This window comes from Nuphar pumila, chromosome 15, assembly GCF_984573655.1.
Source record: "Nuphar pumila chromosome 15, dmNupPumi1.hap1.1, whole genome shotgun sequence".
NCBI classification, from domain to species: Eukaryota; Viridiplantae; Streptophyta; class Magnoliopsida; order Nymphaeales; family Nymphaeaceae; genus Nuphar; species Nuphar pumila.
Window position 1 is genome coordinate 78,970,492 of NC_143263.1, and position 108,548 is coordinate 79,079,039.

Sequence of the window (108,548 nt, forward strand, 5' to 3'; positions counted from 1 at the left end):
AGTAGGGAAGGATGTTACCTCGTTGTGAAGGAGTACATTGAAGTGTGAAAGAATTAATGAGATGAAATAACCAAAAGGAAGGAGGCAAAAAATTCTGAAATTGATCATGTTTTCAGAAATAATAGACGACCAATTTATGGAAAGAGAGCAAAATATCACATACAATAAGAGAGAGATCTCTTTGGCCACAAATCCTTTTGAGTTGGACTTTGGAAAGATGTTCTGAAACAAGATATGGGAGAGAAGCTTTGTATGTGGTTTGAGATTGTTGAAATGCCGTGAAAATTTGGTTGATTTAGGCGAGTTTAGGATGTTGTGAAACACAAACCGTTCAAGTGGTACTATGTTAGACAGTTCAGTACCATATGATGGGATGTTGAGGATGACACCTAGTGTATGAGCATTGAAGGAGAGGAGATGGCCACAAACCATAGTGGTAATGGTCTGATGATCATTATCGACAAACATATTGGTGTAAAAGAGCTTGATTAGTTAAGGATAATAGGTGGCGCGATTGGACGATCCTAGAATATGGGTGAAATCGTGTAAAGAGGTTTTAAGATCAAAGGAGGAAAAATCTTCAAAGGAAATCAACCTTCTGGGTTGAATTTGGAGAGAACTTACGTAGTTGTAATGTTGTATAAGATCCAAATATCGCAGTTCAGAAGAATCGATCATATCAAAATCATTGTTGTAGGATTTTGAAGAGGAGGCCATTTTGAGTGACTAAGAGTGGGATAGAAAACTTAGAGTGGAGTTCACTATATTGAGAGGAAAAACAACAAATTCGAGTGATGAAAGGCTTGAGGATCTATCTCTTTAAATAGAAGGATGATGTATATTTTAATAGCAACTTGATGGCTTATGAATGACAAGTAAAATAAATAAGATTTGGAATTTTGTAGCAAGGTACATTATTCGTGAATGTCTATTTATGAAGAGTGAATTTTTGTAGTTATGTGACATAGAGTTAAATTTTAGTAGAGGAGAAGATTCACATCTTGTGTGATATCAAAGATTCATATCTCGTGTGAGAGAGATATTGACATAAAGTTATGCTATGTCATCATGTCATACTAGTGAAGAGACACAAAGAAGGATTCGAATTTGGGCGTGTAAGAAGATGTTCAATAATAGCCTAATAAAACAAACAAGTTGAAATTTAGAATATAGGCATGGGTCGATACATTTGATTTGAGGCAAATAAAGACGATAGGCTAAATTCACGTGAGAGATGTTTTGAGAAGAAGACAAAAGTGATTAAAGAGTGACATGAGATGAATGACATAAAGGAAAGTCATGATTGACTTATTTTAATGTGGATAGCCCTTATAGATAGGTGTGAAAGAAGATAAGATATAGGGTAATCATGTGATGTGTACTTGAAAGCGATGAATGACAGAAATAGTTTGTCATGATTAAAGTGATTTAATATTTATAGCTTATATGAGTATACGTGAATTAGAAAGAGACACATTGTACTTGACATACATTATGTCATTGAATAGTGTTGAGAGAAGGAGTTAAAAAAATGTCATGTAAAAATCATGAGACATAAAGTAGAATAAATCAAAAATAGTATTTTGAGAGAGAATACCAAAAGTGACGAGAAAAGAAAAAAAAATAATTGGTTTTAAAAGGACACAATGCGTGAATGAAACAAAGTGAGTGACATAGGTGACAAGATAAAATACAATAAAATAAACATAAGAGTATAAAATATGTTTAAATAAGACTTCAAACAAAAAATCATGAAGAAAAAGAAGTCAATAGTCAAATTATAGTCTAATATTTAACAAACAAAAAATGTGAACTCGTGTATGATGGTTTTACTATGTTCTGGTTAGACACATATTAGATTAAGTGAATTTAAACAAGTTAATTACAACTTATAAATCACTTAGTTTATAGATTCCTAATTCTCTTGTAATTCGTATAAAGTCTTCATGTTTTAAAGGTTTACTGAAAATGTCTGCTAATTATTGATTAGTAGGTACAAATTCAAGTTTAATTATGTTGTTTAAAACTTATTCTCTTAAAAAGTGGTGTTGAATTTATATGTGCTTTGTACGTGAGTGAAGAATGAGGTTTTTAGATAGATTAATTGCACTAGAAGTATCATATAAAATAGTTGAATTTTTTAATGTTAAACCATAATCTTTTAGAGTTTGTTTCATCCAGATTACTTGAGTACATGCCAGGCTTGCATCAATATATTCAGCTTCAGTAGTTGATAAAGATACACAATTTTGCTTCTTACTGAACCAAGAAACTAGTGAGTGCTCTAGCAAATGACATGTTCCACTTGTGCTTTTTTTATCAGATTTACTACCAGCAAAATCAACATCACTGTATGAGATTAAATCAAATATAGATGATTTTGAATAAAATAACTCAAAATCAACAGTTCATTTTAGATATCTCATTATTCTTTTTATAACTTTAAGATGTGATTCTTTTGGATTTGATTGAAATTTAGCACATAAGCAAACACTGAACATAATATCTGGACGGCTAACAGTTAAATATAGTAGTGATCTTATCATACCTCTGAATAATTTTGTATCAACAGTCTTACCATCTTCATCTTTGTCCAATGTAGTGGTTGTACTCATAAGTGTATTCTTTGAAGCAGTTGAGTTCATGTTGAACCTCTTTAGATGTTCATGTGCATATTTTGACTGATTGATGAACACTTCATCCTTGGTTTTCTTAATATGCAGTCCAAGAAAGTATGTGAGTTCTTCCATCATACTCATTTCTAATTCTTTCTGCATAGACCTAGAAAAATCTTGATAAAGACCATTATTAGTAGATCCAAAGATGATATCGTCCGCATATATTTCAACGATTAAGGTATGAGCATCCACTATTTTTATAAATAAAGTTGAGTCTGCTTTGCCTATAAAAAATCCAGTTTTTAATAAAAAAGTTTTAAGTCTATTATACCAAGCAGGAGGTGCTTGTTTTAATCCATATAAAGCATGTTTTAGTTTGAAAACATGATCAGAAAATTGTTCATTTTTAAAACCTGGAGATTGTTTTACATATACTTCTTCATTTATAAAACCATTTAGAAAAGCACTTTTGACATCCATTTGATATAATTTAAAATCCATAAAACTTGTATATGCCAAAAACATTCTAATAGATTCAAGTCTAGCAACATGATCAAATATTTTATCAAAGTCAATACCTTCCTCCTGATTGTATCCTTGTGCCACTAGCATTGCTTTGTTTCTTACAACATTACCTGATTCATCCAACTTGTTTCTGAAGATCCATCTTGTCCCAATGATTTGATGATCTTTCGATTTTGGTACAAGGTCTCACACATCATTTTTTTGGAATTGGTTAAGTTCTTCAGTCATTGCCAGCATCCAGAACTCGTCTATGATGGCTTCATCATTTTTTTTAGGTTCAAGTTGAGAAATGAAAGTCATATTTGTAATACGTTCCAACTGAGCTCTTGTTTGAACCCCCTTGGTTAGGTCTCCCAAAATCTGCTTTTGAGGATGATCTTTGATTTTAACAAATGTTCTTTGATGATCATCTTTATTAGATTTAGCTATATTATCTAAAGAAAAATATGTACTTTCAAGGTCATCATCATTAGTATTATTATGAACAGATTGACCAATAGATTCATTAAAACTAACATGCATAGATTCTTCAATAGTATTAGTGCTCTTATTGAAAACTTTATATGCTTTACTATGACTTGAATATCCTAGGAATATGCCTTCAACAGATTTAGCATCAAATTTATCAAGGCTTTCTTTTGCCATGAAACACATGTTTACAGTTTCGGCTTCATCATCACTTGACTCTTCACTCATGGATAGTTCTGAATCATCCCATTGAGCATGAAGAGCCTTTTTCTTGAAAAACCTTTTCTTTGGTTCCTCGACTTTGAATCTTCTTTTTAGTAGAGGACAACCACGTCTTACGTGACCTGGCTTATTGCATTGATAGCACATGGTGTCTTCTTTAGAATATTTCTTTTCTTTGTGCTTTTTGGACAACTTGTTCTTTCGCATGAAGCGCTTGAATCTTCGAGTAAGTAGCGCAATTTTAGATTCTTTTTCTGAATCTTCATTCTCAGAAATGACTGGGAAGGCTAGATTTTTCTTTGAAGGTTGTTCTTCTTCTCTTCTTTCCTTCATATGGACCTCATAGGCCATAAGATTGCCTAAGTCGTCCAGAGTAAGCTTAAAGATCTTGGGCTTCTTCAATAGATGTGGTCTTTTTCTTCCAGTCAGTTGTAAGATATCTCAAGATCTTTTTCACCTTATCAGTCTATGAATAGGTTTCTCCCAGAGATTTAAGATCATTGGTGATATTGATGAATCTGGTAAACATCTTTGTGATGGATTCATCTTTATTCATTTTGAATAGCTCATATTTCTGAACTAGAGATGAGATCTTTGCTTCTTTTACTCTGTTAGTTTCTTCGTGGATAACCTACAGATAATGCCATATATCATAAGCAAATTCACAGACTGATATTTTGTTAAACTCATTTTGATCGATGGCGCAATATAATGCATTCATAGCTTTTGCATTTAGGTTTGCCATCTTCTTTTCTTCATCAAACCATGAAGCATAGTTTGAAGTTGGAGATGTGTATGGACATTCTATAATCTTCCATACAACAAAGTCTATAGACTTGAGAAATATGACCATTATGCACTTCCAATATTTATAGTTTTTGCCATTGAAAAAAGGAGTCACGAGCATAAGATGTTGATGCCATTTTTGTGTTGGAAGACTTGTTATGTCAAAACCAGTAAAACCTGCTCTGATACCAAATGAAATTCCACTAGAGGGGGGGGGGGGTGAATAGTGTAATTTGTTGCAGATCGATAATATAAAAAATAAAACAATTAAGCACAGCACAATAAACACATGATTTATACTGATTCAGCCGAGTTACTGACCTACATCCAGTTTCCAAGTAAATCACTTGAGTCTTTCACTATATAATCCGTGTTACGGGATAAATAGTACAACACCCTTTTCCTCAGAGGTCTACTTCTCTCAACAGAGAAGGAAAACACCCTCTTCTTTAGAGGTCTACTCTCAATAGAGAAGAAAAACAACAGAAAACAGAAAGTTACAACACTTTTCTATAGAACCTTCAGAATGATATGCAGAGTATGAATGCACGTATGAAGATTCTCTCAGAATGTTCTTTCTTTTGAAAATGGGCAGAATAATCTTTCAGGAGAACAAAATGTTTTTTTTTCTCTTTTTCTTCACACGCTTGATTCTTTTGTCAGAGAGCTTTTCTTGTCTTTTTCTTTCTTTTTTTCTCTTTCTTTTTTTAAGCTCTTTTTCAGTGTGTCGAGTAAGAATATTTCTCTTTTAACGCTCACATGCATATCTATTGTCTTTGAAATATTATTTTGTCTGTATATATAGATCTTCAAAAATAGTCGTTGCTTTTTGAAATGCTTTAAAATAATTGTTCTTTTGTGATGTGAGATGTCAGGTCATCTCAGAAAACAACTTTTATGAGAAAAAGGTGTGAAATAATGTGTGTACTATATATTGTTTTTTCAAAAATCGTTATTCCATAAATTAAATAATTGTTAAGTAATAAATGTTTGGTGTATATAAATAATGATGGTTTCTTCAAGTCGTCATTTCTAAATTAAATATTTTGAGGTACAATATACGTTGGTGTATTTAAAAATGAGATTTAATTTGTAATGTGTCTTTTCTCAAATAAATGTTTTGTAGTACATTAAATGTTGAAGTATTTAAAAATGTAATTTATATTGTAATTTGTCATTACTCAAATAAATGATTTGTAGTATATTAAATGTTTAAGTATATTTATATTACAAATCGTTACTTCCTTGTTTAAATACATGAAAGTACAATAAATGCTTGTGTAGTATTTATTTTACAAATGGTCATTTCTTGAGTAAATGCTTTTGAAGTACCATTTAATGCTTACTAAAAGAATGATGTCTTCAAATATAAGTCGTCACTTTTTTAGTGTGTTTTTAAATTATATTTAATGCTTAAAGAAATAAATGGTCATTTCTTAAATTAATTATTTTGTTCAATAATAAATGTTTGTGTATAAAAATAATATTTATTTTCTCAAATCGTCATTTCTCGAGTAAATGCTTGTGTATTACGAACTAATACATCTTTTCACAATTTATCTTTTCTTACATATATATTTTGTATTTTCTTACATAAATGCTTTTGAAATCATGAGCTTTTATATCTTGTTAAATTGTCTTTTTCACAAATGCTTGTATGAAGTACAATGATTTGTTTCAAAAAGGTGTTTTTGAAATACATAATGTTCTTTTTATGAAAGCTTGTCTTTTTGTATATGAATGACTTGTATGATTTTAAAGCATATAGTCTAATATGAAATATGCATGCTTCTAAAGGTTCTGTTACATATGACTCTAAGGAACAAAAATCTTCATTTTGAAGTAGCCGATCTTCTTGGAGAGACTTTATGAATGTATGGCCCATCAAGCTTTTTTCTTCAGGGTAGCATGATTGCATCAAATTGTTGCACTTGATCAAGTTGTCTTCACTCTTCTTAAGTGAAATAACCTTGCATCAAATACATGTTAGATTCATAGCACATCATATCCAGTCATAATATAACATATCCAGTTTCATATATGAACGCATATCATATTTATCATATCTCATGAAAGCATATCATATTTATCATGTATCATATATATGCTTCATGAAAGCATATCATATTTATCATGTATCATCAAAACATAGTTTCTCAACAATCCTCATGGAACATCATCATCTCGTGCTTTTCTTATGAAAACATGCATCATACATGATGTGCAAATTCTAAAATACATGTACACAATTCATGTGCATCTTACTTCATATGCTTTTTGGCATAAACATGCTCATATAGATGAATGAATGATTTTTTTGTGTCGTATACATCTCATTTCTAGTATGAATGCATGGGCATATACACTCACATATATAAGCATTTATGCATTGCATGAGTTAGTCCATTATATGGCATCTCATAATTCATTCTTCTTTGAATATATGAATGAAACATTGAATTGCTCACATGCATGTTATGTATGCACTTATACACTTAAGTACATTTCTTCATAGTTCACATAGAACATCACTTGAATACATATGCATGTGATATATATACACGAGCATTTTCATAAGTATTTTTTCATGATTTGCATAGATTAAAATCATATGAGAATATATGCATGTTATATATGTGCGTATGAATTTTCATAAGCATGTTCTCCATGGTTTGCATATGCTAAAATCACTTGATTGCATGTGCATATGATATGCATTTTTATAAATATTTTCTTCATTGAACGCATATGTTTGTGATATGCATTGTCATAAACATTTTAATTCATATATGAATATACTTAAATTATTTGAAAGCATATGCATATGATATGGATTGTCATAAACATTTTATTTCATGTATGCATAGACTAAAATTATCTGAAAGCATATGCATATGATATGCAGTATCATAGACATTTTAATTCATGTATGCATAGACTGAAATTACTTTGAATGTATATGCTTAGGATATGCATTTTTTATTAAACATTTTTTTGTGACTATTTTAACTCTTTTTTTTTCTATAAATGGTACAACTGACGGGTTGTTTGTCCTAGCCAACATCAGCCTGGTCTGAGACAGACCAGTCCTTGTGGCTAGGTTCAGGCCTGGACTAAACTGAGTCCCTCAGTTTAGGCTGATCTGACCCTTGTTAGGCACAAACTTGGCTCGAACCAAGGGAGCCAGTTCAGGCCTGTCTTGGCTTGACCCTTGACTAGGTATGGACTTTGGCACCGTTTAGACTCAGTCATGTCTGGTTGGTTCAAACCAGGTCTAAATCGTGACACAGTTCAGGGTGGTCTCGTCCGCAAGAAGGATCTTGCTTCAAGTTATAATATATATATATATATATATATATATATGAAAGATTTTTGTCACTGAATCATGATTGAGATCTTATTTTAAAAAATAATTTTCAAAGATCATAACTCATATATGAATGAATGTCAAAAATCACGACTTATATATGAATCAAGTTTTTGAACCATGAATGGGTTTCAAAAATGGTAACTTATGATGTATAATGCATAAGTTTTTTAAATATGAATGTGTTTAAAAAATTATAATACACCATAATACATAAGATTTTTAACTATAAATGTATTTAAAAAATGATAATACACTATGTATAATGAATAAACAAGATATTTAACCATGAATGTGTTTAAAAAATTATAACATGCCATACGTTATGTATAAACAAGATATTTAACCATGAATGTGTTCCAAAAAAATGATAACACACTATCCATAATGTATAAACAAGATATTTAACCATGAATGTGTTTTAAAAATGATAACACACCATACTTTATGCATAAACAAGATATTTAACCATGAATATGTTTTAAAAATGATAACACAACATACTTTATGCATAAACAAGATATTTAACCATGAATGTGTTTAAAAAATGATAACACACTATTCATAATGCATGAACAAGATATTTAACCATGAATGCGTTTCAAGAATGATAACACACCCTTCATAATGCATAAAAAATATATTTAACCATGAATGTGTTTAAAAAAATGATCACACAATACATGAGACATAATCATGATTTTTAATTATGAATGTGTTTAAAAAATGATAACACACTATCTATTAATGCATACACAAGATTTTGAACCATGAATGTGTTTAAAAAATTATAACACACCATCTATAATGCATACACATAATTTTTAACTATGAACATGTTTTAAAAATGATAAAACATCTATAGTGCATAAATAAAATACTTAAGCATGAATGTGTTTAAAAAATGATAATACACCATACGTTATGTATAAACATGATATTTAACTATGAATCTGTTTAAAAAATGATACCACACTATCCATAATGCATGAACAAGATATTTAGTCATGAATGTGTTTAAAAAATGATACCCCCCCATAATGCATAAATAATATATTTAACCATGGATGTCTTTAAAAAACAATAACACATCATACATGAAGCATAAACATGACTTTTAACTATGAATGTGTTTAAAAAATGATAACACACTATCTATTAATGCAAACCCAAGATTTTGAATCATGAATATGTTTAAAAAATGATAACACATCATCCATAATGCATACATGATTTTTAACTATAAATATATTTTAAAAATGGTAACACACCATCTATAGTGCATAAATAAGATACTTAACCATGAATGCATTTGAAAAATGCTAACACACCATACGTTATGTATAAATAAAATATTTAACCACAAATGTATTTAAAAAATGATAACACATTATCTATAATGCATAAACAAGATACTAAACTGTGAATATGTTTAAAAAATGATAACACACTATCCCTAATGCATAAACAAGATATTTAACCATGAATGAATTTAAAAATGACAACACACTATCCATAATGTATAAACAATATATTTAACCATGAATGTGTTTCAAAAATGATAACACATTATCAATAATGCATAAACAAGATATTTAACCATATTTCTAACATAAATCATGAGTCAAAATGATGAAACACCATTAATATTGGTGTACATCTCCATCGACCATGTATTTACATTAAACATATGCTTAATATAAGAGGAATCATATAAGATTATATATATATATATATATATATATATATATATATATATATATATATATATATATATATATATTCATAGTTTCATTCATGAGAATCCTTGTTTATACCGACATGCATTACAAGAATGGATATTTATATGGATTGGAAGGAGATAAGCTTTAAAATAAAACTCAAGATATAATGCATGAAATATTAACTTATATATATTTTTAGTAGTGCTTGATCTTTACCAAAAACGTATTTCTATACCACAACTTGTGTAGAATGAAGTTCTTCTAAGGTACCCCATACTACACTTGAGTGGAAAGAAGAGGAAGAACTTCAAAACACGTTGGAGGAGAGAAAGAAAGAGAGAGAGTGCTCAAGAATGCCTCTCTTCTACTTTTTGAGAGATATTTATAGGAAAATGCTCATGTGTAGGTGAGATGTGTGGTTGAGCTTACATGAAGGCAGATGGAGGGTTGAGACGAAGCCTAATCTTTCTCTCAAAAAATGTTTCCAAGGTTTACCCTTGGCTCTCTCTAGTCATGTGAAGACTTTCACAATTTTGGTAGGCTACAATATGTTGACATTCCATGTTTTTTCATTTTTGCTTTTTTTAAGAATTGTGGAGATTCTACATTGGGATCCATGTGAGGAGTCACATTAGTTCTCACCCCTCCCACTCTTCCCAATGTAAGGACTTAGGCAAAATTGCCCCCTCTAGTTGGGCTTAGTTGGTTTCATTTCAACTAAGTCCAACCTCTAATTACCCTTTTGAAACAATATTTTATTTGCAAGTTTTGATTTTATTTGTTATTATTTTTAGAAACTCCAATTTATGAAATTTCTACATTGGGTCTTGTATTACTTTTAGAAACTCCAAATTATGAAAATTTCACTTTGTGACTTCTAGTTGGATCCGATTCCAATTGAATCCAGTTCAAATCCAAGATAGATCCAAACTCTAAATAGAATATTAAAATCTTTTTTAATATTTAACAAATCTTCTTAACTTAAATTCTTAATTAAATGAATAATTCAAGTGAAATCATCCACTTAATATTAATTAAGCATAATTTATAATTAATTATTTGTTAATTATTAAATAAACTTAATAATTAAATGCTTAATATTTAATTCAATAAATGCTAATAATTCTTAATTAACCAGGATAAATATTAAGTCGCCCAATTGATCAATATTTTCATAGATTGAATTTGCCACACATAAATTCTCTTTATTTTGATTAAAAATTGAAATTTTTTGTGCATGTTACACATGTCCTCCATCCTTGCTCCAAACGTGGCGAGGTGGGGCGGAGCCCTATTTTTCTGGTCCTTCCATTGTTGTCGCCTTCCGTCTTTCACCGTTAGAGGAATGAGAAGAGAGAAATGGAAGCTCATGCGATTTGTTAGAGGAAAGAGAGGAAGGAGAGATGAGAGATGAAAGAAAGGGTTTTATCTTACGGTTATATATATATATATATATATATATATATATATATATATATATATAAGATTTTATAATATGTACAAGGATATACTAGTAATTTTTTAATGGGGATGGGGCGAGGCAAGGCGAGGCGGAGGCAAGAGTAAGTCCATCCCTGCCTCCATCTCTACACAGGTTTTGATTTTAACCTCCATTCTCGGTCCATTCTCTGTTTCATGTCCTCCATTCTGAGTCCAAACAAGGTGAGATGGGGTGGGGCCCCGTTTCTCCTCTGTCATCCCTAGTGGCACTAAAAATCAACACTCTTTTTTGCTTTATACATAGATTTAGACAACTTTACTTTTTTTTGAAAATATTTGTTTTATAGTAACTCAAGTAACATAACAAACAACTTTGTAAAATTACTGTACCTAGGATGAAGAAGCTCCTTGTGCAACACTATTCAACTAAAAGAAATAGGTTAATGGTGCACAAAATGTAACGCCCCAAATATTTAACTTGAAAATTTTGGAATAATTTTTTTTTCTAAACAACAACGGAAAAGCTTTATTAAATCCTTAGTCAAATTATTTGGGCGGGTTACAAGTAACAGCACAGACTCAAGGCATTTAAGTAAAATAAATTCTTGCATTGAAATACTACAAGTTATCATTTACAACTTGAAGATTTATTATAAGTCAGAAATCCTCAGGACAACCGAAGAAGATATGGTCACATGGCTCTGTCCGCAGCGACGACCACAATTGCTCGCCATTCAATTTTCTGAAAAAATATTAATTCAGAAGGAGTCAGACTACCACGTCTGAGTAAGAAGCATAATATCCATATGAATGTGCACTGTGTCATGTGTACAAGTATATGTGCAACATGTTTAGATAGAACTAATAACCATTTAACAATTGATAAATGTACAAGTCACTAAAGTCAAGTATTTCATGATATATTCCATCAACATCAAAACACGATCCATAAACCATATTTATATAAGTAATAACAACTTTGAAACTTATGTGGATGTACACCTGACTTAAGTAAAGCATTCCACGTAAAGTTCACATAAAACACAAACCAATGTGCAACACATCATTTTTAAGTTATCACATCTTTCTTGAAAACGAAAACCGATCTGAGGCATGCACCATAGCAATCACAGCTTACTCAATAATTGCAACATCAAGCCATATGCAACTACTTGAAGATTTTTTTTTATGTTTCATCTTGTTAATTACCTTGTGGGTACGCACATGCATTCGACATCGTAGCGGACCGAGACCACACGGGGGTTTATTATTTTATAACCCGTATGACTAGTCGTATGGATATCCAAAGGGGACGGTTCACGACCGAGAGAGTACTCCCCTATGGCTAGAACTAGAATTAGGATGCACCCTGTACTTCTGCAAAAGACTTGGATCTACCACCTAGGACACATTGTAGTCCTGGCCCCCTAATTTCATGGACTGAAAACCGGGTGAGACGCCTAGCTCTCACGAAAACAAAAATATTCACGAAGCTTGTACCGCCTACCCTCTCCAAGGTAGACCATGAGTCCGGTAACATACACTGTCTTTCAGGTGTACCCAGAGCCCTGAGAAACCAGTAACATATACCGTTGTCAGGTATACCCAGTATCCCGGGAACCCAGTAACATATACTATCTTTCAGGTATACCCAGAATCCCCCCTAGTTATTTTAGATGTGTATATTTTCATCTTGTTAGTTTGAGGTCCAGTAACATACACCGTCTTTCAAGTGTACCTAGAACCTTGGGAAAAATCCAGTAACATATACCCTCTTTCAGGTATACCCAAAATCCCAATAGAAACTGGTAACATATACCGTCTTTCAGGTATACCCAGAATCTAAAATTTCCATTTATGTCATCATGTATTAATTTAACTTTTGATTTTGGTGCTAGGGTATACATATCGTACCCTACTGGTTATGGCGCAACATGGCATAACCCATCTTTACCAATTCATAAGTGCACGTATGGCACTATCAGCTTTCTGCGAAGCTGTAAGCTCGATTTTAAGCTTTCACATGATCATGGTATGAAGATGTCCTTTACTTTGCAAATTTTTGTAAAACAAACATAGATCACCTCACACAAAACATGTCGTAACAATTAGGTACAAAATCATAAATCAATTTATATGCAAATTGATTAGCATCATGAATGCCCATACGACACCATAAGAGTTGTGCATGCTTAGTTTCAACCTTGGACCATCATGCCCCTATATATATTTATTTTATAACAAAATCATATATTTAACCATAGGTGAATCTTGCATTTAACCTGGGTTCCAACGTTCCTATGTCAACCACACCCCAAAACAATGTGCAACAAGATTACGTCATTAACCTCCCATTCATTTAACTCATTTACCAATACGTACCATTTTATTCATAAACAAATAATAAGGCAATTCATCATACTATTTAATCATGAACACTATGGTGATTTTGCCATGACTAATGTAGGTGGACCATGAAGAGTTTTGACCAACTCGTGGCATGTATACTATAGTGAATTGCCAATGCAATACAAATGTATGTACAAAGTGAATTTCCTTGTTTCTTTCTTTTTCAGATATAACTACCGTAGGAGATTTAGATACACGGGTGTAGCACAATCACAAGTGGAGTGACAATCTATATTCATAACAGGTTTGGATTTGTCAATGTATGGCACCTGTTAATGCGATGATTGCGTTATGCCTCCAATAGATTTCCATATGTTGGAGTATGACATTTATGAATGAAATTTACAAAATTCCAAGAGTAACTGAGTTGTATATGGCAAGCGTAGCACCACCTTTAAGCTGCTGTAAGCAGTAGATGATTGTAGTACTGTAAACAAATAATGGTGCCTATATTACGGAGATGTTAGAAAATGACCTAGTAATGCATCCAAGTACGAACACGACCCATATATGTTGAGTGCAGGTTTACGCTAACCGCACATTACGCAATTGAGGTGCTACCCAAGAGGTAATTAAGGGCTATTTAACTCCGTTCAAATCAATATTTGAAAACAGCAAATCAGCAATCAAATACCCTATCAAATCAAGTTACAAACGATATATTCATATCATTAGAGCATTTCACCGAATAGTTGGTGAGCGCTCCCCAAGCAACGCACGAACATTGTGTGGGTTGTCTGAGCACAACACGCAAATTTGTGAAACAACATTCTTTCCCAAACAACAATATATATATGACTGTTTAACTCGAGAATTATTCAGATTCATATATATTTCAGATTTCATGTTAAAATCAAATGAAATAGAACCCATTTGATGCCCGAATAACTTGCTGTCCAAACAGAATTTTCATAGCTTCAGATAGAACACAATATCATAAGAACTAGATTATGTTCTACTCAAATTAAGCAGTTTTGATCAAGCACAAAAGTCAGCATGTAGACAGATTTTATTTGGCGTCAAACCAGATTTAGACCTAGTTTAAGAAATACAAAACGTCTTTGCACACAATACAAAAGTATGCGACATTTTAACATGTGAAATCCATATCCAATGGGCGATAAATAATCAGATCTCTAGCACATATAAGCTTAAGCAATTGACATGGTTATCAACAATAGAAATAGAAGAATGAGATATCAAAGGACCAAAAGTTTGGAACCAAGTGTGATTCACGGGGCCGCCGGGATGTTCCACGAGACACTTGGTAGGCGTCCCTCAACTTGCCTAGAAACTGCACTTTGGGTGGTGTTACATCACATGAAAAAAACTCGTGAATCACATGTCCTAATCAGCAATTACATCTGGATAATCCTCCAAATAAAGCTAATTGAAAAATTCAGATTTAACCTATCGAACAATTGATAAACAACAAATTGCATCAATAGTGGGCTTTCACATTCATGACAGTTCATTATCGTCCCACATGCACAGGGAATCAACTTCAAAGTAGGAGGGAATATACGCAACCAGAACAGGGGAGATATTGACAGACTTTGAGCTAAGAGACTATACTTTTCTGTGTTTCCAATGACCACAACGTTGGTTTATACTACCCAGACATTACTGCAGCATGCCATATTGATCAAATCAGCAACTTGAGTTGTTATTACTGTAGCCGTGCAACACAAACTATGTAGAAATTCTTTGATGCTCACATGGAGGATCACAACTCATAATCATGGTCTCAAACCTACTCACATGAACCAATATATATTCCAGCACATACATGTGATTCATAACAAAATGCACAAACACATAGAGATTTTGCCCTTACCTCGTTGAAGATCGAATCTGGAGTTTTTCGAGAGGGCTTCCTCTTGCTCCACACGTCTCCTTTCGTCGTTTGGTTCAGTGTCGATAAGAAGCGGAGATAGAAAGATGGTGATGGCAATGGCTGGAATGGGGAAGACGTGAAAGAGGGAGGAAGGAAGAAGATCACATGGTTGAGAGGGGAAAAATGAGAGAGAAAGGGAAAAAGTCTCCATGAAGCTCAGTTTTTGTAAACCTCTCTTTTTTTTTTTTTTTGTAACCCCCACCTCCAACTTCATTTTCCCATTTTCCTTTCATTAATGGGCTTTGTTTGGGCTTCCCATTTGGGAAAACGTCCAGCCCACCTTCCATGTATGCCTCCCCCAACCCGTCTTTATTGTGGAAGTTGAAACGTCTTTCCCCTGCCCACTTTAAAAAAATTATTTATTATAGTAAGTTGAAACGTCCTAAAAAAAAACCATAGGGGGAATCAAACTGGGGACCTCTTCTGTAAGGGGTAACGAGCCCCACTAGTGTGCCATACACAATTTCGTTGCATATCTTTGCAACGAAATTTTATTTAACCACTTATAGACATCTGGTGGATTTTTCCAAAAATGATGTCTTAGGTATTTATTTCTTTTTGTCTTAGTAACTGACCTCCTTAATTGAGGTCTTGAAACTCCCTACCCAAATTTCGAAATTTGGGTGGCTCATTATTTTCTTTGTTTTGAGACCTCCCCCCATTAAGGTCTTCTTAATGGAGGAGTTATTACACCATTTGATTTTTTTTTTACAAAAACTGTCTTTAATAAAAAGATAACGGTGCACATGGGGATTTGAACATGGGTTCCTTTACTAAGGAGTAACGAGCACAACCAGTGCGCCACCTCTTGTTTCTTTGCATACTCTTGCAATCGTAATTCTTTTATCCTCTTCTGACGCAATTTACAAAATAGCGGTTTTTAACAAAAATTTTGGTGTACACGGGGATTCGACTCACGTTTTTTTCCTGCTGAGGCAACCAACCATACTAGTGCGACAACTATTACTTGGTTGCACTTCTTTGTGACTAAAATTACTTTAATAATGAGCGATGTTTGAAATCGCGTAAGTAAGACGTACAAAGTGGCGTGAGTACTGTTTATGAAGAATCAAGTCCCGAGAATTATAAATCAAAGTCATAATACATATGACTAGTAAATCCTCGAATTTGAGACCCAAACAAGGAAAAAACCTCGTTATTTCATGTGAATTACTGAAAAGCGTATATCAATCAGATATGGCCATAACGAGGGTGATATTCGCAAGAGATGAAACTTTAGAAAAGTGCTTTGCGAATTTAGTTGTAATTGAAAACTAAAATTTGGATTTTAATCGGGGTTCAGATCCATCCAAGATCTGAATCCATATATCGCATCTGAATAAAATATCCTAGATCCATTTGATCCAGTTTGGATACAAGATCCATTTGGATCGACTCTATATCACTTTATCGTATTTATTTCCAAGAATGGTAATATTTATTTATTTTGATAATTATTGAAATTTTACGGGTTTTACACAAAAGCAAAGAGGATGGAGGATGATGGTGCATTCAGAGGCTGATGGGAGTCTATGATGGTAGATGGAAGCGAAACAAATGGAGGGTGTAATGACACACAAAGGCAAAATGGATGGAGTGTGATGGTGCATCCAGAAGTAGGGGTGGCAATCAGGTCGGGTTGGTGGGTCAACATACCTCAACACAAGCCCGACCCGTTTATTAAACGGATCGGCTGTGGCAAACACGAACCCGACCCATTTATTAAACGGCTAACCCGACACGACACGGTTAACCCGTTTAATAAACGGGTTGGGTCGGGTAAACGGGTTGGCGGGTCGGGTTTGGGTAAACGGGTAGCGGGCGGGTCACTACATCTGCTCGAGAAAACCCTAAGTTCGAATGAGTTCAGACGGGCCACCATCATTCTCTCCACAACCCTCGGCTCCAGAAACCACCGACCGAAATCCCCCGCCTTCAGCCGGAAAGCTCCTACCTCTGGTTGAAACCGTTCGATCACCGGACTCAACTCCGACAATGGCTGCAGAGTGAGCGAGAAGTAGTTCTCTGCCCTAATTTTTGGGACCGAAGAAGCCATCACATCGAGCATCCGACTCTCCCGTCGGAGCACAAGCTTTTGCTCGAGCGCGATCTCCCTGCGGACCTCCTCCTCGATCCGGCGCCTTCTCTCGATGTCCGTCGCGATCAACTCCGTGCGAAATCTGCGGATCTTCTGTTTCTCAATCTCCCAAACTCCCAAACTCCCACCGCAGAGCATCCCTCGAACAGTTGAACTTAGGGTTTTTTCAAGCCGATGTTCGGGTTTAATAAATGGGTTGGTGGAAGGGTTGGAGGGTTGGGTTCGGGTAAACGGGCTGGTGGGCGGGTCGGGTTCGGGTAAACGGGTTGACCCGCCCGCCTAATCCGTTTATTAAATGGGTCAGACGGGTTGTCATACCCCTAACACGAACCCGACCCGTTTAATAAACGGGTTAGGCGGGTTGACCCGTTTATGACGTGAACCCATTTAAGCCAAACCCGAAGCTGCCTAAGAAGCGGGTTGGCGGGTTGGGTCAGGTTTTGCCACCCCTATCCAGAAGAGGAGGAGGGTCTCTGATGGTGCGCGTAGGCAAAATAAATGGACGAGGGAAGGGTCTGTGATGGAGCATAAAGGAAAAGGAATGGTTTTTTTGGGAGTAAATGTTTGCAAATTTTTTTTTCCTGCACCAGTGGACTCGTACACAGTTATAGGGCAAAAGACTTCATCAGTGGGGGCCTCCACTAGTATAATGCTTTCTCTTTACTCGCATAATTCAATTATCTGCCTGTAAAAATGTCTTTTCTAGCAGTGAAATGTGGTACACTTATAATACGTTAAGACATATTCTGTTTGTCCATGCATAAAATGTATTGGTGATTTTTTTATAGTGCTTATTATTACTACTTGAATGAGTTTATTTGGAATTTTGATTCTCTATTACAATTTAGTGTTATTTGTTTACCTAACTTTGTGTAAATTGCATATATGAACCTATTAACAAGTCTTTTTTGTTTAACTAAAAAAAAGACTATTTTGAGTCTATTTTTGAACTTAAATCTGTGAACAACTTGATATTGAAACACTCATCCCAACTTAGCATAAGTTTAATTAGGAAATATGTATTTTGAGATATATACATATATTTGTGTGCATAGTTTCCCTCAACTTAGCATGTTTTGTAAATAAGCTCATTTGCATTCTACAAGCCACAACACAACTTTTTTTATGTGCATTTTATTAAAATTTAATGAAAAAATGTGTTAAAAACATACATTTATTAATTTGAGATTAAGTTGACCTCATACTTCTCTAAAGCTTGAACTAACCAAGTTCTCAGTAAAAGTCAAGGTCAAGCTTGAATAGACCATGGCGAACTATGGAGCTCAGTTTGAACTTCTAAAGCGCAAATTGGTTGCCTTCCTTACAACTCTATATGCACTATTATTAATCGTCTTTTTGTTAAACACCATTATAATTGATGTTGGTTGATTAATTAGTGTAGTATTTTTTGCATGAGTGATCATTTCAATATCCACCTTTTACTCCTAAAAATCATATATTGCAAAATAAACACAATAAGAGTGTGTTTGATACGGTGAAAGAATCACGTCAAATGGAGATGTATTATGACTGTTTTTTTGGCACTATTAAATGTACCTAAAGAGCTATGTTACATCATAATAAGCGAAGCTATAATAATACATATAGTTTTGAGAAATGATGTCGATATATCTTATATATGGCATTCTCAACTTGAGAAATTGAGCAGAATTTGACATCATTATATGCTATTGCTGCTTGGAGCACGCATCAGTCACTGTTGCTAGGTTTATGAGTGTGGTAGATTATATAGTATTACAGCAGTCCGTCCATTAAGAAAATACTATACCATTCTTTTGGTTTGATCACTTTTTGAATATTTTAAGTTACAAATTCAACTGTATTTTTCTGCATAACTGGGAGGGAAAACTGATTATTCATTGTAATCTAAACCTAAAGAGATCCTTCGTGAGGACAATTTTATAAGCAAAGTTGTTATTTAATGTACCTAAACCCATTCCCAGATTGAACAAGGAATGATTCTCCCACTTCTTGGTGTAACAGTCGATTTTTGGAAAAAGAGCTCTTGGGTTTGGAAGGCCATCTCTAAATCTTTTCAAGTGTTTTCATCATTCCTTGTTCAATCTGGTAATGTGTGTGGTTCTTGGGTGTCAACTTCATATGGGGTTTTCTCTGTTGCCTCTTGCTATGCTGCAAATGATGAACTTGAGATGAATTAGCTTCCCCAAAAAGTCGTTTTGGATTAAGAGACCCTCACCTCGAGATCATTTTTTTTGCATGGGTTCCATTGGCTGAACATGTTAATACAATCGATCAAATTCAGAAATGGAGAATACAACTAGTAAATAGATGTCTTTGTGAACACATTTTTTGATATTGCCTCTTCTTCTAAACTCTTTTTTTAGATGACTTCTTTCCTTTGATCTGCATGTGGAGGAGTTGGCCAGCCTTAGGTTGCTGATTATTGGCATTCCATTTGTGAATTTGTGAAGTTGGTGATGGGAAATGTTGGTTGCTTTCTTTTGGGGTGGGAGAATTGGAGGGAGGGAAATTCTGGGCTCTTCAATGATAAAAGGCAATTACATCTCTCATGCTATTCAATCACATATGTTTTCACTCAGTTCCTGTGGTTTGGCATGAGGATGATATCTCTTGGCTGAGCATTTTACAGCTTCTTGGATCTTACTGTAGGAGGGCTGTTTCCTTCACTTAAGCATTGTATAATCCATGTATCTATGACTAATCGGTTTCGTCCATACTGATGTTCTGTTAATAGTATTCTTTTTTTCTCCAAAAAAAATGTATGTGTATCCAAATAGGCAAGTGCTCCTTCCTTGATGGAGTGCCGCAGCATTCGTAATAATCGGGGAAAGTTCGGATCAGGCAAATGTGGAACTCATGGGGTTCCGACCCGGTAAGGCCTTTACCAACCCAAATACGAATCTGTACTGGATCCTTCCATATCCAGTGAGATCGGAGTTGGTTATAGTATACTTGTATCCATTCAGAACCGGAACCATTTAGTTGCTACTTGGTCACACTCTGCAACGCTAGGGTTTCTCTCTCTCTCTCTCTCTCTCTCTGAAACTCGAGGGTTTTTCAACTTCGATTTCTCTCTCTCTCTCTCTCTCTCTCTCTCTCTCTTGCCGCCATGGACGATAGTCTCTACGACGAGTTCGGCAATTACATCGGCCCGGACATCGACTCCGACGCCGACTCCGACGGCGGGTCCCCTGGCGGCGACGCCGGCGACGACGACGAGGAGGGGGACGAGGAGATGCGCCGGGCGTCCGACGACGACGACGCCTTGGCGCCGAACGGCTGGCTCTCGGAGCGTCATGGCGCCGGCGAGGACGCAGACGAGCTCGAGGGGCAGGTGGTGCTGGCGGAGGACAAGAAGTACTACCCCACTGCAGAGGAGGTCTACGGAGAGGGCGTCGAGACCCTCGTGATGGACGAGGACGAGCAGCCACTGGAGCAGCCGATCATCAAACCCCCCCGCAACCTCAAGTTCGAGCTCGGCGTCAAGGACTCCTCCACCTACGTCTCCGACCAGTTCCTCCTTGGCCTCATGTCGAACCCAACCCTCGTCCGGAACGTCGCCCTCGTCGGCCACATCCACCACGGCAAGACCGTCTTCATGGACATGCTCGTCGAGCAGACCCACCACATCTCCACTTTTGACTCCGAAAGCGAGAAGCATATGCGGTATACGGATACCCGGATCGACGAGCAGGAGCGGCGGATTTCGATCAAGGCCATGCCCATGTCGCTCGTGCTCGAGGACGGGAACGGGAAATCGTACCTCTGCAACATCATGGACACACCCGGCCACGTCAATTTCTCGGACGAGATGACCGCTGCGCTGCGGCTAGCGGATGGTGCAGTGGTGGTCGTCGATGCGGCGGATGGCGTCATGGTAAGATATGGTTGCTACACGTTTTGTTTCTTAGAGGCAACCAAACGTATTCCCTAAAAAAATCCACCTTTGCTGCTATAGCAATTTGCGGAGAATGAGGTAGTGGGTACTGTATTTTTGCTTTGATTTGTTTTGCGGTAGTTTAGTATGAAAGGGGTAATGATTGCTATACGTTAGGAACATAATGGGGAATCTGTTGATCTAGTTAATCAACGTCTTGATGAGAATCTTCTCTTTAAACCTTCTACTTGTAGATTCCTTTATAAATTCTCAAATTTGCCACCATTTCTGGATGTATTGGAAACGATATCTTAACCCTCCACAACCAAGCTCGCTTCGTATAATGAATTCTAATCATGGTTACTAGAAGCTTTTATGCATCCTTGCAAGCTCGCTTCCCCGAAGCCTGCTTTGCAAGCATACTTTCTCAGTTGCGAGAAGTACACTTTTGAATGCATGAGGTTTTTAAGCACCGGAGTTATACCTTCATCAAAATGCAAAATGTTCAACCTGGGAACTGAATTGTAGAGTAAACTATAAACGAGAACTCATTTTTATTTTTTCACAAAAAATTGTATTTCTTCACTAAAATCTTATGCATTCAAAAGCACTAGGGGTTGGCCTAGGTTCTGACTAGTGACCCAATTCGTATTTTTAAACATATGTGCTAAAATGCTAAAATTAACAGGTTCAATTCTTCAAATGTAAGAAGACATAAAAACATGCTATAGAAATTATAACCACCATATAATCAGTCACGATAAATCACAAGCAACAGTGCACATTGCATGCAAACCACGACTTTTTAAATCTTAATACAATCTCACAGCACCATAAATTAGATTCATTCAATTGTTCAATGCAACAGTAGGAATATTTCCAGGAAACACAACAAATGAAAATTAATGACATTATCAAAATGCAGAGTGGACAGTCAAATCTTACTTCACAGTAATTACTTATGTAACATCAGAAACTCATTGGATTTTTCAAATTTGCATGAACAGAATACATGTTATCAGTTATTAATACATGTATACATCCATCATGTTATCAGTTTGTTAATCACAATAGACTATCAAAGACTGGCTTAAAGCTAGAGTCGAAAAGGTGGTATGTTGAAATTGGGAATTGCCAAGGGAATTTTTGTCTTGAAAAGCTAAACTGGATGTGACTTATTTGTGGTTATGATGCAGGCCTTTCATCCCCTTTTTATTTGCCTCAGAAATAAATAAGCTTGCACTATTAGTGCACTGGTCAATTCCAAGCATTAGTGATGCTGAAAACGAATTTGAATATTAGCATTGTGTTGTTATAATGTCACTTTCCTTCACTTTTTCCAGCTTTGAAATGGTCCAAAACCCATTAGCTGCTATGGTAGTGAATAGGATTTGATGAGCTAAATTTGTTTAGCTTTTAACTGCCACACTGTATTGCATTGCATCGTATAGGAAAATTGCAATTGTCATACTGTATTTTTGTCATATGATACAAGCTCTAGCATGCTATATTTATTTTGCAACGTATTCAATATCATATGAGTGATTATTCGTCGAAATTGAGAGATTTTGGGTTTTTCTTTTTTTTGTTGACCATTTGATTTGTATTTTTTGGAATAAATATTGCCTTTTAATCCTATTTTCAAACCTAAAACAAGAGAGAGGAGTTTCTCCTCTCGTTCTAGTCTTCTAGGTTTTTTAACTTTTCAAATATTGGAAATGTTAGTAATTTTTTCTCTATTCTTAGACCCTCAAGCTGCCTGATTCATTCATAAGGTTAGATCTAGGAACTTAGGAGAGGAAGAGACGAAAACCATGAGGCAAGTGGCTAGATACATCAAATCCTTGAAGTGATGATTCATCACCTACTTTGTGAGCTTTTAGTATTCCTAATTGTATGTTGGGTGTGTATCTCATTCAAATTGATCAACTTCGAAAACTATGATGACAAGCTTGATTCATGATTGAGTTTGACAAAAGTATATATTTGAGTGAGGCCTACTAATGAGTCAATGACAATGAGAGCAAGTGGCGAGGACCATTTGACATGGAAACCTTGTTTACTGGTTTTCAAAGCCTGGATACAGCTTATTGTCTGTTCCACTGACATTAAGGACAGAATATTTGTTGAAATGCCTTGCAAGTGGAGATCAATATATTAATACAATACTATGAAAATCTTTTACAATTTCTTCATATCTGCATAAGTCATACCTAGTTTGCTAGAAATGAAAAGATACGACTAATACTAGAAGGTCGTGAATGATTAATGGGCAACCATCAGCACCAAAAATTAAGAAAACTCAAACATTACCTCCAGAGGAGGTATTTTGCTACCCTAAAAAGCTGGCAACACATGAATCTGGTGGAAGTTCTTGGGCGTATGAAGAAGTAATGAGTAAATGAGATGCTAGATGTTAGAAAAACTGGAATAGGTCAATGTCATTTGCATCAGATGTTATGTGATTATTTTATTGTCTATTGCCTCTTACGTTATCATGAGTTATATACTCAATGATTGTTGATATTTTTCTTTCGTGTGTTCACTTTCTTATTAATTATAATCTTTCTCCTCGTGGTGAAAATGTCAAGTATACATACTTTTAATTTTTATATTTCAACGTAAGTTCTATATTTAATTATAGATCTTTTTTGTGTATTTACGATTTTATGCTATATGAAGGATTTGTATCTGAGACCCTTTTAGTGCATGTTGGAGTATTTTCTACGACATTGTTTTACAGTGATTAGCACTTTATGTTTGGCAATGATTAGCACTATATGATCTGAACCTGTTTCACTTTTTTCAACTAGATATATCAATAGGGTGCTTGATTAACTAATTTAACACTTATGTGGGTTTAACCAAGAGTTTCAGGATCTATGTTTGGAAATGTGTGACGTGCACACGCATCAATTCCCCTTAAAATGACCACAGTGATTCTCACAAGAGTCGCAACTTGAAATTAATAACCTCGTGCTTAACTCAAGCCAAAAGGGATCCTTACAAGTCACACAGTATCTAATACTGAAACCAAATAACTAAAATATTATTTGCTAATAATCTTTAGGCACAGTGATTGAGTGACCCTAATATTGTTGAATCATGAATGTTGATTCTTAACAAAGAGGGTTGGTTTCATAAAACAATGACTACCTTTTTCAGAATGAAGTTTTTTATCTGTTGGGCATGTGTCTTCAGATTCTCTAAGTGAATAGCTGCAGCCATTCTGAAGTTCTTGTCCACTTGAAAATCTTGAACAGGTAAACACAGAAAGGGCTATACGTCATGCAATACAAGAAAGACTTCCTATCGTAGTAGTGATAAATAAGGTGATTCTTCAACTTTATTACCGTACTATAACTTTTTTTGCGTATTCATTTTTTACTATCTTTTATCTTCTGCATGGATCCCACCAGAGTTTTATTTTTTTCTTTTGAAGGTTGACCGCTTGATAACTGAACTTAAGTTGCCACCAACGGATGCATACTTCAAGTTGAGGCATACACTTGAAGTTATCAATGATCTTATCTCAGCTTTCTCTACCACAGCAGGAGGTGTTCAGATAATTGATCCAGCTGCTGGAAATGTTTGTTTTGCTAGTGCAAGTGCAGGATGGTCCTTCACCTTGCAATCATTTGCAAAATTATATGTTAAACTCCATGGAATACCATTTGATGCTAGTAAGTTTGCAGCTCGTCTATGGGGGGACTTATATTATCATTCTGATGCTAGAGTATTCAGAAAGAAACCTCCTCTTAGTGGAGGTGAAAGATCATTTGTGCAGTTTGTTCTTGAACCTCTTTACAAGATATACAGTCAAGTGATAGGTGAACATAGGAAGAGCGTTGAGGCCACTCTTGTCGAGTTAGGTGTGACACTTAGCAATGCAGCATATAAATTGAATGTGAGGCCTCTGTTGAGATTGGCGTGCAGCTCAGTTTTTGGATCTGCAACTGGATTCACTGATATGCTTGTTGAGCACATTCCATCTGCTAAGGATGCTGCAATGAGAAAGGTAGAGCACATATATACTGGACCACAATCATCATTAGTTTTTGAAGCTATGAAAGATTGTGATCCATCAGGTCCCCTCATGGTCAATATAACAAAACTTTACCCTAAGTCTGATTGCAGTGTATTTGATGCTTTTGGTAGAGTTTACAGTGGAAGAATCCAAACTGGACAGACTGTACGTGTCCTAGGTGAAGGTTATTCACCTGATGATGAAGAGGACATGGCAGTCAAATCAGTCACGAAGTTGTGGGTTTACCAAGCTCGCTATCGTCTTCCCATTAGTGAAGCACCTGCAGGTTCTTGGGTCCTCATTGAGGGTGTGGATGAATCCATTATGAAGACTGCAACACTTTGTCCACTGGAAACAGATGAAGATGTCTATATCTTTCGCCCTCTTCGCTTTAATACTCTTCCTGTTGTGAAGACAGCAACTGAGCCCCTAAATCCTAGTGAATTGCCCAAAATGGTGGAAGGACTTCGGAAGATCAGCAAGAGCTATCCTTTAGCGATAACCAAAGTTGAAGAATCTGGGGAGCACACAATTTTAGGCACAGGGGAGATATATTTGGATTCTATAATGAAGGATCTGAGGGAACTTTACTCGGAAGTGGAAGTCAAGGTTTGTTTTTGAACATAATAATGATACAGATTTATGATTTGGGAACATTTTTACCTTAGTTTTGGTTGGCAAAAAATCTTTTTCTGTCTAGGTGGCAGATCCTGTTGTTTCATTCTGTGAAACAGTTGTGGAGTCCTCCTCAATCAAATGTTTTGCAGAGACACCAAATAAGAAAAATAGAATAACTATGGTAAATTAAGATCGACCCTCTGTTTCCTTCCCCTTGTTGGTCAGTTCTAAGACAGTTTTCAGCCATACCATTTTTAAGATTTTAATTTTTCATCATTTGGGTACAGCTTGCAGAGCCGCTTGAGAAAGGTCTATCTGAAGATATAGAGAATGGTGTTGTCAGTCTTGATTGGTCAAGGAAGACAATTGGAGACTTCTTCAAAGATAAATATGATTGGGATTTGCTGGCAGCACGATCTATATGGGCATTTGGACCAGATAAGCAGGTGTTAATAGTTCAGATAAATTTTGAAATATATCATGCACCTCATTCATGCAGATAGCAAGTCATTTTAGTTGTTACAGTGTGGTGATCATTAGAGGCTTTGAAGTGTGATTCCACTTGGCATGCTCTTGCCTTTTTTTTTTAGGCCACTTGATTAGTTTTCCATGTAGGTGCAAATGCTAGGTGTTTTGTACTTATGGCTGTATGATGCGTTTGCTGTCACCAATTTCCTCATTACCTTTTATGCGCACAAAAATTCCCATGAAAGACTTACCTTTGTTGGTGTGCTACGTGCTTGTCAATATACTTTGGCACTAATACAAAGATAAAGGATATTTCAGGAAATAATTCTTTTACCTGTGACATGATTTCCAAATATGATGTGATAAAAAAGTTGTTCCTTTCTCTCTCTCTAAAATTGAATTTTGTTTGCATTCATTTTGATAGAAGCAGGTACAGAAAAAATCATCATTTGGTTCTTCTACAAAATTTCTCTTTCCTCATGGTTGTCATAACCACAACCATGCTGATTGTTTTGTGGACCCTTGGATTTGAAGTCCTTGAATTTCATTCTAGTGGTCATCAGAAAAAAGAGAGGAAAAGTATCGTTACAATGCATTTTCTTGCCATGCAGGGACCAAACATACTTTTGGATGATACATTACCTGGTGAAGTTGATAAGAGTTTGCTGAATGCTGTCAAAGACTCCATTGTTCAAGGGTAGGTTTCATATCATGGCTTGTCATGTCATGTAGAGTATGTTTGTTTACATAGTTGTTTATTTGCATCAATGTCCTGTAGGTTTCAATGGGGTGCTCGTGAGGGACCACTTTGTGATGAACCCATTCGAAATGTTAAATTTAAAATTCTGGATGCAAATATTGCATCAGAGCCTTTGCACAGGGGTGGTGGTCAGATGATTCCTACAGCTAGGCGAGTGGCATATTCAGCTTTTCTCATGGCAACTCCACGCCTGATGGAACCTGTGTACTATGTAGAGGTAAGGGTTGATGTAAATGTTCCGGGAGGATTACTGAACTCTCTTGTAGCTTGATATTTTGCTTTCTACTTATAACTATTTTTTTCGTCGTGTTTTTTTGGGCCATCAGATCCAAACTCCTATAGATTGCGTTTCTGCAATTTACACGGTGTTGTCACGGAGACGGGGACATGTAACTGCTGATGTTCCAAAGCCAGGGACCCCTGCTTATATTGTTAAGGTACAGTATAGTGTCATCTCTCCCCCCCTCTCTCTCTCTCGTGCTGACATGGACCATGTAGGTTGGCTAGAGTTGACTATGACAAATTAGATTATCTGTTACCTGCAGTTATCCTCTTGCAATTTCGTTTATTCAGTTTTGACTTCCATAAAAAGTGGGTGACATGACTCTATGGAGATACTAGATTGATGCCAATGGTTTGTAAAGATCGCTAGAGAGGGAAGTGGAGTTAAGAAGCGTGGTGGGAAGTGAAAAAAAGAATCTACTGTATGCATATTAATACAAAAACATAGATTGGCATGTGCTTAATCTCACACTAATACCATAAACGAGAGTAAGTAGGAATAACAAATCAACTCTTGTGTAAAAATCTATGATAGAGCATGTAGCTGTGCACATTCTTATAATGATACAGATGAATATGTATTTTTGTTAAAAATATAAAAATAGGTTGTCATTCATCACTGGATTTTCTTTTTGAGAGGACCGAAATTTAATTAATATTGGGTAGTTATAGTTGCCTTTCTATAAGAATCACAGTTTCTTTAATTATTGAAATATGTTGTATTCTGATGAAAATGCAATTGCGATGCCATGAAATCATCGCATGTTTTTGTAAGCATGCATCCCATGACATGAGTTTAGAAAGGCCTGACTTCAGCTCTCAAAGTGACTTTCGAGGAAACAGGCTTCTGGTAACAATTGTATCATTAAAGTTCCATTAAAAAAAACCTGATCACATCTGAGAGAAGTGATTTGAATTGTCAGTACTGGAAATGCCCCAAACTATTATTGATCATAGCATAAATTATGTTTGAGTTATATTGGTTCACTCTGCACTGCCAATGTCTTTCTCTCAGGTATACAAAACAAATTGTTTGTGTAAAATAGCATCTTGAGTAGTAAGTCGACCATGATATTAACATATTATGATCTCAACCAACTTTGCATGTTCTCATGGATAGCATCTTGAGTGGTAAGTTGACCATGATAATATCATATTATGTTCTCATCCAACTTTGCATGTTCTCATGGATAGCATCTTGAGTAGTAAGTTGACCATGATAATATCATATTATGATCTCATCCAACTTTGCATGTTCTCATGGATGAATTTTAAGTCTTAGTAAATGCACTGTATACTAATGCTCCCAAAATATATATGGATCATGACAGTTCTGTGTGGTGTCACTCAAGCACTAGGCATCATTATTATTATTTTTTGCACTATATTGTAACCCAGGTGTTGTCTTAGGAGTGTATAGGTGGCATGATCAGTGGGCCATCTAGATCTTTTCTTATTATGCTTTTTCTCAAGGTCACTAAAGCCCATAAAAGCTGTATCTCATCATGTTTGATACTTCCATTTATTGAATCACTGAAAAGATTAGGCCCATAATAGCCATCTTGTGTATGACCATGACGTCTATAATATATTTGGTATACTAGTATAGGTGGGATCATCTGAATCAATACAATGTATTAAACCCCCCTATTGGGCATTAATGTTAAATGACTTGGTGTTGAGGTTCACTTTGGTATGTTACGTTGACATGATTGGAACCATTATATTTTTTTTCAATCTTTAAAATGTTTGTGGGTAAAAAGATAGGGAAAGCACTTGATATGATCTTGATGAGTAACAATCTGGAGCTGCTTATTTAAACTTGCAGGCCTTTTTGCCCGTGATCGAATCCTTTGGTTTTGAGACGGATCTGAGGTATCACACACAGGGGCAGGCCTTTTGCATGTCAGTCTTTGATCATTGGGCTATAGTTCCTGGTGATCCATTAGATAAATCTGTTGTCCTGCGACCTCTAGAGCCTGCACCAGTTCAACACTTGGCTCGTGAGTTCATGGTGAAGACAAGGCGTAGAAAGGTATGCAGTATAAATGTATATCTACAAGTGCATAGACATGTACAAAACACTGGTGCTGGACAGTGTTTGCGCTGGATGATGGCGAACCTTGTATTTTCTCTTTGGTACTGATGAGTACTGCATGCATAAAAGGAAGATGCATATTTATGAATACATGGGCAATTTTAATGACCTTCACTGCGTTGATCTTAAACTGAAGCAACTTGAATTTGTTGCAGGGTATGAGTGAAGATGTGAGCATCAACAAATTCTTTGATGATCCTATGTTGCTTGAGCTGGCCAGACAAGATGCTGATTTGCAGCATATACTGTGAAACCATTGGCATGTGGAAATTTGTTCTTTTCAGCACACCCATGAAAAGAGGACAGGATAGAGCAGCCATGTGATCTTTCCTGTCCAGCTAGGAGAATGAAAATCGTGCTATCTATTCAAGTTCAGTAGCATTTTAGGTTTCTCTATTGCAAGTGCACATGTAAACCTGTTTGTTATACAGTGCGAGCATGGCCTGTTTGAAATTTTGGCTCGATGAAGGTACCAATCCAACATGACTATTTGAGGCAGTTCATGTTCTCCTGCTCAATTGAGGCCAGAGTAAGCGCATTACAGGTGTGTTCTCAAAGTGTGACAATTTTGAGCCTGAGCGATGGCATTGTAAATTATCTGTCCTGATTTCCCCAGCAAATAGAATGATCATCCTGCTCAGCCTGTGCACGAATGTAGTCATATGCTCATATTGCTTTATCATCAAAATGTTTGAATATGCCATCTCATGAAGTGCTTATAATTGCATATGATTCAGCAAGGTTCCATTTACCCCAAAACTCAAGCTTGTGATTGCTTTTTTCCTTTTTCAATTTCATCTGTTCACGCATGAAACTTGATGTCCAGATGTGGTACTTAAGATGCAGTTCTAATCATCGTGAAACCCCCTATTGGAATTTTTGTTAAATGAAAAAAGTGGTCCAAGAATACAATACAAAATTTGTAGCCTGTTTTTGTCCACTTTTCACAAGCACATTTGTTTTGGCTGGGTCCGAGGTAAATCGTCTGAAAATACAGTTTGAAAGCAATTCTGGAATCTGGAGTCAGCCTTCCAGCTAAGATCTGTGACCATATCCTATAATGGTTTGGTGAGATTTTTCTGTTATTCAACACTTGAAAAAGAAGTGCTAAAATAGATGCAGTATTTAAATACGTGTTCATTTAAAAGAAAAATATTTCGTAAAACGATAAAAAAACTCCTATTGAGCCACCCTGATCCTTTGTCATACAACTGAAATCATGGTGGCTACTATCCAGTTTTGGCTGTTGGGGTTGTGTATAAATTTGATCTGAATCAGGATCTGGTTGATGTGCAAGTTGATGGGAGGAGTATTGAATTATGTTAAGAAGAATAGTTTACAAAAAGCTGCCCAACTTGTTTGATAGGAGCAAATAGCCACCAAAAGTTTGGATTAGTACATCTAACTATCTACTTTATCTGAATGCATTTTAAAATGGCCACCTGAGGTATGAAATGACATTTTTAACCTTATCTTATGTCATCTTTGGTCTTCTGTTAAACAAACCAATAATCAGGGCATTTTAGCCACTTATGTGATTAAACAAAGGTGAAGTTAAGGCCAAGTGTGTCTTTAAAAAAATTATAATAAATTATAAAAGAGGCAATTAAATATAATAAGTAAACTATTAGGTGGATTTTTTGTAAATACTGAAAAGTTAGTCAGCTTTTTCTAGGTTATTGTTAATAATATTATTAAGTACGTGGTCAAGTTGCCCTGGTCTGTCCTGAATGGAACATGTGCAAATGAAAAGAAAAGTTCCATTGGTTGATGCACTTTCAGGGTACTTTTATATCCCTCATTTGCTATTTTTGAATAAGGCAGTGGGCATGCAACTATTGGACATAAGACCAGTTGTTTGTGCCAAACTTTATTGGTCACTGGCTGAAAGCAACACGTGTGTACCGTGCTATAGGGTCCATGGTGTCTTGCACGTTGCTAAATGAAAAGCCTATGTCTTTGCCTTGGCATGCGGTGGCGGCAAGAAGCAACACTACATCGCTCGTAAAAAACTCAACAACCAAGCCTTAGTGTGCACGCTATATCTTAAGAGCATCTCCTTAGCTCCATGCTTTGGGCCACAAGAGTCTCTCCGGCCACCCGCTGTTATGTGTCATGTTTCGAGGGTGCTTCGCCACCCGTGACCCATCTCAACTTTAAGCCCATAAATGGAAGACATCCATGTGTCCCAGTCAAGTATTCTCACACAATCATATATGGGAAACATGTCTATGAAGTCATAACACATAAAAGAGCTACTTCATCTGGAGGTGCCACGTCGGTGCCCATACAAGCTCGTTCAAACTTCAGAGCCGTGTATCTCCATGCACATTGAGAATAACTGAGCCAATATCCAAATCTCATTGATACGTTCATATGTGGAAAGACTTTAGTATGGTCATTTCAGCAAAATACGAAGTTTATGTTTGGTAACTCCATTGAAAACAAAAGCAGTACGTTTTCAAGAGATATTAAGGTTCCTCCTATTGGTGGGGGTCAACGCCTATAACACCTATATAGAGAACTTTCTTCTTAACTTACATTGATGCACCACTATGTGGTCTGGAGTGGGCAACCTCTATGTCTCGTGAATAACACATCGAAGTGCACATGGGTGCTCATGAATATGCAATTTTTTCATGGGTATCTCAAGCATGAGCAGGGTCTGTTTTGTCATCTGCCTTGCCGCTCAACCTTGCACCCTTGCGAGGGGCTTGACGAGTGCATATCGAGCAATGATGATTTTTCTTGGCTAGAGAGTTTCACTATGTCATACTAACAACTAGCTTAGGTTGATGGCCGAAAAGTCTTCTCCATCGCAATAGGAGGTTACTCGTAGGATGCATGCTACACTCCATGGGACGCACATGTACTAAAATACAATATGCCTCCCATTCAGCACATCTCAGGAACTCGATGCTCACTCTAATGTCCATGATGTTTATTCAGACACATAGTTGGCTTTATCGACCCTTATCGGCTCGTGCGCTCGTCACAAAAAGGCGACACACCCATCCCTCATTGGCTTGAACACTTGTATGACAAAGACTTTGACATTGCTCCGCTCTATCGACTCGTTTGACTATGCTAAGCATGCATATGATATGCACTGCCTCAAATCCGCTTCCACTAGGCTTGCATAGCTTTTCACTTAAGGTAAGTTGTGTGCCGCACTGTTAGGCTCAAAACTTTTTACACAGTTTTACCTTGTAATAGCTTACCGAAAGCTCTGCGTGACTTACAACAACCTATCAACCTTGTAACCCTTTGTATGGATTTACATACCTGTAATTTTGCATTTCCCTTAATGAGAATGTGGTGCGTGACACTATTGTATGGTTCTCGCGTTCAATGAATTGATTATTGTTGAACGTTCATTTCTCCCCTCTATGCTCTCTTTCTTGCTTTGCTCTGTGATTGTTGTCTCCTTGTAATTGTGTGTTTTCATGTAATACTACATGCACACTTGTTGCCTTTGAAAAGATCTACTGCATTCGCTTTTTGAACTCGCTAAGGCTTGTTGGGTCAATGTTCGCCCAACACCGCACAAGCATTTGAAGTTTAGCACGTGACAATTGGTACCAAAGCTACTTCACCTTGGGAAAGGTAAAGTTTGTCGAGTCTCACTCAACCAAGCGACAATCGTTGATCATGGCATCTGGGGATTCTGGTGTGGTAATACCACAAAAGCCAAAGAGCAAGAAGGACAAAGGAAAGGAACTAAGGACTGAGTCCGCCACCGAAGAAGTGTGGGAAACCTTTTTGGTAGAATCCAACAAGTTTGAAATATTGGTGAAAAGACTCCTATGGGATATGCATAAAATGAAGTCTACAGTGTAGATAGAGTAGACTCGATCATTACTGGATTTGACATCGTGAGGGATCAATGTTAAAGTTGAAACTGAAGAACCAGGCTTTGTAGCACAGAATCCTAGCTCTAGAGCATCGGCCAACAATCGACGGTAATGGTGCAGTCGAGACATCAACTACTTGTCTAAAGGTTCCTAAGCCCAAGAAGTTTTCTGGTGCTCACGATGCCAAGAAAGTAAAAAATTTCCTGTGGCAGATGGAGGAACTCCTCAAAGCAAGTCGTATCAAGGATAAAACCGTTAAGATTTGAGCCCCAATAACGTGGTTGGTTGATGATGCCATTGTCTGGTGGCAAAGAAGACACAATGACATAGAAAAAGGACTTTGCACCATTAATACATAGGATGACTTTAAAAGAAAATTGAAAAGTCATTTTCTTTTAATGGATGCCAATTATCTAGCGTACAAGAAGATGACGAGAGTGAAGCAGACCAATTTGATTCATGACTACGTCAAGACCTATTTATCCCTTATGTCAGAGATTATAGACATGGGGAAGACAAATCACCTCCACTATTTCATGATGAGACTATAACTTTGGGTAGAGTGAGAGTTGCGAAACTAAAAACCTCAGGATCTTGCTAGTGCCTTAGCAATGGTAGAAGTACTTTCAAAATTTTAGCGAAAATCTGAGTATAAGGGAAGACTGTTGAAAAAGATAACTTTTAGAAACAAGAAACAAAATGATAATTGAGATGACAGATAGACTGCCCAAGGGCAGAATCGTCAAGAATATCAAAACCAAAATCAAAACAATTATTGGGGACAATATGCCAAGAACTTGAACTATCATGAAAATAAGAGAATTGATGATAAGGCTGTGAATGCAACTCAGAGAGAAGATCCACCACTGGATCAACCAAGGATGAACACTCTATAAAGAGTATCAATGATCAAGGAATTGAGTGTTGGTGTGCCTTTGTCTAGCAAGGCACTCATGTACGTGGATGCCATCATGAATGGGGCGGTCACTCAGGCCATGATCGATTCAGCTGTCACTCATAACTTCATCTCCCAAGAAGAAGCAAAGTGGTTGGGCTTAAAGTCTAGAAAGACACTGGTGGTCCGGGAGGCCTCGATGGTTTTACCAACTAGAGGCCAGACAATGTGTGGTGGCTTTTTTGATATTTCAAAAGGGGTTTCATTTGTGTTTTTTGAAAATTCAAATGGGTTTCATTTTTTAAACTTTTCTAAATTTGTCAAAGAGATCTGAAGTTAATTTCATGGTTAAGATGCATATAAAAATCATTTTTTTAAAAAGGCACCCTACCAGTTATACAACAATACCATTGGGTTTTGAACATGAACATCCCAACACACGGTGACGTGCACTAGCTGCTCCTACCAGACAAGCTGAATCCCCTTTGGTATATAAATATCAAATTTACCTTATACTGTGTTATGCAGGAGGAGATTTTAGTAATTTTATTGTACACAACCCACTGAAAGTTGAGTGCTGAAGTATCCCTTTAGAAAACAAGATGCCTCTTTTGGATTATGAGGCAAAAGCGGGTTTTTAAATGGAATTTTCTCAAGTTTTTTTTGGAAAAACTGTGGTGTAGTTTGATAACGTGCCGATTAATATGGATAAGATGGAGATAGGCTAGTGATACTTAGTCCAAACTTAAATCTCAATTTTACCAAGTTAGCTCAAGCACCCTTATATCTCCATCCAGTCAAATGTAGGGGTGTCAACCGGTTGGATTTCGTTCGGACCCAAGTGAAACCAGACTTGGACTAAAAGTTTGGGTATGATATCGGATCCAGACTTGGGTCTAATTGGATTCACTATAAGAAAACCATATCCCAACCCAATAAGAACTACATGAACAAAACCCGGACCTTACCAAGAAAAACCATATTTTTTATCATTTTTACATTAAAAATTTGTAGGTCTTAATAGAAACTCGGGTCAGGTGTAAAATTTCACAAACTATACCTGGATCCATGTATTAATCAGACCTTTGGGTCTGAACCCTAGTCTTAATCTGATCTTCTTATTTATCACCATATATACCCGGACCATATAGGGTTTGGTTCGGGTCAGGTCCGGGTAAACCAGGCCCGTTGACACTCCTAGTCAAATGGTTCAACTACTTATGAAACGTACGAAAGGGTACAAATTCTAACTTTTGCTTTATTTGTATTGCAACGAAAGGTGAAAGAGGGATATGCTTAGTTGGCTTTTTGTACATATACTTTGTTTTGTAATTAGAAACTTAACCTAATTTCCTACTATGTAGGAATTTCTTCTAACCAATGACCTAAGGCTCTATCAATACCAATCTTGTGTTCTAAGTCATGTTCTATTGGAAAGCAAAGGTCAAGTATAAAGCCTAGTTTAGAATTTGCACCGAAAAGCATAATCAACAAAACCCAAGTGTAGTCTTTTTATTTTATCCAAACCTCCAATTCATGGAGGCACACATAGTAGTCATAAGTGCTCAAATTGACTTGTTCAATCCTCACCCTTGAGGTCCTGTTGATAGGGGTGGCAATTGGGTCGGGTTGGCGGGTCAGCATACCTCAACACGAACCCGACCCGTTTATTAAACGGGTAACCAGACACAACCCGGTTAACCCGTTTAATAAACGGGTTGGGTCTGGTAAACGGGTTTGTGGGTTAGCGGGCGGGTCGGGGTCGGGTAAACGGGTTTGGGGCGGGTTGGGTTCGGGAAAACAGGTTGACCCGCCCGCCTAACCCGTTTATTAAATGGGTCAGCCGGGTTGGCGGGTTGGCATACCCCTAACACGAACCCGACCCATTTAATAAACGGGGTAGGTGGGTCGACCCGTTTATGACACGAACTCGCCTAAGAAGCGGGTTGGCGGCTCATGTCAGGTTTTGCCACCCCAACCTGTTGACCACCAAAGAGTATACCCAGCTTCGTCCTTGTGGCAAGAAACGTCATCAGCGGGTTTTGAAGGATGGTGTTCCCATGTCAAGTGACAAACCATGGTTGCTTCTATCCAGGAAGGTGAAGCCCTTGTGAGATAATCCAGTTACAATGAAGTCTTAAGTTTGACAGTCACGACTCTGTGATGGGGTTTTCTTTGGGCTAAACCAAAGTAAGTTCTTCTGGGTTACAAGAATCTAATCTAATAAATATCAAGTCAATGTCTTGTTATGAAATGACCGCATAGCGCAGTGGATCAGCGCGTTTGACTTCGGATCAAAAGGTCCTGGGTTCGACTCCCAGTGTGGTCGTATTCTCTTAAAAATTTTTTACCTCAAAAAAGGAAATTTTGAAAAACTATTGTGGGTCAGCAGCTGAACTAATCATGCATAAATTGAAGACGAAGACACCAACCAATCCGCGGCTTTAAAGTCCTTAACAAGATATATGTCTGGCTTCTCTAAGCAAGCATACTTGCAAGGCATTTCAATGAATGGAGTGGGGAATGAAAACCTAAACTGTAAGAAACATTTATAGGTTTTTTAGGTATTTTTTGAAATACTGACCTCACATATGTGATCTATGTGCTTGTTTTAATAAGAATCAGTTTTTGAAGCATTTGATTCCTATGCATGAATATGTTTTTATAAGGTTTTAAAAATCAACGGCCTACAATTTTATAAATTTTTGAAGCTCCAAATACCATTTTTTCTATTTAAAATGTATGATCTAAGTGTCGATTTCTAGTAAATCAATCATGCTGAAAATTTCAAAAAAAAATACCGAAAATCTGATACATATTTTTTAATAGGTAGGTTTGAGAGCTTTTTTATTGGGTAGGTTTTCATTTCCCTGGATGGAGTTATCTAAAGATTATAATGGGTTCACGTATACCTTTATTGGGGCACTGAAAAGTGGAATTATATCAAATATATAAAACCCTGCTTTCTCCCTGAAACATTGCCGGTCAAAAACATAAATATCATGAGAAGCTGACATTTTGAATGTTCAAAATGGCCGGCAAAATATCTGTCTCTTTTTGTGATATATTCGTCACCATGATTGTGATTTCCCACCTTATCCTACTTTTTCTGGATAACTGGTGGCTCCAAATTCCCAATCACCCCCTTAGAGTTGGGGCCATGGAATATTTGCATTTATGATGGAACCGACATTCCTTCAGTACTGGTCCATCCTGTCCCTTTGCTGAATCGAACCCAAGTTGGGACCAGTTTAGAGTAGAGTATTGAAAAGTTTCAATCTGATCCACACCATAGTGCAGGTTGGGCACATGGGTTGCTCTGCAAATTGTTTTTGGTAGAGACTGCAGCCATTACATTTGTCTTGAGCTAGCTACTCCTCACATAGTACTACACGGACTATACCCAGGTCCTAAGGGTGCGTTTGATGCGCGGTTCTCAGCGTGATTCGAACGAAAATTATGCTAAGAATGGCGATTTTCAACAAATGTTGGATGGGACGGACAACGGTGCGTCTGTCGCGTTCTTATTCCTATGTTATTTTCGTCCCCCCCCCCTTTTACAAAAATAACAGGAACCAATGGAACAAAAATTTCTCGATGGGCATGTCGAACCATCTCGCATGCGCCTACTCCCAACATCTCTCTCTCGTTGCGGTTTCCAACAAGCCCCGGCGCCGCCGCCTCCTTATGTTGATCGCCGTCACTGACAACCTCGCAGGTACCCACTTCCCTTCCCGTCGCCGGTGACTCCATAGGGGAGCTCGACATCAACGACAATGCCCCCTCTTTCAGGTATTTTTCTTTTTCTTCTTCCCTTCTTCTTCTTTTGTTTGTCGGAAGGCCGACAGGAGACCGTCGGCCCTACCGCACCTCCCCCTCACTCTTTGTGTTCGTCGGAAGGCTGGTAGGAGGTTGGTGGCCCCCTGCCACGCCTTTCCTTCTCTTTCTCTCTTTGTCTTCTTTTCCCTCGTCCTTCATTTTTCCTCTGTTGTTGGGGGGACGACAGGAGGCCGACGGCCCCTCTGCCGTGCCCTCCCACTCTCTCTCTGTCGCATGTTCATGGCTTCAGCAAGAGCAGTCACCCTTGCTACCATTTGCTTTTCGGCAGGCAGGGGCACGCCCCTGCTGTCGTGGGTCTTCTCAGTAGGCAAGGGCATGCCCCTGCTGTCGTGGCTCTTCCCGGCAGGCAGGGGTACGCCCCTGCTGCCGTGGGTCTTCCCGATAGGCAAGGGCACGCCCCTGCTGTTGTGGCTCTTCCCGACAGGCAGGGGTACATCCCGAAGATCGATCGGTCCATCTTTAACAAGTGCGTTGGAAGCCGAAAGCAGACCTACTCTCGCCTTCGCCTCGCCCAGAGGAAGGACGATGCCTCCGTCGATGAATCAGAGCAGAGGGACAATGATCGAATCGCCCGTCTCTTGAGGGAGTTGTTCGCAAAGGGCAAATCGACGGTTCTTTATCCTTTGGAGAACGGTTTCTTGGCTAGGGTTTTCGATGTTGCCAAAAAGTCGAAGGCGAGATCTGCTGCCAGTGTGGTGGAGAAGGCGAGATCTGCGGTCTGACCAAGTTATCCACACATTATGGTCAAACAACGGACATTTGGAACATAGCATTTGAGTAAGGTCCAAACAAACGTTGGACTTGGAACAGTAACCAATGTTTTGTTCCATTATTTTTGTTCATTTCGTCCAACTATGGACAATCCATCAAACATCCCATAAAGGAACCAAAGTGGCCTGAATTTTGTGACAACCCATTTAGATCCAGTACATATTTCAACAACATAAGGTAAAAAGAAACAAACAGATGAAAAGAGAAAAGAGAGTGTCCTTCGACAGGAGGCCATGGGCATGACTGTCCTGATTCCCATTTGTAGCATAAAAGGCATACACGTGACATGACCAGCCCATCTTTTACAAGCAGACAAGCTACTGTCAATGACTGGTTCTAATCTTGTGGCCGGCCGGGATTCTCTCTTTTTACTCCGTTAAAGTCGCTCGTAGTGTAATGATTGTGAGCTCTTTTCCAGCTTTTGCATTTTGTGGACGCTCTCTTGCTTTCTCTCTCTTCTTCCCTCTTTCCTGCTTGCAAGAACACCACGTCTTCCACCCTGAGCATGCCCTCATGACCTTCTTCCTCTCACCATTCTGCTCACTGTTCTTGCTCTTCGCTTCTTTCTTCTTGAGTTCTTTCTGTACAACAAACACGTCAAGTGAGAGAGAGAACCATGACCACATAAGACCATATAACGCATGCAAGTATCACACACAACACAGTGCATACACACTCCCTGTACTAAAGTGCCATAACTCATGGTGGTGCAATCGTGATTTGTATCGCTGAAGAGTGGGTCCATTGAGACTCCCGGTTCTCAGCAAAGGTTCCCGGACATTAAAAAAAAAAACAAATAAGCTGTAGAAAACAAAAATATTATCTGTATAGTTGTATCTAATGTTTGGTGCCCCATCCACCATGTAGTATTTTGGTTCATAACCATGATAGATTGAGCATGAGAAATAGTACAAGAAGTTGAAAATTCAAATAATGATTGGGTTGGAGAATGCAATAGTAATGTTAATTTGTACATCAAAAGCATTTAAAGAACTTTGTTTTCTTCCCATCTTGGATATCTCGTCAATTACTTGTACTATGGAAAAAGGAGTCCGTATTTTGCCATCAAAGTTATCAAAACCACTATTGGGTCATGTCATTTTCATTGGTTCACCTAAGGTCATTTGGTTTTAAAAAATCGAGAATTACCAAAATTTGGGAACCTTCATTAGTATATTGAGAAAACGTCATAGTGCAATTATGATAAATATGTGCCAATGTTGATAAAAAGGCAATTCAAGATCAGTGCCCCCAACACATTCACCCAGGGGCGGAGCTGCATACTGGCCGGGGTGGGCAACCTGGAAATCCCCCTAATAAGAGGGTGACCCTATTGTTGTGCCCTTCCTCCCCTCCCCCCCCCCTCTCTCTCTCTCTCTCTCTATATATATATATATATATATATATATATATATATATTATTATGCAGGGTGACCCTATTACCCTAGAGGCATCTTTGCCCCATATTTTGTTGAATAAAAGTGAACAAGTTAATTTATTATGCAGTTAGAACTAATGTGCAACTGATGATTTTTTGGATAATCAGAGAGAAACTGCCGTCCTCACGGCTAGGGGTGGCAAAACCTGACACTACCTGCCAACCCGACCTCTTAGGCGGGTTCGGGTTGGGCTTACCCGTTTAATAAATGGGTCGACCCGTGTAACCCGTTTATTAAACAGGTCGGGTTCGGGTTGGGGGTATGCCAACCCGGCTGACCCGTTTAATAAACGGGTTAGGCGGGTGGGTCAACACGCCAACCCGTCTGCCAACCCGTCAACCCGCCAGCCCGATCGACCCGTCAACCCGACCCGCGAACCTGAGAACCCGTTTACCTGACCCAACCCATTTATTAAATGGGTTGGCGGGTCGTGTCGGGTTACCCGTTTATTAAACGGGTCGGGTTCATGTTTGCCACAGTCGACCCGTTTAATAAACGGGTCGGGTTCGGGTTGATGTATGCTGACCCACCAACCCGTCGCGTCGACCCGCCAACCCGACACGATTGCCACCCCTACTCACGGCTTCATTGGTGTGGTAAACCATAGGCCCCCTAGCCTATCAGGAAGTACGTCCAGCTTTCGGTCTTGCAGTAAAGGATCAGTACCCTTGGATTTTGAACTCCTGACGTCCTCTTAACTTGGTGATATTCACAAGTGGCCCCTACCACATGAGCCCTGGTAGGCATTCAACTAAAATAATTGATTAATCAAAGGATAGCAAACTTATAGCAGGCAGCTACGACTAGAGTAAATTTTAAAGCATTAATAATTTTTTATCTTAACTGTCATGTGGTTTTGAAAGGAAAAATGATTTTGTTCTATAATGAATATATGTAAAACTTGAGCTGCGAGTATAAACGTACAACTTAGCAATAACAAAACAGTTTTCAGGAAAAGTTTAAAAAACAAAGGTAAAAAGTTGGAACCCTTACCTCAAGAATTTCTTTGGATTTTGGTTTATGATGGAAGATAATACACCTTCTTCCCATTAATCTAAAACTCTCTGATCTCTCCTCTTGTATTGGTGCTGATGTATTACTTTGGCTGCTAGAGCTACAATCAAGTGCAGTGATTTGGGTCCCAACATCTCTCATCCATGACCCATTTCTTCCCTTCAATTCTCCAATCTCTGCATTGCCTGTATTGCTATACATCAATACACAAGCCATTATACATGAACACATAAAAACGCATGCGTGCTTCAGCTATCCATAAATGCACATACTCAAACCAAGAGTATAAAAATGATAATTTACGTATGGGCACCTAACCTATGAAAATTTTACAGTTTAGCCACTTCAGATTTTAAATATTTAAGAAAAATGCCTTGCATTTTCAGGAATTAACATCCTTTGTTCAACAACACCCATTTGCAATATAGAATTACAAATTTAACCCTGTCTCTCACATTTTAAGGTGGAGAAAAAGGGATATTGGACCATCTTTAACAAAGGTTAAAAACTGTCATTTTCAAGCAACAGTTGATGAAAAAGTAACTCATGAGGCTATGAGAGCCATTTATGAGAAAATGAGGCCTTATTTTAAATATTTAAAGTCTGAGACCGCTAAACGAGAAATCTCCATAGATTAGTCCCCTATATGTAAATTACTTGCATGAGAAAAAAGAAGCATAAGAAGCTGTAATCAAGCATGAGGAGTTGAACCTGAAGGGATGACTTCTTCAATTGAGGGAATGGTGATTGAATGGTGCTCTGTGTATCCATGAGAAGGGAATGTGAGAGGGGCAGACTTGGAAATTCTTGTAAAGGCAGGCACCGCACGGGCACGCCCAGCCCATGTGCCAGCCATACATGAAGAAAGGCACTGGATTGGCACTTCCCCAGACAATGGATTGCTGATGTACTTCTCTGCCTCATCCCACTTTGAGTTCAAAACCTTGCCTTCAAAAAATCTCATTGGCACCATGCTCTCCCTTCCTGACCCGCACCTTGCCTGCTGTATGCCTACTCTTTTTTACCACCAGCCACATATCACATACACAAAACAATGAAATATCCATACATATAATGCAGAAACTAGGTTGTAAACATTATATTTGAATATCTAATTAGTTCGATGCACATATGAAGGAGCTGCTTTTTGTGCAGGCCATCTTTAGACGCTACACACATTATAAATAAATAAACATTATCTCTTATATATAATAAAAACCTTCAAAGGCAAAATCTAACCTTTGAATCATGGTTTAACATGTCCTCTCTCTCTGTACACACACACACACACACACACACATATATATATATATATGTGTTATACCAAACTTCTCTATAAACATGCTCAGTGGTTGTACGCATGCATAATCTTTTTGTAAAAAGTTACCTCTTAGTGCCTCAGTGAATGAATAAGTTGATGGGTCAATTTGGCCTGCAAAAGGATAAGGAAATTGGTGATCAAATATGGAGAGAGAACCATAGAAAGGAAGATGAATGGTGAATTAGGAGGGAGAATTAACAAGAGAGAGAGAGAGAGAGAGAGAGAGAGAGAGAGAGAGAGAGAGAGAGAGAGAGAGAGAGAGAGAGATGAATGGTGAGTTGGGCAATGGTCTGTATGACATGCTTACCTTTGATGGTGTAACCAGGTGAAGAGGCAGCGCTTGGGATGGTGGAATGGCGAAAAGACCTTGACTCCCTAAAGCTTTTGATGGTTGCTGCAGAAAGTTGGGAGATGCTTCTGCCTGTCTCACTTGCATCCCCTGTAATGCACGCCTGTAGCAGCAACCCTTCTTCATGTTCAAATCTTAAAGGTTTGACACCATGGTCCATCCTTCAAGAGGGAGAGAGATAGGGTGGTGGGAGGACAGGGAGGGAGATAGATGAAAGAAAAGTTATCCCACTTTTTTGGTTTTTTGAATTCATTTTTGATTGCTGTTATGATTGCTTTTGTAGAATGAGGGTGGGCTTAGATGCAGTTTCAATTTTGTCTGTGTTGGGTTGCTTTCATTCTGCCTAGTTGAAGAGCAAGTGTGAAATTTTTTGTGTATAAAAAGTTGTGCCTCTATTGGGAGAATCGGCCGAGCCGTCTCAGGTTATGTTAGTCATCACACTGCATCAGTCATACGAAATCCATTCATCCCTACCTTGTTATTTTATTGTCATACCCCTTGTTAGATTTCAATAGAATCCACATTGCAGCGTCGCTGCATGGTGGGCATGAGCGACCTGCCTGACTGCCATCCATCTTAACATTTCTTGAGATGGGTGCGGTGTCCATCTTGATAAATGCCGCTGCATACAAAATTAACTCTTTTGTTATTATGGGTTGTTTTCGTCAAATCTGACACCACAGTGATCTGCATTTTAATTAATCCCCAGAATCCAACTTGTATGCTGGATTTTCTGGCGATTCAAAAACCAACGACAGCAAAAGCGCCAAAATGTCATGATTAAAAAGTTTTGTTTTTTTTTTTGAAAAGCAAAATTGAAGAATAGATTCCTATCAACTTGGCCATGTTGAATTCATCTATGGCGTTAAAATCTCACGAGGAGTATGACGTTAAGGTAGGAAGACAGGGGATGGATGACTGGTTCCGGATAGGGATGGCAGTGACAAGGTCTCCACCCCCGCCCCGTTTCAAAATCTGAACATCCATCTCTGCACGGGGATGGATTTTAACCTCCACCTCCATCCCTCTTTCATGTCCTTCATCTCTGGTCAAAATGGGGGCGAGGTGGGGTGGGGCGCGTTTCCCCTTAGTCTATAGTCAAGGATTGGAGACGGGGTGGGGCGGGGCTAGGTGGGGATTGGGACGGGGATGGGGCGGGACGAGGAAAAGCGTAAGTCCATCTTCGCCTCCAACCCTACACGGGGATAGATTTTAACCTTCATCCCTGCCTCCATCCCCGTTTCATGCCCTTCATCCTCGGTCCAAACGGGGGGAGACAGGGCGGAGCCCCGTTATCCCCCGGTCCACTGCCTATCCCTAGTTCGGGATCCATCAGTCATCTCATTCAATGGTGTCTCCTTATCCTGACTTATGCCACACTCGTGGTCTGATGAGTTCAATGAAAGCTGCAAGCTGGTCATTGTCGACCATGAATGGTGCCTCCCAAATGAGTGGGATCAATTCTTTGATTCTTGCCAACTATGTCATAGGGCCGGGTACTCTAGTTGGGCTCCTGTGTGTAGGAGACACGACACGCCATGCACACATGCCTGACCTGACCCGGCCCGGCTTTCTCTCTCTCTCTGCTGCAAGGCCCTCTTTTTTTTTTCGTTTCTCTGCAACTCGGCGACAACCATGGCTGCCAGCCCTCAAACCGGAAAAGAGAAGAAGAAAGAAAGCAAACGTCCTTACCTCATCGCCGGCTGGATTCCAGGTATGCTCTCTGAATTTTTTTCTTCTTGTCTTTTAATAAGTTTTTATATTTTATTATTTATAAATATGTTTTTCTATTTGATAAATACAAAAACTAAATATTAGAAATACGTGTCCTTGTGTTGTATGGAGTCTGTATCACATCCACATGGTTGCCAACTTTAAGAGGGTCATGCTAAGTCACACAGAGTCGCAACTCCAGCAAAACTTTTCTGAGATGTAGAGCTGGGCAAGAGTGCATAGGGCACATGCTCAGCAACTTCAAGTTGACGCTCACCACTTGGTCAAAGTGGATCAAGTTTTAGAAAAACTCAGGCTGATGATCCAAAACCAAGCCGAGCCCTGGTCCAGTTGAGTCTATAGTTGAGACAGGAATAAGACGCTTCACTGGGTACCTGTGCCAGAAGTACCGAGACAACTTGGGAGTCATTCTACTAAAAGTGGACTCTGCTTTTCCGAACTTTTAAGAGTTAAAAATGCCACATTAAGAGTGTGGACAAGAATTCACACACATCAACGTCTTACTGACTTTGCCAATTCTAAAATTTTGGTTTATGACTAACAAACATCTATCTGTATTATTATGGAGATGTTTTTTGGAATATTTCAAAATACTGACTTGTACAAATTATCGAAAAGAGTAATAATTAAAATCAAAGCATTGGTAAAAAAAAACAACTAGTAATTCTTATTACAGTATTCCTTCATATAATACATGTTTTTTGACAGGACGTCACAAGTTTGAAACCCACATGTGGCATCCCTTGGGTAAGGTCGAAGCTAGGTCTACTCCCCCGGTGGGTAGGGGACCTCAAATTTTTATCAACTGGAAGCCAGCCAATTCATGTGCCGTCAGTGATTTGAGAAGGATACTGTTTTCCTTGGATTATCCAGAAAAGAAAGTTTTAATACTACCTATATAGGTATAGGTGTTGAAGTCATCACATCCTAGCACTTGGTGACCCGGAGCCACCCATATAAGTATTAACCGGGTTTGGGTTCGGGTCCCTCTATCGGATCACAAAAATAGAATCTCATACCCGAACCTACATTTAAAATTTTTATTTTTATTAAAAATATATATAAAATACTCAGGTTGGGTAGGATATCCGACAAAAATCATGACACAAAGCCGGCCCACATAATTCTCAAGTCAGGTTTGGGCCTGCTCATACCCGGAAAAAGTGTTCAGGTCGGGTACCTGATACAAAGTGGACCTGTTGACAGCCCTATTCACAAGCGCTTCTACCCGATGAAAGAAGCTCTTGTGGGTAGGGTGGTCATCGGGCATGCTCAATCCCGACCTGTTTAGAGCTCGGTTCACCGGGTATTAAGTGTGGCCCGGTCCGGAGATGACCCGGTTCATTTACTAAAGGGCTCGGTTCTTAACGATCTCAGGTTTGAAGAGCAGCCCATGATGGGACCCATTGGCCCATTGGAGTAATGTGAAGTGAGTCAGGCCCAACCCAAATTCATTTATAAATGGTAATAATTAACTTTTCATACACCCAATTAATTATCTTTTTAGTTTTCATAAAATTAATCTAACTAATTAGGTATAATAGTAATAATTACAAAGTTTCTATGTAATGGTTAATTTTTTATTTTTATATTATTAAAAAATTAATAAATAACTATGTCCCATCAGGCCGGCCCAAGCCTAGTACCTAACAAGACCGAGCCTAAAACTGTGGCCCAAACCCAGCCCACGGCAGGCCGAGTCGGCTTGGCTCATCAGGCTGCGCGGCCCATTGCCCACCCCTTCTTGTTCTTGTGAATAAAACATGACTATATTGAGTGTTATTTTTTTTCCATAATTCTAAAAACAAGAGTGCCTTATGGTTTTCCTTCTTCATGTTAAAATTGTCTTCAACGAAAAAGTAAATAATTGAAATCATAATTTGCATAAAGTAGTACTGTTAGAAAGATTAGTTATGCTAAAGATAGTAACAAGACCGATCATGATCAACCTTGTCATCCTAGGAATAACAACCATATCCCCCATCCCAAGGAAATTGTCAAGCAAAATCGGATCCACGATTTCAGGAATATCAAAACTGAAAGTAATCAAATGAGTATCGATGAATCTGGCAGGATTGAGCTATGCAAATCTATCGTTAAGATTTAGGCTACTTTCGGGTTGTGCCTAACTTGCATTGTATTTAAGTTGTTCTTGGCTTTCAATGAATAATAAGGTGCAAGGATAGTTTGGGCGGTGGATGTAAGTTCTTATTGAACTGAACCACGTTATTTCTTGTGTTCTCTCTTCTGCTCTTTCTTTTCTATATGGTATAAGAGCTGATTCTTTGATTTTTCATTATGTCGTCTTCAAACCAGTTTTCGTACCCATCGACTCTTAATTAATGTGTCGAACTTTGTTTCTTTGAAACTGAATCAGGACAACTATCTTTTGTGGAAGACGCAGATCTTGGCACTCATTGAAAGTCAGGACCTTCAAGGTCTTATAACAGGAGAAATTCTAACTCCATCACAGTTTCTTCTTGAAGACAATGGAACGTCGACCAAAGGGGATGTCAATCCCACCTTTGTTGCATGGCAGAAATCTGATCATCTCCTTAAAGGGTGGATAACTAGCACCCTGTCTGAAAGTGTGTTGGGACTTGTCGTTGGTTTAGACACGTCTCGAGACATTTGAAATGCTCTTCTTGAGTCCTTTGCTCAAGAATCTCAAGAGCATGAGTTTCACCTAACTCAACTCTTAACGACCTTGGAGAAAAATGATGATCCTCTTTCTGAATATGTCAGAAAATTCAAGAGCATATGTGACAACCTCTCTGCTATTGGAAAACCAGTTTAAGATAGAGCTCGTGTCTTTTGGCTTCTTCAAGGATTAGGAGAAGGATATGAATCCTTTGTCACCTGTATGTTAAAACCACCAGTTCCTTTATATAGGAATGTTGTTCCCCTTCTTCAGAGTTTCGATGCTCGACATAAGATTCAGACCAATCCTCCCTATATGGCCATGATCAATCAAAGAAGAAGTGGCTGGCGCGGCCGTGGTGGCAGATTTTTTACATGCGGGCCAGGATTTAATCAATTCAAAGGCAATTCTGAGCAATCTTCTAAGCCTAATGATGACAAGAAAAGTAAGAAAATCATTGTCTGCCAGATTTATGGAAAGCGATATCACTCGGCTATCAAATGTTTTGAACGTTTCAACCACGCCTATCAAGCTGAATCCTCTCATACGACTCTTGCTGCCATGACCCTTGCTGATAATCAGGATACCTAGTGGTTCGCCGATACAGGAGCATCAACTCACATGACAAGCAATCAAGGTAAAATTCGAAATTTACACCCCAATCATGGTAAAGATATTGTTATGACCAACAATGGTAAATATATGTGCATTTCGCATGTCGGAGAAGCCTCCATCGGTAGTTCAAAAATGCCTTCCTCTGAACAATGTTCTTTATGTTCCTGAGTTAAAGAAGGATTTACTATCAGTTAGTCAACTCATTAGCGATATGCCTTATAACTTTGAATTTTCTGCTACTGGTTGTGTCATAAAAGACAAGAAAACATGGTAGATAATAGCGCAGGGGAGTAAAAGTGAAGGACTATTTTCTTCATGAAACAATAACTTTATTTTCTCATCGATTTAAGTGTGTTTCAGCTAAAGCTTGGCATGAGCGCCTTGGGCATCCACACATGGGAATCGTGCAACACATTCACAAGAATAATTTCAGCTAAAGCTTGGCATGAGCGCCTTTGTCCTAGTTGCCAAATGGGAAAATCATGTAGACTTCCCTTCATGGATCATGATCGTGTTAGTCAAGAACCTTTTAAAAAAGTTCATTCTGACGTGTGCAGACCTACCTCAGTGATCTCTCATCTCAAATATAAGTTTTATGTTATCTTCGTTGATGATTTCAGTAGATTTACTTGGCTTTATCCGATGAAAAAGAAGTCAGATTTTTTTGAATGCTTCTCTCACTTTAATTACTATGTTGAAAGACAGTATGGCAAACACATTAAAATATTTCAATCAGATGGAGGTGGAGAATTCATTAGCCAAAGATTTTCTACTCTTCTCGGAAGCATGGGTGTCAAACAACAGTTTTTCTGCCCCCACACCCAATCACAAAATGAGGTGGCCAAAAGGAAACATAGAAATATAGTTGAGCTTGGATTGACAATGCTTATTCTTGTTCATGTCCCTAAGAGATTTTGGTTTGAAGCTTTTAGTTCAGCCATTTTTCTAATCAATCGGTTACCCTCGTCAACTCTTCAAATGATTTCACCCTATCAGAAGTTGAATCATAAGCAACCATATTACTCTTTTCTCCGGGTTTTTGGGTGCAGGTGTTTTCCTTATTTAAGGGACTACACCAAGAATAAATTTGACCTGAGATCTCTGCATTGTGTTTTCTTTGGCTATAATGCTTATCATAAATGATATATTTGTTTGTATCCCAGAACTGAACCATTTTATATTTCTCGACATGTGTTTGATGAAAGCACTTTTCCTTATCAAAGTCCTTCCTCTCTTTATGATACAAGTACCACTGAGACAAATTATTGTACTTTCAAAGATATGGACTGTTGGCAGATTTATGATTCATCTTCATGCGAGGCGGACATCACCTATACTGATCCTTGGTGTACCAATCGTGGGGATGTTAAAGCTTCCAATGACCACATAAGCCGATCGATTTTTCAAGCTCGCAATACTGTTGAAGATATTGAGGCTATCACTGATCAAGGATCACGACCTGGCGATGAGACCAACTTGAAAAATGAAAGATCAACTCAACATACTTTCCCCAATGATCCTCATCCAGATGTTTCTGAACTATTAGTTCCTTCCATTCCATATGAGAATGAAAACTTACCTACTCAAGGGTTCATTGGGTATATTGAAGAACCGAACCAAAGCAATCGGTCCACCGTTACTCATGAAAATTTTGTCACCCCTCCTCGAAGCATGATAACTAGATCTATGACAGGTATTTCTAAGCCCAATCCTAAATATGCCAACTTGCATGAACTTTATCCAAATATACTCAAAGAACCCATGAGTGTTCAAGAGGCATTATCTCACCCTGGGTGGAAAAGAGCTACGGACGAGGAAATGCAAGCCCTCTGGTCCAATAACACCTGGGAGCTTGTTCAATCAACCCCAGACATGAATATTGTTGGGTCTTTAAAACAAAATTGAAGGCCGACAGGACTCTTGAAAAACTGAAGGCACGTCTTGTCACCAAGGGTTTCACTCAGGTAGTGGGCATCGATTTCCATGATACTTTCTCCTCTGTTATCCGACCCAATAGTGTTCGAATAGTTCTCTTAGTTGCTATGGTTAAAAGATAAAGTATTCGATAACTCAACATTAAAAATGCCTTGTTGCATGGTTTTCTCTCAGAAGAGGTTTTCATAAGACAACCAACTGGATATGAGGATGCTATTCATCCCAATTACGTTTATAAATGATCTCGAGCCATCTATGAGCTCAAGCAGGCTTCACGAGCCTGGTTTTCCTGGCTAAGCACATTTCTCTTGGATTATGGATTTCATGTCAGCCAAGCTGATCTCTCTATGTTCGTATATTATGAATCCGAAGCTATTTTGGTTCTCTTAATTTATGTTGATGATATGATCTTGACTGGGAGTGATTCTAACCTCTTAGAAAAGTTTGTCAAAAGTCTTCAACAAGAATTCTCTGTCAAAGACCTTGGAAAGCTTCACTACTTTCTTGGGATAGAGGTCAATTGGAAGGAGAGTGGACTTCTTTTAAGTCAAACAAAATATGCTTCCGACATTCTTGAAAAGGCAAAAATGCTCGATTGCAAGCCTTGCCGAACTCCTATGAGTGAAAAATATAAGGATATTAAATAAGATCCCTTTTGTGATCCTACCTTTTACAGGAAAATTGTTGGATCCTTGCAATATTTAACACTCACAAAGCCAGAATTATCCTTCGATGTTAACTATGTCAGTCAATTCATTCATGAACCTCTTGAGATCCATTATCACATTGTTAAGAGAATCCTTCCATACGTTAAAGGAACCATTGATTTTGGGTTGCATATAATATCTCAAAGTTCTCTCGAGTTATATGGCTTCTCATATTCTGATTGGGCTGGGTGTCAAACTACAAGGAGATCTACATCTGGATTTTGTGTCTTCTTGGGGGCCAACTGTGTGTCTTGGAACACCAAAAAGCAAAGGACCGTGGCTCGATCAAGTGCCAAGGTTGAGTATCGAGCCATGGCCTAGACAACAACAGAAATAACATGGTTGCAGCTTATTCTTAAAGTCGTTGGAGTTCGAATTTTAAAAGTTCCTATACTTCATTGTGACAATATGAGTGCACTTCATATGACAACCAACCATGTTTTTCATAACAGATCCAAGCACATACAGATTGATTTTCACTATGTGCGAGAAAAGGTTGCTGAAGGGCAACTAGCTACAAAGTTTATCAGATCTCAATATCAATTAGCAGACGTCTTTACTAAATCTTTTGGCAAAAGATAATTTGAACAACTCAGAAATAATCTTGGTTTGTGCAGACGGCTTGATTTGAGGGAGGCTGTTAGAAAGATTAGTTATGCTAAAGATAGTAACAAGACCGATCACGATCAGCCTTGTCATCCTGAGAATAACAACCGTATCCCCCATCCCAAGGAAATTATCAAGCAAAATCGGTGTGATCTTAATTGGAATTCAGTGCAGTATTATCTTTTTAATGAGGCAGTCTATCAGAACGAACCGGGCCACAGACTTGGATTAGCTGTGATCTTAATTGGAATTTGTGATGATGATCCATACACAAGGCCGTGATTATGAAATGCATTTATGAAATATTTTACTAATCCAGTTTCTATAAGCAAAAACACAGTTTACTAGTTACATGAAATTCAGAAGTCCAAAAATTTCAGGATTTTTGAGATATGCATCCATTTTCTTTTCATTGCAGGTCTATGAACCTTGATCACAAAGATACAGGTATGATACAACACACGACGCGAGTACTACATGCAAATTCAAAAACTTTTGAGAAAAAAGGCCACGAGGACATGAGTTTTTTAATCTTTTAATTAATAAAAAAGTATTTTTGATACTTTAATACATTAAAAATGCATTTTTAGGGACATATTACTAAAACTTAGTTAAATGTCAGTATCTGTGTCATCGTATCCCAGCGTGTTTGGTCATGTCATCAGGCACACCAACAAAATGGCGTGTCCTTGTCAACAGTTGAGAATGCAAAAGCTTATAGCATTGTCTCACCTAATTATGCTCAAAGCTTGCATTAAAAAAGAAAAGAGATTTAAAACTATGGATGTTTATCATGTAGTATGCCATATATATATATATATATATATATATATATATATATATATATATATATATATATATATATATATATATATATATATATAGAGAGAGAGAGAGAGAGAGAGAGAGAGAGAGAGAGAGATGTGTATCTTCCAAACCATTTATCTTTTCAGACCTTAAAAAAACATATTTATCCAAGTTTTTTTGATTAATTCAAACCTATAAATGTGTTTATTATTGCTTATTTACTAAAAAACATGTTTTGGATCAAATAAATTTAACAAGAATTCTTGATTTTTAATTAATCAAATTTTTGATACAATATATGCCATTGATTTTTTTATTGAGTTAAAAATGTATCTAAACATCAAAAGAGCTTAAACTAATACATTTTTTATACTAAATAAAGCATAGAGCTATGGGTTTAAATTAAAGAAAAATACATGCAACTATATTTTCTAAAAGTGTCTCGAAGATAAATGATGTTATAAGATACACATTTCTCTCTCTCTCTCTATATATATATATATATATGTGTGTGTGTGTGTGTGTGTGTGTGTAGTCCATGCATGAAAAAGTTAGTATTTGAGCGACCTATGCATGAGCACAGTTGCATGATAGGGACACACCATTTTTGGCCTTGTGCATGTAGTGACCTAACCTGACATCGGGACATGGCACATGACATGCCCATGACACATATAGACATTATTTTATTATTTTTTAATAAAATTCAATAGTTTTAATAAAATATATCAATGATAAATATATTTCATATCTTAAAACATAAAAAAAATGTTTTGATTAATTAAATAATTGAAAAAATTGTCCTTGTGTTGTAGTGCAATCACGTTGCACACTGTATTTTGTTGCGCACCTGATCTGCCTCTATGTTTTGGAGGGCCCCACAACTGACAAGCTGTGTTTCAGATATGAAATGCGTGTCAGGTGTGCGCAGTGTGACTGCACTTGATCGGTGTGTCCCTTGGTACAATGACAATGCCAATAGAAACTGTCTCCAGTGGGCGAGGGAAAGCACCCTGGAATTTTACACGTATCTGGATATTTGTTTGGCTAGAAATACGGACAGATAGCAACTGACATGCAAAATTCAGGAGTCGTCATCATCATCCATCAAGTGAAGTACCCTACCCATAGGCTCTAGATAGCATCCAGGGATGGGCATCGGGCCGGGCCGGCTGGCCCAGACCCATTTAGAGCTCGGCCTGGAGATGGCCTGACCCATTTACTCATGGGCTTAGTTTTGGCTCGGTTCTTAATGAGCTCAAGTTTGAACAGCAGCCCCATGACCCGACTCAATAGGCCGATGCAAAGCTGGTCGGGTTCAGCCCAACCCGACTCAAACCTATTTGCAGGTTATTTTTTAATAAATTAATTTCTTGGTGTTGGCTCATGCTCTCTCTCCTTCTCTTATAATGTTCATCAATCACCCTGTACCACTGAGACCTAGGGGTGGCAATGGGGTAGGGTGGGCCGATCGGGTCGGCGGGTCAGCATACCTCAACCAGAACCTGACCCACTTATTAAACTGGTCGGCTGTGGCAAACACGAACCCGACCCATTTAATAAATGGGTAATTAACCCGACACAACACGGTTAATAAACGGGTTGGTGGGTGGGTTGGCAGATTGGGTCGGTGGGTCAGCATACCTCAACACGAACCTGACCCGTTTATTAAACGGGTCGGCTGTGGCAAATACGAACCCGACCCATTTATTAAACGGGTAACTTGACATGACACTGTTAACCCGTTTAATAAACGGGTGGGTCGGGGTCGGGTAAACGGGTTGGCAGGCGGGTCGGGTTGGGTAAACGGGTTGACCCGCCCACTTAACCCGTTTATTAAATGGGTCAGCCGGGTTGACATACCCCTAACACGAACCCGACCCGTTTAATAAACGGGTTAGGCGGGTCGACCCGTTTACCACACAAACCCGTTTAAGCCAAACCCAAACCCGGTTAAGAAGCGGGTTGGCGGGTCGTGTCAGATTTTGCCACCCCTGAGACCTAGTCTTTCTTTGCCCAAATAAAAAAACCTCCATATGGCAATTTAATTTTTTTTTTTTTTTTAAGTATGTCTAGGGTGGCCATGGGGTTTGAACAACTAATACCAGCTAATAGTAATAATTAACAAGTTTTCATGTATTCAATTAATTATCTTTTTAATTTTCATAAAAGTAATACAACTAATTAGGTAAAAAGTAATAGTTACTAAGTTACTATGTAATTAGTTAATTTTTGTAATTTTATATTACTAAAAAATTAATTAAATAGCTCAAGCTCATTGGGCTGGCCCGGTAGCCCATGGGCCGACCCAGACCTGGCCCATGTATATAACGAACTGGATTTTGACCTGGTAGCTAATGATCTCGAACTTAAAACCTTGACTCAAAACCAGCACATAACGGGCCGGGTCGACTTCTCACCGGGCCGCCCGACCCGTTGCCCATCCCTAATAACATCGATATGTTTCTTGATAAGAACAAGCATGTGACAGCCAATAGCCGTGCACCACATCCTTGCATGCAGTGTGTCATCACCAGGGGATGATATTAACAGAAAAAGTGAAAAGAACAGTGAAAAGTTTAAATATGAAACCAAGTTTTTTATTTGGAGGTCAAAAACTCAGCTAGACTTTATATTGTATGCAGCGCTGCTACATGCTGAGCATGCAGCGGCATGCCAAAGAACCAAAGTCCACCCCTAGGTCTTGATTAAATCTTTTGTCCACTAAGTTGGCCTTGGCCTTGAGTCGCTCTAATTAATGTTCCGTCACTTTTGAGTTTAATTTTTTAAAATCCACTTGGTCCCAATAACATTCATATCAAGTTTTCTTGGAATCAACTTGCTTGATGACATCTATGATGACTTGAGGCAGCTTTCACTGAACGTGTCATGGACAGTGAGAGTAAGCAAATATTTAGGGTTATAGGCTTCAACTCTAGCTTTCATCTTGGTGACCATGGGATGACTGTTTTGAGTTGAGGAATGAGATGATATCTCTTGTTCTATCATCTCATTCTCAACTCTATTCTCAGCATGAATGTCAACATTAACAGTCTGGATATCATCTTTAACCTCAAGCTAAATATTGACATGTTGTTTCATCAATAAGATCATCATTCCTACAACATATTCTAACGTTATGAGCATCACTCAAACGATCACCATTCTAACTTGTTAGAGGGGAATTTCCAGGACTAAAAGGCACATTCCAATCTGGAAAACTAATCCCATCCTCATTGTTTTTCGCTGTCGGGAAAAGCTGACCGGATTTTCTATAAGGGAAGACACCTTCATCAAAGACGACAGACGACGTATCTTGAGATACAAACACGGTCCTAAGGAGGGTATAAGCACCTATGTCCCTTATGATGTTTGTTGTATCCAAGAAACACACATGACATGGACTTGGATTCAAACTTAGATTTGGCATAGTCTTTCAAATATGGGAAGCATAGAGACCCAAAGGTTCTCAAACATGTATAATCAGGTAGTTTTTTAAGCACAAGTTTAAAAGGTGACTTCACATTGAGATTGAGCATTCAAATTTGATTAATCAACCACATGGCTGTTCAAAAAGCTTCGACCCATAAGCGAGCTGGTAAATGACTATGAAATGACACTCAAACCAAGCTCAGTACTTAGTGTGATGCCGCTCAACTAATTTGTTTTGTTCAGGCGTTTTAGGACACACCTTAATGTGATGCATTCCATTAGATTTTATATATTCAATGAGGTTTTTGTTGTTATATTCACCCCCTTCGTCGGATTGAAAAACTAGGATTTTTTTTTGTTAAATTGGTTTTCAACCTTATTGTGAAACTCAATGAATATAGTAAACAATTGTGACTTGGCCTTAAAGCATGTAAATCCACGTGAAGCAAGAATATTCATCAATAAATACTGCATAAAATCTAAATTCTAAATAAGATTTAACTAGTGCTGAACTCCAAAGGTCACTATAAACCTTAGCAAACACTTCTTGACAGTGCTCTTCAACTGAAAGGAAGGGAAGTCTACGTCTTCCTCATTTGACAAATAACACAAACTGAAATATCATTATTCTTGGCACTTATTTCAATCTGTTTATTTTTCTCAAGGAATTCAACTACCTTGCAGTGGATGTGCTCCAGCTTACAATGCCACGTATCATGATCTGCTGTCTGAGACCTAGTCGAGAAAAAAGCTTGACCATATCCATCCATTTTAACCCATACAGGTCACTTATCATGCTCCCTACCACAATTATTCTATGATTTCTCTTGTCCTTTATGGTAAACACATTAGATCTCATGGTAGATATTGCCATCATATGCACTATATGAATGCATACACACACAAATATATATATATATATATATATATATATATATATATATATGCTCATGTATAAATATAAAGTTTTGGATTTTTTTTTTAAATTTAAGGCTTTGGTAGAAAACTTGTTTAGCAGAAAAATTATGTTTTTTCATATTAACTCGGGTGAAGAATATCGGTCTGTGTCAAAATATTTGGATTCATGCAATATTGGTCATCAGATTGTGTACCTTCACAGGCATTGTAATTCCCTAAAATTTATAACCCAAAAATATGAGAGTTTTTTTATGCAAAGCCTTATCTATGGCATTATTCTATCTGGATTCTGGACTAAGCTCTAAAGAGTTAGCTTGTGCACAAGCGCTAACATTTAGTATCCCACTAGAATTGAGTTTGAGAAAGAGATAACCAAGGATAAAAACCCTGAATCAAATAAATACCGAAAATACAATGAAAAACAGTCATTTGATTTTAGTTAAAAATTTAGGATGGGTTATACATATGATAACTCGACATGGGATTGAATCTAGTTTTCGCATTGGATTTGGGTCCAGGTTCAACTCATGATTCAATTCTAACTAAAAAATTTGATATCCAATTAGTAAATAAACAATATCATTCATGAATTTAATTGAATTATTTAGAAACATAATCAAATAATTAACAAATTATAATCAATTCATAAAGTGTTTTCAAAATAAATCCAAGATCTAAGAATTGATCATTGGTACCATCGGCAACATCTCGTCATCGCCTCAACTTTCTACTCTTTACCTAAATATTAATAATATAAGAGTCAGATTCATCAAGTCTCAATAGAAATACAATAACAATTTCTGCATATACAAAACTAAGTATACATGAAAATGAATGATTCTTTTAGAGTATACACAAAGCAATTTAGCAATCATCATGCATTCATATGGATAACTACAATAGTTAAACTCATGTAGCATATTAAGAGAACATATCATTGATTAAACATCAACCTCATCAAGGGCATACTTTCAACACATATATAACATAAATACAATTGCATAATAAAAAAGTAAACATATTCAACTAATGTATTATTTTCTTTGCTTACCAGTCTTATTGGGTACTCGAAGGATATGACACAAACACAAACAAGTTTACTTGGGGTTTATTATGCTATGTATTTTAGTTTTTTCGAGTTACTAACCAAGTCAGGATCTACTGGTAGAGATCCACTGCCGAGAGAAGCTTTTTCAGTGGCATAAAACAAACATGATCGATCCTACAACTCTGCAGAGTCCTGAGACATACCACCTAGGTCGCACGGTAGTTTCGACTCTCTAACTTTGAGGATTAATATACAAGTAAGATGCTTCGCTCTTACAAAAACAACAATGTTCATGAGAGTGTTGTACCACCTACCCTCTTCAAGGTAGACTAAGGATTTTCGGTAACATACACCTCTTTCACGATGTACCCAAAATCCAGAATTTTTGATAAAATACATCTCTTTCAAGGTGTACACAAAATCTAAAAATTTGAGTTATTTTTTATTAAGGCCATTGTTTAATGCAACTTATATTTATAGACACCCATCATTCTTTTCTTACGATTAGGGGATAACAAGCTTAAATTGTTTTGTAGCCATATATGCATAGGGTATTTGTGAGCCCATCTAAACTCATTATATTAGATTCCCTCCTATCATTAAAGTTTAATACTTAAAGACCTCATAAATAATAATTTATACATGCTTGCTATAAATTAATTATCATGCATGACATAACTCATAGATGATATTTGGAGAGAGAGAGATTGAAGCTTTACAATCCATTAGAATTCGACAAAGCATTTTAGGGCTTGTTTGGAATCTCATTGCTGGGATGGGCGTTTATGCATTTGGTGGTCCCGAGGTAAAATCTTGGTCAAACTACTTTGGTGGTCCTGTTTGGAATCTCGGTGGTAGGACGGGTGTTTATGTATTTGGGATGGAAAGTGAGGCCCTTTCTCCTTTGTATTTACACTAAATCATGGATTTGGGAGCTACCACTTCTTCAAATGCATAAACTCCTTAAACGTCCTAGTTACATATTCCAAGCAGGTCATTTTGCAAAATCAATTCCCATTCAAATCAAAGTATACTTGAGAAGTGGTATTTGGGAGAGGAAGGATGCGGCAATTACCTTCTCCTTATGGAAGAAACTGAAACAAGGATTATGAAGGAAATAGCTGATGCAAATTCCTTTTTTATTCTTTCCATGCTACCAAATTTTTTGTCTTAAACAACTTAAAGGCTATGTTTGGGAGTCGGTGTCAAGTGGGAGGCTATGAGAGGGGTGATGGGTAGGGAATAAAAAGAGTGGATTTCACCACATCCTTCTATGGTTGTAGTTGAAATCCTGAGATGAGGGCACCCTTCTATGGGTAGGGCTTGCCAAATCTCCTCCACCTCCCTTTCCGTTCCAAATCTCAGGGCACCAAAGGCTGGAGACTGGTGGTGGTGGGGATACACCTGTGTGCCAGTAGAGTTTGATCCGGTGCCATCATCTCAACACCTTCTATATCACCCCCACTGGCCACGAGGGCGCCTCCCAACTACTGGCTTCTAAATATATAGCTTAAATGTACGAAAATGAAAACCTTGGTTTCTCATAACTATTCGGATTCCCTCCAATTCCTTTTCAATTCTTACTTTCCAAACAGATCTCAGTCGAGTTCCGATCCCATCATTATAAGATGGGTTCTATCCTACATTCATTCCTAACCATCCAACCAACAGGTAGGATTGGCCTACATTATGTAAACTGATCCTAATTGTCTAGATGCATCAATTGGAGGGCTTGGATCGACATAGGATCCTTTGTATCCTATATCGCAGGATGCGAACTTTTAGGACCCGAGTCAGAATCGTAATCCAAAACCTGGCTCGGAGATTAACGCCACTCAAATCGCCAAATCCTGTTGTCTGTTTGGACTCCAAGCCTAACCCTCGTGTGTCTACCTACGGACCAATCTCTCAAACATGGTCAACACCTATTCTAGTGGAATGACAAGTAAATTCAAACAGAGTAGACTCAAGAAAAGTTCAACCGTTCAAGTTCCCCAATAAACCAAGGCCTCTCCCCCTCCCCTGAACCAGGAGGACCAGCTCCATGCTGCCGTAGAAGGTGGTAGTGATTATGACAATTGGTCATGGTGGTGGTGGTGGATTGCTGGCCATATTGGTGAGTATGATGAAGGGTTGCAGCAGGTGATGTTATGCAGGCTTGCAGGCTCCATCTCCCCGGAACCCACCACCCTTCTCTGGTGGTTTCTTCCGTCCTTTTCGAACCCATCTCTCGCTCTCTTGCTCTCGTGCACTCTGACTCCTCAATCCTTCTGTACCCACCTTCCCCTTCTCCCTCTCCCTCCCCATTCCCCTCCTTCCGGACCCCCAATTTCATCAACCCACCTTCTTCCTCCGCTTCGTTCCTCCGGCTCCACGACCGTCCGGGCGGCGGCGATGATGGTGGCTGGGTCCTCTTCGTATCCGTGATGCCGGAGAGGGAGGGTGGCGTGCGGACGATGCTCAGAGCGTGGATCCTTCGGAAAGAGGATGGGGGCTTCGTTCGTGCCCGGCTCAAATTCAAGCGGGAGGAGCGAGATGGATCGATCGACGAAGGTGGGGATTTCGGGGTGGCGCTTGATCTTGCTCATGGGTTTTCGGTGAGGACCTCCGGGTCTGTCAATGTCTTTGCGTTGCATTCGTTGTCTGAGAAGAAAATTTGGGTCATGGGTGCGAAACTGGGGGTTGTGGGTGGTAGTGGGGAAGGGTCTGTTGCTGTTGATATGGTGAAGTGTGCTGTTATAGATTGCGTTTTGCCGGTTTATGCGATAAGACTCTTGATGGGCCATATGATCTTGGGGGAGGATAATGGGGTTAGGGTTTTCCCACTGAAGGGGCTTGTTAAGGGGAGGAGGAAAGATGGGGGGAAAGCACAGCGTCCGAGTTCGAATTCTAGTGGTTCTCAAACAAATTGCAAAAAAGGTCATGAGGTGGGAACTGGTGGTGGTGATGATTCTTTGAAGGTGAGCGTCAGGAATAATTTCAAGGGTGGCTATTTTCGGCAGAGGGATCAAAGAGTTGGTTTGGAGGTGCACGAGAATGATGGTTTACATGTAGACATATCAAGCTCTAATGGAAATCATGGTGAATCTTATAATCACTTAAAAGGTCTTTCCAAGTTTGAAAATAGTGGTCTGTCCTTTTGTAAATTTACACGAAATGGGATAATTGGAAAGCTGGATAGTGGCAATGTAAACTACAACTCGGCCATGTTTTCTGGTTCTTTGGTTATGCCTGAGAATGGCAAACTTGTGCAGTCAAACGAGTTTATCCACCATAGGCATTTGAATTCAATGGAAGGTATTACTGGCGTTGAGAAATCAGTAGTGAAACATATGATGATTGACACTGAGGATGTGAACCAAACGCTTTTAACACATCCATCACAGGGTTCAGGGATGCCATCAGTTAATTTAAAGGAGATGAAACATGCATTGGATGGGGCAGATAACAGTCTGGGTACGTTGGACACACCTCAATGTTGTTAAGCTGCACATAGCAATTCATATGATTGTTAAGTATGTTTTTTTTTTTTTTCAATTGTAGCAGTTAATCTGGCCTCTTTACTTTTGTCTGTTGCTTTATGGTGTTATTGTTAGAACGGAGATGAAAATTTTCTTTTATTACCAAATCAAGTATCTTAAAATTTTGAAGGAATTTTGGTCATTGATGAATGTACTTGACTGTTTTTTCTCAGAGAGAAAGATGAATATTTTATTCATACAAAAGATCACAAACATGTGTCACACATCTGATTATTTGCTCTTCTGTGAAAATCATGAATATATCTGTATAAGATGCAAGGAATGACAACCATGTCTCTTCAAAATGGGGGATTTAGTAGGTAAGTATGAGTGGTGAAGAGATTTTCTAAAGACCCCTTGATATCAGCACCTTTGCAATTCGATGACAGGTAGTTTGACATGAACTGCTGGCGTCATCCTACACTAATTGTGTTAGCCTATACCAATTTGAATTTTACTGCAGGCTCCACAAGAAGCTTCATCCAAGGCCTAAAGGCTGAAATTTCCTTCATTTTAGGTGCATATTGTGAAGGGTTTGCTCCCTACATAAGTTGGTGGGTGCAGATAGAACTGTACTTGCTAAGTAATGCCACTTTCAGCAATTTCCGTCATTGTCTGGTGCCATGAACAGGGTTTTATAGAATTTTTTAAAACATGAAGAAGTAATAATAGAGAGAGAAAAATAGAGACATGAGGAGCAATATCAGATGGTGCTTAACTGTAGAAGTCTTGCTTTAGTGCTAATTAATATTTTATTGTAAAAGAAGATTTACATAGATGAGATCTGAGGTTTGTGATTTGAAAGTGAATGGTCTCTCCTCCATACCTGAATTTTATATTTAGTGATTAGATCACAATACAATAAATTAATGAAATACCTTTATATAGAGTTCTAAGTTTCCTAGTGATGGTTTTGTTTTTCATGTTAGCAACTTTCCGAATTAGGTAAGTTAATATGTTTACGTCCTCTAAGCATGCTCTCCAGTATCACTAGTGAATTGATTTACAAAACGTGTGTCACGAAAAAAGCATGGATCCCGATGCAAACCGGAATGAACACCAAAAACAAAATAAAATGTATTTAAATACAAGCTCACCATAGAAATAAAGATGGAACACAAGAATTATAAAATGAATAATTTTATTAAGAATGAAATTCAAATAATACAAAGAAGAAATACAAAATTACAAACAACCTCACTACAACACACTCAAACACACAAAAGCCTAAAAACTACCCATCACTCTCTCAACCTTTACACATGCACACACACACATTTATAGAGAAGAGATGAGAGAAGAGGGGAAAAAGGAGATCCCTTCTAGCCATTGGAGAGGGTTCAACGGCTAGAAAAGGTCAACCTAAGTTGACTTAATCAACCTTAGTTGACTAATATATATGTAATATGTATATATATATATTATATGTAACTATATATATAATAATGCATAAAAAAAGATACATTATCTTAACATCCCCCCTCAAACTTATAGTGACTCACTGTAAGTTTGAAAATACAAAAGTGATCCCATTACACAAGATATCGTCACGTTCTTCTATAATACAAATTCTTGAAGGGGCTTCTAGATTTTCCTTGATATGCTTTAAAGGTCTCTAGAGTCATCAATAATGCCAATACTTTGAGAACCTGTAAATAGAGCAAAAGAGCAATCCAACTAGAAATAAATAAATAAATAAATAAATAAATAAATATATATATATATATATATATATATATATATATATAATGGAGAGAAGATGATCAAGCATGCAAAAAAATACAATAGAAAAAATATTTAATAAGACACTTTAAAATCATTTAAATTAAGAAGAATTAATCATTAATTTTTCAAATACAATAGCCATTGAGAGACTTACTTCAATAGATAATTTTAAGAAACCATAGTTCTTAATTCACAAGAGAACATAATTGCATATTATTAAAAAGAGAGATGTAAGCACAAAATATCGTAAAGATAAAATCATTAACCACTGTAATCATTCATGAAAATTATGCATTATTCAAAGTCAATACACACATATTGTTAGGAAAACCACGAGCAAGAAACAACCAAAAGGAAACAAAGAACAAAAACAATCTAACGAAACACAAGAAAAACACAGATTTACGTGGAAAAACCTCTCCTCAAATCCGAGAGAGAGTAAAAAACCACGGCCGCCCAGAGAGAAATCTTATTACTCTTATCAAACAACTACAAGCTCTGGAAAGAAAAGCGAGAATATAAACAAGGCAAGGGCGACAACCCTAACCCTAACCAAATCGGGTTGGATCCACTGAAAACCGGGTCCCAAACATAAGCCCCAGAAAAAATTCTTCTGGGGGGGCGCTGCCCCCCTATAACCCCCCGCCAGGGGGAGCCCCCGGACCCCCCTTCCTGCAGGGGCAAAAACAGTGAATCAGGCTCCACAACTCATCACATATATCTATCACAAAAAACACATTAAGTATGATTTTTTCAAACAACATGAATACCATGAAGAAATAACTCACAAAAGAGTTTAAATCACAAAATTCCCCAAGGGAGAGTAAAGTACTTATAGATAGATTTTATTTCAATAACAAATCATTTTTACACAACAGAAGATATAAATAAATATAGATCAATTAGAAGATTAACCACACAACTAATGCATATATGAATGAACCATGCAATAGTTTAGAAAAAGTCACTTATGGACCAATTTTTAAGATATAACAATGAAAATCTTTCAAGAAATATGAAGAGATTTAAAATCCCACAAATATCAATAAATGCTTAGGCCAAAAAAACTCAAAATGGAGATACACGCTAACAACTCTCAAAGCGAGTCACATGCAAAATATAGATCTTTTATTAACACATGCTTTAGAAAAGCATTAATTAAATTTATGCAAAACATGTATTCAACATATCCTTGATCACAATTAAAACATATTCAATGCAAAATGCATGGAAATATTTCAATAACCATTTTTCATATAAGAGCAAATGAGTAGTAAAATTTAGAAATCCTACATAACATAATGAATGATATTTGCAAATCTCAACAATAGTTTAACTACCACAAGCAATCACCTCACAAGACCTCTAAACCTCAAAATTCAAGTGTATCGACGACTAGAACAAGAACATAACCAATGGGTGCACATAACTCAGCACATTGAAAACAACATTTTTTGACTACATATAATGACACTCAAAACAAGTGTATCAGCGACTAAAACAAGAACATAATCACAATGTCACTAATGGGCTAAACAAATACACAAAAAGTGTGAATAAACATCTCTTGCCTACATATAAAGACACTCAAAATAAGTGTATCAACGACTAGAACAAGAGCATAATCATAATGCTGTTAATGGGTTAAACAAACACACAAAAGTGTGAATAAACATCTTTTATCTACATATAATGACATTCAAAATAAGTGTATTAGCGACTAAAAAAGAGCATAATCATAATGTCACTAATGGGCTAAACAAACACACAAAAGTATAAATATATATCTCTTGTCTACATAAAATGACACTTAGATAAGAGGCATAATAAGAGAGAACATACAAGGTAAGAGAGCTTGTAATGAAGCAAACTAATGTCACCAAGAAGAATAAGGATATCAATTTTAACAATCTTTCAAAACATCATGGTTTCAAAAATAGATAGCCATCACATATAACATTATTATAGCATCCAACATAATAATAATGACCAAATAAATAAATGAGTGATACAACACACTTATGGAACCAGAGATCAAACAACCGTTAGAACCGAACTATAAGCCAACAATCTAAACTATCAAAAAACGAGGTGCACACAACCCACCCCAACAAATATCTCTGGTTCAAACAAAACCAATCATGGATCCAAAAGCCAATAAACTATCAATTAGATCTAAGACATGTGTCAACACTGCGTTCATAACTTTGATAATTACCAATTGATAAGATGTTTTGAGGTGCACACATAACTCACCTTAACGGCTGACTTTGTTCCAACAGCAACAAGGCAAAAAATAAATGATACATCATATAAAATTTTGTGATGGACAACCAAATGTCATAACATGGCAACAAAGAACTCATGAAAATAAATTTCAAATAATGTGAGTTTGAATAATAAATGACTTGAAAAATATTATTTCAAATCAGTTTCAATAAAGATTTTAGGATATGATATAATCACATGCAAACAAGGTGTCAATTGGCAATATATCATAAATCTTGTGCAAGAAAAAATAACAAGATTATATAAAAAACAATAGGGAATGATCAAGGAGCTAGCTTACCTTAGATCATAAATCCACTAAGGGACCAAAGTAGCGGAAGCACAAACACAAAGATTCCAAGCACCACCAATCACTAAGAGGTACGGGAGCTTAATACATAAAGATGTGGTAGCTTTTTATAAGAAAAAGGCCTAACAAAGAGGCATATACATATATATGGACTCATTAAGAGCACAACATGGATGTTAACAAAGAGATCATATAAAATATGTAAAAGAATGCATTCAAGTACATGATAATAAAGCATGCTCATGACATCCAAAATAAATTGGTATAACAATCACAAAGGCTACTCATGTCATATACCCAAGAATATAACACAAGAGCTAATATTTCATCAATTATAAGAATCACTCCTTAATCTCATAAAGTTAAACCATCAAAAGCCTAAAAACTACCCATCACTCTCTCTCAACCCTTGCACACACCCACATATTTATAGAGAAGAGAGGAGAGAAGAGGGAAAAAGTAAGATCCCTTCTAGCCGTTGGAGAGGATCCAACGGCTAGAAAAGGTCAACCTAAGTTGACTAATATATATGTAATATATATAATTAATGCATAAAAAATGATACATTATCTTAACAACGTGAACATTGTTGTGTTTTCTTCATGATTAACACAATGTTCTATATCTTCAAGCAAATTTCCTTTTTATTTTTTTTGTTTCTTTTTTTATTTTAAAAATTACCTGATTTTTTTAATATTCACAGTAGATAAAAATTTAAAATCTCACAAGGTTTTCCTTGCCCAAAAATTTCCAAAATGAGACTCGTTTGTGGCTATGAATGGAACATATTTGAACTTTGGAGATCTGGGGAAAAAGGGAAGGAAGTCTCCTTTACCATGTGCTGTAATATGGATAATCTGTATCTTTGTATGTCGGAGGCCTTTTGATCTTTAATCATGTACAGAGTGTTCAACTGTAACTTGTCGGTTGATGTTTTTTCTTTGTCCCTTTTTTCCTGTTTTATTGCAGTTAAGTTTCGGACAATCAAGTTGAGGCAGGACTCAGGTGAGCTTGGCTCATCTTTTGCAGCTTTTAGAAGCTCGAAGTTCTTAAATTGTAAAGCAGTTTTAATCCATTCTCTGCCCCAGAGGAGGATTTTGGTTTTGGATTCAGTTGGCAGAATGCATCTGTTGTACCTGCCTCGTACTGCTCATTGCTTGTTCACTGATCAAGCTTCCACTGCTTCCAGAAACATAGCTACAAGACCTTTAGATTGTCCTATCAAAGTTCAGATACTAGCAGTTCTTCCCTATGCATCAAGTGGGTCACCTTTCTTATATTTTTCTATTTTTTATGATAAATTTTATGGATTTTTATATTTAAATTTCATTTATGTTTCAGGGTCACCAACAATTTGGGTATCGGATGGATGTCATTCAGTGCATCTAATGAACTTACCTGACGTAAATGCTTCTGCTGATGAGATTGAGAATGAAGCAAGCAAAGAGAAATTTTTATGTTTCTCAGGTTTCAATCAAACTTACCCTAGATTTATGCAAGTTTTTGGTATCATAATTAGTCAGATGTCACTGCTTTTCATCTGAAAGATGAAATGAAATGGGGATCTTCGAAACACGAGCTTTGATTAACAAGAGCAAGTGTCAAGAATGACACTAAAGCATAACCCTTAAAAAGGGTATAACTGGAAACAAAATAAAAATAAAAATGTATTCTTTATTGATATGAAAAACCAATTGCTTAAGAAGCATTGGAGTGAAATACAAGAGGGGCTGCACCCCTTTATATACACAGCTGAAAGAGGACTCAATAGAGCTGTTGGGCACAGTCCAACAGCTCTATTTAGAGCTGTTGGAATGTGTCAGTCCAACAGCTCTATTAAGAGCTGTTGGACTGTGTCAGTCCAACAGCTCTATTGCTAGTCAAGTCTGGACAGGACTTGACTAGCAACAGTCATTCTAGTTCAAACTGAACTAGATGACATAAAGACAAAAAATAAAAATAAAGGAAAAAAAATACAGAAAAGAAAGAAATTAAAAATGTATTTATATATATATATATAATAATATAATATTATTATATATACATATATGTACAGTTTTACATTTTAACACTCCCCCTCAAACTTACGGTACAATGAGCGAAAGTTTGTCTAAGAGAAAGTGAAATCGGGGGGCAGCGAGAGGCTTTGTAAAGAGGTCTGCTAACTGATATTCTGAAGTGACATATGGCAGATCAATTATCCCGTGTAGATATTCCTCTCTGACGTAGTGACAATCCATTTCGATGTGTTTGGTGCGTTCGTGGAATGTTCTGTTACTGGCAATGTAGATCGCACTTTTGTTGTCACAACACATTTGTGAAGCCTTTGTTGCTTCAACTCCCATGTCAGCAAGCAGTCGTCGGAGCCAAACTACTTCCATGGTCGTGGTTGCCATGGCTCTGTATTCAGCTTCGGTGGATGAGAGAGATACCTTATGCTGCTTTTTACACCTCCACGAGATTAATGATTCCCCTAAAAAGACACAAAAGCCAGTGGTTGAGTGTCTGTTATTGGGATCACCTCCCCAATCAGCATCAGTATATGCAATTAAATCAAGAGAAGAGGAGGAAGATAAGAAAAGTCCTCGTGAAAGAGAGGACTTGATGTATCTGATAATACGCATGACTGCTCCCATATGAACAGAAGTAGGAGCATGTTGAAATTGACTTGCTGTATGAACAGCATGTGCTATATCTGGTCTGGTAATGGATAGATAGGAAAGTGCCCCGACAAGCTGTCTGTAAGGAGTAGGGTCTGCAAGAAGTTCTCCATCATCAATCTTCATTTTAACATTAACAACTTCTGGAGTGTCAACTTTCTTATCATCAGTAATACCAGACCTGAAAACAATATCAAAAGCAAATTTAGTCTGAGATAATAAATATCCTCTAGGAGAATAAGCAACTTCAATGCCTAAAAAATATCTCAACAAGCCCAAATCAGTCATTTCAAAATGAGATTTAAGAAGTGTTTTGATTGTTTCAACTCCCTGTTTATCGCTTCCGGTGATGATCATATCATCCACATAGAGAAGAAGCACAATGATCCCTGCATCAGAATTCTTAATAAACAAAGCAGTGTCAGTTAAACAGAATTGAAAACCAATATCAATCATAACACGACTAAACCTATCATACCAAGCTTTTGGTGCTTGTTTAAGTCCATAAAGAGCTTTTTCTAAGCGAAGGACTTTACCCTTAGGAATACTTAGACCAGGAGGGGGTTCCATATATACTTCTTCAACTAGCTTTCCATTTAAAAAAGCATTTTTGACATCCATTTGAAAAATAGACCATTTTTTGATAGAAGCTAAGGCAATTAAGGTTCGGACAGTAGTCATATGAGCCACCGGAGCAAAGGTTTCTTCATAATCAATCCCATATTCTTGGGCATAACCTTTGGCTACTAAACGGGCTTTATATCTTTCAAGAGTACCATCACTCTTGGTTTTAATTTTATAAACCCATCGACATCCTATAGTTTTCTTCCCTGGAGGAAGATCTTGAATATTCCATGTAGAAGCCTTTTCAAGTGCATCTAATTCAACTTTCATGGCTTCTATCCATTTGATATCATTTTTTGCTTGAAAATATGTGGATGGTTCTTCATATGAGTGAATTAATGCAATAACTGCCCTATATGTGGGTGAGAAAGACTCGTATGATACAAACTTTTCTGGAGGCCTCGAGATTCGGGATGATTGTCTAGTTGGAATGTTAGAATATTTCTCAAGTGCACATGGAGTATTAGACTCTTGTCGCCTGGAATATTGAATACTAGTATCTCTATGAACTTCTTCATTTTCAACATTAAGATCAATAATTCTTGGATCATCATCAAAGTTACAATCAAGGTCATATTCATCAGATGTTGATGTTAGATCTAGCAAAAAGGAGTACTCAGTGACGTCTTTTAATTTTCTAAAATCAAAGAAGCTCTCCTTTTCAAGAAAGGAAACATTTCTAGACACATATAGTTTATTATTTTTGAAGTCAAAACATCTATAACCTTTCTGGTTTTCAGCATATCCTAAAAAGGCACAGAGAATCGCACTAGGGGAAAGTTTATCATTTTTGTCAGTAAATATGAAACATTTGCACCCAAATATTCTTAATCTAGAGTAGTCTGGAGAAATGTTCATAAGTTTTTCAATGGGAGTGATATTTTGTAACGAAGAAGATGGCATCCTATTAATGAGATAGGTGGCAGTTAAGGCAGCTTCTGCCCAAAAGTCTTTAGGGACTTGATTTGCTATTAATAAAGTTCTAGTGGTTTCTATAATATGGCGATGTTTTCGTTCTGCCAGTCCATTTTGTTGAGGTGTATAAGGACAAGATCTTTGATGTGTGATGCCATGCAATTTAAGATAATTTTGAAAATCTGTGGATAAAAACTCTCCCCCTGAATCTGTGCGAAAAATAGTAATATCATTTTGAAATTTGTTTTTAACCATATTATGAAAAGTTTGAAAGTATGAAAATACTTCAGACTTATGTTTGAGAAAGTACATCCACGTATGTCGGGAGAAATCATCGACAAAAATAACATAGTAAACAAATCCTCCTTTAGAAATTACTGGTGCAGGACCCCAAACATCCGAGTGTATTAATTCAAGTGGTCTTGAAGAGAAAAAGGTTCTGTTCTGAAATGGTAATCTTTTCATTTTGCCGAGAATACAATCTTTACAATCAAATGATTCAGAGTTACAAAATTTCCCTAGATTTGGAAAATGTTGGATTTTGGCTATATGTGGGTGACCAAGTCTCTTATGCCACAGTTCCAACTCTATTTTTTGAATATTATAACAAAAAGCTTTCTTCGGCATTTCCAAAAAATCCATGTAATAGAGTCCTCCTTCTCTATGACCTTCCCCAATCAGCTTGCCTGACTGGCGATCCTGTACCCAACAACCATGAGAAGAAAAAGAAATATTACACCCATAATCAGAAATTTGAGATACAGATAAAAGATTTAAATTTAATTTGGGAACATGTCTAATTTCTGGAATAAAAAAATTTTTTGTTTTATAAATTTTTTCAAAATCTCCTATTCCTTCTATTTCAAGAGAAGTCCCATCAGCAGTAAAGACCTTTGACACACTTGTTTTATTTTTAACACATTTGGATAGACTTTGATTATTTGGGGTCATATGAAAAGATGCACCAGAGTCAAGAAGCCAAGAAATTTTACCTAAATCAGAAAAAGATGAGGCTGCTGTGCCGGTTGAAGCTTCAGATGAGGAAGAGGCACCTTTGATGAGAGGCTGAAGGATCTCCATTAGTTGGGCCAGGGAAACTGGTGCATCCTGATCTTTAGGCTCCGATCCAGCAATTGCAGCTCTTTTTTCTCTCAGCTCCTTAAGTTTGGGACATTGTGGCCTGTAGTGTCCCGGTTCATGACAGTGATGACAAATAACTTTCTTCTTATCATAGTCACCATTTTGTCGGTTAAAGTGAGGAGGCCTATATGATCGAACATGATTCCCTGGTCTAGACACGGCTAAAACGGAATCATCTTCAATTTTTAAAGAACCTTTCCGGAGACGATTTTCTTCCATTGTTAACTCTTCAATAGTTTCAACAATAGAAGGAATTTTTCCCCGGTGAAGTAGGGCCGATTTAGTGGTTTCAAATTCCGGCCTTAATCCAGTGATAAACTGGTAAAAATGTTCAACATCGAGTTGTTTCTGACGAAGCTCGATGTCTTCGGCACAATGCCACTTTGGTTCTAAAAGGGAAAGTTCTTCCCAAAGTTCGGACAACCCATTGTAATATTCACGAATAGTTTTGTCTCCTTGTGTCATCATTCGAACTTTTTCTTGGAGGTTGCACACGTGTGCAATATCTTTAAGGGAATACATATTCTTAAGGTATTCCCATGCCTTATCGGCATGATCAAATTTGGCAAGACTTGAGCATTTTTTAATGTCAACGCTATTGATAAGCCATGACATTATCTTCGCATGAGATATTCTCCATTCTTTCCATTTCTTCTCGTATGAGGCAATAGCCTTGATTTTCTCTTCTTCCGATAGAGGGACGTCTTTATCTCCCTCCTTTTTAGTAAGAGATAGCTTAGGTTCCGAATCGGAACCATCCACAATCCCCCATAAGCCTTTTCCCCATATATGGTGCTTCATGATTGAAGCCCATGTTACATAGTTCGTATCGCTTAGTTTCATAGGCATGATGGTGACTTTATCATTGTCATTCATCGATTACAAGGAGAGAAAGAATAGGGATAGAGGAGAAACAAGAAGGAAAATGAGAAAGAAAGAAAAAAAAAAAACAATACAACAAGATGTGAAATCTTCTCCAATGAAGTGATAAAACACTTCTCTTCAAGTGGCGAACACTTTTGCAAACGGGCACGGAAACCGAGGCAGCTTTTCCTCAAGATTTAGTACTTCCGCGGCTCTGATACCATGAAATGAAATGGGGATCTTCGAAACACGAGCTTTGATTAACAAGAGCAAGTGTCAAGAATGACACTAAAGCATAACCCTTAAAAAGGGTATAACTGGAAACAAAATAAAAATAAAAATGTATTCTTTATTGATATGAAAAACCAATTGCTTAAGAAGCATTGGAGTGAAATACAAGAGGGGCTGCACCCCTTTATATACACAGCTGAAAGAGGACTCAATAGAGCTGTTGGGCACAGTCCAACAGCTCTATTTAGAGCTGTTGGAATGTGTCAGTCCAACAGCTCTATTAAGAGCTGTTGGACTGTGTCAGTCCAACAGCTCTATTGCTAGTCAAGTCTGGACAGGACTTGACTAGCAACAGTCATTCTAGTTCAAACTGAACTAGATGACATAAAGACAAAAAATAAAAATAAAGGAAAAAAAATACAGAAAAGAAAGAAATTAAAAATGTATTTATATATATATATAATAATATAATATTATTATATATACATATATGTACAGTTTTACATTTTAACAAAAGACAATCATCCATGTATTTCCTGGGTTGGGAAATGTTCCAGAGGCAGTTCTGTCCCTTTTCATCCATAATGATCCATGTCATATTCAAAGCATATTGCTGCTTATATGGCCTTTGTTCTCAAGTTTCAAAAGCAAATCATTTTCATGAGTATAATGCATAAGCAAGCATGCATTGCAGATAGAACAAATGTGGGTTTTATTGTCATCCAATGCACTTCATTGTTTAGTTTTTTGAAATGAGTGTGACTTAAAATAATCTTAAACTGCTCCACTTTCCATGCTTTTAATGGTTAACTGCGTAAACGAGCCTTAGTTTTTGTTGTTGTATGCCTATATTGCTATGAAGCCAGAGATCTGCTCCACTACCATTTCCTTGCAGAAATATGATTGGATCAGAAACATTAGGCTTCATAGTTGCTACCTACTTTTCTTGTTTCTTCACTAGGGGAAACCTCCATGAGAAAGTCCTAATATGCTTTTTTCCTTTTTTCATATTTTTGTTTTTGTGCCAGTATGTCAATCGATATTCACAAGTCAAAAGGTCCATGAGATTATTCCACTTACTGAAAATTCAGCATTGATTCTTGGTCAAGGTTTGTATTGCACTTTTGGCAGAATAGACAATTGTTATCTTTGAGGAATAATCTTTTCAGGAGTATGTATCTCGTTTTTTGATATTCTAATGTCAATTGTTTGAAGTCTGCAGAGCATATTTTTGCATATTCTGTTCCCTAGAGCCGATACATTTTACTTTGTCTATGGTGGTAAGGTAAACTACTAAGTCTATGTTGAACTCAGAAGTTATTTTACTTCTGGTGGTTATTAAAGCAACTTGGTTTACTTCTTTAAGCATTTTTTTTATCATGATGAACAACTATTGGAAACTTCTTCGTGCTGTAAACTTGATGATTGCATGAACTGCCATGTGTTTCCCTTAGAGATGTTACAAGTTTGTATCAACATAATCTAGGAGATTCTTTATTGTGTATTGATTGAGCTAGAAAATTTGTCTGTGTGCAAGAGATTTAAAACTTAGTTGGATCCATATTTCATGTGCGGCAAAATATTTGTTGACATTCCATTTTCTGTAAGGAATTATCACACATCCTTGGATGTCATACTCCATTTTCTGTAATGAACTACCAAACCTTGGATGTCATATTGAGACTCCGTCACTTTAAGAGGAGGCAAGGGAGCAGGGGAGAGAGGGTGTGCATGTGTTGTCTTTGTGGTGTGCGCGTGTACTGTGTGCTTGTGTGAATATGTTTATAGGTAGGTAGGTAGGCACATAGAAATATCCTATGTATCAATGATGTTAGTCTTAAGAAAGCTTCTTGAAATTGGCTAGTAGAGTTGGCTATATATTTTATTCAAGATTTTGTTCATTTGTTGAGGCAATGATCTTTGGCTGATAAACTTTTTCAGATGGTCTTCAAGAAATGTGGCATTATTGATTTGCTTGTGTTGTTTAGGGGGTTTAAAATTGGCACTAACGACCACGAATCCATCATAATGAGAAGCAAGCATGTCAATTTACTTCAAACTCATGCTTTTTAACTTTAAAACCAATCTGAACCTTATGTGAGGTTTGATGCTGATATTGTTGATTCCCTTTTTTCTCTGCAGATTTACATGAGTGGGCCATTACACAAGACTGTAATTAGGTTTCTAGCCAATCAGTTGGCTTTGGCACTTCAGATTAGTTGAGGCAGGGTGGGTGTTTCTCATTGTTTTCCTTTCATGGTTTAATGACCTAAAGTAGTTGGGAAAATTTTATGTACTAAATAATTCATCTTGACTGTTTTGCAGCTTCATTATTTGTTCAATGTCCTATGTCTGTCAACCTGTCATTGAAGTTCTATACTGCATGTCTTCAATTTCTTGCATCTCTTGTCCTAAACAAGAATGCTGGAGAGCGAAAAGGTACATACTTATGGTGTGTGTTTTTTTGCAAAAATTGAGTTTTTTCATTTTTAACATCAATTATAGGTCAGTTTGAAGATCCTGTTATTTCTTTATTTTTTTGATGATTCATTGATTACGAGGGTTTGAGATGACTAATGCTATGAACTGTCACACTTAATTGTATGGATTTCTTTTTCTCGGGTTTTGTTTTCTCTATCACAAACTTATCCATTTTTAACTTTTCAAAAATGGCACAAGGCAATACCAAGTTCCATTCATTAAGAGTTAGGATTTTTCTAGACATATATGATGGTTTTAGAGGGGTGAGGAGGAGGAGGTGGATGGAACTGTTTTTAAATGGCACAAAATCCGAGACAAAACAAGGATTTTAAAATAAAAATTATTTTATTGACCAAAGCCAAATTCATTTGCAAAATGTATTTGGCTAACGACAAAAAACAACAAAAACAATGCATAGTCAAAAGCAACAACAAGAAATAAAAATAAATAGTTTTATTAATCTTGAAAATAATCGCAATATCTACAAATCAATCCTCACTACAAACATTCACTCACACACATTCATCACTCTCTCACTCACTCAATGAGGCATATGCCTCATATATAAAGACCACACAATAGTAGCCATTAGGATAACCTAATGGCTAGTTTGATTAGTTGTTTAGACTTTAGACTAGCCTAATGTCTAGTAGAAGCCAACAGCTAGTTGAACTAGCTAAGAAAACAAAAAATAAAAAACATAAAATAGAAAAATTATATAAACCTAATTTACTTAAATTTTCGCAATATGCATACTTTTCTAATAAAGTATATAAACCTAATTTACTAAGTATATTTATCCTAACCTAATAGGTATACAATACATTAAGTGTACACGGTGGTATACCTTTAGTATACCTTGAATACATGGAGAAACACAAGAAAAAATACATACAAGTATACTTAGGTATATACAACAAAATATAGTTGGAGATGTAAATGGGTTGGATTCAGTTCGGGTTCAGGTCATACCAAATCAGACTAATTGGATTTTGTTAGTCAGATTTGGGTTCGGACATGGAGTCGGATGTAAAATTATTCAAATTGAAACCGAATCCGGATATTTAAATAAGATCTGAATCCGGCCGACATCCACTCAAACAATTGGATTTGGTCAACGGTTTATCAAAAAAATTAAACTCATGCATGCTTCTTTAATGGCTTTTTAGCTACATTTGTTGCAACTGAACATCACATACACATGGCAAGAGTCAGGACTCACTTAATGTTTTCTATGCGAGCATTTACTGCTTTTTGAAGGGCATTAGACATGTTAGCAACCTTTGAAAAACTGGTTGGATTTCATTATCACCTTTTCTGAAAGATATTCAATGCATTCTACGCTTTCCAAGGTATACTTTTGAAACGTTAAAGATCTGATCGGATTTATATATAAAAAACTTGGCTAGAGTTTGAATCAGATCAAACTTTGTTATGTCATACTGAATCTAACCTGAAAATGTAATTGAATGTCTTGTTTTCTATCAAACCTGATTAAACAGATTCGGGGCCAGTCAGATATCCGACCCAAACCCAAACCGTTGACATCCCTAAATACAACACCATAAATTGATACATATATCTTAACAACGTGAAAGGTATACCTTTAGTATACCTTGAATACAAGAAAAAATACATACAAGTATATTTTAGTATGCTTAGGTATATACAACAAAAACACAATATAATAAATTGATACATATATCTTTACAGGAGGATGTAGTGTGAGGGTAAGGAAGGGCGGAGGGAGATGAACAGCAATAGGGAGAGTAGATATCAACTTCCATTGCCAGCCAAATACCAAGTTTTAGAAGCTAGACTTCAGCTGGGAGAATCAGATGTTAGGTTGAATCTGCCCTGATACCGATGTGCACAGTTCCGGTGGACACTGATTCACCCATGGGCTTGATCGGACAGATAATGAAGGCAAAACAACCTTGCAAAATCTGGTTTTATTGTGTATGAGTACAGGTTGTAGGTCACATAGACAAGAAGAGAAACTTGGGTCTGTTGCATTTCTGCTGTAACGTGCAGGTTATCCATTACCCCTGGATGGGGTAAGAATGAAGAAAAGGAAGCATGATGTTCATATGGGTGTTTTGCGGGGCTTCTGTGGCTGTTGGCATATGGGCATAAATGTATTACTTATCTAAATTTGGAGTGCAAGGAAAAACTTTTGGTCTCTGAGGATGATATAAATTACAACAGTTTAATAATAAAAGCTTATACTTTTGAAACAAATTTTCTCCAAGTATGCCTGAAATATAGGTGCAATTTGTAAATTTTTCACACGAATAGATATTTAATGTGACACCTTATGTTATTGTGAGTTTTATATTCTATAAAATATGGTTATCAAGTTTGATGTAGCGGTAGCTTGGCATAAAACAGGTTTTCTTTAAACAAAAATTCATTCTGTTTATAATTTCATTTAGTTTTACCTTTGGATCAACAGTGCTTATTTTATATTTTTAATATGATTTTTGTCTAATATGATGCACATTTGCATATATTTAAATTGTGAATTCCCTATCTTTTTTTATTCGCTAATTTCCTCGAAGAACATGAAAAGGGGCCATATCTTGGTTTAGCATCAACTATTGATTGACAGAGAGAATTTGTAAGGAGTTAATTCAACATTCATCAAATGATATTGAGCATGTTTTCCATTTCTTGGGAAACAAGTGGGATATTTTGTGACATTTTGCTTTTCTTCATGTGGCAATTCCACCAAGAAATGGGAAACATGTGTTAAAATGGTGTATATATATTATTTATAATATAAATAATAAAAAATGTGTCTAATTTACTTTTTGAGTCAGGGGTATTTTGGTCATTTCCTCTTGTAATAAAATATCCACTAGGGACAGTGTGTAACCCTTTTATTTTTCTTTTTGTCCTTGACCAAATGACCAAGGGCTCTTTGGTCATTAGCCAAAGAGCTGTTGAGAGGTTGCCCAATGGTCTCCCCTTTGAATGGGGCTTTGTGTATAAATAGTGGTAAACCCCTTTTGTTTTCTTCAATGCTTGTGTTAATCATTTAATCAAGACTTGTGCATGTTCCCTTGTGTGATTATGATCTTGTAAGCCTTTAGTGGCTAGTGTTTTTCGTGCTTCCACATATTTCATTACATGGTATCAGAGCTATAAGTGCTCTTAGACTTTTGGAAGGTTGCCATCAAGTGATCGTACTCGTGACAAGGTCTCCTAAGGGATCATGCTCTCCTCTTTTCTTTTCTACTCTCTTACTCCCTTGCTCACGCAATAGAGACCAAAATTGACATTTCCTCAAGCTCAACGGAAAAACTACATGATGTGGGCTTCTGCCATGGAAAACAATCACAAAGGAAAAAGCTTTGGGTGTATGTGATGGGCACTATCCTCGAACCCCAACTCAAGCTCACAAAACTAGAAGGGGTCAAGAGAAGGCCTTGGAAGTAGGGGTGGCAAAACCTGACACGACCCGCCAACCCGACTCTTAGGATGGGCTCGGGTTGGGCAAAAACGAACCCGTTTAATAAACGGGTCGACCCGCCTAACCCGTTTATTAAACGGGTCGGGTTCGTGTTAGGGGTATGCCAACCCGCCAACCCGGCTGACCCATTTAATAAATGGGTTAGGCGGGCGGGTCAACCCGACCCGCTCGCCAACCCGACCCGCTAACTTGCCAACCCGTTTACCCTACCCAACCAGTTTATTAAGCGGGTTGGCGGGTCGTGTCGGGTTACCCGCTTAATAAACGGGCCGGGTTCGTGTTTGCCACAGCTGACCCGTTTAATAAACGGTTCGGGTTCGGGTTGAGGTATGCTGACCCGCCAACCCGACCCGCCAACCCGACCCGATTGCCACCCTTACTTGGAAGGAGATGCTTGTACCAAAGCTATTGAGGATTATCGTAAGCAAGTGGAAGATTGGGAGAGCAACGATGTGAAAATTCTTGTATGGTTCATGAATAATGCCGAGCTTAAGGTATGTGCAAATATTGCTAAATTTTGAAAAGCCAATGAACCTTGGTTTTTCATGAAGGGTATGCATGCCCAAAAGGATCTTGTAAGAACATATATTTTGCAAGAAAAAGTTAGAACCACCAAACAAGGAAAAATAAGTATCCAAGACTTTTATAGTGCTTTGAATCCCCTAGGATGAACTAGCACTTTTGGAGCTTAAGTGGGCTTCTATTGAAGACGTGAAACTTAGGCATAAACAAATGGAACAAGCGAGATTTTTTCAATTCTTGTATGGGCTCCGTCCCGAATTTGAGCAAGTTAGATCTTCTCTCCTACATAGATCTACTCTTCTTCCTCTTGAAGATGCTATTGCCGAAATTGTTAAAGAAGAAACTCATCTTAGTACGAGTAAAAGTTGTGATGAAGTATTGGCGGTATCTAAACTCAGCAACCATGTTAAGACCTATAAGATTCCATACTTTGGGAGGCAAAATAATTATAGTAATAATAATGACTATAGTGGTGGAAGAAAATTGATTATTTGTCATCATTATAATGAGGTGGGTCACATTAAACCCACTTGCCCTAACTTGAATGTAACATTCAAGTATAAGGTTGTTTTCGTTGAAGAATCTACTCCTAAGAAGGAAGAAGGAAAAAGTGGAGCGGATCTTAAAGACACACTTGGCCAAATATCCATGACCCTTCAACAAATTCTTAAAGCAACTTCTCCTACATTAGGTGCTGTCATCGCCTCCTCATCTTTATCCAGTAATTATTCTTGGGATCTTCCTAGCCCGAATTGCACTGTCGAGACACTCGAATATTCAATAAAGATCAAAGGTGTATAAGTATCCGTTCTAAAACAATAATTGAAATAAATAATAAATCTAATTAAATGATATAAAGAATTACCTTTTTCGGACTCAAGGTTCGTTTAGCTTTTAGGCTTCTTTTTAGTCTGACACCTCCGCGTAGGTACGATGGTTGTTGAAATGACATTTGTAGCATCTCTACATAGGTATGACAACTTGAGGGAGAGGGGTATGGCAAGGGTAGGCCTCATTCTCTTTAGGGCCAGTGCTCGGATATAGAAATTTCATATGATCAGGCCCTAGGGGCGGACCCCTATTTATAGGTTTTTGAGTGGGATATGAATCACCAATTTTTTTGGATTCCGATCCAGTTTAAATGGATCCGAGTATATCCCAAATAGGGATAAAGCTCAATCCAGAAGAGTCCTTGTCTCCTGAAAAATGCGCAGGAGGAGAGCAGGATCATATACATATAAGCCATTTGGCTTATCCCCAATAGCAGGTCGTGGGACAACTAAATGATTTAGTTGTCCGAAGACAGAACGACCAAACCGAGAGCAGTCCTTAGATTCGGGAGCATTTTTCTATATGACTCCTCATGAGAATGCCTTATCCAATATATGCACCAACTCAAACTTGTCTTGTGTTTCTACGGCCGATGAAACCATTTTGAAAATTAAGAGTATAGGAACATTAGATTTTAAAGATTTTAAAAAAAAAATTGTCTCAAAAGTTAGAGTTGTTCCAAAACTAAATTTAAATATTTTTTCGGTTTCTCAAATTTGGCGACCATGTATGTGAAATATCTTTTTTATCTAAAGGTTGCTTGGTGCAAGATCTTCGGTCCGGAAAACAGATTGGGCAAGGCAACAAGAAGGAAGATCTTTACTTTATGGACTCATTGCCTCTTCCTTTAAAATCATTTTGTACCTACGTCTAAGATAAGGGTATTGAAACTTGGATAAAAGACTTGGACATTCAAGCTTCCTTTTGGAGGAAAATTTGGTAATGAAAAAGATATGACTTGCAAAGATTGTATTCTTGGAAAATTTAATCTATCCCATTTTCAAAGAGAACCTTTATTTTAACAAGACCTTTTGAATTTGTGCACTTGAATGTATGGGGTCCTTCTCCGATCATATCTAAAGGTAGTTATTTATATTATGTGACTTTTATTGATGACTTTACTAGATATGTGTGGGTATCATTTCTTAATTTTAAATCAGAAGTTTTTTTTTTCTTTAAAGAATTTCACGTCAAAGTTAAAAATCAATTTCAAAGCAATATATCTATTCTTAGATTGGATTCAGGTGGAGAATATCTATCCAATGATTTTTAAAACTATCTAAAACAAAATGAGATTTGTCATCAAAGATCTTGTCCTAAGACACCTCAACAAAATGGACTAGCGGAAAGAAAACATAGACATATAATAGAAATCGCTAGTTATTTCAAAAAATATTCTTAAAAGTTTTTGGGTTAAAGTCGTTTTAACTTTTATTTATTTGATAAATAGAATGCCATCATCTACTTTAAAAAATGTTTTTCCTTGTAAAAAACTTCTCAATATGGCACCCGATTTCAATCGTTTACGAATTTTTTGGTTATAAATGTTTTGCGTTTTTACATAAAAGATAAGTTATCACCAAAAACAATTGAATGCATTTTTATTGGATATGGTGAAAATAAAAAAGGATATAAATGCTTTGATTTTAAAAAAAATAAACTCTATGTTTCCAAAAATGTGACATTCTTAGAAGATGAAAATGGTTTTGAAGAGCATGGTAAAATGGAGAAAATAGACTATATTTTTGTATGATCTCTCTCCAAGAGAAGATATACATACTAATGATGACTCTTTGAATCATCATGAAATTTTAGATGATATCAATAATGAATACCCTAATATTGAGACATCACCGAGTAGTGATGACATCATTAATAGATCCCCTAAAAATATTCAAGTTTATGCTCGGTGTGAGCAAAATAATTCTATGAGTGTCTTAGAAAAAATTTCTCAATATAGTGAACCTATAAAAGAAACTCCTCTTAGAAGATCTAGTAGAAAATCTATTCCACCAAATAGGTTTGTCTCTTATGAGTCACTATCTCCTAATTATAGGACTTGTCTAAAAGCATTACATTGATTCCATGAGCCTTCACATTATAATGAAGGTAAAATTATTTCTCATTGGATTAAAGCTATGAACATAGAACTAGATGTCCTTAAGAAAGCAAAAACTTAGGAAGTAGTTCTGTTACCTTTAAACAAAAAATGTATTGTATGGAGATGGGTCTTTAAGCTTAAAACCAAGAGTGATAGAACTCTAGAAAGATATAAAGTTAGGTTAGTAGCTAAAGGATACTTCCAAGCTAAGTCACAGGGACTCGGCAAAGCAGGTGCTGCACTCGCGTCGATGCAACGTGACGCGGGTGCGGCACCTGGTGCGGTCAACACGACCCTGGGTGCGGTCAATGCATCCAGGGCCATTTTTGTCCAATTTTCAGATGTAAAAAAAAAGCCCGATCATAAGGCTGTCAAAAGAGGATTAGGGCAAAATCCTCTCCTCTCCTCTCCCGCGCAGCTCCGCTCGCCTCCCGACTCCTCTCATGGAAGCCCGACGCCACCTCCTCCTCTCCCTCGTCGCAAGTACCCTCTGGCTCCCTCTCACTCTCTTCTCTGCTCCCTCTTGCTCTCTTGTTGGGTCAGCAGGGGAGGGGCCGAGCCCCCCTCCCTGCTCCATCTCGCTCTCTTATTGGGTTGGCAAGGGAGGGGTTGAGCCCCCCTCCCTGCTCCCTCTCGCTCTCTTCCCTGCTCTCTCTATCGCCCTCTTGTTGGGTTCGGCAGGGGAGGGACCGAGCCGCCCTCCCTGCTCCCTCTGATTTCAGGGGAGGGGCTGAGCCCCTCCCTGTTTTCGGCAGGGGAGGGGCTGAGCCCCACTTCCTGCTTCCTCTGATTTCAATATATATATTTTTATTTCAGGATAATGTCTGCATAATTGATTTCAATGTAATTTTTTTGTGCTTTACTTATTTGATTGCTATTTAGGTTGATATATTGTATGCATGATGAATGATATTATGACAATGTTAATTGTTAAAACTTCAAATATATATATATATATATATATATATATATATATATATATAATTTGTTACATTTTTGCCCTGCCGCACCCCCGCACCCGCACCCATGTGACATAGCTTCCAAGAGTATGAAATTGACTATAAAGAAACCTTTGCACCCGTAGCTAGAATGACTACTGTTAGAACTCTAATTATCATTGCTTTAACTAAAAAATGACTTATATATCAATTAGATGTTAAAAATGTCTTTCTTAATAGAGAACTAAATGAAAAAGTTATATGGATCTTTCGCCGAGATTTGAACAACAAACAACAACAACAACAACAACTACGCCTTCATCCCAAAACAATTGGGGTCAGCGATATGAACCAAAAAAGAAATTCATTTTGGGTCTTCCACATGAATCCTTTTCCTCCAATCATTTCTATCCAACGCCATGTCCTCGCCGAGATTTGAAATTGAAAAAAAAATCTGTTAAACTTTTAAAGGTTTTATATGGTCTTAAATAGGCTCGTAAAGCTTTGTAAGATAGATTTAGTAATGTTATGATTAATTTTGGTTTTCGTTTTTCTTATACTGACATTGCTTTTTTTATCAAAAGTACACGCACCAACATTGTTATCCTTCTATTTTACGTAGATGATATGTTAATAAGAGGAAATGACAAACATGTAGTTAATAATGTTAAAAATGTTTTAAAAGAAAATTTTGATATGTCTAACTTAGGATTCTTAGGATATTTTTTAAGAATTGAAGTTGTATATTTCCCTAGGTGTTGCATCATTTTTCAAATGAAACTTGCTGCAGATATATGTGTTGAATCTAGAATTACAAATGATAAGAAAGTGAAAACTCCAAAAGTGGTGAATGCTAAACTGAGACTTGAAGATGAGATTATTCACACCTTATAAATAGCTAATTAGGTCTCTCACTTATATGTCTATCACCGGACCAAATATAACACATTGAGTTCACTCTGCTAGTCAATTTTAACGTGCTCCAACAACTGTGCACATGAATGATGTACTAAGGATCGTCAGATATATCAAGAACACCATAACTAAAGAGCTCTTTCTATCCTCATCCTCATCTTTAGACTTACTTGCTTATACGGTTGCTGATTGTAGAGGAAATCCCAATGATAGAATCTTAACCGCTAATTTTTGTGCTTTTCTAAGAGATTCTCTGATTGCCAGGATATTCAAGAAGCAATAGAAAATCTCATTATCTTCTACTGAAGCCGAATACAGAGCTATGACAACTATAACTATGGAACTTGTATGGTTAAAAAGTTTTCTCAAATATATGGGTATTGACATCTCCAAGCCTTCGAAGATGTGTTGCGATAATAAAAGTGCAATTTACATTGCTAGCAACCATACCTTTCGTGAGTGCACCAAGCACATCGAGATGGATTGCCATTATGTTCGTGATGAATTCTTGAGAAGAATTATTGAGTTGCCTTTTGTCTCTTTAACTTTATCAAAGCGTTTACTACCTCATGTTTTGTGTTCCTTCTTGATAAACTTTCAGTGTTTACATCGTAAGATTGAGGGGGGTGTTAAATAATATATATATATATATATATATATATATATATATATATATATATATATATATATATATATATATATATGTTTGTAATTTACTTTTTGAGTCAGTGGTATTTTGGTCATTTTTCTTGTAATAAAATATCCACTAGGGACTATGTGTAATCCTTTTATTTTCCCTTTTTTGTCCTTGACCAAATGACAAGGGCTCTTTGGTCATTAGCCAAAGAGCTGTTGGGAGGCTGCCCAACGGTCATATTTCTGACCGTTTATGACAGTTGGAAGCTCCCAACCTATGTCACACGGACTCGGCTAGGGAGGTGCCGCACCCGAGTCGACACGCCCCGACACGGGTGCGGCCTCGGACACGGCCTGGACTCGGTCAACGCCGAGTCGGACTCGGTCAACGAGTCCAGGCCGAGTCCGTCTTAATTTTGGACTCGGTCAACGTTGACCGAGTCCAAAAATGTCCATTTTTAGTACAAAAAAAATAAAAAAAAAGATCTTTTTATATATTTTTTAAAAATATATATATATAGCATGAGTCTTAAACATTAGGCCCAGAAAAAAAAATTATTCTTAAATATTATCATTTAATTCTCTCTCTCAATCTTAAAAGCTAATAAATTCTCATCCACGAGTACCAACACTTTTCATCCACCAAGTTCTCTCTCTTATAAAAGCTAATAAATTCTCATCCACGAGTAGCAACACTTTCTCATCCACCGAGATCTCTCTCTCTCTCTCTCTCTTTTTCAAATCTAGCTTTGAAAAATTAAAAGCTTTTAATGCTTTTAATTAATGTTATGAATTTTAGCAAAAGATATTTAATGCATTTACCAGAACATGCTTTTAGTTAATGCTTTTAATTAATACCTTGATGATGTTTTATTCCCATGGTAGCTAAGACTCGGCTGAGTCAATGATAAACTCAGCCTAGTTTGGTTCTAACCCAGTTATACTACTATTTTAACTCAGTTAGTTCAGGATCTGAGACAACTTGGAAGAGTCACGAGCCGAGTCCAAAATTTATATAGACATATGCACACACTGGATATATATATATATATATATATATATATATATATTTTTTTTTTAAATATATATATATATAGCCGAGTCCCCGTGTCCAAAATTTTTAAAATTGCGCCGCACCCGTGTCGCACCCGCACCCGCACCCGCACCCGCACCCATGTGACATAGCTCCCAACAGCTCTTTGGAGCTCCCAATGGTCTTTCCCTTGAATGGGGCTTTGTGTATAAATAGGGGTAAGCCCTCTTGTTTTCTTCAATGCTTGTGTTAAGCATTTAATCAATAAAGGCTGATATTTTTTATTATTGCCTTATTGGCTTTTGTATTGTCCCATAGTGGACTTGTGCAGGTGCACTTGTGTGATTATAATCTTGTAAGCCCTTAGTGTGTAGTGTTTTTTGTGCTTCCGGATATTTCCGGATATTTCATTACAACATGCTCCCATTTTCTGATAGGGGGGCATTCAACTACATTTCCTTCTGGTTGTTCTATCAACATTGTAAGATTACTGTCAATTGATTGCAAACAATACAATGATTTGTATTTCCTAGCAACTGCACATTAACAGAATGTACGGCTACGCTTCCTGGAAGGGTCATGTTGCTTCCTTCACCTCACCACTCCCTATGGAGCTTAATAATTTGTAGGAAGCTTCTGAACTTGGTTACAGTGTTGCTGTTTACTTCTCAAAAGAAAAAAAATGCAGTATGTCAATATAAGTGGATAAGTGCACTGGTTATCCTCTGCCACTTCCATTTTGGGAGAATAATAACAAATCTCTCTCTGTGTGTGTGTGTGTGTGTGTGTGTGTGTGTGTGTGTGTGCGCGCGCGCGCCCGTGTGAGTAGCATGTACTGTTCCCTTCAAATGGATATGGTGGTGAAAAACTGGTATTGTAGGATACTTTTCCCCTGATGAAGAGGATCTACACCAACAAAGGAGTAAAGTGCAAATGGTGATGTGATGTTTGACTTTGGATGATAAGTTGCATGTTTTGTACTCACTGAGATGGCCCTTTATTAAAACTACTTGGATCCTGAGTTTTTCCTTTACCATCTCTGAATATATGAATTCTTGCTGCTGTGAAGCTGACGTGTTTAAATTGCATATTAACCTTCAAGGATTTTCACCTGCTTTAGAAAATAAAATATCAATATAGTAGTTTAAGTTGAAAACAGCAATTGCTTGACCATGAATTTTCATATTAGTTTCTCAACTTTTAGTTTTTAATTATTTGGGTTTTAACATGGAAAATTTGAGCATACTGATGGAATTAAATCATCATGGAGATCACAAGAAAACAAAAACAAAATAAGCCATCAAGGATTCCAAAATCAAGATCAGGTGCATGCTAACTGTAAAATATTTGAATACTTTGTTTTAACTATTATTATCAGAATAAATGTCAAGTAGCAACTTTCAGGCATTGGTCAAACAAAGTCATAGACTGTTACCAATGCCCAATTAGTTATTTGGCAAAATGACAACCATAGTAGGCAAACTTGTGACTCGGATTCGGATCACCCAACCCTTGACTCGCGAGTCAGCGGGTCGACTGAGTAACTCAGACGAGTTAGGACTATGCATTTTCTAGTGTTAAGATATGAAAAAAAAATCAAAATTCATATTGCATAATTACTAAATTTAGCACATGACATCAATGACTAAGCTATATAAGTATTCAACTATACATAATTGTTAATATTTATGATTTAAAAACATATAATTCTTTATAATATGTATTCTTTTATGGGAATTATGCATTAAAATCACAAAATGCATGAAAAAAACACATAAGAGGCATGTGGATCGGCAGTCCTGAATCGGTGACCCAATTGGGGTCCGATCTGGGTTGACTCGGGCAATTCCCGAGTCGACTCACTGGGTTTGCCAACTATGACGACAACTATCAAAAGTAAGTATTTGCAGCAATTAAATCACAAATTGTTCAAAATAGGTAATTAGATGCTCATAATCTAATATAATCAGAATAGGGAATTACATGCTGGAAAACACAGAAAATTTCTTTTTTCTAAGAAAGGTTTGAGTACATCATAAAGTATTCATACCACAATGTTATCATGCCATATTGATTATATTGATACTGCCATTATTGTCTCACCTTGTCCTTGTAAATTTTCTATGAATCTCACTCACCGAAATTACCGAATGTATTGTCAAGTTGCTAATATTTGTATTGTGGCAAGATGGTAGTTTTATGGTGCCAAGCACAGATACATCTTCCAAACTGTGAAAATATGCTCACGCCTCTTTGACAACAAAGTGGATACTAAAGTTACTGCTTTATGACTTTTTTCTGATTATGCCTCTTCATCTAACAAATAAATGGACTGTGTTTCTAGGTGGCATGCTATCACCTTAGAGATTTTGCTTGAATCAGTTTGGACATCAACACAAACTTCCTATGTGGCCAGGTGTTCAAGCTTCAGGCCTGCACATTGCATGTGCATGTGGTTATTCATGACAGTCTGGATCGATAAAGAGCATTTCCCTAATATTCAAGTAACTGCAGGACTGAAGATATGGTTCGACTACGTGGTACTTAAGAAGATTAATTGAGATTGGATGCCTAAGTAACAAGTGCAGTGCATGGGACCCCTTGGAAGAACTTCATTTCACAGTTGAAAGTTACTAAATTTGATGATTTATTTCATAGTGATCTGCCTTGTTATGGAATGTATGAACATAACGTGGTCCCTTATTTTTCAGGGAATTATATTACTAGGATGTGTTTGGAAACTAATGTATCCTCATTTTAGTCGGCCCGTTTGGCGCACTCTGGTGCATAAAGGATGCTTGTCTCTATATTCTAATTGTTCTCTCTCTCTCTCTCTCTCTCTCTCTCTCTCTCTATATATATATATATATATATATATATATATATATATATATATATATATATATATATATATATATATATATATATATACAAAAGCAGATCTTATAGCAGGTAGTTATGCGAGTAGGAAATCTTGTGTTACCATTGCCTGAATTGAATTATTGTTCAGTTCTGGTTGATTTCCCATGCTTTTTTTTAAAGGCAAGTTGGGGTTAGATTGACCCCTACCAGTTATACAAATATACCCTTGGGTTTTGAACCTGCAACGTCCCAACACAAGGTGACGTGCACTAGCTGATTTCCCATGCTTTTGATTAGTCACTAGTATATGCATATCACGTGGCATATTCAAGTACACGTTTTTTCTGATTTCATGGGCAAGTCGTTTTGATGGAGAATGAGAATGGCAACTATGTCATGTCACGGATACTCCATTTTGGCTCCCGTTCCGTATCTTGTTATATACTACCATATTAAAAACTTCAAAAAATGGCCGTATCCTAGTATCTGCAGCTGTATCCATATAACTCAGACTGGCAAAGATTTATGGCGTGGAATGTAGGTTTTCTTGTATTCTTATGGTTGTTCGAGATGGATGATTGGCAAGTGATGCGTCACCTGAAACCTCTCTCTCTCTCTCTTATCCTCGTATCTGCGGCATATAGGTTTTCGTGCATTCAGGTTGGGATCAAGTGATATTGAAAATCACCTGAATATCCACCACATCCTTTAGGGAGGTATGTCCGTACCACCAAAATGCCCTGGTAGTATGAAAATACCCTTGAAGGATCCCAAAGGATGATACGAAAATGCCATTGAGAGGAGCCCATGGTGGTGCGCCGTACCATCATAATGAGCGTGGATGTTGGAAAAATCACCATTTGGTGATTTTCAATATCACCTGATCTCAACCCCTTGCATTCTTATGTTTGTTCGAGATGGATAATTGGGAAGTGATGTGTCACCTGAAACTTCTCTCTCTCTCTCTCTCTCCATGTTTAAAACTCTTTCAGATAAAGGATTTGTATGCCATTTTTATGTAATGAAAAAAGTAGTCGTATCTGACAGCAAGGTACTTCAACTTTGCAGGGGGCATCACAACTTCACTTCATGCGAGGCAAGCATTTCCTAAAGAAAACCATGAAACAAAAGACCCTACTGGTCTTTAATATAATAAAAATGGCGTTGAATCACTGATACAAGTTTTGAGTTCATGGGAACATGGTAGTCCTATATACTGGGCTTGGAGGAAGCACAACCATGTCTCATGATCAACAAATGCAGCATTGGACCACATGAAGGCTTATCTTGCCAATCTCTTGGTGCTCGTGGTGCCTATGCCTATTGATCTAAACTGGACCAAAGCCATTAGGCTCCATATAGCAATCTCTTACCCATGTTAATGGCAGCATTAGATTTCCATCGTTTGGTTTGGCTAAGGTCTAATACTCATTTAATTGATTTATCATAAAAGGCAAAAATGTATTTATTTATACATGTAAATATCACTTTTGTGTCACAGCACACCATCACCTATGTCTGGTGGATGCAGCTGATTTTCCAACAGGAAAAAGAGGGAGCCCAAAATGAGAATGAAGGCACCAAACGCAATAAAAGATCTGAAAGGATCGGTCCATCCCTTGATGATTGCAATTCCCTCATCTCTGTCATTCCTTAGAGATGTGTTGCCTATTTGTACCACTGGACATATTAAATAACCATATAGGAGGCCTGCACAAGTAGCTCCGAGATGCGTCCTGCAATAAGATGATTGTCAGACATATGCTGAAGACACAATGCTCATTACCATCTTTTGTTTATTACTTTTACCCAGAGCATAATTTCCAAAGTTGTTGATGTGTGTGTGTGTGTGTTTATATAGTGAAGATTCATTCCTCACCAGTCGTCAATTTGTGAGAAGTTGCTCAGTACAAAGCTCAATGCAGTTACCATCGCTGCCTTTTGAAATAAACTTTCAGAAATCTCCTTTCCAATAGTCTCCCTGTTTTGGATTTGATAAATGATCCAAGCTGCAATTATAGCAAATACTGGCCCCTGGACATGCAAAAGCGTAATAAGCTGACATCATACATGTGGAAGCAACAAATGCTGTATTTGCTTTTTCATGTAAAACAGATAAAAGCATTAGGACATTAGAAGCTGAAGCATTGCATAATTCTCATGTACTTCCCATTCCATTAATCAAAAAGCAGGGAAATTCACAAAGGGGAAGCTCTCTGTTGTTGAAATTATCATTCTCTTGAAACATGAATCAAATACTTTACTAGAAAACATTAGTAAGTTTATTCAGTCACGCATTCCCAGTTCTTGAAATGATAGATAAGCAGGAACCGATAACTGTGTCATTAACCAAGTTGGCACTTACTATAAAGGATGTTGGTCAAATAGCATTATGCAGAATGAAGGTTAGAATGCCAAAAGTGCTCTGGTACATTAAGGTTTGCTTCACATTAAAGTATATTTAAAACATCATTAGATATTAATTGGAAGAATGAAATTTTATCAGATGTTTTTTGGACATTGCCCTACAGTGGTGAAGAGTGATACTAGTTATCTAATCTTGATGTTTTTTCATCGTGCTTCATTGTTTTTCACAGGTATCAATTACTACATTCTCCCCTTCTCTTGTAGTCAAACGGCTAACATAAAAACATCTTCTGGCATTCGTATAGATTGTTCTTGTGAACTTAAATAACATGTTATACTTGATAAGGCAATCAATTTGAAAAGCAATTTCATTCTCAATGACAACTCAATTTTCATCTTAACATGTACTAATAAAGAACACAAAGCGGCATAACAGTGAAAGAGATAATAGTATAAGATACTGGCTTTGTCAAGCAACACAAATAAATTATTGAATTTGGAATTCTTTTCTGAAATCAGTAAACCAATTAGTAAATTGTTCATTAGGGATACAACAAAGTATAATATTATTAATTTAATTCAATTTTATGTATGCTCCATATATGATAACATCATTGCATGAAAGTTGGTATTTGTGCCTTACTGTTCCACCAACAGTTGCTTCAGGTGTATGAAGGAAACTTGTGATGTTTCCACAAATTCCTCCCAGTAGGTATATCAAGAAAAAAGAAAGAGATCCATATCCTCTAGAAACTTGAGGACCAAATGTAAGAAGTGCCCAGCAACTAAGAGAGATGTGTAGAAGTCCAGAGTGCTGCATAAAACAGTTGACAGTCAGGAATTTATCATAAACATAAAAGTTTCTTGTGTATACTATCATTTCTTAATGCTTATATGACGAGATCTGGATGGAGTTTACATCAAAATTTTGATTATGAAATGATATATGGATTCTCTGCAAAGTATATATATATTCATCCACCATAGCTGATCACATTATCATTTAGAGGAATATGATGCTAATGCATGATCTTACAGGAACCAACACGAAAGAAATTGCATTACAGTGTGATTTATATCAATTCATGCATTACAGATAAATAAAAAATTTACACCAAAACATGCATGTGAATAGATTTATTTCTTATTCCATGAGTTTTCCATTTATGGAGCCATATATTTATCTTATGAGCTCTTAATTTCTTTGGGCATCACAGAGTTGTCTGGCACACAAGCAACATTTTCATCTTGGATGGTTCTTGTTGTACGCTATACAACAGATAAGTACAAATATTGGGCTCAAAGAGCTGTGACCAGGCTTGTGTTGTTTTGGTATTGGGGAGTTTGACTTCATTTTGATACAGACAAAGGTTATGTCATACCAGTTTGGTGCTTTTCTTGAATTCATACTGGTTCATTTATCACTGCTATAGAGGCACTAGATTGGAAGATACTCAAGGCCTGTAAAAAGTGTAGCTTCAGGGCTAATCAAGATCTTTTGAAGTTCTACTTGACATAGGAGTGTCAATGCATATTGATTCCCATAAAGTGTGGAGCATGTGTGTGTGCCTCGTGCACATGGGCATGTGGATGTGTGTCTATATGTTTGTTTCACATTAAAGGCTTCTTACTATAGTCAGATTTAACAATGTCTTATCCTACTCCCAAGAAACAAATGGTCTCTGACCATTGATATATCCCCTGTCCTAATTCATAATCTTCAGCTCATTTCAAGTGCTCTTCAGCTTCATGAAATTTGACTACAACACAGACAATTCCCCCTCCCCCCGCCCCTGCCCACTCAAACCTGTGCCAGTACTTTGCCCTCATACCTCAACTTCACAACCAATCGACCATGCTGAATAGTTTGAGGTGACATTTTCACCTCTGCTTTCATCCTTATATAAATTTTCTTCCCTGCATCTCTTAATTATTGCCTGCTTTTAGGTTCCACACACACCTGTGTGACAAATTTATCATCTCACTAGCATTCTGTGTTCTTTGTGAACTTTTCGTATTGCATCTATTTTACATCAGAAATGCACAATTTCCTTTCTGATTTTGCTGGTGTTCACTATATCTCTTGCTTTTCATGATCTTAGACTTCATCAGTGATCAGAAAGTAATGTGATCATGGTGCTTCAATTTCTGCATACTACTATCAAGAAAATGGACACAGACAATGAAGGGCCATAAAGTGTAGAAGCTAAGAAGTCAGTTATTTCTATTGCTGTACTTGTTGCTTCCAGGTGGTTATGATCATCATGGTGCTTGTTTAAGATGGTTATGATCATCGAGGTGCCTATCATAACAAATTAAAGCTGAAGTTAATTAATGTGCAACTTTTTTATTATCTCTTTAAAGACAACTGTGAAGTTGTTAACTAGTAGTTAAAGCTAAAACAATTCGGATGGAAGCTGTGCAGAGCTTGATGTAACGACTTTGATCTATATTTCTCTTTAGTAAATAATCTTATTTTGCAAACAACTGAATTGGATCATATTCTTCTCCATGATTTTCTCATGCTGATGGCATCACCCAGATTGTTATGTGGGAAAATTCTCCTGTACTTTTATTACTATAACTATAGTCTCCATACATAGTCAAGTTTAGGCTCAGATAAAGAAGGTAATCCTTTATCAAATTTTAATTATTGGGTTCTTATATTATTTCTAATGAATATAGAAAGCAGGACTATTCCTCCTCTCCAGAACTAGTGTGGATTAACAAAAGAAAAGAAAAAGAGGGTCCCTTAAAATAGGAGCACTATGCACATCTCTGATAGGCCACAACTTAACAAATATTGAGATGTGGTTCTCTTCTTTTCCATGTCATCATGACTGCAGCTTATAAGATTATATTTGTCCTACAGATCTAAATGTTGACCAGTTCTTCATGAGTAAGCTCATGATGGCCACTAAAATACTTTGCAGGTTTGAGTGGGGAACTGCATTATACTCAGTGCCTGAACTATCATGCATTTAAGTTTTCTATTTGAAAGGGGACCTATTTATATTATGTCACCATTCTATGGATCTTTTCTGCAGTTCCTAATATATTCTTTTAGATAGCATAAGCTGGGGACTACAATGTAGCAATTTGGCATTCTATTTTTCTTCCTTCACTTAATTTATCAAAATATGATCAGATGCAAATTAGCTTGGTAAGTAACCAGCCGAGTCAATTTCTCAATCTAGTTAAAATTAACTAAAACAAACATGACATTGGTCATTAGAAATTATTACAGTTTTATATATATAGATAAAAGGAGAATCACTGCACAAGTTTTGAATGATATATTTATGCAGTTAACATATGGATCCAATATGCTTGAGTGTGGTACACTTTCATTTCCTCTGTGGGAGAAGCTTTTTTTGTCTCCCCTGGATTCATTGCAATTGGAAATGCTAGCACATTTTATTTCCAAATTATTTTAATATCATAAATAAAATATAGTTTAGCCTTGAAAATTAGAAGGTTATAGTCACATACATGAATGTTGACTTAAACATGATACTGACAGTGATCCCGAAGCCACTACTGTTACCATAATCAACTACATAAAGACATTTTAGTTCACCACAAATGGACTACTATTAAGAAAAGTAGGAAAAAAAGAATAAAGGACCGAGTCTTAATTTTGTACCAGAAACATTGGTGTCACTAGCCTCCACCATTCCCCATTCAGAATCAACAAATTTATCTTTGCTCCATACAGTAGGGGGAGTGATATATACTCAGACTCGGAATTTTTTATTGGACTTGCCATCTCAAATAAGAATACAGCAATATTTATGGCAACCAAGATACCACTGCAATGAAGAAAATAAGAAGTCATTATTCGAAAAGTAACTTTAAATACCCATAGAAATATATGTCTAAATTGATATGGAAAAACAAGCGCAATGAACAAGAACTCATGAGAAGATACTAGTTTAATACAGCCAAAAGAAGTGGGTCATTTATTTTTCAAAAAATGCTTTAAAGGTATCTTGGATAGTTTGGCAATTAGAAATAACAATACTTGAAGAAGAAAAAGGATTTGATAATGTATAAACAACTTACATTAAACTTAGATCAGAGCTTTCAGTACCAGGTTGAGTATCTTGGACTTCATTATCTACAGCATCTGAGGGTAGCAAACTGCTTTCATTTATTTCTAGTGAAATGTAACTGTCTGAATCTTGTCTACCATATTCATTCACTTCAGAACTTGATACCAGTAATGGTAAATTGTTTATATCATTTTCAGCTTCAGAACTATCCTGGGTGCCTATCCATTCAAGAGAGAAGATAGGAACACTATGAATAGTAGCAAAACATAGAATAAGTTTCCAACTTCGTTTATTTTTAAAAAGGCATCCGATGTTATGCAGAAGAAAAATAATTCTAGAAAGAACAACAGAATACACAAACACGTGATTGAGGTCAACATGTAAAAATATCATGCAGGTTCACTATCCATGCTCTGGAACATATTTAATAGTTCTGAAATTCTTTATGAAGTGAGATATCCATATAAAATTTTGATTCTCTTAGCAAACACGCAATCATAACTGCTGACCCATAATCAGGTTGAGGTGTTAACATGGTACATTCCTCACATTTTTCATTTGTATCGGCTGATGTACCTCCTTTTCTTCTTCTTGTAATAAAAGCATTTTTATGAGGTAAAATATTGAAGTAAATGTACAGTGGATGTCCTAAATTTCTCATCAGATGAATCATCATTATCATGATGGTGATGATGATTCATTATCTAATAACTATTTCAAACAAATGATAGAAATGTAATGGATTACTGAAAGGGTGCCAAATATAAAACATTATAAAAAACATCAATGTTTCATGCATGTGTATACAGTCTTCTCTTTTTGTGTATGCATGAGTATGAGTAGTACATCTATTTTGGTACTTTATAACCATACGTTTGCAATGTGTATGTGTGTGTGACTTCGTGTGCTTCCATTCTTTTGTAGAAGTTAAAAGGTCATACTTCTTTATAGATGATTCATGTCCAAGAGTAATGTATGGTGGTACATTAAGAGATAGATATAGGTAGTCAGATTCTGATTTTAAACATATAAAAGATTAAAAGAGAAAATGGAAATTTACCAGATACAAGCTTGCCAGATACAAGCTTGCCAAAGTAGTTGTCAAGAGAGTCAATTTCTTTTACTATCTTGGGCTCACCACCATCAATAAGCTCAGATTCTTGCTGCTTATCAGCCTCATGATCAAGTTTGTCGAAATAAGAATCCAAGGAATTCAATTGTGTCCTGCCACATGTTTCTTTAGCATTGAATCTGGTATGATTCTTATCTCTTTGTACTCTACTTTTAGTAGCAGATATTACTTGTGTAGATTGAGAAGATGAACCAAAAGTGCCCGGAAAAAGTTTCTGCTTTCTGAAGGGAAGAACAGTTTCTTTCTGATTCAGTTTCATTCTGGTGCACATGTTATTAGCATTGTGCAATATTATGCTTCTTCTTGTGTAACCAACTTTAGAAATCCAATGGCTATTATACTTGGTCACACTACAAGTCGCAATAGTGTTGTCTGATATGTTTTTCGCGGACACTCTGATGGTTTGCATGACAGAAAAACCCTGGTTCCTGGAAGTTCCATTTAAACATAGAGGCATGATGCCCATATTGGATCTGATAGAATAGATGCATTAATTAGATCATAAACCTCCATATGCTTAAGCAAAAAGGAGCAAAGAGAAAAGCCACAAACTGTCTAGCCATTGCAGCAGAGTTTGTATTGTGACATTCATGAAACAAAAGTTACTGAAGTTCACCAAAGAAGACAAAAGATATAGTTATGCTTAGTGGTCATTGGACTAGAATGAGAGAACTAATCTAGGTAAAATCAATCCATCAAATGGACTTTTGCATTAATAAAATTTTGTTGCACATAACTATAAGGACCATTTTTTTATTTTCAAATTTTCTTGAAATCAAGAGATCATATCGAGATAAATTTCTAACTATTGGCATCCAAAAACCTAGTGTATGCATGCATTTGTGCGTCTCTCTCTCTCTCTCTCTCTCTCTCTCTCTATCTATATATATATATATATATATATATATATATATATATAGAGAGAGAGAGAGAGAGAGAGAGAGAGAGAGAGAGAGAGAGAGAGAGAGAGAGAGAGAGAGAGAGGCAATTTCTCATTATATTTGTTTTTTCTATAAGTCCACTACATACAAAGATATGCGGCGAACATGTGGAGGTTGTGGGTCATTCTTCGTTGTTTTTTCGGAGACTTCTAGTTTGAATATGAATGGCAGCAAAAGCAACGTTGTGGTTTTGAATGATGAGTCGGGTGACTTGCAACAGGTGGCGAACAAGATCTTTGAATGCCAATAAGGGTCGTTGCCTTTGTAGTATTTAGGTATGCCCCTCCACTTGGGAATTGCAGTGTTAACGGAGAACATGCACTTCTAGATTTTTATCCTTTGCCGGTCGGGTGAATTTAATCAAATACAATCTATGATGTATAGCTGTTCATTTTTTTTGCAGTTATTCAAGATCCCCAAGAAGGTGGAAAAACGCCTCACCAAATTATTCAAATGCTTTATGTGGAAGGGTAAGGCAGATGAGACAGCAATGAGTAGAGTCTCTTGGTCGTTGATGACGAAACTAATGGATATGGGTGGACTTGGTATTAAGGATTTACAGGTATTTAACAAGGCTCCTCTTGAAAAATGGTTTTGGAAGATTTGTACCGAAGACACCATGGTCACTCAAGTCCTCAAGGAGAAATATGATCTGTTGGGTTGGCCATGGGAGTGGAAGGATATCTATAAGTGGAGGAAGTCATCAGGATTATTATGGAGGGGTTGGTCGGTTGTCATGACTGATTGTTGTCAAGGTATTAAGGTATGTGTTGGTAACGGGAAGCGTATCATGTTCTGGCAAGATTTATGGCTTGGGGGATGAACTCCTTAGAGACGAGTTTTCGGAAGTGTATCAAGCCGTGAGAGGGAAATTTAAAAAGGTTCATGACTTGTGGCCCCAGCAATCTGGTTGGGATGTTGTTTTCAGGAGACAACCATCGGAACTAGGCTGTCATCAATGGTGTAGTATGCTGCAATCAATTTCGGATGTTCAATTGATAGATAAAGAAGACACGGTAAGATGGAGATTCTCAGAAGATGGAGCCTTCTCTTCCAGGTCTGCATACAAGGTCTTATGTGGACCAACGACTGCTCCATTACCAAAGAAAGCTTTATGGGGAGGGCTGGTTGTTATTGATGGATGGGGTTTCGACAGACATGAGACTCAAGAAAATGGGAATCCACTTAGCAAGCAGATGTTCTCTATGTTATAAAAATGTGAGGAAAGAATCTCAACATCATATGTTTTGAGATTGTGAGCTCATGAGAGAATTGTACGACAGGGATCTTGCTATCTTGTGGGATGAAAGCGTGTTTCCAGCAGGTTTTCTGATCGCTGATCCGATTAGAAATCGTGGGCAGAAATGGTTATTTATTTGGAGAGCTTGGATCCTCACAACTTGGAGGGTGATTTGGCTTGAGAGGAATGATAGCATCTACCGTAACTCCAAAAGTGATGGGGAGGCTCTGCACCTGAAGATTATATGGGAAGTCAATAACAGAGCATTAAACAAGTGGTCTTGTTTGGATTTACAGTGGATTGGAAACAGCCAAACAGGTGAGTATGCTTGTAAAAGGTCCTTGTGTGTCATTTGGTTTCCATTGTTTCCTTATTGTCAGCCTTGTAATTTTGATATTCTATGCAATATTATTATTCCTTTAAAAAGAGAACATACAAAGACATGCATATGTACAGATGTCTATGATAGTTTGAAATCTTGTTGCTGGGGTACACTGAATTTTTTTTCTTTGGGAAATATCAAGAAAGTCTTAGTATATCTATAATTTAAAATATAAAAAGTCAAATAAAACATAAAAAAGTAAATAATTAAATATTAGAACAACATAGCATCATGACACCTTGGAAATAGGTCAGATTTCAAATTTATTACAATTTTATAAAGTAAATGGCCTGAGAATTCTTTGTGAGAAAGTAATAAAGAAATCTTATTTTGGTGGCATGTTTATACACACACCTAGGGATGGCAGTGGAACCGGGGAAAGCGGGGCCCCACCCCCTTGGCCCGTTTGGACCATGGATGAAGGGTATGAAATGGGGATGGAGGAGGGGACGAAGGTTAAAATCCATCCCCTTCCCGGGGTGGAGATGGGGATAGACGTGCACTTTTCCCCGTCCCACCCCGTCTCCATCACGATCCCCGCCTCATCCCCGCCCCAACCACTTTTCCCCACAATATCCCGCCCCACCCCGCCTCATCCCCGTTTGAACCGGGGATGGAGGACATGAAACGGGGATGAAGGTGGGGATGGAGGATAAAATCCATTCTCCGCCGGGGATGGAGGCGGGGGTGGAGGATAAAATCTTGAGGCGGGGCGGGGGTGGAGACCTTGTCCCCCACCCCGCCCCAGTGCCATCCCTACACAAGAGAGAGAGAGAGAGAGAGAGAGAGAGAGAGAGAGTCACATGTCTCGTTTTTGGGATTTTCTTGGCAAGTGAAAATCTTTTGATAAACTTACAAATTTGTTTTATTGGGCAAACATGAGCAAAATCATGGAAAAATTACAACTAAAATAAATAAAAACATGCGAACTGGAGAAAGAATATAAAAATAAAGAAATTCATAACTATTAAAAATGTGACAAAGCACAATGTTTCGGAAAATGCCACTAAACTGAAGCTATCGTGATTATAATGTTTTACGAAATTATCATGATAAAGTAGTAATAAATTCAAAATAATTGCAATATTTGTTACAGCAATATGTATGTGCCCATGTTGTGCATTCAAAATACAGTATGCGAAATGATCTCGTGATGCTGCTGCTGAGCAAGAAAAACAAGTCTTAAAATTGTTTGCTGCAGTGCAACGTTCTACGAGTTTCATGTCCAAACCTCTTCACGTTTTTTTTGGTAATTCAAAGTTTCTTTTTTTGGAAGAAAAAAAAATTGGACCGACTCGATTTGTGCTTGCCATCCTTGCGCAGGGGCCATGCTAATAATCTTCTCTGTATCATTCCAATTTTATCGGATGTCTCGCAAGAGACTTGGTAATTCAAAGCTTAACCCTGATTTTGTACAACTATATTATGAAATACTGATAACTTGTGGGGTTTATCCAGTGTTTAGTCTCTATAACTGTATAATATATTTTAAAATTACCAGTATGAGAGAGAGAGAGAGAGAGAGTATTAAATTCGCAAAGCAGATTTTAGTTTCAACAACCAAGCTTCCAAGTCACCAGAAATCCCACAAACATGTTGAAAACTACCAGGGACATAGTAAATCCAACCAGTCCAGTCGATTTCATAATCACCACCACACCTTTCATCATCACCATCATAACTACAATAACATATATAGAGAATAACTACATCTTTGATGGTAATAAAATATAGATAAGCGGGTACCTAAAGGATTTATTTACTACAACATTGATGAGAGAGAGAGAGAGAGAGAGAGAGAGAGAGAGAGAGAGAGAGAGAGAGAGAGATGTATGTATGTGCTAAGGGACTTACTTCACAGCCGGGAGAGGGAGGAGGAAGAGGGGATGATGGTCGTGTGACTGCTTCCACCAAGTTGGCAATCAAGTGTACGCCTTAAATAAGTGAAAGCTGATGGATGGTGATGCCGATTAAGAAAAATACAAACCATGCAAGCAGACAATGCGAGAATCCAAACATCTTAGCCAAATCCTTCCTTACCCAATCCATGGCAACCACCTCGGACGCTTAACTGGGCCCACCACAAGTTGCTCCCTCACATCTCTTGGGACCTGATATGCCTGAAACCCATGGTCTTATAATAATGTATATCTCTAGCATGGTCTTTATGTGCATATATATCTCTACTCTACTTTGTATGGCATTGCAAATGTGGGCCATACAAATGCTGGACTTAATGTCCCACATTTGCCTAAAGTCTTATGTGAGTAGGACCCTGTAGGAATGGTTGTGTTGGGTAGCATTTGTGAAATACTTCCTATAAGTGGATGGAACTCACTAAAGCCAAAAACCTAAACAAATGCTGGACTTAATGTCACCTAGTTGGGAATATTGTGTTGGCTATAAGTCAGATAGCACATTTGCAATCCTCCACAATCACTATGTATATCCCTTGAAAATGCTATTGGAAGGAGGGAGGACTTTGTTTCTAGGCCTACATGTAAGGGTGTGCGCATCAGGTTGGGCTGGGCTGGTCCTTTCCGAGGCCCAACCCAGACTCAGGCAACCCGAAGCTTGGCCCAACTCTTATCAGGTTCAGAGTGGGCCCCATAGTTATCGGGCTAGGTCTAGTGGGTCCATTAGAGACTTTTAGGGTCATCGAATCAACTGATCAGGTTAATCAAAAGCTTCATTGTAGTCATGTTTTGGCCCTACCCAGGCCTAGCCCATTTACTAGTTAGGTTAGGTCCACCCTGATTTTTATCAGGCTTAAGCTGCAATGACAGTCAACACATTGACCCATTTTAGACTCGGTATTCAAGAACTCGTCGGGTATCGAGCACGTTGCCCACCCTTGGCTACATGCATAAGCCCTTGTCAATCCTCCCACAACTCATCAAATTAAAGATTTGACCAATCAGCATTGGTTGTTAGCAGATCCAATTTCTTCTAACATGATGGATTAAAATAAGATGGTTTACCAGAGTGGTGCAGGTAAGAAACCACCCCATAAAAGAGAGGGAGGGGGGGGGGGGGAGTAGGGGGACTTTAACGTGGAAGGCTTAGCTCAGGATATGTTTATTTTTCATGATGATAGAACACAGAGAAAACCAATATATAGAACATGAGGATCCTTGTAATGTTCCAAAAATTTTAACATGTGGTTCTGCCAATAGATTTTTTTTTAATACGAGGTGTCATCTATGACATTGCCTTATTGAATCGGCTTTAAGAAGTCAGTATGCACAAACACCAGCATTTAATAGCTTTCTAAAATTAAATTCGAGAAAAGACGTTCAAGTGATAAAACCTTTTTATTTTAAAATCATAGTTATTTTAAAATTCATAATGAAAACATTATTTTGAAAATGGTTAAACATTCCGAGCAAATTATAGGTATTTAAAATAACATTAACAAACCACAAACTAATCTAAATCATTCATTTAATAATCAAATGGTTCATATTAAAGTTCAATTAAATAAACAGTTATCAGAGTCAAGTAAATTTCTTTAGGAGACCTGAATCCAAGAGAGAACCCTTTAGAGAGAGATTGGGTTTTAATAGGAAATCCAACCCTGTATAAAACTAGGTTGAGCCTCCTTATTAGAACCCATTCATGTTTTTAGAAGAGAGAGAGAGAGAGAGAGAGAGAGAGAGAGAGAGAGAGAGAGAGAGAGAGAGAGAGAGAGAGAGACCAACCCTAGTTGAGCTCTTGGTGGCCTAAGTAAGATATTTTTCTTCATATTTTTTAGTGATCGGTCATAAGATCCAATCATACTCATAATTTTTTTTTTTGTGATGGGTCTGATACATCTGTTGGCCTTGGACAATAACCACTTGCTTTAAAAAAGGGATTTTTGATCTCTTTCGTGTTCTGACAATGTTTTGAGAGTGCTACATTGCAATTTGATCTTAGTTTGTGTGTGCATAGTTTTTATTATTCGTAACAGTATCAAGGTATAAGATTTTACAAATTTTCAGCATATATGAGATTTAGTATAGGTTCATCAAATTTGATCTAGGTTGGATTAATTTTAAAACTATGATTTGCTTTTGTATAAATTGTTTTAATTCTTAGGAGCGATAGATCTTGTTTTCTGTTAAAAAATGATCAAATTAGGGTTTTAAATTCATGTTACATATTCAAATTTGTGATTACAACATGATCAAATGTGCCAAAGCATGAATCTAATGCACTCTTGATAGATCAAAATCGTTGGATGCATTTTTTTTATTTTTAATGAAAATAATAAAGTTTTTATTTATTTCTTGAATATTGCATATTGTTTTATGTATTTTGATCCGATCGGTCATGATAAAAATCCTCGTTCTTTCAAACTATGAACCCTTAAATCCTATAAAATTATGAGGATGTTTCAGATATATGAAAACAATCTCAGTAAAAATCTCATACTCAGATGAGTCTTGATTTGAGAGATATGCCCTCTATAAGTTGACACATGAATCTTATCCTAACAGGAGCTTGCAGAGACTACATATTTTTGTAAAAATTATATCTTCTAAAATATTTAAGATTTATGACTAAGATTTTTATGTGTGTTAGTTTAGATATGAAAGAACACAAGATAAAAATCTTGAAGGCCGATTTATGAAAGTTGCTTCAGAAATTATGATTTTGTGGAACTTGTTTTTATCAAATAACATAAACAACATATATTATATGATTTTTAGTTCTCTACTGAAATTGAATTTAATTCTAGGTTTTGGGGGACTTGAATCAGACATATTAAGCCACCTATAGTATAAATCCCAATATTGACTTCATTGTGTATACTTTATGGTTGATTTTTAATTAGAAAACCAGAATTGGGTGAAACTGTTCTACGAACAGAAAACAATATCTGCTTACAAAATTTTTAATTCTTAATTTGAAATGAGTTTAGGTTTGAGTGTTTTCCTACGTGCATGTAACATGTTTAAGTATCTTCTCTTAAAATATCAGAACTTAAATCATTGTATGACATAATTTACAATAACAAGTAAATTATATTATAAAAGTTTTGAATTGACAATTTGTGTTTGATTGCATATCATATTCCATAAGTGAACTAGATGAATATGACTTTGGTTCTATGAACCAGATGAACACATGACCTTTTGATGTACAATATGTGAGCCTATTGGGGTTGTAGACTTGTGCCATCATTGATGAATATCTTTTGAATGCTATGATATAAATTTCTGTCATAATGTTATAAAATGAAGCAAGATGTGCTAATGTGCAATATGATGATATGATATGTGGCATGTTGGTGAGCCACATGTGAGCCTATTGAGGTTGTATGCTAGTGCATTATTTGTATGAAAATTATGTGAATGAATTGCTTAAATTATCGTTATGACGTATATGATTAATTACACTTGTTGTCATACAATGAGTACACTGTTGTATCCGAGTGAGGGGCTATTGAGGTGGTATTCTAATGCATTATTTGTGTAAAAATCATGTGAATGCATTGCTTAAATTGTTGTTATGATGCATATAATTAAGTGCACTTGTTGGCATACAATGAGTACACTGCTGTATCCGAGTGAGGAGGTAGCCCAATCGGATGGTGTATAATGATGTGCATATTATGGATGTTGCGTATCCAATTTGTTCTTGTAGAAAAAATATATAAAAATTTAAGAGATAAAAAATACCTAAATAGTGTAGTAATTTTTCTCATTGGTCGCCGTCTGATAATGATGGGATCCTTTGATGGTTGTCGTGGGGGACAACGTGGTATTGAAACTTCATGATATTGTTTTTTTTAAGAACTCAATATGAAGATTCGTGTTTTCAACCACGATAGTAAGGTACATTTTCACCATTTTGCCTAAAGATGGTGATGATGACTTTAATTGTTAGCATATTGGTATACCAAAAAAGTGGTAACCTAGGGTGAAGATGTTCTTTGTCATCCCAACATTGGGTGAAGATTCTTGATGTTTCAGCTTAGGGTGAAGATGTCGATCGAGTGACATGTTCAAGACCTAGTTAATAAAGTACAATTATATATGTGTGATTAAGATACAACTGAAAACTGCCTTGTGCTTTTGAGTTTTATTGTGAACAATACCCACAACTAAGTCATCAGAAAAACTTAAATGGCTTGCATTAAACATGTTTATGCATTCAAAAGCAGGTGTCAATAAGGAGATAAAGGCTACTTCATTTGCATTAATTCATGAATCATGTATGCATTAGTTTATGTATCATGTGAGTTTGTAACATATTGAAATTGTTTTATGTGCCTTCTTGTTTTCTAAGGTTAATGTTTGCTAGATTTATACTTTATTCCTTACTATTGGATAATGTGAAGTTTCATACGAGAACTGTGGTTCTCACCCATTGTTTAATATTTTTAGATGTTGAAGCTCAAACTTAACTAAGCGGAGTGAATTATGTATTCTAAAGAGAACAAATTTATGAATTATGGATGGTTTATTGTTTCTAAAGGCTATAGGATTTGAATAAAAACTTGTGAACTAAATTTAAAGTTTAAGTTTTAATTATGATTTGAACTATTTCATTTCAAAAAGTACTTTTAAATGGATGGTTTGTTTGTGAAACTTGGGTTCTGAATCTGTGATGTGTCGTAGATCCGTTGGATGTATTTATGCTTTTATAAAAAGATGTATTTTTATTTTTGACAAATGTTTCTTGTTCTTGGTTGTCTTCTTTTCAAACTTAATTTTAATGGGCTAATATACACTCGGGCTTGCACTTAGGCAAACCTCCTAGTGCTTAGTCTGATTGAAACAGAACCATCAATAAGACCTTACAACATTCACCTTTAAAAAAGAAAATTCAAAGATTTTTGAAAAAAGAATTTGGAATCGTTATAAATACATGCAAGCAATATTGTATTGTTTGTTGTAGACTTCCTTGGCAGCCATCTAAATGGTCATAGGGGTGTCCAAGAAAAGGAATCATTCGAATATCCATGGTTCCTAAGAGTTTAAGAGCTATGACATAACTAAGTGATTGTTGGACTCCTATTCTTTATATGAAGAATCATTAATGTCTAGTTTTAGTTTTTTTTCAGTGATGTGTTTGAGCTTGGATTTTATGCTAAGGTATAACATCATGACCTACCAGCGTTGTTGAGAGGGTTCAAGGTAATTTTAAGGTTGGGGTTCGACTGCTCTTGGACCACAACTCTATGAAGTTTGGGTCCAGGTGTTGTGGGTCCATCCATATTAGAGTTCTTGGCCATGGGTTAGAAAGAGAAGGGGTCCATCGAACACCAAAGGTGGAAGGGAAGTCAAAGTATAGGGTTAAGATGACATCCAAGGAGGATTGCCGGCAAGGTGATGTCACCCAAGGAGGACTGCAGGGAAGGTGAGCATGCTGGCACTTGAGATGTTCCATAAGTATGACAAGATTGATTGGCGTGAACAAGAGAATGTATCCAATTGCATGGTAGTCTCTCATAAATTGAGGTGTCTTTTGCATTTAAATAGTTCAAACATTCCAAATCCACTCCTTCCCCCCCGCCAACCGAAGAGTAGACCAAACTTTGACCTTGTGACAAAGGACCTTGGGAAGATGAGCTTAAAAAGCCCATCATAGGGGTTATTCCCTCTTATGGGTCTTTTAACATATGATAGAACTATATCTCTTCTAACCTCTAGGTGGGCCCCACTAAGTGGGTTGACCCACCTAGAAGCCTCTTCTAAGAACTCTTAACCTCAATTAACCTCTTCTTCTATAAGAGTTTAAATATACTATTGACTCTTAAGAGGCATACTTGAAATAAAACTCTATCACACTTAACTAACATAAGGTCCACTAGAAGGGGATGTCTCACCCTCTCCAGAACCTTCTAATTTGTTTAATTAAATGTCTTTTAGAAAAAGCAAAGTGGATCCCCACCCAGGTGGTGCCCTACCTGGAGTCCAAATCCAAGTTATCCGGATCCACAACTCTCGATCTGAATTCAAACCCAGTTAGGTTGGATCCTGAAACCAAAAAAGAATCTAAATTCAAAGCTTAAATTAAAGATTTATATCCAAACATGAGATCCAAATCAACATTGGATTCAAAACTTAGGTTAAGATCTGAACTTAACTCATTCAAAATCTATAAAACTCTGAGTCACCCCTAAACCCCTGTGGGCCACCCTAACAGCACCTGGCATCTCACTGGGTTGGGCGTGACCCCCTATGTCTCTCTTGAAACATTGCATGCTAGTCTCTCGTAAATTGAGGTGTCTTATGCATTTAAATAGTCCAAACATTCCAAACCCACTCCTTCCCCTCACCCCCTACCAACGGAAGAGTAGACCTAACTTTGACCTTATGACAAAGGAGCTCCTCCATGGATTTAAAACTTGTGTTGTCCTGTCAACTTGGTAATGTTCACATAAACTTCTAATGAGAAGGTGTGGTTATGTTCGGGACCCTTTTAATAGGGTGACAGTACACTGAGACTCCGTCCTTAATTGTGGGGGTACTCCTGGGCAGAACACCCCAGAACACTGGACCTGCTCCCCCTAATGAGTGGAACCCTTGTGGCCATAGTCCCAATGTTGTTGCAAAACAGAAACACTAATATTTAACTTGATTTCAGAATACATATTGGGTTGAAAAGTTGAAATCAATGCCTTATTTGGAGGTTGGTTTCCCTGATCTTTAGCTTTTAGATAAGAATTTTGGCAATTCACACTCACAATTAGGTTGGATTGATTGGCGTCTTTTGATATAGTTTCATTATGTTGGGTTGAAAAAATGCATGCTTACACTTTTATTTTTATTTGAAAGGCAATCTGGGGTTAAGCTGACCCCCACCAGTTATTCAACGTACCACTGGGTTTTGAACCTGCAATGTCCCACCACAAGGAGACAGTGCACTGACAGCTCCTACCGACCACGCAGAGCACTGGTTGTTATGCGTACACTTAGTCATGGTAGTTTGGTAACCTCAAAATGCCCAATAGAAACCCAACGAACTAGATTCTTTGTCAGGTAACCATGCAATGATATAGGGTCGGATTCAAAATCTCACATCGATCCAATAGCTGCAATCCAGTCAAAGCAAAACCCAAATTGATTTTTTTTTTAATTTAGCGTGAGGAAACCATCACAACATTGTGGATGTATTTTTTTTTTTGAAAGTCAAGCAAGGGTTAGGCAGAACCCTGCCAGTTCATTGATAAAAAAAAGAATCATAGTTACAATATTGTGGATGTATTGTTATGGGCTGAGAGGCGTCCCATATTGTCTATACTGTAAAACTCCATAGGTACTAGCTGAGGAGGATCTTAGCCATCTGTTGTTCAACTGCCCTATAATCAAACGTATATGTGTAAGTTATGAGAATCAATGGGAGAAGAAGAGCACCAACAGAGGAAGTGGCTTTAAAATTGAGGGGGCAGTCACAAGTTTAAGAATAAGCTAATTAGAAGAAGATGGCTACTCAGTTTTCAGATTCTAATATAGAGAACATGGAGCCAGAGGAACAAGATCTTCTTTGGCAACAAGAGGAATTCTCCCAAGATTATCCAACTTGAAAGCTTTCATACAGTTCATGTTGCTTGCAAGACAGTGAAATTTGTAAGCTCAGATTAGCAATGATAGTGGAACCGAACTCGATGGTAGTCATAAAACTTCTAGAAAAGATCTGGGGTGGTTAACCAACCAGAGGCTTGAAGGGAGAGGTGGTGTGTAGTTCCCAACCCAGTCACTAATTTTGCTCCTTACTTTTGACAGATAATGATATATAGTCGATTTTGTTCTCAAATTTTGGAACAAGTTGGCTTGTCAACTGGCCAAAGTGGCTCAGTTAACAGTTGGAAGGAGAGCTTCTGTCTCTCTCTCTCTCTCTCAAGGCAATTGTGAGTAGGGGTGGCAAAACCTGACACAACCCGCCTCTTAGGCGGGTTCGGGTTTGGAAAAAATGAACCCGTTTAATAAATGGGTCGACCCACCTAACCTGTTTATTAAACGGGTCGGGTTCGTGTTAGGGGTATGCCAACCCACCAACCCGGCTGACCCGTTTAATAAATGGGTTAGGCAGGTGGGTCAACCCGCCAACCCGTCTGCCAACCCGACCCGTCAACCTGCCAACCCGACCCGCCAATCTGCCAACCCGACCCGCCAACCTGACCCGCGAACCCATTTACCCGACCCAACCCATTTATTAAATGGGTTGGCGGGTCGTGTCGGGTTACCCGTTTATTAAACGGATCGGGTTCGTGTTTGCCACAGCCGACCCGTTTAATAAACGGGTCGGGTTCAGGTTGAGGTATGCTGACCCGCCAACCCGACACGATTGCCACCCCTAATTGCGAGTCTGCTAGGGTGAACCTAATTGGTTAATTCGATAGGTCTTAAATTCACTCATCTAATTGGGGTGAGTGATGAATGCCATCAAAGTTTATGGGACTCTCAAGTTCGAAAGTCAGGAGTTTACATCCTTCGTTGCAAGTTCGAAATTGGGTATACTTGATGAGCAGGGAGGGCTATACGTTTTATGCCAATGAATTTAGTGAGCGAGGCGGTTTTCCCAATTATCCTAAAAAAGCATGTATACTCACACTGACTCTCCCTTTTAAAGGCAACTGGACTCAACCTGATTGGTTCAATTGGCATGGCTTTAGTCTAATATGATTAAGATTAGGGATGTCAACTGGTGGGGTTCGGTTGGGACCCGAGTGGGACTAAACCCAGATTTGCTTTGAGATGCTGGTACCAAGTCAAGGCCCAGGTCCAAATGGACTTACCTTAAAAAAACCAGACCCGGGTCTTACACGAGCT

At 37.2% G+C, this 108,548-nt stretch overlaps 3 protein-coding genes and 2 non-coding genes across 7 annotated transcripts; 3 read left to right on the top strand and 2 right to left on the bottom strand.

The window, feature by feature from the left end:
• Nucleotides 1–20,583: 20,583 nt before the first annotated feature.
• Nucleotides 20,584–30,446, top strand: LOC149815705 (110 kDa U5 small nuclear ribonucleoprotein component CLO-like). Its single transcript, XM_089988552.1, has 10 exons — nucleotides 20,584–21,434; nucleotides 24,698–24,766; nucleotides 24,877–26,070; nucleotides 26,162–26,260; nucleotides 26,367–26,525; nucleotides 27,159–27,244; nucleotides 27,326–27,524; nucleotides 27,634–27,744; nucleotides 29,418–29,624; nucleotides 29,843–30,446. Exons 1-10 carry the CDS (start codon nucleotides 20,667–20,669, stop codon nucleotides 29,936–29,938), a joined length of 2,988 nt encoding a protein of 995 aa, XP_089844678.1. The 5' UTR covers nucleotides 20,584–20,666; the 3' UTR covers nucleotides 29,939–30,446.
• Nucleotides 30,447–36,691: 6,245 nt separating this feature from the next.
• Nucleotides 36,692–36,765, top strand: TRNAR-UCG (transfer RNA arginine (anticodon UCG)). The gene has a single exon. It is a non-coding gene; the product is annotated as a tRNA-Arg (tRNA).
• A 22,837-nt stretch (nucleotides 36,766–59,602) lies between these two features.
• Nucleotides 59,603–87,637, top strand: LOC149815707 (uncharacterized). 3 transcript variants are annotated; one of them, XM_089988255.1, is made up of 8 exons: nucleotides 59,603–61,069; nucleotides 66,407–66,697; nucleotides 66,779–66,904; nucleotides 72,900–72,980; nucleotides 73,087–73,156; nucleotides 74,014–74,100; nucleotides 74,197–74,310; nucleotides 87,148–87,637. In XM_089988255.1, exons 1-6 carry the CDS (start codon nucleotides 59,764–59,766, stop codon nucleotides 74,021–74,023), a joined length of 1,884 nt encoding a protein of 627 aa, XP_089844381.1. In that variant the 5' UTR covers nucleotides 59,603–59,763; the 3' UTR covers nucleotides 74,024–74,100; nucleotides 74,197–74,310; nucleotides 87,148–87,637. The 3 variants fall into 3 exon arrangements, with proteins under 3 accessions (XP_089844381.1, XP_089844382.1, XP_089844383.1); XM_089988256.1 differs by having other exon boundaries at nucleotides 73,094–73,156; XM_089988257.1 differs by lacking the exons at nucleotides 72,900–72,980; nucleotides 73,087–73,156.
• A 1,437-nt stretch (nucleotides 87,638–89,074) lies between these two features.
• On the bottom strand, nucleotides 89,075–99,689 carry LOC149815708 (Rhomboid-related intramembrane serine protease family protein). Its single transcript, XM_089989641.1, has 7 exons — nucleotides 99,637–99,689; nucleotides 95,148–95,692; nucleotides 94,098–94,305; nucleotides 93,679–93,844; nucleotides 90,676–90,846; nucleotides 89,545–89,699; nucleotides 89,075–89,401 (listed from the first exon to the last, which is right to left on the bottom strand). Exons 2-7 carry the CDS (start codon nucleotides 95,683–95,685, stop codon nucleotides 89,161–89,163), a joined length of 1,479 nt encoding a protein of 492 aa, XP_089845767.1. The 5' UTR covers nucleotides 95,686–95,692; nucleotides 99,637–99,689; the 3' UTR covers nucleotides 89,075–89,160.
• On the bottom strand, nucleotides 99,062–99,165 carry LOC149815709 (U6 spliceosomal RNA). The gene has a single exon (XR_016428140.1). It is a non-coding gene; the product is annotated as a U6 spliceosomal RNA (small nuclear RNA).
• Nucleotides 99,690–108,548: the final 8,859 nt, after the last annotated feature.

Excerpts from the sequence above, each read along its gene's own strand:
- LOC149815705 (XM_089988552.1), top strand. The coding sequence starts at position 20,667 with ATGGACGATAGTCTCTACGACGAGTTCGGCAATTACATCGGCCCGGAC. Across the intron at positions 24,767-24,876 it reads TCGTAGTAGTGATAAATAAG|GTTGACCGCTTGATAACTGA; the intron begins GTGATTCTTCAA and ends TTTCTTTTGAAG. Across the intron at positions 27,245-27,325 it reads AAAGACTCCATTGTTCAAGG|GTTTCAATGGGGTGCTCGTG; the intron begins GTAGGTTTCATA and ends AATGTCCTGTAG.
- LOC149815707 (XM_089988255.1), top strand. The coding sequence starts at position 59,764 with ATGCAGGCTTGCAGGCTCCATCTCCCCGGAACCCACCACCCTTCTCTG. Across the intron at positions 61,070-66,406 it reads TGGGGCAGATAACAGTCTGG|TTAAGTTTCGGACAATCAAG; the intron begins GTACGTTGGACA and ends GTTTTATTGCAG. Across the intron at positions 72,981-73,086 it reads AGCATTGATTCTTGGTCAAG|TCTGCAGAGCATATTTTTGC; the intron begins GTTTGTATTGCA and ends AATTGTTTGAAG.
- LOC149815708 (XM_089989641.1), bottom strand. The coding sequence starts at position 95,685 with ATGGGCATCATGCCTCTATGTTTAAATGGAACTTCCAGGAACCAGGGT. Across the intron at positions 94,306-95,147 it reads ATCTGGCAAGCTTGTATCTG|GCACCCAGGATAGTTCTGAA; the intron begins GTAAATTTCCAT and ends TTGAATGGATAG. Across the intron at positions 90,847-93,678 it reads TAGTGACACCAATGTTTCTG|CACTCTGGACTTCTACACAT; the intron begins GTACAAAATTAA and ends TGTTTTATGCAG.